Below are 124,380 nucleotides of genomic sequence, written 5' to 3' on the forward strand. Positions count from 1 at the left end.
TTGTTCAATAGATGTATTTTTCAAATTTTCGATTCTTGGTTTTCTTTTTTACACATCTTCACGCCCCCTTTTTTGTTACTTTGCGCCCCCACAGATTAAGAACCGCCGTTCTAACTGTATGTTTGAAAAGGGGAAGGGCTTTAGTTGTGTCCCCTGTGCTTTGTGGGTACTCCCACAAGGGGCGGGGTCACATACCCATCTCTATTTAAGGGAGGGCCTCTCGCGGTTCCTGGCAGTTCATTGAACGCGCTGGGGTCAAGGGTGTTGAATTTTGATCATAAACATGTGGGGAAGAAAGCCCTTTTATCTTACCACACAGCATCGTTGTGAAATGGGGAACAAACACCTCAAAATACTTCAAGCACAACGAATGTTGGTGTTAATTATTTCTTCACTTAATCTGACCAAGCCAAAAACCAACAGAGAATGCACATCCATCTTATCATCAGGTAGGGAAATATTTCAGCTTGATACAGAAATTGAAAAGTAAGAACAATTTTGGATATTAAAGAAATTTTACTAAGATTCAGAAATCTAAAAATAAACGGCATTCAAAGTTTCATTAGAATGTTGTGTCGGAAACGGGCCATTCAGGCCAGCAAGCTCGTCCATTCAGTTCACAGACACCAGTGGTTCTCACTGTTTTTTAATTGGGTCTGTTTTTTAATTTATTTTTTAACTGGACTCCTGGACTAATTAAGTGAGCTGCGAACCGTTCCAGAGAGAGCTAAAGATCTCGGCCTGATGAAGCAAACAGGACAACATCATCTGCAAAAAGCAGTGACCCAATCCTGAGTCCACCAAATCGGACCCCCTCAGCACCCTGGCTGCGCCTAGAAATTCTGCCTATAAAAGTTATAAACAGAATCGGTGACAAAGGGCAGCCCTGGCAGAGTCCAACTCTCACTGGAAACGGGCTCGACTTACATACATAAGTGAGTGTGTTCATGCATTTTAATATAAATTATTATATGTGGACGATGTATTTTTTATGTTCATCCCAATTTCCATTCTGCCCTTTTAATTATTGAGTAACGGGTCTGACGCTGACGGTTGGATAATGGATGGATGGATTCCAACAGATGGAACATCACAAACTTTAACACTAAGCACAGTTAGTAGGCAATAACAGAATTAGATGTACTGTCAACTCTCTGCGCTCTGTTTTGTGATCCTCTGACTGGAGTCTCTCTCTATGAAGAATATCAAACCACCACATTCCACTACTATATGGTGACTATTTTTATTTTCGCCCCACTCAATTAACTTTCAATTCATTATTTTTTTATCTTAACGTTTTCTTTTAAACTCGTAACGAATATATATTAATTATACCGACTCGCGTTTTCCATCCATCAACGAATGCCGAGTGCTGGTATCACTTAAAAGTCTAACGCTACATGACCCTATCGGCTTGCCATAGCCTCGTTTTCGTGCGCGTGCGTACTTGTGCCTGTGGGCGTCTTTCGGTTACTCCACTCCCACTCGGGAAGTCTCGTGTCAGCCATTTTGGCTCCAATCATTCACATGACGTGCCAGTTCTCCAGTCATTCAGCCAGGCCACGCCTTTTGCGCTTGATATTATTCCACTCAAGATGGCAGCAAGTCGACGGCTGTACAAGGTGAGAAATCAGAAAATTGTTTTAAACGGTTGACAACTCGAGGACATTTAGACATGCTGTATCAATTTTATTGAATAGCGGGAGATGCTCGGCGCGGCTATAGTGTCGCGTAACCTTAACTTTAGTACGAAACCATAGACATGCCTTCAGGAACTATCGCTTTCGATTTCTAGTAGATACGACGCCTTGAGTTTTACTTCTCACGCGGTAACATTTTATGATGGATACAATTTGAAGAGTACAGAGAAAAGGTGGCGTCGGGTTACTGATGCACCGTGTGAGTTGACACGCCTTACCGCGGTTCAGAATTAAAACGGCGAGCTCGATGCGGCATTGCGAGTCAGTGAGCATCAGAACTAAAAGGATGCGAGGGGCGAGAAGAAATTTCTGGTCCTCAGGGAAAAGACACGAGAGGAACGCATGCGCTCTTGAGAGCCCTGAGGTCTCCTACCTGAGCACAGGTGTGTTAAAAGTTCTTCAGCAAATGGCAGCAGAGGAGTTGGTGCTCTTTAAACTGCCCTGTCTTTCTTCATGCCAGTTCCCTTTCTCAGTGTTGTCAGGTTAATTCGTACACTTACTATTCCAAATCATTCACTGATAAAATATAAGCACAGTAAAAGAATTCTAATAAATGTGTGCGTGCGTGTTATTTGTTAGGATGAGTGTAATCTGTTTGTGTGTGTGTGTGTAACAGAATAGTACTAATAGTAGTCTGGACCAGATTTAGAAGGATGAGGGCCCCTGAGCTAGAAGACATTTTTGGTGCCCTACCTACTCAAAATACTGTGAGTGCTACACACATGAACTTTAAGATCTCAGAGACACACAGATTAAAGTTAATGACTGAGCTTTAAAATGAATAGCAAAAAATCTGAAGAACAGAAAACAAAATATGGGCATATTGTCTGAAATTATGAGATAAAGTGTGCTGTATCAAAGCATACATCTTTAAATAGCCATTGCCTTACAAATGACACATAACCATCACAAACAGGTTTGAAAACTTAACTACAGAACCCCATTGTAGATGCCTACAAAAGCAGGAACGTCAAATGCTGCATAGGTCAGTCTGCATATTAACACGGACATGTTCTTGCTTTTCAAAACTGTACCTTTCAGGATTTCTTTGCAGCAGAGTGTCCTTGATGAAATCGCTAATATCCAGCATCCAAACCAGATCACTCTCAGTTGACATCAGATTCAGATGATCCAGTAGCTCGTGCCCTATTGTGGATTTGTGCCTGTTTTTCACTAGCCTGAGCTTGAAGAAAGACCCCTCACCACTTGCATTTGTGACAGACAATCAAGCCTGAAAGCAGCATCTACATTTGGGGAAAATATCGAAACCGTAAAACCTCTGGAGTAGATGAAATGACCCTTTAGTGCTTACGAATTTGCTGAACTGGACAATTTGCAAGCCACAGCGCCACTCAGACTCTAATAAAAGACACAGACATAAACACAAGTGACAAATTTCTATTATTAATTATCGAGAATATTTAAACTTTATAGACATTTAAATTGAAATGCACATATTAATATTTCAAATATCTGACATAACTAGTCCTTTTTATTATGTACTGTCGTATTATTACATTTCTTATGTACTCCCCCAAATTAGGATGGCTTACACCAGGTTTCCTCAATCACGGTCCTGGAGGGCCACAGTGGCTACAAGTTTTCATTCCGGCCAGTGCCCTAGTTAGAACTGCGTCCTTTCTGATAATGAACTTCGTATTTAACTCCATGCCTTGTTAGTTCTTTCATTCATTAAAGATAGATCTTAATTATATTGTAGATCAGAGGCCCTCAGATACAGTCCTGGAGGTCCACAGTGAGTGTCTGCAGGGTTTCACTTTAACCAATTTCTTAAGTAGAACCCATTTATTTACTACTAAAGCAATACATTTTTGGGCTAAATTTTAGTTAATTTGCCTGTTACAATTCAGACCCCTTAATTGCCTATTTTAGTTTTTAGCAACTACATTTAAGTTTTAATTGTTGCCTATTTTCATAAACAGATATTAGTTAATAATGAAATTCAGATAATCAATAAACCAGCAGCTCTCCAGTTAAACCTGTGCATAGGCACCATGTAGTATCTGTGTTAAAAATGTTTAGAAATAAAGGAGATGGGAATTGGAAGGAGCATTGATTTGTAAATCTGTTCTGGTCTGCAAAACACATGGATAACGTTCTCAGAAAAGGAAACTCTACAGTGCAACTAGAATTTCCCCTTGGGATTAATAAAGTATCTATCTATCTATCTATCTATCTATCTATCTATCTATCTGCCTTTCTTTCCTTTGATATCTATCTATCTATCTGCCTTTCTTTCCTTTGATATCTATCTATCTATCTACTGAATACTACCTTTCATATCTATCTATCTGTCTATCTATCTATCTATCTATCTATCTATCTATCTATCTATCTATCTATCTATCTATCTATCTATCTATCTATCTATCTATCTATCTATCTATCTATCTATCTATCTATCTATCTATCTATCTATCTATCTATCTATCTATCTATCTCTTGGATGAATAAAAGCACCAACAAGCCAAATAGTTAAATACCAAGTGTCATTGTCAGCAAGGATGGCCTTCTAATTAACCCTCCAGGACTGTGATTGAGGACCCCTGGCTTACACCATTAAAGTCTTTTACTTCTTTTAATTGCCACCAAATCTTTTAATTTTTTTTGTTTGTTTTGTTATATACAGTGCCCTCCTAAGAGAAAAGATTTTTTCCTTCATTTACTCCTGTGCTCCACTGTTTCAAATTACAAATAAGACAGTTCAGACATTGTGATTAAAGTGCACATTGCAGACTTTAAGGGTATTTGCATACATTTTGGTCACTCCATGTAGAGATAACAACACTTTTTATACACATTCCCCTCTAATTCAGGGCACCATAATGTTTGGGATAGTTGGCATCACAGGCATCACCCTCAGGTGGGTTTCATTGCTTCTTTAGTGCAGACATAAGATACCTAAGGTTGCTTCTACCCTTTGGCATCTGCACTTTAATCAGGTCTGAATTATTTGATTTGTAATTGTAAACTGTGGTTTAACTGCTTGTGGGTAAATATCATCTTCCACGTCATAAGTGTGAAAACACCTTGTGCCCTGAGGTAGTTAAAATCCTATAATGTATGGCAGCATTTGACTTAGATCTCAAACTCCATGGTACATTATATAATGTGAGTGGTTTCTATTTTTGTGTGGAGTTCATGGCACTTTGGATAGCTCTTTCATATGTTTGTCTGAAGTATAAATTGATTGATGTTTTTGAATTGTCCAGTCTGTACCTTGCTCTAAGCCAGTGTTTTGTCAGTAGCATTGTTGAAAAGATATTGTATTGAGCAGGTCAAATAGACCATTCAGTACAACGTCTGTAGCGGCTACAGCATCAGATAGGAAAGCACAAGCCTGTGCATTCATTCCACTCCCAAGTAAGTTGTAAAACGTGCCAGTGCTCCCATTATAGAAATATGTTAACTTTTAAATCACGCATTTAGGATTTGTAAATTCCTTGGGACAGGCCATCAACCAAATGTCTGTCCTTTTTTTAACCTATCTATTAAAGAACCATTTGTAGATTGAATGCCAACTCATTGCATGGCACACTTAGGCACACCACAATGTCTCCTTATAACTGGCTCATACTGTCACCTCTGAGTCTAACCTTCTATTCTAGAAAGTGTAAGGAATCAGGTAAATAGTAGTAATTAAACAGAAGGTGTGTGTGTGTGTGTGTGTGTGTGTGTGTGTATATATGTTCTTAAGCTTCCAATAAATTCTTTTTTTTCCCCCAAAAAATATAGGCTCACAACACAAAAAAGAGAAAAATCTAACCTTTAATTGAAGAACATTTATTCATTGGGAAAAAAAAATCCCACATTAAGAAATACATATTTTACATGAAATCATGTGTGCCACAATTATTGGCACCCCTAACAATTCCTATAAAATAAATGTAATTGAAGCATTTTTGTAATTTCTAGTTTATTTTTTTAAAGTTGATCAGAGTAAACTGGAACTTTTAAATAGTAATTAATGACTTCCTTTGTCCCTGGGGTATAAATATGATGTGTCAGAGTCCTATTGCTGTTGGCCACTCTTCAACATGGGAAAGAGAAGAGAACATGCTGTTCAAGTATGGTAGATGTGCGTCGACCTTCATAAGTCAGGTAATGGCTACAAGAAAATAGCTCCTCGCCTAAACCCACCTGTATCTACAGTCAGAGGAATAATAAAGGAGTGTAAAATGACAGGAACAGTGACAAACAAGGCTGGATGAGGACCCAAGTTTATCTTGCCACCATGCACAGTGAGGAGGATGGTAAGAGAAGTAAAACATTCTCCAGAGCTCACTGTTAGAGAACTGCACCAAAGAATTGTATCTTGGGGGGGTCACAAAATCTCCATGACAACCATAAGACGCTATCTCCATGCCAACAAGCTGTTTGGGAGACATGCAAGGAAAAAGCCTTTTCTCACCTACAATCACAAATGTACACGTCTGGAGTTTGCTAAGCAGTGCTGGGTTTCAACTGGGGCCGTGTGCTTTGGTCAGATGAGACTAAAATTGAGCTTTTTGGCAACAAATATTCTTAGTGGGTCTGGTGTGAATCCAAGAATGAGTATGAGGAAAAGTACCTCATGCCCACTGTAAAGTATGGTGGAGGATATGTGGTGCTGTATGGCTGTTTCTGTTCCAAAGGCCCTGGGAACCTTGTTAGGGTGCATGGCATCATGACCTCCTTGAAATACCAGGACATTTTAAATCAAAATTTGGATGCCTCTGCCAGAAAGCTGAAGATGGGTTGTCACTGGGTCTTCCAGCAGGATAACGACCCTAAACACATGGCAAAATCTACACAAAAATGGCTCAGCAGACACAAAATCAAACTCCTTCCATGGCCATCTCAGTCCCCAGACCTCAACCCCATTGAAAACCTGCGGGGTGAGCTGAAGAGGAGAGGACCCAGGACTCTGGACAATCTAGAAAAGTTGCGCAAAACGGAATGGTCAAAAATCCATGTCTCTGTATTGTCCAACCTTGTGAAATGTTATAGAATAAGATGAAGTCCTGTCTTGCTGGCTAAAGGGGGTTGTACGAAATATTAACAGCAGGGGTGCCAATAATTGTGGCACACATGATTTCATTTAAAAAACGTATTTCTTAATGTGGGATTTTTTTTCCCAATGAATAAATGTACTTCAGTTAAAGGTTGGATTTTTCTATTTTTTGTGTTGTGAGCCTATATTTTTTGGGAAAAAAAAGAATTTATTAGAATCTTAAGAACATATCTTAACCAGGGATGCCAATAATTGTGGAGGGCGCTATATATATATATACACATATATATATATATACATATGTATATGTATATGTATATACACACATACGTGGACAAAATTGTTGGTACCCTTCAGTCAATGAAAGAAAAACTCAAAATGGTCACAGAAATAACTTTAATCTGACAAAAGTAATAATAAATAAAAATTCTATGAAATTTAACCAATGAAAGTCAGACATTGATTTTCAACCATGCTTCAACAAAATTATTTAAAAAAATAAACTCATGAAACAGGCCTGGACAAAAATTATGGTACCCCTAGAAAAGACTGAAAATAATGTGACCAAAGGGACATGTTAATCCAAGGTGTGTCCACTAATTAGCATCACAGGTGTCTACAATCTTGTAATCAGTCAGTGGACCTATATATAGGGCTCCATAACCCATCAGCAGGACCAGTATCTGCTCCTTTGGGCAAGGAGGAACAGGATGAGCACTGCCAGAGCCCTACAAAATGACCTCCAGCAGGCCACTGGTGTGAATTTCTCTGACCAAACAACCAGAAAGACTTCATGAGGGTGATCCAAGGGCCCCATGTCCTCTAATGGGCCCTGAGCTCACTGCCCAGCATGCAGCTCGATTGGCATTCGCCATAGAATACCAGAATTGGCAGATGTACCACTGGTGCCCTGTGCTTTTTACAGATGAGAGCAGGTTCACCCTGAGCACGTGACAGAAGGGAAAGGGTCTGGAGAAGCCATGGAGAACATTATGCTGCCTGTAACATCATTCAGCATGAGCAGTTTGGTGGTGGGTTAATGATTGTCTGGGGAGGCATCTCCATGGAGGGTCACACAGACTGCTACAGGCTTGACAAAGGCACCTTGGCTGCCATTAGGTATCAGGATGAAATCCTTGGACACATTGTCAGACCCTATGCTGGTACAGTGGCTCCTGGTGCACAACAACTCCTGGCCTCATGTGGTGAGAGTATGCAGTCAGTTCCTGGAGGATGAAGGAATTGATACCATTGACTGGCCACCACACTTTCCTGACCTAAATCCAATAGAACACCTCTGAGACATTATGTTTTGGTCCATCCAATGCCACCAGGTTGCACCTCAGACTGTCCAGGAGATCAGTGATGCCCTGGTCCAGATCTGGGAGGAGATCCCCCACAACACCATCTGTCATCTTATTAGAAGCAGGCACCGATGTTGTCAGGCATGTATACAAGAACACAGGGGCCATACAAAGTGCTGCGTACAATTTTGAGTTGCTGCAATTAAATTTTGGCAAAATGGATTAGCCTGCCACATCATTTTTTCACTCTGATTTTTGGGGCGTCTTTGAATTCAGGGCTCTGTAGGTTGATCATTTTCATTTCCATCAAACGATGTGGCATCCTTTCGTTCCTAACACATTACCCAGTCTATATCAGTATAGATATCCAGGACGATTTCTTTTTCCCATTGAGATCTGATGTGTTTTTAAAGTGTTCCTTTAGTTTTTTTGAGTAGTTTATATATATAAAACCCAACATCTGTTTGTCCGCTTTTCACGAGAGAATTACTTAATGGATTTATATAAGGTTTGTTTCTATGATTTGCTAGAACATTCCGGTTGATTTTGCAACTTCTCTTATTGCGCTAAGTATCACAGTTTGCTCACGGCACCGATTTATTCACTCTAACCTGAGAGACGCGCAGAGGGGAGGGGGAAGCATGATGTCAGGAATGGGGAGCCAGGCGGGACCCTCCTCATTCACGTGCCAGCCTCCTCTCAAGTCGCTCTCCCTCCCCCCCCAGTAGTTAGCGATACCTGCTTGTTCATTGATTTTTAAAGTTTGTCGCTTTTTATGGCTTTGCAGGCGGAGCTGCGGGAGACAGCTAGTCTGTTATATAACACATAAGATACATTAGATTAAGTTTATTTTAATTGCCAAAAGAAAAAGAGAGACAAGTTGCATTTGCTGGCCTGAGGTGTTCTTACTGAGTTAGATCAAAACCGTTTATCTTTTTATCCATTGAAACTCAGTGCTAATGTCACTGACTATTTGCTTTACATTACTCTAGGAACTGGAAGAAATTAAGAAGTCTGGAATGAGATGTTTCCGAAATATATTTGTTGATGATGCAAACCTACTAACATGGCAAGGCCTACTGGTACCCGTATGTTTGTTTATTTATTTTTTTGCCTTATATATGTGAATAATATCTGTGTTCACTGTTTTCCACTCTACATCTTGTTTTCAACGTTTCCTATCTCTCTTCCTGTCTATGTTCAGGACAGCCCTCCCTATGACAAAGGGGCATTCAAGATTGAGATAAACTTTCCAGCAGAGTACCCTTTCAAACCTCCAAAAATTACCTTTAAAACAAAGATCTACCACCCAAACATTGATGAAAAGGGACAAGTGTGCCTGCCTATCATAAGCGCAGAGAACTGGAAACCAGCAACAAAAACTGACCAGGGTGAGTATTTGGGAACATCTACAGAGACCGTGTATGATTTCACATCTCAGTTGTGCAGTTCAAACATTTCAGAGTGAAATTGTTCTTTAACAAGCAGTAGTGGGACCACCCAGCTCAGCTAGGAACCATTACAAAACCGGATATGTGACAGGGAGACGACTGTTAGGAATTAGTGGATTGAAAAGCGTGTATGCGTGGGCGTCCCCCACAAGATGAAGATACATTCATAGAGACCAACAGAACCAATAAGATAGAGGGGCCAGAATATTAGGATGCTATGAAACCGCAGGATGAGAAAAAAATACCCACATGACATCTAATTTCTTGATTTTAAAAGGTGTTTTTTACTAAAAGCATTTCTTTTAGGGATTCTATCTATCTGTCTAAACACTAAGGCTTGTGTGCCCAGTCCTTCAGAGCATTCTGATTGGTCAGTTTGGCTTTGGTGTGATTGATTGATACTCTTATCATGCCCACCTTGTAAACTCCACACCTGCACTGTGGAAGTGACACTGCAGACAAACCTTCGATTCAGAAGTGGGGAGCATGGGCCTGGTCTTTTTCTGCTGAGAGAAATTTGAAGGGTTGTAAGAGTTTCCTAATTATGTCTACACAACTTTGTGACATTGGGTTCCCTCCCATGCTAATTGGTTCACTATCCACATCAGAGTGTAAGAATCTTAGAGTAAACCATAAAGTAACGATGCCTCTTGGGAAGTGTTCAAGGCATCGTCCAATGGGAGAGGACCTGGGCACAAAACTGGAGCTCACAGGAAAGAATGCACAGTTTTTAAACCCGTGCCACACCCCAAATAAAAAAGCTGTAAATTTCTCTGCAGGGTAAACACATTGTAGACTTTGTAACATTTTTCATATAGTTTTAATAAAATAAAAATACAACATTGCTAAATGCAATTAATCTAGTTCAGAGTTGTAGAGGAACTGGGGCCCAACCTCACAAAATGAGCCACGTGTCCACTGCAGGTCCCACCTTTACACACACACACACACACACACACACACGGGCAGTTTAGAATTGGCAGCTAAAAAACTAAAGAAATCTTTTGAGATGTAGGAGGAAAACCCAGGCATGCATAGGGAGAGCGAGAAATTCCACCAGACGGAAGGATTCGAACCAAGGGTGACTAATTTGAGAGGAAGAAGCACTTGAACCTTTAATTAACACACTTAGTTCTGTCAGAATATTTATGTGTATGTAAGCGGTAAAAAAGTAATTTTCCATTACACTAAATTCATTCATTCAATAAGTACAATTTGATAAATATAATTGAAGTTTTAAAAAGGATCACTTACATTTTTTTCCCCCCCACAAAGCAAGCTCAGAATGTAGTAAAGATGTGTCACTTCTAGCAGGACCATACAAACACCAAGACATTTGAATACTCCAGCAGACCAATCGTGACAAACTCATCATGCATCAGATGTACCCATAAATAATAGCGAAGAACTGCTGATGGACACAGGATATCTTAAATGCCAAATGACCGTGAGTGAAATTAATTTAATAATGGTCCGTCTGGTATCTAAAAGTGAAGGGTTTACCAAATTAATTTATTCATTAATCTGTTGATTTTTGAACATTTTTAGAAATGTGTTTTTATTACAAGGGTTATAACAACCAACATACTTACATGCAGATATATTTTCCAACCTTCAATTCAGATTTGTAGGAGCCCGGGGTCTGTTCCAACAGCATCAGGTCCAATGCCAGCGTGAACCCTGGACTGGGCATCGAACCATCAAAGCATACATTTACGTTTCTGTCTTTAGCAGACACTTTTATCCAAAGCAACTTAACCCAAGCGGTCAACATAATCAAGTAAATGACAGTCTGGGAGACAGTTTTATAAACTGACAACAAAATTGACCATTGCAAGTGAAGAGACATAAACCAAACTGGGCAACACAAGACTAGCTGCTCTTATCTTCGCTATTAAGAACTCAAATCAAAACCGTTATCAGGTATATATGCATTAACAGAACAAGGGAGTCTTCAAACGCTTCTTAAAAAAAAACTCAGAGAGGGAATCTGCAATTTAGATGGAGGTGGGCAGCTTGTTCCACCAGCTAGAAGCTACACATGAAAAGAGCCTGGATTGAGATTTGATGCCACACAGAGGTGGCGTCACCAGATGTCATTTACTAACAGACTGAGTGTGCGGGCAGGAAAATAGGAAATAAGAGTGCCATTGTATGCATGTACTGCATGCCGGTCCATCAGTTTATTTCTGTATCATGGGTTTGAAGTTAATGCATGCTGCAACATTTAGCCAGTGGAAGTGACTTGGAAAGAGCAGTGACATGAATCCATCTTGGCTGGTTGAATGCTAGACATGCTGCCATATTGTCAGTCATCTGCAGTAAATACCTTGGTAGTGCTTGGAGGTACACCTGTCTGTAAGGAGTTGCAGTGATCAGGACGTGACAAGACCAATGCCTGGTCCAGGATTTCGTCAGATATGGTTTTGATATTGAAGATGTACAGAGTGAAACTGCACGAGTGAGAGACAGTTGCAAGCAGTCGGTGAAGGATATCTGGCCATCAATCACCACCCCAGGTTTGTGTATTTACCTGGTAGATGCTGGTGATAATGAGATGAGTTTTATCAAGATATGATGTTGAACAGACAGACTGGCTGGGATGACAATGAGCTCTGTTTTTGCCAGGTTGAGCTGGAGATGGTACTCCTTCATCCAAGTTTAGATGTCCGTGTGACTTGTTGAGATTCTAGCATGGACTGACATCCTCAGGAGACCTATGCATACATTAATTTGTAGGTTTATAAGGTTAATGTGCACACATTGTTCACAGCCCAGATAAAGTCTTACATGCTTTTGCTAATCAACATGCAAGACATCACCACACAATGCACATGGAGAGTCAGCAAGCTTTCTGAGGTTTACAGCATAGAGGCAACTTTTCATATTTAGTAGGATTTAATGAGCACACATTAGACAGGATCAAGCGTAATGTACATATGCTTAGAGGTGAAGTCTTTTAAAGCTCTATAGGTATTTCTTAAACCACACAGGGCAAGTTTAGAGTTGACAAATACAGTAGGTGCGCATTATTATCCTACAATGGAAATTTGTTTTGACTTTACATGCCTCCCTTTAGTATGTGGAGATGACAGCTGGAGCATCTGTAAGAAAACTATTCAGATCAAGGGGAGAAAATGCAAACTCAATACAGACAAGGAATTTAAACCCAGGGCGCCGTATCCACAAAGAAACGATTCAGTTCACTGTGCCAAGTGTCCCGCTGCAGTCAGGACAGTTTTAGGCATCGGACAGATCCGAGCACTTCAGACACTATGCGGTCCATAAAGCCACATCCCCTACTGGAGCCACTCCCCCTGTTTCGCTGGTGACCCGACACCTGTATCACACGCCCCTCATGGCGATTTCAATACCCTGTAGTTCCTACACTCAAATGTTCAGAAGTTATTAAACGTCTAAACTAGTGAGGTCTCTCAGTTCTGCATCTGACGCTGTTGTTTTGGTGGCATATATTAGAAACAAATTGAACAAAATATCTTAACATTGTGTATTTTATAGTGTACGTTTTATATCTGCGTTTGCCATGTCTCATTTATGAGACTGCACTTTTTAATACGTTAGTTATATGCTGCAGTCAACAGAGTAGTGGCTCTATGGCTAAAGATCTACGCTGGTAATCAGAAGGTTGACCTCATATAAAAATGGGAAATGCTAAGGAAGAAGACGAAGAAGAATAAATGATATGAAGGCTGACTTCATATAAAAATGGGAAATGCTGAAGAAGAAGATGAAGAAGAATAAATGATACGCTGCACTCGGCTATAATTAACACGACATAATCTTATAATCGGAAAAATCATATCATTTGTGTAAACAGTCAAAATGTGCAATACTACACACCAAACATTTAGGAGTTCTTTAGGGTACTGTCATTGTGGTCCTCTCTCGGTTATATTATTACTGGTGTACAAAATTTTAATATTTATATTAACGATGCATTAATTGAGGCGGACTTTATGCTCCAGAGGAATGGCGCACCCGCCCTCAGAAGCACGAAGAGGTGTAAAGTAGTCATTTGAGTCGCCCAGCTAAGACCTTCTCTGTTAGCTGAGCAGCTTTGCGTACCCATTGCGGATGGCTCGTGACTTCGCAGCAAATACCAAGAGATATTAGCACGAGAGTTCATCCTGGTGAAGCTTTTTTTATTTATGATAAATATTTTTTTTCACACACATTCAGGTTGCCATCATTACTATAACAGTACATTTAACATAAAAGTGTACCGCTAATATGGGGGTGGGGGCGTGGAAAGTGGGTGGAGTCAAAAGAAACACAGCTGACAGGGGCGTCAGAATGTCTCAGGTCGCTGAATCTGTCCTGACTGCAGCCGGACAATATTGGGACTGTATTGCATTATTGCTGACTGTAATTGGACAACAATTGATGATAACATAAAAATTAAGTTGATGGTGCCTACCTTTATGTAGAAGTCACAATGTTGAGTCCTTAAGTGCCACAGCAGTCATATTATCCACATGTTGTGTTGCTCATTTGGGCCTTCGAGAATTCTGTTTTTTTTAAGCTGATGTGAAAAAAGCAGGCTAACAAGCTTCACTCTGTATTAAGCTGGTGAAATCAAGATAATCATTTGACAGAAATCTGCTGGCAAGGAGAGCAACATATTAATTATTCCTCAGCTCTCACCAGATCCGTCCTGTTCTTGTTTTTGTTATAGCCATGGACTACTTGAAACTGCAAATCAGGCCCTCTGAGGTACATCTAGCCATAATACTTTGTAATTAGCTATTTGTACGGATCAGCTAGTGATCTTGATTTTCAATTGCTAAGTTAAATACAGGTCACGTGTCTGACGTGGTCCTTGTTGTTCAGACTAAGCAGTCTTGAGTGAAAGTACAGTTAGAAAGTAGAATAACAGAATCAGCTTCAGGAGATTTCTGGGATTCTGGAACCCACCTTTTGCCCTCATTCATTCCTCACGAGTCTTGTGCTTAATTCAAAAGCTTGTTTCCATGTAAAGACACATTTCTTCTGCGTGCACTGGGGGCTGGAGAAGTTGTCCCTTATTTGCTTTGGTATCATTTTGGTTCTGCTGCATGAATGCTGGTTTCAGTACTGAAGTCAAACGTTTACTATCGATTCGACGCCACTACACAGGTACACTTGTGTATTTGCACTAAACAAATACGGTTAAAAACAGAATAACGTTAACTGAGCACGAGTTAAGATTATTAATTGGTGACTTCAGTGTGTCTACCTTGTAAATTTTTTTTTTTTAAACATATTGCTGACTTTCAGTCCTCACCTCAGTGTTGTCTGCGTGTTGTAAGAGTTAAATTTGAACCCTGCTCTATGTGTGCACCTGGCATGTGTCTGAGTCTCATATCCTTCTGAGCTTATGCTTAAAAACTGACGCTGTTATTTTTTATTCACTATGATAAAATGTGTTTCCTGTTTTGAACCAAGCTGGATAATCCATCTATCTATCATCCAATGGGCGCCAGCCCACTGCAAAAGCTGGATCATAATATATATATATATATATATATATATATATATACATACAGTAATCCCTCGCTATATCGTTTCGCGGCTTCACTCTATCGTGGATTTTAAATGTAAGCATATCTAAATATACAGTATATCACAGATTTTTCGCCGGTTCGCGGATTTCTGTGAATAACGGGTCTTTTCATTTATGGCACATGCTTCCTCAGTTTGTTTGCCCAGTTGATTTCATACAAGGGACGCTATTGGCGGATGGCTTAAAAGCTACCCAATCAGAGCATGTATTACATATTAACTAAAACTCCTCAATGATATAAGATATGCTTCCCGCGCGGAGCTTGATTGTTTGCTTTTCTCGGTCTCTCACTATCTCTGACATTCTCTGCGCCTGACGGAGGGGGTGTGAGCAGAGGGGCTGTTTGCACAGAGGACACGGACGCTCCTCTACAAAATGCCGCTTTATCGCGGTGCTTCGCATACTTAAAAGCACGCATTGATTTTTTGATTGTTTGCTTTTATCTCGCTCCCTCTCTCTGACGGCGCTCCTTTGAAGAGAAGATCTGTTTGCATTCTTTTAATTGTGAGACAGAACTGTCATCTCTGTCTTGTCATGGAGCACAGTTTAAACTTTTGACTAAAGGGTGTTATTTCATGTCTAGAGGGCTCTAATAATGTTAACAGGGTGGGAGAGTTTATAAGGGCTTAAAATATATAAAAATAACCATACAAACATATGGTTTCTACTTCGTGGATTTTCATCTATTGCGGGGGTTTCTGGAACGCAACCCCCGCGATCGAGGAGGGATTACTGTATATATATATATATATATATATATATATATATACACACACGCAGTGGAACCTCGGTTTGCGAGTAACTTGGTTTACGAGTGTTTTGCGAGATGAGCTAAAATTTTTAATAAATTTTGACTTGATAAATGAGCGAGGCCTTGCAACACGAGTAGTATGGATACGCTTTGTCTGCTTAGTGTCATGTGATCACAGCTGAGCTGATGGTTCTACTCATGTGTGTGTCTCTCTCTCTCTCTCGTGGGCAATCGTCTCTTAATCTTCGTCTGAGTCTGTGTGCCTCACTCATATAGTCCACATCCGTACGAGCGTATACTGTTTACTACAGGATTGTGACTGTGTGTGTCTCTGTACGCGTGCGCGTGTGTGCTGTGACGTGTGAGTCCCTGTCTTGCGCCAAAAAACACGAAGCTGAGTCTTAGTACTTTAATAACACCGCTTTATTCAGCTTGATAGAGCAACAGCACGGTTATTTATTGTAGCGGGGTCTGCCACTCTCCTATACACAGACACAGCAGTCAGGCAGGGTCATGGTCAAGCAGTACTGTGCCCTGTGCATTTATAATGTTCCTTGTATCACCCATCAACGGTGGGCGCTTATAGCATGTCAGCGATCTTTTCAGATTTGCTTTTACAGTGATATGCTACAGCACAGACTGCGACTGCTTTGGGACGCTTTTCCGCGTGTCGTCCCGTTGGGTGGAATCCCACAAGAGTTTAGAAACTCACTCACACCAGCTATGATTCTTTTTAAAGGTAAAGTCCAGGTTAATTTGTTTTATGTATTTTTACTTTATATTTTTTGATTAATCATTTTTATATGAATAGTTTTGGGTTGTGGAACGAATCATCTGAGTTTCCATTATTTCTTATGGGGAAATTCACTTTGATATACGAGTGCTTTGGACTGCGAGCACGATTCTGGAACAAATTATGCTCGCAAACCGAGGTTCCACTGTGTATATGTGTGTACATACATATATATATATATATATATATACATATATATACATATATATATATATATATATATATATATATATATAAATATAAATAAAATATTATGATAGGCCATTGTATTTTTTAACTTCTTCTTGAGGTTCACACAGCTCCTAAAAATAATATTGTAAAATATACATGTTCAAAAAGTCACCTACATCCTAAACAAACAGGACTATCAATCAAGTTGTTTTCATCTAAGGTATCAACACCTGCCATGTCCTGTTAGCAACTAGGTGTAACCAATCATGTTAAAAGTTTTCTGAATTTGTAATGAATTCCTTTTAAAGGAAAGTGACCTAATCAATGAATTGTATAAATATAGCCTGAGGACATTTTTTCCTTTGTAGCAATGTGACTAACATGTAATACACTTGTTATCTCTTTGGAGATTTAGATAAAGATTAACGACGCTTTCTCCTGCCTGTGTTTGTGTGTTTTATTGCTTAAATCGAGGCATTCCAGTAGGGGATGTCTGTATGTATTAATTTTCTTCCACAGTGTAGCTCTAGGAGGCACAGGTTTCTGGATGGTGACGGCTGCTTTCTCTCTTGCAGTGATCCAGTCCTTAATTACCTTGGTAAATGAACCGGAGCCTGAACATCCTCTAAGGGCTGACCTCGCCGAAGAATTTTCCAAGGACCATAAAAAGTTCATCAGGAATGCAGAGGAGCACACTCGTAAATTTGGAGAGAAGAGACCAGTGTGTGAATGAACAGAAACGACGCATTATGGAACGAGGGAGGGATGGGGGTCAGTGGCTCAGAGAAATATGAGGAGATCCACCACAGCCTCTGTCCATATTCCACCTAACTCTACACTTTTGTTGGATGGAATACACCTAATGACGTGCCTGTAAATACATTTTCATTTTTTTGTATCCCTTGAGGCGTGTATTCTTCTTAGCTACCACTGCAAGATCGTATACGGCTAAGCTGTTCTCACAGGCTCAAAAACCGCATCTTTGGGATGCTAGCAAATAGGAAGAATCTCATGGCAGATGAGAACGAGGGATGGAAAGTTTTCATCTTTAGCACACAGTTGCCTTTTTTTTTTTCTTTAATAGCTGTATTAGAGCATCAGAGTGCCTGAATTTAGTGCTGATTTTCACCAAGTCTATTTTGCACCACAGCTAACGGTAGAAAGGGGACATGGCATTAAAAAGGAAAAGACTCCATATCCCCTAGTTACACTTTCAAGGTTGTAAGGTTCAGCTTCTGGTCAGCCTGCTGAAGAGTCTATCATAGATCCGAATGGGAGAAAACAAAGCCGGGTGTTCTCCTGGAGAATTGTCATTTCGTTAGCAAAGAGAAAGCCCTGCAAACCACTTCTGGGAGCATCCACCACAATGTGTGCCAACTCCCGCTTGTTGGATTGCCAGACTGCTACCCACCTTAATTTTATGAACTCTATTGACACTGCTGTTTTTTCCTTTTTTTTTTTAATTCTTCTCTCCAGCTCCAAAAATAAAAGTGTTTATGAACCTCGTTAAGTACGCTGCATCCTTAAAGACCGAAAACAAAATGGTGTGAAGGATACGGATTTTGCACAAATGCTGTACCACCAAATATTTAACTATTTTTTATTTTCACAAATCTATAGCTGGAACCCTTAGATCTGGCATATTAGGAAGGCACAAACCTGTTCATAGTTCTCCATGGCTGAAGACTTGAGCTCACTGTGTGTTCAGGAAGCATTCACACCCCACCTGCCAACTGTTACCACCATTTTCTGTATTACAACTAAAACTTAGAAGACACTTTTTATTTTAAGTGATAGACGTGAAAGACACTATATAATAGAAAGAGTGAGACGCACAATATGACAGATACAGCGCCCTCCACAATTATTGGCACCGCTGATTAAGATGTGTTCTTAAGCTTCTAATAAATTCTTTTTTTTCCCCAAAAAAGAGGAAAATCCAACCTTTAACTGAAGTACAATTATTCATTGGGGGAAAAAAAAAAATCCCACAATTTTTTCTACATGAAATCATGTGTGCCACAATTATTGGCTCCCCTTACAATTCCTATAAATTAAATGTAATTGAAGCATTTTTGTAATTTCTAGTTTAGCTTTTACAGCTGATCAGAGTAAATTGGAACTTTTAATTAGTAATGCATGACTTCCTGTGTCCCTGGGGTATAAATATGACGTGACACAGAGTCCTAGTGCTCTTAGCCACTCTTCAACATGGGAAAGACAGGAGAACATGCCGTTCAAGTAAAGCAGATGTGTGTCGACCTTCATAAGTCAAATAATGGCTACAAGACAATAGCTACTCACCTAAACCTGCTTGTATCTACGGTCGGAGGAAATAATAAAGAAGTGTAAAACAACGGGAACAGTGACAAACAAGGCTGGACGAGGACCACCACGCACAGTGAGGAGGATGGCAAGAGAAGTAAAAAATCCTCCGAAGCTCACTGTTAGAGAACTGCACCAAAGAGTGGCATCTTGGGGGGTCACCATAAGACGCTATTTCCATGCCAACAAGCTGTTTGGGAGACATGCAAGGTACAGAGCCTTTTCTCACTTACAATCCCAAACGTCTGCAATTGCTAAGCGGTACTGGGGGCTTCAACTGGGACCGTGTGCTTTGGTCAGATGAGACTAAAATTGAGCTTTTCTGGCAACAAGCATTCTTAGTGGGTCTGGCGTGAATCCGAGAATGAGTATGAGGAAAAGCACCTCATGCCCACTGTAAAGTATGGTGGAGGATCTGTGGCACTGTTCCTCTTCCAAAGGCCCTGGGAACCTTGTTAGGGTGCATGGCATCATGAACTCCTTGAAATAGCAGGACCTTTTAAATCAAAATCTGGTGGCCTCTGCCAGAAAGCTGATGATGGGTCATCATTGGGTCTTCCAGCAGGATAACGACCCTAAACATATGGCAAACTCTACACAAAAATGGCCTAGCAGACACAAAATCAAGCTCCTCATGTGGCCATCTCAGTCCCCAGCCCTCAACCCTACGGAAAACCTGTGTGGTGAGCTGAAGAGGAGAGGACCCAGGACTCTGGAATAATCTAGAAAGATTGTGCAAAGAGGAATGGTCAAATATCCCTGTCTCTGTATTGTCCAACCTTGTGAAATGTTACAGGAGAAGTCTTGTTGGCAAAATGGGGTTGTACGAAATATTAACAGCAGGGGTGCCAATAATTGTGGCACACCCGATTTCATGTAAAAAATGTATTTCTTAATATGCAATTTTTTTTTACCCAATGAATAAATGTATTTAAACTAAAGGCTGGAGTTTTCTCTTTTTTGTGTTGTGAGCCTATAATGTTTAGGGAAAAAAAACTATTAGAAGCCTAAGAACACATCTTAACCAGGGGTGTCAATAATTGTGGAGGGCGCTGTATATAGTGCCTTTCACATTTATTTATCCATTTACAACATACCTTTCTAATCAGATGTGAAAGGCACCATATAGTATATAGCTGGATAGATGGCTACATAGACTTTATGTATACAAACGCTTTCTAAAGAAGCTCAGGAAATACAACACCAACCACCACCCATGAAAAGTGTAAAGATTACAAAAAAAATAAGACTACTGACTTGGCTAAAGATACGCGGGCGGTCATAGTGCAGCACCATAAAGGCATACTGTATTGTGGCCGGTATGAAGGACCTCATTGGCGTTTCTTCATACTTCTGCTGAATAATTTATTTGGTGAAAGCCGTCAGTGCTGATGTGTCACAGAGAGGACATGCAGCATTCCACGGCTACCTTCAGAGGGTCTTCCACGACTGTCTTCTTCATCAGCTTGTTGATTCGGTTGTCCTCTCTATTAAAGTGATATGACCAGGTCAGCACACAACAGTGCAGACATCGTCACAGGGTTACATACCATATAAAAGTTGCCATTACTCAAGTTGGTCATAGTTCTTCAAATGTAAAGAATGTTCTGTTGACCATACAAACAAATCAACTTAGGCGTGTTGTAACTCTTTTGGTAACACAGGAGTTTGTGGTAGAAGGACAAATACGTTCTACGCCCACATACTGGCTATTTGGAAGAGTCGTGCGGCTGTTAACGATGGCAAAAGGCTTTGGTGTGACCTCAGTTTGGCCATTACGATTACAACTTAAAAGACTGACATTTGCTGAACCACATGCACGCAGGGGCTCAGCCACCATTTAAAGCAGTCGGTGCTGCTAAGAGAACCTGTCCCCTGAAGCACATGCTGATCTCATACTAACCTGTTGTGTCCACTCATGACCAAAGACCACTTCAGCATCGCTACACAAAGTCAGCTCTTAAGAAATACTGGCACTTGGTCTCCCACAGTTGGTTAACTCCTTGTGACTGATGCTGCTGGAATGAGTTCCAGCTTCTGTGGGCTTAGACAAGGCTCAGTTATGCCTGGCGTACACATTAGAAGATTTCAGAAATCGTTCCAATGCTTAAAATGTGAGAAACCCCACATGTTACACTTCATGGAATCTTGGAGCATTCACACAAGGATTACATCCATTTACAGATTAACACCCCTACAAGTGTTGAGGTAAGACACAATGTCAGAGAACAGTGACATGTTGAGAAGAAAATGCAAGTAAAAATGTCACTGGACATGCAATGACCCTTCAAACAAATCAGAGGCGTCCGGCAGATGACAGTGAAGTTCAACTGGCTGCAGTAGCCTGGGCGTTATTTTGTAGAGAAAATTAAAAGAAAGAAAGTCTTCTTCACCACTATGTATTGTTTTAAGTTCTTCTGCTCGTCTCCCACTCTCAGCTTTCACGTGACATCAAGATGAACTGCATAACAAGAACTCCATGTTAGGATTTTGAGTCATTAATATTGGAATTGTTTAATAATAATAATTACAATTTAAATATGAGGGACGGCTCCCAAAGGCTTGTCGAGTACATCCAGGAAGTTAACATTAATCTGTGCATCACATCGTACAATAATCTGGGAAGAGGACACTTTTTGTGATTGCTAGAAGCATTGAACTGACCCAAAATTGTGGCACATATCCTGTAATGTGGGGCTAGCATAAAGAATTTACTGCATGATGTAAAGGTTTTTAGAACAAAAAAAAAAAATGTCAGACAATCGATGGAACTGACGGGGATTACTGCTGGGGCTGCTGACGCCGACATGGAATTAGTGGACCAAGAAGCCTCTTGGCCATGTCACATGACTTTTCTAGTGCTCTTTGGCCATAGCCTTCATTTTAAAAACAATCTTGGTGGACTGTAGGCAGTCGCCTAATGTGACATGCCCGATGGCTCATCCCCCAACTAGTTCACAAGATCACTCTGATAAAAATCAAAAAGGTTTGATTTTGTCTTTAGCTGTAGGTACAATTCATATAACGTAGCAACATGGAACAAGGAACGTGGGTATTTTGGACCTCACTAACCAAACAGAAGCTCTTCTGCCTAATATGTTATACGTAACAGAACAGAAAAAAAGAATAAAAAATGGCTAAGACTACGATTGGTCTCCCTGTACATGTTAACCTTTTCATACAGCATGGGCTCCAACATGCAGGACACTATTGGCTGTCACAAAAAAGCAGTGAGCGCGACCGTGCTGGAAGGTCAGCTCTCAGTCAGTAAATATAAATGAGGACAGCGATTTTCAGACCTTTAAATTGACATGGCCCGGTGATGAAACCAGCAACTGTGGTGGGCAAATCTGACATACCCAACAACTAGAAGAACTTAACATCGACTTTATTACGCAAGTATGTCAGTTACAGGCTCAGAAGAGCTTTTCCTTTAAAAAGTATGGAGTATAGACTGAAATTCCACTAATTCCAAATTAGCCCTAGTGTGTGTTTGGGTGGTGCGATGGACTGGTGCCCTGTCCGGGACTTCTTCCTGCCTTGCATCTTACGGTTGCTGGGATAGACTTCAGCCTCCCCAACCCGTGGTCCTTGTCTGGATTAAGTGGGTTAGAAATTGACACAACCTTAATGCCTAAAAATGGAACCTGCTGTGTTAAAGCCACCTACCGGGAAAGAAAGGACTGAAAAACAAAGGGAGTTCAGTTACGAGATAAAATTGGCGTCTGATTTAAGTGTGTCACTATCCAAATATGGATCAGACTAGAATAAAAAGGATGTGAAAACAAGGGACTGGGATGCACACTGTGCATGATATATTTATATACATATATATATATATATATATAAAGGAATATATACAGAGTTGAAGTAAGCACAAGAATAAAAGCAGTGAAGAAGTGATTGTACTGCCATAAATACAAAACAAACATACAAGACAGAGATAAGGCTGCTGAGAGCCCAACACATTCACAAGGACATGGAAAAGAAAAAGGTGATCACAGACCGGCCAGCTGGGCGATAAGCCAGTAAACATGTGACGCCTTCCCCTGACCCCATGGTGTCCGCAAGGGCCATCCCCGTTCACTGGAAGAGGCCTTTAAATCGTTTTTTATCTTCGATCTCCTTCTCCCGCACTCTCTTCTCCATATCTCGCAGCTCCTTTTTCACAGCAGGACCAAGGGAAGGGTCGAGCTGCAACACCTTGGCAAAGTCATCGCTGGCCTCCTTCATATTCCAGACTGCCGCGTGGGCTTTTCCACGCTTGAAATACGCCTTCACATTGTCTGAGGAGAAGAATGCAAAATGAGGGAGAAAAAGATAAATCTCTGTAGCTCATGTTTTGGCCTAGTCAGTTCAATTTCATATCAGACTTTTACTGCTTATCTCTCTCTATATATACATCTTTCTATCTTTATCTATACAATGGTACCCTGAGAAACGAGTGCCCCAGCATACGAGTTTTTTGAGATATGAGCCGTCACTAGGTCGATTTTTTGCCTTGAGTTACGTGCCAAAATTCGAGATATGAGCCATCAAATAGCTTGTCGCCGCATATTCTGAGGAACTGACGACGGAGGAGTTGACGGAACTACAGACTCAGCAACATACCGAGGTTCTGCAGAAGATTGGTATCACAGAGGTGCCAGAGGCGGAGGAGGTTATATCTTCAAGTGAAATAAAGGAAGTGTTGGCAATGTGGGAGAAAGTTTCGGACCTTATTGAAAAGAAACACCCTGAAAAAGTTGCAACTGGTTGTACAGTGGCGCTATTTAATGACACTTGCCTAACTCATTTCTGAAACATTCTAAAAGGGGAGGAAGAAACAAACCTCCTTGGACAGGTTTCTATTGAAACGCCCTGTGAAGGAAAGTGACGAAAGTGTGGCAAAAAAGAAAACAACTAGTGAAGAAGAAAATTAAGTTAAGCAAAAGTGAAGTGAAATAAAAAAAAAAATACAATACGCTAATTGGCTCCGCCAACATCTGTTTATTTCTTTAGATTCTCTTTTATGTATTAGGTTTTATTTTGTTTGTATACAATATTTGTTCATTATAAATACATTTTTCTTATGTTGAAAACATTTTAAAAAAATTGGGGTGTTTTTTTGGGAGCTGGTACAAATTAATCTCATTTCAATGGGGAAAACTGATTTGAGATGCAAGCATTTTGACTTTCGAGCTTGGTCACAGAATGAATTAAACTCGTATCTCAAGTTACCACTGTGTGTGTGTATATTATTTATTTATATATATATATATATATATATATATATATATATACATACATATATATACATATATATATATATATATATATATATATATACATACATACATATATATATACATATATATATATACATACATACATACATATATATATATACATATATATATATATATACATACATATATATATATATATATACATATATACATATATATATATATATATATATATACATACATATATATATATATATATATATATATATATACATACATATATATATATATATATATATATACATACATATATATATATATATATATATATATATATATATATATATATATATATATATATATATATATATATATATATATATACATATATATATATATACATACATACACATATATATATATACATATATATATATATATATATATATATATATATATATATATATATATATATACATATATATATATATATATATATATATATATATATATACATATATATATATATATATATATATATATATATATACATATATACATATACATATATATATATATATATATATATATATATATATATATATATATATATATATATATATATATATATACATATATATATATATATATATATATATATATATATATATATATATATATATATATACAGTATATCTATCTATAGGGCGGCACGGTGGTAGCGCTGCTGCCTCACAGTTAGAGGAGACCCGGGTTTGCTTCCCGGGTCCTCCCTGCGTGGAGTTTGCATGTTCTCCCCGTGTCTGTGTGGGTTTCCTCCGGGCGCTCCGGTTTCCTCCCACAGTCCAAAGACATGCAGGTTAGGTGGATTGGCGATTCTAAATGGTCCCTAGTGTGTGTGGGTATGTTTGTGTGTGTCCTGCAGTGGGTTGGCACTCTGCCCAGGATTGGTTCCTGCCTTGTGCCCTGTGTTGGCTGGGATTGGCTCTGTTCGGATTCAGCGGGTTGGAAAATGGATGGATATCTTATCTATCTATTATATAAAAAAAAAAAAAACTTTGGGTCGAGACATGATCATCTCTGGGAGACACTTTGAAGTCCCATGAGATCTTGCACGTTACGCCCTACTTACAAACAATTTCTCGGAGACACTTTAATGTCCCACGAAACAAGGAAATGACAAAAATATCCTTATATATAATTTGATACTATCCGTATGTATGGTGTTCGCGTCAATACCTCGACTCAGTACAAGTTAGACCCATGCAATGGGACTCAGCCTCTGTAGTTAGAACATAACGTGGCACACGCGGTCGCAGTATTGCATGATTGGCTAAGAATGTTCGAATGCTACTGTGACGCCGCATGACGGCCGAGTATAGTAAGTTGGTGTTGGTTCGAGCAGATAACGGTTAAGTTCGGTTGGTTTTTGGAACGTTGGTTTGGTGGGGCGTACTTTCCAGGACTAACATCGTTGACTGACTTAAACCCTTCGACAGCTCCGGAACTGTAAGTAATTTAGAAAGTATCGTCATTTGCTTAGTACGTCAAAATCTATCTTTGGGCAGTTCAGTTTTGGCATCCGTCCTACTGACATCTATTGTCAAACTGAATAATGACGGCTGGGTATTAACAACGGTCATTGTTTAAATTTTAGCCGATCTCAGATATAAAATGAGTGACGATCGCAACACAGCCAGAAGAGCAGCGGCTGCGGAAAGGATGCGGCCTTAGGAAACAAAGTCACATGACTGACGAGGAAGGCAGACTTGTTAATGCGACCAGACGTACACAATGTGCACAACAAACGGATGAGCAGAGTGTGGCTACAAATGCTATTAATGCTGAAAGAAATCGTGCAAATCGGACACAAAGCACAGGTGAAGAACGTGCGCTACAGAATGCTACTAATGCTGAAAGAAATCATGCCAGCCGTGCATAAGCGACTGAAGAAGCTCGAGCAGCCGCAAATGCAGCACGGGTTAAAGAAATCAAGCAGCCCATGCCTTGCTGCGTGAAAATGCTCAGCGGCACGGCATTGCCATGTGCAATCACACAGATATTACTGAGGAATTACATCGGCCGAAAAGGTCTATTTTAAGCACAAATCAGTGCCATGATAACAAAATCATTTTAACGACTTAAAAAAACAAATGATTCTTTGCAGGGAAAGTATGGATTTCACAAACGTAGAATTTGTAGCCCGATTCAATGAGGCTCCCAGTCGCTAGTATATATATATATATATATATATATATATATATATATATATATATATATATATATATATATATATATATATATATATATATAAAAATAAATCAACATCTGTGTGTCTGTCTGCTTTTAACAAGTGAACTACTTAATGGATTTAGATCTGGCTTTTTTCTAGAATTTGCAGCTCTACTTTCTGTTCCACACATCAAACACAGTGCTATTGGAGCTCAAGCGTCTCTCCTTGTGCTCCTCAACTCTAGAATTCTCTTCCCTCTCATATTCATCAGCTTGATTCAATAGCACAGTTTAAAGCTACCCTCAAAACTTATCTTTTCAAGCTGGCATATCAATTGTGAATCCTACACTGTTACTGCCTGTTATATTTGTTTGTTTGCTAATTATTGCTTTGTGATTTATCATTTTCTTGTTTTTATTTTATTAATTGTTGTTTAGCTTTATTGTAAGGTGACCTTGAGTGATAAGAAAGGTGTCTATTAAATGAAATGTATTATTATGCTGCAACCTTGTACTCAAATTGTTTTAATTCGTTTCTCCCCTATCAAGCAACATTCAATGCCTTAAAATGACAAAGAAAAACAGGACTGAAGGATTTTTTTTTGCAAATTTACTAAAACTAAAAAACTGAACTATCACACTGCTACAAGTATTCAGACCCTTTGACAACTGGCTTAGGTGTATCCCATTCTATCAATTCTACACTTTGTTTGGAGCCCACCAGTGGTCAGTTTAGTTGATTAGACTGATTAAGAAAGACACACACCTGTTGAGCAAAAACCAAACCATGTGGTCAAAGGTGTCACCTGCAGAGCTTTGAGGCAGGACTGTGTTGAGACACAGATCTAGGGAAGGGTACAAAGAAATTTAATTTAAATGCATTAAAGGCTCCCAAGAGCACAGTGGCGTCCAACATTTTTAAATGGAATAAATTTGGAACATTCATTGCTCTTATTACTTGCCCACTCGACTAAACCAAAATCATACGAAAAGGGCCTTGGTCAGAGAGACAACCAAGAATCTGATGGTTACTCTGCCTGAGCTCTGAAGACCTTGGGTGCAGATGGGAGAAATTTCAGGAGGACAACGACCACTGTAACACTCCCATCACTCTGAGCTTTATGACCGAGTGGCCAGATAGGAGCTTTTCTTCAGTAAAAGACACACAGAAGTCCACTTGGAATATGCATAAAAAGTGTACCCAAAGGACTCGGAGACGTGAGAAACAAGACTCTGTGATCTGCTGAAACCATGATTAACGTCATGTCTGGAGGAAACTAGGCACTACTTATCACCTGTGTAATACCACTCCAATGGTGAATCATGGAGGTGGCAGCATCATGCTGTGGGGTTGGAGACTGGGAGCTCAGACGGGGTTGAGGTAGAGCTGAATGAAGTAAAGTACAGAGATACCCTTAATAAAAACCTGCTCCACAGTGCTCTGGACATAAGACTGGGCCAAAGGTGTGTCTTCAAACAGGGTAAAGACCCGAAGCACAAAGCCAAGACAAAACACGAGTGGCTTAGAGACAACTCTGACAATGTCCTTGAGTTGTCCAGCCAGAGCCTGGACTTGTAGCTAATCAAACATCTCTGGAAAAACCTGAAAATAACTGTTCATTGATGCTCTCTGTCCAAACTGACAGAGAGTGAGAGCATCGGCAGATAAGAATAGTAGGAAATTCCCAATCCCAGCTGTATGAAGGTTTGTTGCATCAGACCCAAAAGACATCAAGCTGTAATCGCTGCCAAAGTGGCTTCAAGTAAGTACTGAGTAAAGGGTCTTAAAACTTTTGTCAAAAGGATTTTTCTTTTTTTTTTTTTTTTTCAATAAATTTGCAAACATGTCTTAACCTCTGCTTTTGCTTTGTCGTTCTGGGGTACTGAATGTTGCATGATTTTGGGGGGAAAAAATTATTTAAATAATTTTAGCACAAAGCAGTAAGATATCAAAATGTGTAAAACGTAAAGGGGTCTGAAGACTTCCTGAAGGCACTGTGTGTTTAGAGTGTTTCAGTGATATCTGCAAAGACTGATGGTTACTTTCTGATGGGCTAAGAACACATTGTTATTCAGTTGGATTAATGGGATAGAGTTTTCTAATATTTAATATTTTATCTGGAAGGCCATATTCAGGAACAGGTTCTTCGGACTGAATAATGAAGAATGACTGTATGTGGTGAGAAGAGGTGTTGAGCTATGCAGACCAACAGACTAAGGCGGTATGGGAATGCAGAGCAAAAAGTAGAGAATGAATGGGAGAGTAGGTGCACCAAGACGGAGATGGAGGGGAAAAGTTCAAGGGGGAGGCCAAAGAAGATGTTGTGGGGAGTGGTACCTGATGATATGAAAATGAAGAGGACTCAGCCCCAAAAGATGACAAGAACCATGGAGTGTGGAGGAAAATGATTTGCAGGCAACTGGCTAACCTAGAAAAATGTGAAAAATGGCTGCTACATCCACACTGATTTTGATGACTGCACAATTTAACATAAAACTATGTATCACATCAGCTTTTATTTTCCCACATCACACAATATTTGGCCTTGATATAATGTACTCAAGTAGTAGCCTACGCTATTTCAGACTCAATTCCATGTACTTTACTGGTGACACAAGCAGTGTGCATGTATCTGGTTGGCACTTGTAACCTTGTACTCAGTCTGATGAAGGAGCTTTAGTCTATTTGTTCCTAATTTGTCTTTTACTATACTGTATTTATTGCACAAAATGTGCAACCACCATTATATAAGCTGATAGAAAAAGGACCTCATCTGTAGCACATACTGTTCACATTAGGAAAGTCCATTTCCACAGGCAATGCTCCAGAAGTAGCTGTCATTTCTTTGATACTCGATAATATTATTTTTCAAAGATATCAAGGAACAGCTCCATTGGTTTGGAGGTACGTATGGTCACTCTGTTTCAGAGGATGGGCACAGTGCTCTGATTTGATTTTCGAACATCTGTATTACAACACACTACCTAGACGTTTAAGAGTGATATCAATCAAAAAGTCTAATCTGACAGTTTTTCAAATCTGGCCTGTCACTTCCTTTATGAAAAGGAAACATTGATCTCTGAGCCTCTCTATAGAAATAATCAAAAGTATGGCATGAAACAAGCATCTCATCTTAATATAAACCGTTTACTACTCACAAATGCTATGGATAAAGAGCGACAACACCCTAACTATAAAGTGCAAAACAGCCTTCAGCCTATCAATGTTAAGAGAGCAGTTATAGTCTTAAAGAGTCTTAGCAGCCTATTGAGAAACTGAAAACTGGGGCACTGCCATCTGGTGGGCAAGAAAAACATCTTCTCAAATATCTGAGTTTCCCGACCAGCTCCATGCACTACTGTATCCAATATGACATGATCACTGTAAGGCTCGAATTACACTGGCAGAACCAAACATATGGAGACAACTATTAGTGAACTGCACTTAGGAGTAGGTGGGAACAATTAGACAACTCACCGTGTGTCACACTACTAAACCCATCCAACACCTCATGAAAGTGGCACTCAAAAGTAGGGGCAGTGATTTTAAAATTCAAACAGTGGTGCCTCTTGTGAATATCGTCTGACAGAGAGTGAGCTTGTGCTTACGATAAAGTGTATACAGTCTTAAAATCTCCTAAAAAGACCCCTGTTAAAACATATAAATGTGTGCCGAGAGCACATTGCATATGTTAAAAATAAACATGACGTGTTGCATAGGAAAAACTTTATCCCAAATGTTTAAAGTACACAGACAGGAGAAAACTGGGAGCAGACTTTTAGGAAGAAACCCTATGGGGGGGTTAGACCTTTCACTGGTGCGTTTCACTGCCGTTCATTACAAACTTTTTAGCAACTTGTCCCTAGATGCGTGTTCCCATTCAGGAAGCCCTACAAAGGTGGCCAATTTATAACTGCCAATTAACCTGACCGGCATGTCTTTAAGAACGTAGGAGGAAACACCATTCCAACATAGAGAGAATGTGTAGGCTCAACATGGACAATGACCAGCACTGTAATTATCTACTTTTAAAGCCAGAATGAGATCCTTTTAAATATTTTCTTTGTTAATACTTTTATGTTATTGCACTGATATATTACAATGTTTCTGTGTCCAACTATGACTATAGTTTCTGCCTCTTGATTTCTGTTATCAATGGCTAATCAATTTGATCAAGGGTATGTATTTTAATGAATTCTTGATATCATGGCTCAGGAAAGTGGCAACTTGTTGCACATATGTTGGACATGTAAAGTAAGACTTTCACTGTACTTTGTAGATGTGACAACACTGCTACTACATTGCTCAAATCGATGTATTTAATGATACTTTTTATACACTAAAATACTGCAATTCATATACTAAGCAGCTAACTTGCTTTGCCATTTCACACCTGTCGCTTACTCCAGTCCGCCGATTTATCGGCCCTTCTCCCTGTGCCAAAGCTTCCTAAACCCTCACCCACCACCTTCATAATCAAGATCAGGGTCACTGCCTGATCCAGGCCAGATTCATCTTAAAAACTCACCTTCATATTTGTAGAGTATAGAAGAGCAGTGATCCAACACCACATAGTATTCCCCCTGGATAAGTTTACACTGGCAAAAGTTTAATAGTAGAGGTGTGATCATCAGGTCCAATTTAATCCAATTCTCGTGACCAGGCTTCTCCTAAGGAAGAATATGAAATAAATGTTAACCAGGTAAGTAATAACACAGCTTGACAAGGAATTTAAGCATTTTCTTTTTCTTTGTTAAGATTCAATTTTCAAAAATGCATTGCTATAACTGCAATACAGTTTTTTTAAAAAGATAACAGTAAACAAACTGTTATGAACAATGACGATTGTAATCCCAAGTGTTTTGAAGATGAATGACTGCATTATGAAGGGTGGCACTGTGGTGCAGTGGTAACTCTACTGCCTCGCAGTAAGGAGACCAGGTTTTGCGTCCCAGATCCTCCCTGCAAAGACTTTGCATGTTCTCCCTGTGTAGGTGTGGGTTTTTTCGGGTGCTCTAATTACTTCCCACAGTCCAAAGACATGCAGGTTAGGTGAATTAGCAGCACTAATTTGGCCCGTGTGTGTGTTCACTCTGTGATATACTAGTGCACTGTACAGGGCTTGTTCCTGCCTTGTGCCCTATGCTAGCTGGGACAGGCTCAAGCACCTCCCAACACCCTGTTCAGAACCAATTAGGTTAGAAAATAACTAACTAACTGACTGACTTCATGAGGAGACAGCACAAAACATATGAAGGCAGACATAGAGTAGCATCTCTGTTCAAATACATGTACCTGCATAAGGTTAATCTGAAACAACATGGGTGTTAAAAATGAATTCATCTTGCAGAAATCAAAATAATAACAGAGACTCCCGGGTAGAAAAGCTGTTCTAGTGATTCCCAAAAAGTCTTAGCAACTTAGTATTTCAGAATTTCCAAGTTAAATTTAGATGTGGGTTTATTAATTAAGCAAGGATTTCCATTGAAGACAGGCATTGACATCAGACTAGTTTGCATGACATCATGTCACATGAAAACGGAGAGCACTTACAGTGTAAACAAGGCTTCAGATGCAGTGCAAGAGTGAAAGGCTGCTAATAAAAAGGCATTTGGAATGGTGGACAGAAATGCCACATTAATGAAACATAACACAACTGAAGTTGTCAAAAAGATTTTAAGTGATAGCTTGGAGGCACCACTGCTAAGAGAATTTCAGTCTGGTTACTTTGTCCCCTGGGCACAACAGTTTTCCTGCCATGTTCCAAAGACTTACAGTTTAATATTGCTTGCTATGGGAGTTTTCTGAGTTAGCAGTTGTGCTGTCTTGTCTATTGCTTTGCATTGTTCACATGAATGCCTTTTCATTGTTTGTAGAAAAAATGTAAGGTCACAGTTATTTTCTACTCAAGCCACACAATTAATGTATATTTCTAAATAGTAACATGAGAATATGAAAGGGTTTTCAAACTTAGACCCTCGAGAGCCAAAGTGCCTACAGGTTTTCTTCCCAGCCATTTTCTTAACCAGTCACCAATTGCCGCTGCTAATGGAAAACACCTTCTTCTGCCTTCATTGGCACTTAATTGTTTCTTTTTCCTTTGCCTGCAACCCGATCATAATAAAGAGATGCAAAGCAAGCCAATACAAATCTGCTAACTCGAGGGTTTCAAACTTAGATTTGTTTGGGCCTCCATTTTCTTTCCAGACAATTTCTTAGACAACAGTTTTCACTGTTAACAAAACCCATTACTTATTCTATGGAGTTTTAGTGCTCTTAACTCTGCCATATCAGACACTTCCAAAATGTTTGTGTTTTTTTTTTTTTTTTTTTTCAGAACACCATCAAAATGTTTTGTGGAGAACAAAAGATCATTTCTCAAACCTTCATTTTAAAATAAATAAATAAACAATTAAGGGTTCTACATCCTAAAAAATAACAAAACACTTAACAGCAAAGGATGTCTACTGCATTTGCAATAGTAATTTATCACACATCTAAAAAGTGGTTGGAATAAAAGCCTACAGCCACAGTCGCCTTCCAGCATCCGAGTTTGACACCCCTGCAAAAAGTGAATGCTTTTATGCACAGAAAAGGAACTGAACTGGTGGTCCAAAAGCTTACAGCTTCAATCTCATTACCCATTACTGAGTAATAATGAGGAATCGAATTTCATCATCATGAGAATAATTATATCTGTGCAAAATAGTGTACTCATAATATTTATAGAGCTTTAGACAGGTGCTATATAAAATAAAAATGACAACCGTTTACAACTACAGTAACTTTCACTTAATGCCAAGCCACATAATACTATTTTCTAGTGAAACAGAACTATCACTCAGGCAATTACATGGAAAAAAATGAATGTCTGACCAATGGTCTGCTGTGTTCCATGTGCTATTAAGAGATTTAACATCACCATAATCCCTCGAATGGGACAACGCGGCTAAACAGTATACCAAATATTGCCCTTTGGTACATACACCACAGGTCACACATTCTGGTTGCCTTCTTAATTTTACCAATTACTAAGACTTCAAAATATCATTCTAATTGAGTCGATCTTAGAAGATATATAAATAGATATAGAGATATATATATGTATGTATTTTCTAAAAATACCCAATTTAAATCCCGTGTATTTAAAGTGTTGTCCCAAAAAGCAATAATTTATAACCTATTACATTCTGCTTCAATGTAATGATTTTGGACCAATGAGGTTTATATTAATTGTCAGAGCATTCTTGCGTTGCTATGGGAACTACCAAAATCTATATTCCATGGAATGCAATCATCATTACAGTAAAGCATTTTTTAAAATATGAAGTCAACAAGAAATCTCTCTCATTACCATTTTGGGAAAGAAAAATACACCATGTTAGCTTGGGTCAAGGCACAATTTTTGACTGTACCCATTTTTTTCTTCAAATAATATTGCCATTCCAACGTGCATTATGACTGTTAGCATGAAAGAAACAAAAAACTTTGTTTTAGACATTCAAGATCATCATTTTGCTTGCTAGTCAAAAAGCTCCTAGAAGCTTCCACCTTGTAATTATATTTGGTTTATTACAGAAATCTGCAAGTCTTCATGTTAGTCACCTCTTATAGCCCTCACTTGTTTTTCCAGTTACCTTCAGCTGCAGGTTCTTAAGGCAGGCAATGGCATCGTGATACTTTTCAGCAGCTCCTTTAATATCACCCTCCTTGAACTGCCTGTTGCCCTCCTCGTGAATTTCGGGGACCGCTGCCAGCTTCTCCTCGTCAGTCATTGCCCAAGCTTCCTGCCTGTAGGAGCCAGGCACTTGGATCTGTGGAGGTGCAGTAAGAAAATCCATCTGTGCTCACACATTCACAACTAGAGCTCAATGTTACATAGACGCTGCGATATATGGAGATGTAGTGCGGTTTCTAAAGGACTGCACTTCTTTGTGTTTACTGCATTTCACATCCCACTGAAAGATGCATTACCACCATAGATATGACAAATTCAGGTTCTATAAATCAAGCTTGTTTTAACTAAAAATTCAATTACAGCAATAAACTACCTAATTTGATATTTCTTTACTACTCCAAAATATGTTTCACTCCTAAATGTCTTGTTTTTTTCCCCCATTTTTAATTGTGTAGGGTGCTGGCCTACTGGAAAAGGTTTACAGGGGTGTGGAATAAACACAGTAAGGAGGGATAAAAGCTTGAAAGAAAGTCCCTAGGAAGGGAGATGCTTTTTTATTACAAATCGACCATAGTTTAGTTATCTTTCTAGGCCATTAAGAAAATGTTTTAGCTTGGCAGTCGCCTAGAAAGCCTGCAGTATTACCTCCAAAATGATGCTGTACAGATTAACTTGGCTCATGTCCAAACAAAGACTAAAACCACACTATAGCTGGTACCACCTCCAGGTTGATCTGTGTTACCCTTTTAAGGGTGTCTCAGCCCTATTATGGGCTAGTAGACGTAAATAGTACAAAGATACCAGCAACAGTCGGCAGGACCTTTGGCTAGGATAAAATATCTCAAATGTTGTAAATGAAGACACTTGTCAGGTCTTTGGACAAGTCCAGAGTGGGAGAAGAGGGGTGGGATGAAAGCTCACGGATAAGGAGATGGAAAAGCAAAGAGAGAACAAGAGAGAGAGAATAAGATGGCGGATACAGTAACATATTTGGTGGACATGTAGGGGATAGCTATAGTACTTTTGTAGTAGTTTTTATATTCTGCTTCTTTAAGTACCTTTTTGCTCACTTTTGATGTGTGCTTCAAATAGCAGACACTGCTTCTGATATATGACTGATGATTTGGGATCATTCCCAGAATAAACAAGATCATTAAGTTCATTCACCCTCTCACATCAGACAACAAATTTCAAAATTTTTAAAACTGCTGCTGAAGGAAACCTCTTTTAGAAGTAGCCAAATCATTAGGATAATTGGGGGGAAAAATGTATTTTTTTTTTTTTGGTTTACTAAACCTGTGAAGGCAGATGTTTGTTTGCACATGTGTACAACTTTATACTGCTATCGATGAGGGTACATGTATCTAACTTTATGGTTGGTTAAAACTAGTGTAATAACTACCTTCCATGAAAAACTTGACTTTTTCACTCAGCATTTCACTAACCTTGGGAAGAAATCTTCATATTTGCTCTCATTACTGGCAAAGTAAACATTCCTTTAAAAAAAGAAAACATACAAGTAGCAATGCACAATACCTGAAGTACTTCAATAGTAAAGATGAGAGGCCGTGGGCTATTGTGCAAATCATCAAGGTCCGGATGTCCAAGTAAATGATGGTCATGCATCTGTGCCATGCCACAGCAGTGACGAAGCCCTTCTAGTGGATCTTTACCAGCAGCGATATTTCGGAGACTCTTGGACACCATTGGGTAGAGGACTGTGTGCTTTGGAACAAAAACAGAAAACATTTCATTGGGCACTGCACTTGGACTGAACACTGTCGACAGTGCGACTCCAGTTTGGTCCCAGACCAACGCAGAATCAGGCGTTCACTCTCAGTTTAACCAAACACCTATCTCTTTTTAAACTGGCTGCTCTTTTGCACTTTCTACTTTTATAAAACACATTTAGAAGTATATACACTCGCCTAAAGGATTATTAGGAACACCTGTTCAATTTCTCATTAATGCAATTATCTAATCAACCAATCACATGGCAGTTGCTTCAATGCATTTAGTGGTGTGGTCCTGGTCAAGACAATCTCCTGAACTCCAAACTGAATGTCAGAATGGGAAAGAAAGGTGATTTAAGCAATTTTGAGCGTGGCATGGGCCAATCTGAGTATTTCACAATCTGCTCAGTTACTGGGATTTTCACGCACAACCATTTCTTCATTTACAAAGAATGGTGTGAAATGGGAAAAACATCCAGTATGCGGCAGTCCTGTGGGTGAAAATGCCTTGTTGATGCTAAAGGTCAGAGGAGAATGGGCCGACTGATTCAAGCTGATAGAAGAGCAACTTTGACTGAAATAACCACTCGTTGCAACCGAGGTATGCAGCAAAGCATTTGTGAAGCCACAACACGCACAACCTTGAGGCAGATGGGCTGCAACAGCAGAAGACCCCACCGGGTACCACTCATCTCCACTACAAATAGGAAAAAGTGGCTACAATTTGCACAAGCTCACCAAAATTGGACAGTTGAAGACTGGAAAAATGTTACCTGGTCTGATGAGTCTCGACTTCTGTTGAGACATTCAAATGGTAGAGTCAGAATTTGGCATAAACAGAATGAGAACATGGATCCATCATGCCTTGTTACCACTGTGCAGCCTGGTGGTGGTGGTGGTGTAATGGTGTGGGGGATGTTTTCTTGGCACACTTTAGACCCCTTAATGCCACTTGGGCATCGTTTAAATGCCACGGGCTACCTGAGCATTGTTTCTGACCATGTCCATCCCTTCATGACCACCATGTACCCATCCTCTGATGGCTACTTCCAGCAGGATAATGCACCATGTCACAAAGCTCGAGTCATTTCAAATTGGTTTCTTGAACATGACAATGAGCTCACTGTACTAAAATGGCCCCCACAGTCACCAGATCTCAACCCAATAGAGCATCTTTGGGATGTGATGGAACGGGAGCTTTGTGCCCTGGATGTGCATCCCACAAATCTCCATCAACTGCAAGATGCTATCCTATCAATATGGGCCAACATTTCTAAAGAATGCTTTCAGCACCTTGTTGAATCAATGCCATGTAGAATTAAGGCAGTTCTGAAGGCGAAAGGGGGTCAAACACCGTATTAGTATGGTGGTCCTAATAATCCTTTAGGTGAGTGTATGTTAAAAGTTTTATATAACGTTAAGAAGTATGGCTGAGTGATCCTGACCTTGAAGTATTCCTTCCTTATGTTTTTTAACATTGAATTTGAAGAAAATAACATTGCTTACAATTAAGTCGAACTTATACTATGATTTCATAGTCAAACAAGGAAAAAAGAAAGCAGGAACAAAGACAGATAAAACCTAACAAAACAGAATTCAACCCTCATCTGAGAGAAACAAAGGCAAGCCAACAGCATAAGCAAAACTATTTAGAAAGACTAGGGTGCTTCGCTCGCCAACCCCCTAGCCTGCACTATCCGCCAGCCACTCGCGTATGTGGATTTCTCTTTCACCAAACAACAAATCTTTCAATTCTCGCAGATATGCCTCTTCATTGGGAAGAAACAATACTTTTCCCTGATGGCAGCATGAATTGGATAATCTACAAGTCTATGACTTAAAGTTTAAATCTGAACAATACATTCAATCTGTTTTTCTGTTTCATTATTTCACTGAGTAATAATTTCCGTTTGTTTGAATTAATGCGATCTTTACTATCATTTTTTTGAGACTTTCGAATTTTATTACTTTCATTATCTGTAACCTGCTATAAATGTGTATCGCGCCAATATTTTTGAACCTCTTTACAACGTTCTTCTTTGTCACCTAATCTTTTGTCTTTTACTTCCGGCCCCCGAGCATGGTTAAATCTCTTGGCACAAAGTCTCATCTTGCGGAACTTGAAAGTATCTCTCTGAAAAAGTCACGTCTTGTCCCAGGCTAAAAGATTATTTTTTATATAAAAGAGGAAAATTTAAACAAGAAAAAAGAACAAAGAAATAAAAATGTCCTTTTCTCCAGTATACTTATTCTAAAATTTTATCAATTAAATTTTGCCATGTTTTAAAAAACTTTTGAACACATTCTTAAAGCAAGAATTAGATTTTTTCCAATTTCAAATAGTACATAACATCAACTACCTATTGACTTATAAAAGGTGGGTTGGGATTCTTTCAGTTAAGTAGGATAGGTCTGCGTGCTAATAGTGTGATATCAACTATTACAATTAATTTGTCCTTCTCCACTTTAAGTCCACCTGGGAGTACACCAAACAACTGTTGCAGGAGGGGTAATATTAATACATTTTATTTATATAGCACCTTTCCTATGCTTAAAGCACTTCATAGAGTCCCAGAAAGAATAGCAGGGTATATGTAACACTGGATACAAATATTTTCTGCACAGAACACTAAAACAGATAAATACAGCATATTCAAAGTATTAAACAGAATAAAAGATAATAAACTAGAGTAAAATACTAAATTCAATACTAGAAGAAAAGCCTGAATAAATGGAATCATTTGTGATATCACACACACACACACACACACACACACACAATTATCCTAAGAATCTGGACAGAGAGGTAAACTGAAAGAAGGGACAGAATGTCTGGTGAAGTTACAAGCCTTCCAGAACAGATAAGTTTTAAGTTAAGGAATGAAATGAGTTAGCTGATCAAATTAATTTCGGAGGGTCATTCCAAAGTCTGGTTCCCACAAAGTGCAGGTTAGTGTGAGATGAAACAAGATTCCCTGAATCAAAGGACCTTAGTGAGTAAACGGGGCGTAGTGATGGAAAGGGACGCTGATGCAGTCCAGTGCAAGGCTATTTAAAGCTTTGTAGGGTATTAATGGAATTGTATATTCAATTCTGTAGAGCTAGTGCAGACAAAGCAGGATGGGTGTTATGTGCTACTGTTGCTGGTTCGGGTATGGATTATCGCAGAAGAGTTCTGAATAAACTGGAGCTGTGATATAAGATTAGAAGCAGCGCCTGCTTGTACGGAGTTACAATAATCATTGTGTGTTGTGATAAAAACATTGGCAAATTTCTCAGCATTACAAAAGAGGAATGACTGGACATGGGATATGTTAGGGAAGTAGCAGTAAGAAAGTTTCTTAATGTGGTTTATGTGGGTAGAATAAGACAAGGAGGAATAAAAAAAATAACACCAAGATGCCTTGTGTTAGAAGAACATCTGATGAGATCACCGTCAAGACGATTGAAAAGGAGCTACATTTTTTTAAGTTGTGCTTTAGTGCCAGTTTGCAGGAGTTCAGTTTTGTTGCAATTTAATTTTATTTAAAGAATTATACTCCATGCAGGTTTTAGTTTCACTGAGGCAAGTTGTGAGCTAAGAAAGTTCTAATGAAGTTTCAGTTTTAACACTGAAATAGAGTTGAGTATCATCAACAAATGATAACCCAGTCCAAAACTATGAATAACATGGCCAAGGGGAAGCATATAGATACAGAAGAGCAGAGGGCCTCGGACAGAGCCCTGGGGAGCTGAGCTGAATTTTCTGTTGCCAAGACTAATAAACACTTGCCTATCAGTCAAATGGACTTCAACCACTGGAGGACTGTGCCAGAAATATTCAGAATGTTCTCCATTTTGGTCTATCAGAATTAATATTCTGGTTTGTGTAGTCTGCCGCCATAAGCAAATCATTAGTTACCTGAAGCTGAGGAGTTTCACAGCTGTGCTGCACTCTGAAACCAGATTGAAAGGTTTCCATCAATTTACTAGAAGTTAAATAATTGGCGATTTGGAAGGCACCAACATGCTCAAGAACATTTGACCAAAAAGTTAAGTGAGAAATAGGCCAAACATTGTTAAAATTGTCAGCATCAAGATCAGACTTTTTAATTTTAAAAAAACAGAAGTGATTTTAAAACTGGGTGGCACAAAGCCAGTGTCAAGGGATGTATTTATTGTTGTAACGGTCAGGATTATGGCCTGAAGGCACGATTTAAGAAGTGTGGTGGGGATGGAGTCCAGTACACAAGTACAGATGTGATTTGTGAAAATTTAGAAAAGGAGCAGGATGGAATAGGAAGACAGACAAAGATATAAATGTATGATGAATTTATGCTAATTGAATTATTTAGATTTTTAATTTTATTATGGAAAAATTGGAGTAATTTTTCATAGATTTCAGTAAAGGAGGTAAATGGGCCAGAATCAGGTTGAAGTAGTTTATTAAACAAGGAGAAACAAAACCCTCAGGTTATTATGGGCACTTTCTATTATTCTGCCATAATACATGTTCTTGGCTGCAGTCAGTGCATCTCTCTAACCCTTTTGATGGTCAAAGAAAGCCTGGACATGCACAGTGAGGCCAATGTTACATGACATTTGTTCAAGGTGTCAGCTAGCTACTTTCATAGAACAATTGTACTATGGAGCTGAATGCTTAAAGGGAATCTACTTATGTTTTAAATTAGCTGTTTTATCTAGTGCAGAATAAAGGGCTGAGCTATTATAGTCAACAAGACGATCTAGTGTTAATGGAGTAGGGGAAGACAGAAAAAGACAAGAAATGGATAGAGCAAGGACAGAGGGACAGATATTTTTGAAGTTTCTGAAAGAAATTTGATGTTTACAGGTAAGAGAAGGAAGGGGTAACGAGACAATGAAAAGTTACCGTTGAATGGTCAGTGAGACCCAAATCACTGCTCTAAGTGTTGCCGTCAGATAAACCATATGTGCAGATCAGGTCTAATATACAACCTCCAGAGTAGGTAAGAAAATCAAAATGTCACACCAAGTCAAAACAGTCCAGCAAGGACAGGAATTCATTTCTCACTTTATATGTGGGAATGTCAACATGGATGTTGAAATCACCAAGAAAAATTAGAATCTGGGAAAGGGAACAAACGTAAGTGGGTTAATAATTCAGTCAGATCAGATTAAAAAAAAAAACGCTCTATTTTTGGGGGACAAAAGAGAACAAGTAAGATAATGCCAGATTTTGTTATTAGTTTAAGAGCCAGACACTTGAAAGGCAATGGACAATCAACTGAGATTCTATTGATGCTTACTTCAGATCTAACAATTACTACAACCCATCCTGTCTTGAGTTGCGAGCCTCTATGAAGTAAACAAATCTGGATGATGTCTCCTCCGTAACAGTTGCAAATTAGTTTTGGTTTTTGCCAAGTTTGTTAAGCATAGCATATCAAGGTTGGAGTCTGTAATGAATTTTGATAGCACCAATGCTTTGCCATTAAAAGACCTTGTCTTAAACAATGGAATATTAGCCAAAGTTCACTGTGCACAAATCCATTAACAGACTTTATTTTAGCACATTAGAAAATTTAACATACTGATACTCTTATTTTCAAAGCCATGAGAAGGACAGCATGTTCCTGAACAAATGCTGCCTGTGAACTTTCCATTTGCAGTCCTGAGAAGGCAGCTACCAGACCCACAATGTAAATATTTTGGGAGCCGCACAATACCAATGTCTTTTAGAACATTCCAGTCTGACCATTTGCTTTGGACAACCTGTTTAAAATGCAGGAGTTTATGACAAGTGATTGTGACACAAAGGCTGCATGATAAGCATTCAAAGATTTTAGTCCAAAATTATGTTCATTTGGTGCACTCCCAAAACACGTGGCCAGTAAGGCTGGAGTTAGATTGCAACCCTCGCAGGTGGGATACACCTTGTCATGGATACAGTTTTGACAATTTTAAAACAAGATAAAAGTGATCAATTAAAGATCTTAAACTGAATTACTGAATGCTTTGGGCATAAAGAGCTAGAGTGTATTCTATGCATGGCTGCCTTACACTCCTTTTCTGAGATATTACTAGAAAATTCCTTTTCCCACTGTATCCTAAGTTCTTTCAAATTAAGAGAGTTTGAGAGGTTTTTATATATTGTAGAAATGCAGTCTGAGTCTTCAAGGCTGATCAGTTTTTCTTCTGAAATAGAAATGGGTGGGAGGTGTGGAAAATTGGGATGATTTAAAGTAGTGAAAAATTGAATTGCTGGGAAGTTTAATTGTTCATAAGATGCAAAAACATTAGGTATGTCCAGTTCTCCAAGTGTTTTAATTTCCAGCATTATCCAAATACTAAATACTATGTGGGTATAAGAGGGTCAAAAAAAGTGATCATCGTGTAGAGGAGGATGTTTAAAAGTCCTTGATTATTTAAGCAGTTGGTTGTCAATGGTCACATAAATGGAAATGTCATTGAGAGAAGCTGCTCCTCTTTGACATTCGCTAAATAGCAGACATAAAATGTAAACTGGAAAAAAAAAATAATGTCACAGTGGTCACTTAGGACGAAACTTGATTACCAAAGATTTATGACACTGCCCAGTTTTACATGGTGAATGCTCAAACTAGGAGGATTCCCAAAGACTGATACATTCCACACATGAGACCCAGGCCAGTTCTCTCACATACGCACACACTCCTGCTAACCATCCCACTTTGTTACTATTCCAAAATTACCTTAGTGTCGCAAAGGAATTCTGCAATTTCTCCCTCACACATGGTCACCAGGATCGTCTCCCACACAGGTAGCTTGAACTTCTTGCCAATGATAAGCTCCATGGGCTTGGTCCTTTTTCTGCTGTCATCAATAACAGTGGCATCTTCACTAGGCAATGTGGTCTTATAGTGAAAAATAACCTGCAGGCAAAACAATAATATGCACATTCAGGGCTGCATCAATTCATTTCTGTCAGAAGGATATAAAATATAAAATTTATACCACAAAGACAAGCTATTTAAACCAGGGAATGGTCTTGTGCTGCCAGACTAGCATAATTAGACCTAGTATTAAAATCACATTTTTCCCCATTGTTAGCAATGTGATTCATATTAAAATAAAATACCTAAAAAAAGGGGAGTGCAAATATGTGTTTGTAGTTTAAAATATAGTTTAAGATTACACCACTGGGAAATAGAGCTGCTTTGGAAAACAACACTATACTCGGGCAAAAAAATCTGATCTCTGCTCCTTACAGAAAACTAGCTTAGCAAATCTGACACCATGCCTTTAACTGAGACAGCCCAGAACGGTTAACTAGCACATTTACATAAAATGTGCTCTTTGTCCTCTCCTGAATTGGATTAAGCGGTTTAGAAAATGTTCTGTTATGTATCTTCTTTATTGCTTCTTTGGCGAATGGTGGATTATAACGTTCAACCCCGGGGTTTCTGGCGATGATGGTGTTGTCGTGATTTCGGCGGAATGAGAATCAAACTGGAACCAGGCACGATGTAAATAATAGCACAATAATGTTGATTGGTTGTCGGTACTTGAAATCTCCGTCTCTCTCCTCTCTCTTCTTTCCCTCCTGATGGTTTAAATAATGACGAGCCGGATGTAACTGTTAAGTTATACAAGTTATACAACTTTTAATTGTGCTTGTTTGTCTGTGCAAAACCAAGATACTTTCGTCTCACCAAAGTACCTCTACACCCATTCACAACTCAAAAAGTAGATATAGAGGTGGTACACTACTAAAGATATTTGGGGGTCTACATCAAGGACAGGCTGGACTGGTCTGGTAACTAAGAGCTCATCCATTACTGTCCTGACATTTACAAGTATTAATAACCTCTTCTATTCACCAGGATATGACCTTCATTACCATCAGTTACACACTGATAATGTGGACTGTTGGTTTTAAGATCTCAGGGGTCCACATCACTGAGGATCTATTATTGGCTTTAGCACCTGCTATTCTGTTCAGGCTAGACAGCAATCTCCACTTTTGGAGAAAGCTGAGGAAACTCTGTGCACCTCCTCAGATCAGAACGCACTTTTAAAGTTGCGCAGTCTGGTATAGCATGTGCACTGTGAAGACTGTGGAGTGCTGCAGAAGGTGGTCATAATGGCCCTATTCATCACCTGGGGCCCAAGCACCCATCCACACAGGAAATTTATGACAACAGAAGGAAGCCCTTTCTATTATAACTAACCACATATACCTCAACAAATAGTGTCATAAATCTAAAGCTATACCTCCAGACCCTTAAAAGTGTTTTACCAAGTTATTAAACTATTACAGTAACTCCCATATGGTCAGCTACTTGAACTGTGATCAAAACTCCATTGTGTACACACACACAAGCAATTAAATTCTAAGTTTAACTTAATGATGTAAATTTATATGTGATATGTACATATACATGTATTTAATTTGGAATGGTTACATATTTACTTTAGCATGCTTTGTTGAGTAATGCTCAGGCTATCTACTGTATTGTACTGCACTGCAGAGTCACTGCATGTTTCCTCACTTGTCAGGCAAGCAACCTATGCTTTACAGTGTATTGACAGTGAGGCGTAATGGTTAAGGCTTTGGGCTTCAAAACCTGAGGTTATGGATTCACCTACTGACACTGTGTGTGACCTTGAGCAGATCACTTCACCTGACAATATTGCTACTGGAAAACAACAAAAGAAATGCAAGCAGCTGTACCTTAAATGCTGTAAGTCACCTTGAATAAAGGCATAAGCCAAAATAAGTAAATGTATTGTTGGGTATAAACTGAATTATCCAGAGTTGAAAGGTCCACTCTTTTTTACCAGCTTATCATGTACTATTATTATGTGTATTACTAAAGCACCCCACACACACACCATTTGTATGGCTCCTTTTGATGTTAACAGTTCAAAATCTTTCAGATAGCTTTCTAGATCCAACAGGCAGCTGCTTCATTTTTTTTTATTTCTCTCCCCAGTGTGTAATCTCATACCGTGTGGGAGCCAGTGGGAAAGGAATGGGATTAACAGGGTTTAAGCAATGGTGAATATTGTATTGTAACACCTTTTGCGCTCTAAGGAACCTTGCCATGGTATGTGATACACAAGGTATACTAAGACGGATTGATTCAATGATTTATTAAACCTTTGCCTTTCATCCCACTTGTGGTCTGTTTTTACAAGAAGGTAAATGCATGTGGAAGAATGCCCTGTTGGTGTTTGATAAAATGGATAGGATTTGAACATGATAAAAATTGTACATTTTTACAATTACATTGAGCAAATAAATTATTAAAAGTTAGTCCATTCATCTTCTAATTATTTCTGGATTCTGGTGTCAATTTTGGAAGCACTGGGTGAAAACTAAGCCTGGATGTGGTGATAGCTCATTGTTGAGCAGTGTAATAAATGTAAATACAATTTTTCAAACGTTTAAATAAGATGAACTGATACCTCTCAGAATTCTGGGTCGTTTTGTCTGGACCATCCGTCAGATGTTCCAGGGCTAAATGTCTTTCCTCAGTCTTAAACACATCTCTGATTTGGTTTACTAAAACTTACAAAACACGTTCTTTTTAGAAGAGGCGAACTAACGTGTAAAAGAAATTAAATATTCGACTCGATATCCGACACCCTTTAGATTGTGGGGCACACTGCCAAGGATGGAGTCGTCGATGGTGGGTAGTCGTATGGAAACTGTAGCAGCGAATACATTTCATAGTTGGCTATCATCGTATTTGTGTAAATAATGTGTCCCATTTCCAAACTGGCTTCTCGCTACGATTCTTTGTTTGGATGTCTCCGTGATTTGTTCATCGCTCACAAATAGAACGTCACCGCTTCGCCTTCCGTCCCGACGATTCTATGGCGAGACGGAGACGGAGCCTGAGGCCGAGCCGCCTACGCGCAATTCTCTGGGCCGCTACCATCATTTTGAAATCAAGGGGAGACCAACGCCCGATTAAAAGAGGCCAAGCCCATGCTACGGTAACTGTCTCTGACCGCCGCCTTACCTTGGTTCCTTCGATAAACGCCGGCAGCGGTTGTTTGCCTGCATTAAGAATCTTTTTCTGGATGCCGTCTGCTGCTAACTTAACGATAAGGTCTGCCATCTTTGGTCTTAGAACAACAGCTTCGGCAATTTCCGGAATGGTCTCCGAGGGGCGGGGACCAAGTGTTCGGAACGTTCCGAGAACTTAAAGCAGAGAGAGAGGGACAGACAGAGCGAGAGACCCAGTCCGGCAATACGTGCATCACAGATATAAGGCACACGACTGTGATTTATATTTTGTAAGGTATCGAAATTATTGCATTTGTCTTGGAAAAAGGGAAAAAAACGCTCCTGTCATAAATTGTATGTGTACTTTATAAATGTGAGGGTTCTGAATCCAAATCCAGCAACAGAATTGATATATCACATCCGGTTTTACAAGAGACGAACGTTGTAAAAACTTTTTTTTAGAAAAAAGTAGCATTTTTTTATTTATTATTTAGCATTGAAAAAATATATACAGTACACAATTGTTTTAAATATGATTATTACTTACAAAAAGTAAACACTTGGAAGTTTTGTCCTCTTATAATCCGCTTAATGTTGGTCATTCCAGTCGTCACTCTCTGAGACATCTGAGTGATGTCCAGGTGGAATCTGCCGTGTTCTCTGTATTAAAAAAAAAAAACAACAACAGAGTGTAGGAGATGAATTTTTATAGACATGATGCACCCAGGTTGCTAGATAGGAAAAGACGAGCTCCTTAGTTAACATGTCGTAGTTTTCCGTCTTTATATTCCCGAGAATATCCGCTTCCTCAAAAGAACTTAATAAAACGACCTTCACTGCTTAGAGAGCTTGAGGTGTAACTGAACCATGTGGGTCAAAAGGAAGGGTTTAGTTAAGTAGCGGGATTCCCCACCAAATGATTTGATATTCTGTCTACCCCTCTCAAAGTTTTGTAAAAATAGTAACATTGATTGCCTGAATGAAGGAAGGCTGTGTATTATTTTACCGTTTGCTTATCGGTTACCCATCAAGACCCTGGCTGTATCAATCTAACCATGCATATTTCTGTAAACACCATAACGACTTCCTTTCTTGTGGACAATAAAAATAAATTTTTTCTAACCTCCAAAATATAAATCGTTGGCTACATTAAAAGAGTAAAGAGAAACCAAAAAAAAAAAAAATACTGGTTGAGAGTAAAAAACGTTTGATTTTGGGTTGTTTCTGCCCCAGCTAATGTTAATGTTAGGTACAAGAAAGACTAACAATTCCAGCTCAAAATATACTCTAAATAATATTCTGAACGTGAAAAATATTCATTCAATAAAACAAAAATAACATACTTGAAAAAAGTTTTTTTTTTTTTCAAAACGACATTTTCACTGAATCAGAAATCGTTTGTAGTATTAAAAAATCCAATTCCAGAAATGGATTCAGCACGGTATACATCTATAAAGTACACCGTTGCTTTGCACGAGAGACAACAGATTACGGTGTTATTTTATTTATTTGATTATCACTCTTGCCCAACTTTGAAAAATCCATGTTTTATGTTTTCGTTGGAAACGGTGAAAGTGGGAGGAGTAGTAAATGAGCATTAAAAAGCTGGTACGACGAGGGGAAAATTGCATTTCAAACCAAGTTGAATGTGTAGAAAAGTGAAGTAACTTGTTTTTAAAATTCCTAACAAATAGAAATAAAAAAAAGTGCGCAAACTTTTTGAACGTCCCTCGTAAATCCAAGTTTGTTTGTTTTTTTTATTCTTAGACGGTTAAAAAGGCGACTCCATTTTTCTTGTTATGTTAATAGACACATAAGATAAGATAAGAACTTTATTCATCCCGAGGGAAATTCTTATGTCATTGGCATGTTCAGTGCCACAAGACAAATAAAGATACTACAATAAAGATTTAAAAAGAGAAAAATAGTAATTGTGCAAATATACAAAATGCCCATTGCAATTTTTCATTCGTTTGTGTGGAACCTTTCCCTCGATATGTCAGTTTCCTTCTTACATGTCATAAAAGTGGAGGTTCTCAAGTGACCAGGTACGAAGCTGTGTTCTCTGGACTGGCGCCTCCTCCAGGGTTGATCGTTGCTACTGGGACCCTTTACTGGATTGAGGCGACTCAGATCCCTAATCGAAATGGTTTTATATTTTTCAGTACCGTGCAGTTACGTTCTCCCTGGATTGCTCAAAATCACGATTTTCAATAGAAACGCGTTCGGTTTAAATAATACAATATTGTAACATTCTTGAGGCCATTTCTCCAATGTACAGTCGGTGAACGACAACGTTTACTTCTAATGCTTTTTTGAACTCGACGATTTTTTATTTGAATTGATCCCTTTTTTCGCGGCTCCCTATGGAAGCTTACAAAAAATATATTGCCTTATTTCTAAATAATTATTGCGTTATTTTGCCGAGAACTTGCCTGCTGCTGCCGTTATTATAATGCACGCGTGTGCATGGGCCGTGTGTTGACGGCTGACAGAGAGATTAAGCACAAGCACGTGTCATGCAAGTATAGAGGCAAGAAATAAACAAAACTTACAGGCGTACATTTAGTTTTAATCACATTAAAGTTGAGTAGGCAGACTGATAGCAAAGTATTTCTGTCTCAAAGTGCCAGGGAATACATTGGTTTGCATGTTCTCCCAGTGCAGTTCAGAACTGATCCTATTAGTGGATGTGCTTCACTGTGTATGATTATCTGTTTTAACACCGAATGATGGAAATGTTTTGGTAATTTTTCTCAACTAAGAAAACACATTTAGTCCTGTATGTGCTGTGATGTATAACATTCATCCCCTTTTTGCATCCCCGACCACAGCTCCTGAAAATTAGACATCTGAACACTAGCTGCTGTGCCACCAGATCACACTGTTTCAAAACGTCTATCTAAAACAAAACTGATACTTTATGTATGTGTTATTGGCTTGCACACAACACAATTCTTTCTTCTTGGCTGTGTGATTGTGCCATACAAAGGACATGCTTACTATCCACCATGTTTGCTTCTTGATTATACCCAGCACTGCTCTGATAATCACGGACTCCCTGTGATGCTAAACTGAGTAGATTAAATTTACCTCTCGGTATAGGATTAAATATATACAAAGAACATTTGTTCAGCTCTTGTAACTTGATTGCAAGCTATTCATATGCTTAACCTGTTCCTCAATAATTGTCACTAGATGGCAAAGCACAGGTGTACACAGTTATTACCAACCCAAGCAGACATGCTTTTGTGAAATAATTCAGTTCTTTTGTGAATAACACTATAATAATTTTTTTGCAAAATAGTGCAATTCTTTCAAGAAATAATGCAATTTTTTGATAGAATAATGCACTTATATATTTTTTGAGTGTGTAAGCGTCCATACAGTGAAATTGAGCTCTAACAAAATGAGTTTAATGCCCAATTACAATGCAGAGTTAGCACAATCTTCCTCTATGTGTATAGGGTTTTCTCCGGGTTATTCCTCCATATCCCGAAGATATGTCTGTTGGGTTTAAGCAAATGGGGGTGATACACACGATGCACCCTGACATGCATGTTTTGGGATGAGGATAGTTGATATAAACTAATAAAATATTCAACTTGTATAGTTTATCAATTAATAAAGGAGAACTTAAAAAATGCAACACTTTACATTCTTCTCCTGTGTCAAAACAATGGTTTGAATCCATATGCGATAAGGCATGATGAAAATAAAGTTAACAGCATTAATTGACAATCCAGTTTTAAAACAGAGTTTTGTCATTAAAAGAATTCCTGAGCATTTATAAACTTTCTTATTGGGAACAACAAAGTTTATAAATGAAGGAACATACTGTATTTAATCTATACTTGCACCACACTACATGTCTTCAGTCAGGGTGCCATCTACTTAACCACCATTCATGCCAAAGCATGATGTGCCTTGAGTAGCATGGAGGTGCTAGTTCTGCTAAGACTTCACAGCTTCATAGAACTGCCATTTGTGACAAGCAGGTCACTCCAGGCTTGATTCCTGAATAGCATACCTTTTATGTAGAGTTTGAAAGTTCTCTCTTTGTTGCACTGGGGCTGTCCCAAAAATGTGCTTTAAAGTTGATTTGCAGCACCAAATTGAACTGGAGTGTGACCAGTGATGAAGTGGCATCCTGCCTTGCACCTACGGCTGTTAGAATAGGCATAAGAATATCTACATCCCTTTCATGAGAAATGCAGAGTCAGAAATTCCAGCAGTCCTGAAGGGAGGAAAAACAAAGCAACACACAGCATAACATCAACCAACAGAAGGTAAAGCATCTGAATTTAAAGCCACAGATCTACTTCCTTTTTGTTTTGCGTCAGATCTATTTTTCTAGTAAGGTTCTCCATGCTTATAATTTTAAGAATCTCTGACTGTGTTAAGGTTATTTAATATAATCCCATTTGCAGTAGGCTATAAGAACACATACTGTTTTAACTAACTAATTAAACTAAAATAAATAAATACGCCATATTTGTCAGCCCCTATACATTTTACACATACTGTATATCAGCAAATTTAAATTTAAAAGTCTTTAAGGGAAGATTTTTCTTGAGGAAAGCTGATTCAAGATTGTAATTAAGGGAGCAGGTGTTTTTTCTGTATTACAAAAATATAATAGAAACCGATATTTTTTATTAATTTGCTAACTGTACATGTAAAGATTTATATTTATGTTAAAAATAAAGAAGAGAAATATTCTAATAAAATTACTTTTAATTGTTTTTCGGTGCCTTGACTATGTTTGTAATACTTGTACGTCGACTTTTTTGATATGCGTCTTTTTTAGAACGCGCAGTGCCGACAGGGGAAGGCTCTTGTCCAACGAGAACCTGAATTAGTTTATGAGACTTACCGATTATGTTTTTTTTTTTTTCTAAAACAATGTGCATTCTCGCATGGCGGGATACGGAGCCAGAACAAACCCTGCAGATTGTAAGGAACAGAACCGTGCAGGGACAGGTAGGTTAGGAGAGCTGGATCCTACCAGTTATGACAGACAGCGGGGTGGATTGTAAACAAAAGATGGGCAACAATACAAAATTAGGAATGAGAACGATACAAAGAAAGATATAAGTGGCTTTTTGCTGGTCGTACCTAGTTAAGGAGTCAATTCTTAACGGTAAGCTAGACATTTTAATAGCCAATCGCCCGCGTTTCCCGGATAGTCGCCAGCCTTGCTTCTATTTTTCATAACCACGCCCTTTTATTTATCACACCGCCCACTCTCTTGAGTAGGCGGTTCATTTTTATCTCGCGAGACAAGAACAATTGGTTAGCAACTACTATACCCTGAACTCTTGGTTTAGTCTACATATATCTCAAAAGCGAGTAATGGATTGAGGGTCGAGTTTGCAGAAACAGAAAGTTTCTTGCGGTCATTTTACAGTATTTCATTATGGACGAGTTGTTTCCGGCCGTGTAGCTTGGAAAAGTCAAATATCTCCTAAGGAAAACTCGAAAAGAGTTAAAATGCGCACGACTTAGGACGTGCAATATGATTGTCTTCACGCAAAACAATTTGTAAAGCACAAAGAAACGTCTCGAGAAGAAATCCTAAACTCTGAAACCTACTCGCTAAAGGTCGTGGAAATGCCTTTCCGGTTCTGACCGGTGTGTTGGAGAATGAAAAGGAAGCGAGACGGCTTTACCAGACTGACTATATGTACAGAGCAGGGTGCGAAGCCCTGTATTTAAATCAGACCGATCCCCGGGAATATATGTTTCTGTAAAGTATATTGAAATCATGCCGAAATGACCTCTTCGGCGAAAATCGCAGCCGATTTTTCCATCGACGACGCTTTTGAGATTGAGACCGACGAAGATGACCGGGATATCACGTCACCGGCCCGCTTTGGAACTTTAAACTTCGACAGGAAAACTAATCTTAGCCTTCCGACAGGACGGAGCAACGGCCACAACCCGAGCTCCGAGTCAGATGAATCCAACTTAAAGTATCAGGTAATGCACTGTGGGCGACTTTGTAAATCAAGGACGAGAACTTGTGTGGTGGTTGTATTGGATAGAAAAGGATTCGTGTGTACATGTGAATAGCCATATACCTGGTTATTAAACTAAAGGTCAGATTGTGTATTTTTTATATGCCTGTCTGTGTAGATACTAGACGAGACCATATGGCTGCATGAAAAAATAACCAATGTCCGATCACAGTGGAACTAAGGTGGATATGAAAATGTTTATGTGTCATTTAAGGACGTGTGGGGTTTGTGGGGATGAGATGTAGTAGGGAATCTGTGTGTGTATGTATATGTATGTGTGTGTGTATATATATATAATATGTGTGTGTGTATGTGTGTGTTTGAGTGGGGCCCTGAGAAAAGCTACGACCAAGCGAGGTCACACAGGAGGATATCAGATTGTATGTATCCATTGAGACGCCTAGTAGAGGAGCCTATTGACCCTATGCATAATAAGAGAAACACATCACTTCATAAGACAGTGGCTTCACAGTTTATATGCACTCCCATTACACTTCAGATTGGCCTCTCAATGAACTCACACAGTCTACTCATTCTGTAGATTTCAGTACTATATGTGTGTCTATTAAGCAGCTTTGCAGGGTATAAGACTGTACATGTGTGAGCACTGTGAGACCTAGCAGGGAATGTCACACACACACACACACACACACACATTACCTCTTAATCCTATTGTTCCCATATTGTAAATGTAAGCCTAGTGGTAGGTTTAGCAATCCTGTTCCTTGCTACAATCCTGTGATGTGTGTGTTTGTGTGTGTTCACTGTGGCATTAACATCATTATTACCAGGGATGAAAGAGTTCTGAGGATATGTTGATTTCTGTGTTCCTCATGACAAAAGCAAGTAATTCACATATATTCAACAAATGTTTTCAGTGGATGCAGTGTGCTTGTGTGGGTTGGGGGCAATAATGTGTTGATAAATAATAGGTTTTCTGGGTTATCAATCGCCACAGGCAAAATGACTAATCCATCAGGTTGTTGATGGGTATAGCAAACATATTTGATGTAAACCTTTTCCTTGACTAAATGGATGCAGCACTGTCCAGTTTAACATGCAGTCGCAAAGACTCTGCAGCCTAAACCTGCAATTACAGTGGACATCCACATAAAAAGGCGAGAGGTGACAGAATTGTGTGAGTTCCCTTGACTAGGGATTATTGCCTCATCCAGCCACACTTAAAGCTAAAAATGTATTTTCATACTGTCAACATTAGAATACTCGAGTGCTTGCAAACCTTTACTGTAGAGGAACTTTAAATAATACTAATGCCAAGTTAGCCTTTGGAACAATGGCATTGACTTATCATGTACAGTATATAACTATTTAACCTTTTACACAAAAAGAAGAAAAAAAAACCTTGATAACACGTGGGACTTACTAACAGATGCACTCTGTAAAGTTGTCTTCTCACTACAGACCTAAATGACTTTACAAGCACCTATCAAGCATTAGAAATGTGAGCAAAATCTAGCTGAAATCATTGCATCTAGGGCAGAAAAAAACTAGAAAAGCTCATATTAGGCAACTCCAGAGACCAATTCAAAATATATATATATATATATATATATATATATATATATATATATATATATATATATATATATATATATATATATATATAAATAAAAATTCTGCCTTATACTGGAAAAGGAACAATGTAAAGGATTTTTCTTGTTAGTGTTGAAGGACATTGAATGTAAATCTTTTTAAAAGGGCCTCAAAGACTACAAAGATAACAAATAAGATAAGTAAATGAACATACAGTAATTTAAAGTCTTTATTTTTAGAGACAGTCAAGATTTATAGGGGCTGTTTTACAGACAGAATTATGGACTAGTACTGACTTCTAACCATGAACAGGATCATATTTTGCCACAATAACTTAAAACTGCATTATAAATAACCGTTGTCATCTCATACACTTTCAGCTTTCTTCCATCTGATCCCTTTCACCACTGTTACCAAAAGTAAGCGAAACATGGTACTTTTAAGAATTGAAATAATATTTATTGGTAGTTGAAAATTATTTTTAAAAATGATATGTGAATACATAATGTATATACACATTATCAATCCTGATAAATCCATATATATGAAACTATATCTGAAATAACATCCAAGATTATAAACAGAGCAACACAAAATGTAGTGTTTTGTTGTACAGTGAAAATCGACTACAAAGGGAAACCCTGGGGATGTCATTGTTAAAAATGTGCACCCTGTCTGTTAAATTCTGTTAGTTACCCTTTAGCCATTGCTTAAAAGTGCTTTAGAAATTTCAGTCTACTACAGTTGAGGTCAGCTCCCCTTTTCCAGCACATCCTTTCTTCTTATCTCTCATACTGCAGGAGCTGGTCTTATGTTAAAAGATCCTCCCCTCTGAAGTCAAACAGTAGAAAAACAAACTACAGTAGTTGTATTTCAAATAAAAAGGTTGTTTAAAATTTATCTTCTAACCAGTTTAAAAAATGAAAAACTTTGTAATGAACTAAAAAAAAAATCTGACATACACAATAGTTCCTACATTTTAGTGCCATTAATCTTTTACTGGACCAGCTTAATCTAATTCAGGATTATGGGGTGGGGCTGGAGTCTATTGTAGTGTATTTGGGCACATATTCTGTCACACGTACACTCAAACAGGGACAGTTCAAAAATGTTCGTGTTAGCATAACCTGAATTAAAACAAGCTCAGCAGTGAGTATGTTTGCCTTTGAATCTGGAAAAAGTTCAGTTACTCCAAATGAGTTCTTATCCAAAAGAGCAACCTGCCTTAATTAATAACTGTCGGGTTTAGCAATGCATCTGGTTAATTAAAACATGCTATGGTATATAAAAGTATTAAATCCCCTTGAAAGCCACCGTAATTTTCTGCATGACAAAAGATTTTGTACATATTTATCCATTCAGTATTTTGGATTTGAGCTCTTATGCTGTAACAATATATTTCTAAAGTGAAAATAAACCAATATTCTGTAGATATTTAGCTGAAGAAGAAAAACTCTAAAAAGTTAGTGTTTGCATAAATATTCAAGGCCTACACATTAATAATTTATCAATAATTTTTTGGGGGTTATGCATCAGTTTGGCATGTTGTTCAGGAGTGATTCTTCCTCATTTTTCTTGACAGAATTTTTAGCAATCCTCTCTACATTAAAAAAAAAAAAAAAAATACTGTGCCCTCACTGGAACTTTATAATGAGAACTAATGGGCATGAAACACTACAGGAAAATAAAAGCCTAAAAACTCACTGATGAAGTGGAAACGTGTGTTTCTGACACGTTTTTTGGAAACAGAAGTGATGTGGAAATAATATTTTTTATTGCATATTCCTGGTACTAATTTTTCATGGTAAAAATACATTTTCTATTCACTCGTGTGAGGTCCCACATAAATACCAAAGTAAATTAAAACAAAACCAACCACATGGTGAGACAACTTGGGGAGTGAAAGCTTATTACAGAAGAAGAAAAATTCTGAGATCACGTAGACAGCTAGTGTTCTTTTAAAATGGATGAATCTCGTAATATTGGTGGGGTTTTTTTTTTTCAAAAATTACATGCATAAATTATTTTATAATTTGTGTGTAATTGCATGATGCAGATCAATACTCTAACTCTCTTGGATGTATTCAGTAAGTTTAAGTTTTTATTTTCTAGTGATGCCCCTTGCCCCATTAGCCTACATTGTAAAGTACCAGTGAGAGCAAGATATTCTTTTAAACTTGTACAAAATGCTTAATTTTAGAACACAATTTAACATGGCAAATGCATATGTAACATTTGTCTGAAGAAATATACCGTACTTATCCTTTAAAAGCGAGTCCGATATGGCATTTGGACTAGTTGCACAACAAATAATATGTTGAACTTCTTGGTTTCTCATACCTTTCCTTCATGCAGCCATTTGCAAACTTTGCCTGTGAATTGTAGGGGTTTCTTCGGCATCCTAAACATGTGTATCATAAGTTGGAGACCTTTTCAGTTGTGTGTTTGAATTGGCCCTGCACTATGTAATAATGTTGAACCAGGAATCTCCCATGAAGCGCAGGTCAGGTCAAGTTAGGTTAGGCTCTTCTCCGTAGAGACACAGTACTGAAGGAATCCAGACTTCGTCCCAGGTTACTGGATAGCGTTCATGTCTCGCATCCATATAGCAAAACAAGAAGCACCAAGACTCTAAAAACTTGGACCTCTGTCCTTTTGTAAGGATATTAGGAGCACCACACATCCCCTTCCAGCAACCACATGACCCCCACCCCACCCCACCCATGTTCTCCCAATGCATCTGCTGACTTCATCAGAATAGTCACCAGAGACATGAATGTCACTGCTGAGGTAAGTAAATCTCTCAATGCAGTCAACACTCAATTTGCAAACAGATACACTACTGATGGCTATGCCCAAGAAGGCTTTGATCTTGGTGTTAATCCAATGCACTCGCAAGCCTAGACCCTCATACTCCTCACTCAGTCCCTTAAGAGCCCTGATTAGAGCCTCCATTGACTCTGCGAAAATCACAGCGTCATCAGCAAACTCAAGATAAGTGAATCTTTCTTCACGAACAGATGTCCCACAGCCACTGGACCCCAACACCCACTCCGTGTAAACATTGAACAGGGTAGGAGCAGAACAACACCCATGACGAACCCAAGAACTGGAAAAAGCACAGAGGTTCTACCTCCACTGTACATATCACTCACAGTACAAGTGTACAGGCCTACCATGATATCCATCAACTTCAGGGGGATCCCACAAGGTCTCAGGATGTCTCACAGGACAGCTTGATCAACTGTATCAAACACTTTATGAAAATCGACAAAGGCTGCAAAGAAACTCTGTCACTATTTGTGTTTGTGCTCAATGAGAACTCTCAGGGCCATGAACTACAATGTGTGTTGATGAGAAACCTTGTGTATTTCCCCACAGAATCTTCAGAATGACGAGGAGGGCATGTACAGCAACAGCAGGCCTGTTGGCAATATTTTTATTACAAGGTACAGTCCCAGCTCCTGGCCCTGTATTTAAAATGTCTCTTTTCAGGGAAATGCAGGTTTTTTTACTTAAACTTTTCATCTCTTTGTACCAGAAATACAGGCAGAAGTTCGACTCGCAGCTCCCAGTGGTCCTTCAGCACCATCAGCAACACCACTCAGTTGTCCTACAGGGAGTGTTTCAGGTAAAGATGGTGGTCGGGTGAAGGGGAAGGGTTGGGGCGATTTATATTGACTTAGCTCATGTCTACTCTTTTGTGTTTTCGCTCTTGTTTGGCAGCTGGATGCAGCATCCTCTGATCGTGAAGAATAAAAAAGTAGTCTTTGCTTCCTTCCTGTTAGTAATTGTTGGAACAGGTGAGTTTCAGTAATGGGTAACTGATGTTCCATATTATTTAAAATTGAGGAAAAAAATAAATTGTCACTTATGGGATCTGTTTAAAACTTTTTTAAATATGGCAAGGTTGATGTGGAGATATTTTATGGCAAAAACAGAAAAAGTAGACTGGACGGTGCTTTGCTTGGCACAGCGGAGGACAAAAAGGTATATAACTAAATCAAAGAAGTAGACAAGCTTAAAGGCAGGACAAGTGTCTGTTTGAGAGCTTTTGATTAGTTCTTGACAAATACAAAGGACGTTCAAAAAGCTTCCACACTTTTAGAGATTCAAAAACAATTTAATCACTTTTCTACATAATCACCTATGTTTCTGATGCAATTTGTCTAGCGCCGTACCAACTTTTTAATGATCAATTACTACTCCTCCCGCTTTCACCATTTCCAACGAAAATATAAAAGTGTAAACTTTTTGAACGTTCCTTATACATTGCTGGAGAAACTCATTTTTATGTGCGAGAAAGAGGGATGGAAAAAATGCCCTTGCATAAGATGGCCACTAAAACGAAAAGTAAGTACATCCTTGATGCCAGACGTGTCTCCAGAGATGCATGGCATGATCGCTACCAAAAAATACAAAATGGCAGATTCATGACAATTTCTTCACAACAAAATGGTGACAATATTAAATAACCAGTAAAAGTAAATGTTAAAAGATGAAAACCACTGTGCTGTCCACCTATATTATGACAATAACAAGTGGCATATCTCTGCTCTTTCTCCTCAGCGCTAATTTTCACTGGCATTGGAGTGCAGCTGAATCCTGCCTCAGGTAAACGGGGTTGGGTGTAGACATGTGTGAAGGAACAAAGTTCCTAAGGATCGACCACATCCTCTCACTCTTTGATTCATCATCCACAGGTGTTTCCAGTGCAATCTTCTTTGTCCCTGGGTTCCTGCTAATAATTCCTGGAGGTAAGCATCAACCATACTGGCCTGTCTACCCATGACATGCTTTGTGCCTTCCTTCGACCTCAATTCTTTGCTATCTCCCCCAACAGTTTATCATGTGATCTTCATTTATTTTGCTGTACGTGGGAGGAAAGGCTTTCGATTCTTCTACCTGCCTTATTTTGAGAAGTAGCCTTTGTCGAGGAGCCTCCCTGGCCTGCTCTGTGACCTCTGATGAACCTTGGTCTTACAGAAGACTGACATATGGACCTGTGTTATCCTGTTTTTCAGATGAAGGAAGATCTAAGTTGTACTTCATGTGCACAGAGTAAAATATCCAGCTACATTCCTTTTTTTTTTTTTTTTAAAGGACCAAATGTTTTCTCTTCTCTCTTTATTTGTATCAGCTGGTTGGAAAGAAGTCGAGTAAACATGAAGAATGTAATCGACTACTCCTCTTCCCTCAAGAGTCAAACTGCCACATTTTATTTCTCTGAAACAGTGGCTTCTTTACAGAAGTGCTACCTTCTTCAGATCCAGTTTATGAACTTGGGTACATGCTGCTCTCTGAGGCTTATGGTAGTACAGGCAGGAGATATGGAAGTCATAATTAACACCAATATTTTTGTATAGTATTTAAAATTGCCATGTGTGGGGACTTTAGCCACTAGACATTGTCTCCTGACATAATGAAGTAAATGACAGCCCAGAGCATCATAATGTTGTCATAAAAATCTACTGTTTTACTCCAGTGTTGGATACTGTGATTTAGAATATGACTGGGATGAAAACTAAAATAACATTTTGAATGCTCTTCACTCGTTAAGGCCAAACAGAGTGGACACGTTGCAAGGTTTTTAGATTTCCCTGAAAGGAAGAAGCCAAAAGGGGACAAGCGATGTAGCTGCTTTCACAGGATTTCAACTCAACTCAAGTGTAATCTAGTGACAAGGGTCCATCCTGAGCTGCTGTTTTACTACCCTATCACTGGCTCAATGATCCACCAAATGTGACACTGCTTATTAAGAGTGCCAGCTGCCATGTCAGTATACACAAGACAAATGAGAGCTAAGTGAGTAGAGCAGTTGTACCACAGTCAATTTTAAATGTCTGATATGTAAAAGAACAACATGGCCCGGGCCCCTAAAACTGGCAGCCTGACACCAAGAAACCTAGCCTTAGCTTTAAAACCAGCTTGGTTTAATATGAAACTGGAACTATGCAGAAAGCGAAACTGAGATCTGATGTTTAAAGGGTGCATGTTTAAATTTCACGAGTTTCCAGTGGCAGTAGTGCAATTCAAAAGCTACTCTTGGTGCAGTTGAGGTGCAGGGCTATGGAACATTGTGCATTTTAAACCGAGCCCAAGTACTATTTCCAAAACCCAGCTTCTGTTATTGAGCTGAAATATTATATAATAAAAGAGTAAGATGTTTGAACCTGGGGCAAAAGTCTTCAAGCATACAAATGATAAATGTAGTGTTTACAAACGCATACAGTGAAACAGAGCATTTGAATATTTTCAGGATTACTAATGTGCCAAAAATGTTTTTATCCTAGTCATTGAAAATGTTAAAAGCTTTATGAAAGGGTGATCCTATTTTAATGGACTACTAAACTGCTGAAATGTGCCAGCCTCCTTGATGAATGAGCTCAACCGACTTTTACTAAAAAACTTGACCAGTTTCAGGCATATTCTAAATTCTGTTCTTCTGTTGAGTAACATCTTATAGACTAAACTTAACTTACAATTGGTGATCACGCAATAATCTTGAAAAACAACTTTTGTTTAATTTGCAGGGCTGCCAGTTTAGTGTCTCCACTGTGACCTTCAGCAAGTCATGTAAACAGCTCAGGCTCCAGTTACAGAACAATCCAAATAGATGATATGGATAAAAAGAAGTAGTTCAATAAATAGAAAGTATAGCAAGAACAGCATACTATATGTTTGGGTCATTCTCAAACAGTATGAAACATACAATGAGCACATCATCTCATTACAAAAAGAAACTGACTTCAAACACCTGATTGCCCCATCTTATACATGACCCCTTCATCATGCTAATGTATAGCATTGATGACATGGTAGTATAGATTTCTCCATCATAATGTATGAAATGAATGGCTTGTAAACAAATCGACCAAGAAAAGTTTAGGCAAGCATGGCCTCTTACATGTACGGAAGTCCACACAGTAGTTGCATAAAGTGCCCCTAACCTGCCCTCACTCGTAGTAAAGTTCTAAGTATGTGAAGCTATACACCAGTGGAGGAATGTTAAACTTCGGAAATAAATGATTACAGCAGACAGTATAACATGTTTTATTGCTTTAAGTGAATATTTTAGCATAGTTTTACAACCTGCTAATTAATGGATTTTTATGTAGATGAGTCCAGGTTGGAGGTCAGGCTTGCCTTCATAATTTTCACTATGATTGACAATGTGAATTTCTTCCTGTTTTGTAACCCAGTTGAATGGGTTAGCGGGAGCCTAAATATGTTATAAAAATATAGATGCTAATATCATAAAATACTGTAGGTGGCTGAAGAAAGACTCAAACTTCCCTTAGTTGGATTTCAGATACTGGCCCTTTATAAATTGTTAAGAAGGAAGTGTTTTGTTTGATGGGCCCTTTAAGGGATTGTTTCCAGTCTTGGGATTTCTCTCCTCATGGAACTTGCAGAAGCCTAATTGGCTTACTCAGCAAATTACTTTGATCATTTGGTCAAAGGTTTTTAGTACTAAATATCAGGCGGTTTTCTATTTGAGCTCTGAATTAATGGGTCTAGGCAATAAATTTTTTTTTAATATTTTGGCTATACATAAATCACTTTCTATCTATACTTGAGAACTTGACAGTAAATGAGATTTTTTTGTCAAGGATTAATAAAGAAAATGTAACATCTATTTCTTTGCGTTTTTCTCTTATTCAGTGTAAGTGAAGTCTAGCCAAAAATAGATTTTAAAATATATTGAAGCTGGTCATCTGTTTGACATTTTATTCCTTTATTTATTGACTAAATATACTTGGTTATGGTGCTTTATGACTAATGCTACCTTGTATTTTACTGTGGCGGCATGTTTTAATGAAAATTATTATAAAGTGCTACTAAATGGTCTCTGCATTTTTGTTTAGTTCCAAAATAGTTAAAACAATGCCTCCTCAGACTGATCTACATGACTAGAAGCATATGAACGGAATTACAAGCATTTATACTGTAAGCCTATTTAGTTCAATGGGAACTCCAGCTTCTCCCCATGCTTGTGACTAGTGACACAATTTGCAGCATCAGCTGAAGCCATGATCCGATTACAGGACTATCAAAATCAGATCTATGTTAAGAGTTATACACGTGAAGTGGAAAAGTCTGGCTGCTGTTTAGATTTACTTTGTTTTCACCAGGCATTGTCAGAAGTCTACAATTCCAGACTTTATAATTACTCTGACCCTACCAAACTCTCTGGGTTTTGGGCCTGCTCTCAACAGCCATGAGCTCCTCTAGCCAGATCATAGACTTGAAAATAAAGATGACGACTCTTAAAAAGCATGCAATGACTAGAGAGATATGTTGCAACTTCAATTTTCAGAAACATTATAGCAAGTTAGAAAATGTATGCATAGTGTAATGTTGAGGTGTGATCAGGGACTTAATAAAATTGTTTTTTAAAGTATTACACATTTCATTTCAAAACAGGTCACATTCTTGTTAATACATATTTTTGTAATAAGTCGTCATAAGTACAGCATTTTATCCATCCATCCATCCATTTTCTAACCCGCTGAATCCGAATACAGGGTCACGGGGGTCTGCTGGAGCCAATCCCAGCCAACACAGGGCACAAGGCAGGAACCAATCCTGGGCAGGGTGCCAACCCACCGCAGGACACACACAAACACACCAAGCACACACCAGGGACAATTTAGAATCGCCAATCCACCTAACCTGCATGTCTTTGGATTGTGGGAGGAAACCGGAGCGCCCGGAGAACATGCAAACTCCACGCAGGGAGGACCCGGGAAGTGAACCCGGGTCTCCTAACTGCGAGGCAGCAGCGCTACCACTGCGCCACCGTGCCGCCAACAGCATTTTATATTTATTGATAATTAAAAACCAAGCCCAAATAGGGTTTTGGGTTTTGTAATGGCTTTCATGGACACTTGATTCAAACTCAGATGATGTAAAAGTTGCATCAACCAATCTAGTATTATTAGTAATTGGCTATGGAGGGTCTATGGGTAATTGTGGTACATACTCCTCAAATTTTACAAATAATTACCTGATGAAGAGTCCTATGGTGAAATCCACCTGTGCAAACACTTGAAGTGATCTTGAGTTGCCTGCTTCATGTGCGACTCTGCTAATGTCTCAATTTCTTGCATTGCTGATCTGTTTTCTCATCAAGAGTGGCTATTAAAATGTGTAAAAGACAAACATTAGCAAGTTAAAACAAACTCGAGATAAAGTTATTTTTTACAGGTTTTACAGTTCACAATTCACAACGATGGAAAAATAAGATGGGTTTTGAAATTTTCAGAATGTTGTACATCTTCAAAATTATCTCAAAGAAAATTGAACTGTATCAACAAATTTTCTTGAAGAAAAAGCGTCAAATTTCAGTGAAATCGGTCCACGGTGAGCTGAGCAGGCAAAAGGGCAGACATGGCTGCAGGTGTATTTACATGAACACGAAGTTACAGGAAAGTGCATACTTTAATCTCTGAGATCTGCTTACAGACTGGTCAGATATGCAAAACGGAATCCACATCTCATATGAAAGGACTTTTCACCCAAAACAGTGGCCAACAGTTCAGGGCTGCTTAAATAAATAAATAAATAATAATAACGCAACAGTGCTCAGTTGGAAACTTCATCAAAAATATCAGTGAAGTACATAAAACAATACTTTGCTAAGACAAGATATTTTAGAAACAAGTGCTGGAAATAAAGAAACAAACAAGACCTTTAAGGCCACAAATTCAAAAGGCACAGGAAGGACCCGATATACTGTATGGTAGCAGCTGTCACAGAAATATGATTTTTGAAGGAAGTATAGATTGTCATTTGCAATTTATTTTTTATTATTTTTTGTCTGTTAAATTCAGCAGATAAACAATACTTTTGAACTAAAATGTCATGTTTATTTGTGTGTGTTCTGCAGAGGTTTTGTTTTGAAAGTGAAACAAGCAGTTTGCCTGGGGGTGTCAGCAGACATTTACAGATAAATAAATGGGAGCTTTGACGAGTATTCATTTTACACTTCAGTGTCAGTTTGCTAATGAACAGCAGCATTTACTCGCATTTTGTTAAATACCTCGTAATCAGAGGGAAACACCCCCACCACGGTGACCTAGTGCTGGCTGCAACCTGAACTTTTACTCGGTTAGTACGAAATAAACGATAAATTAGTCATTGAGAATATCGATCAGGATATTCGTATCTTAAAAATTGACGAATTTTATTACGCAAGGAGAAACAAACTACAAAGAAAGACTACATCGCGCTGTAATTCTCTCAGACCATCCTGGTAAAGGAGTGCAACATTTCATGAGACATACAGACTTGGATTGTGCATTAACGCTAAAATGGTCACAGTGTGGTCACAACGCTCATTACGTACTATAAACCACTCCTCCACTCTAGGCGCTCTGTCGCAGATGACTGAAACAGAAGACAGGGGCGGTGCCAGAAGGTTTCACACGGGGTGGGCGGGGTGAGTGGTTAGGAGGCGGAGAAAAAAAAAAAAAAAAAAGGTAAGGCCAAAAACACGCACTCTGTTGGCACAGGTGATTCTGATAAGCAGAAATAGTTTTACAGGAAAAAACCTAAGGACAATAATGTACTCCCCGTTATTTCATAGTTAAATATATTTTAATTCAAACTGCATACAATAAATTAAAAATTTGAAAACGTAGTGCTTGCCCATTATGCCAACTGGCTTCTTTAAACAAAAAAAAAAAAAAAGGGACATGTGGTGGACTATTTGGTGGCTTTTTAATTTCTAGAAGTTCGCTTAGCTGGTGGTTTGGAGTGAAAAGCAGTGCCCCCCCCCTCCTTGCAACGTGAATAGCCTACGGTCGACATCACGGCTCTGCGAATACATGATATCGATACACTCTGCAATATCCGTTACTCGACTACCCACCGTCACAGTCCTCACAAGGCATGCACTGACCACTGGGAGGGGGCTCTTATCTATACTTTAATGTCTAAACGACTGAGATCTTTGAGGTCCATCCACTTGCAATACCGCGCCGTCGTAAGTCACAGCAGAACATTCAAGGCTCGTGGTCTTTAGTCACATTTTTGGAGCATAATTTTGTAATAGGTATTCAATTTTTAGATGTGCAGTTTTCACGCCATTATTTTAAATTGAACAGAACGAAGTACGCAGGGATGGATTAACCATCAAGCAAAATAAGCACGTGCTTAGGGTATCAAGGTATTACTTTTCATTGCCAGATTTACCATGGACCATACGGCGCAAAACTGCAAATGTTTTAGCTGAACAGGGTTTCGCAAAAAGGGGCTCCCACATTAAACGAAAAAAAAAAACAAAAACTATTTATTCAGATATGAAATAGTGATGATAGATGTTAGGAGCACCAAAATATTTTGAGTGCTTAGAATCTCTAAAGGTCTTAATCCGGCCCTGGAAGTACGTACACGGAGCCTTGAAATAAATCAATAATAAAGGCGCAAAACCAAGCACTCTTTTAAATTCTATTACGTTGTACAATTTACAGGGATTATAGCAAAAACGACATTTGGAAGGTTGAGAGACAAAGTCAGAGAGGGGAGATTGCGTTGGTTTGGACATGTGCGGAGGAGAGATGTTGAGTATATTGGGTATATTGGGAGAAGGGTGCTAAGGATAGAGAGGACATTCAGGTGATGGGTGTCACTGAACATAATACAGAGGACAGAAATATTTGGAAAAAGATGATCCGCTGTGGCAACCCCTAATGGGAGCAGTCGAAAGAAGATGATTGCAAAAATGACATTGATAATAACGAAAAACGTATGCTGAACCTTCCATTTTCAATTCTTGCAAAGTTCGCAGTTTTACAAAGAAACATTTTATCGATAACTCATATATAGATGAAATCAGGCACTCACTGTTTCTTCGCCAGCCTCGTGCGGGGTTTGGTTTGAGTCAAGCGGTACAAACTGAAACAGCGGTGACGCGTGGCGGTGCAGCTCTGCAATTGGATGATTTACGCGGGCTTTCACGAACCCGCTCGAGCGCTCTCAAGGGATGGGGCGTCCCGTACCTGCCACTCAAGCATTTAGCGCCGCCCCCAATACGAACTGCCGCCCTCCTGACCAGGTAGTGAATCCGCTCCATTAAGGAGGACGAAATGATTTATGGAGATCCACCTGCAGCTTCGCGATTCAGTAGCTATTTGGATTGCAGGTTTCTGTCACCTGGTTTACTTGATAATTAGATAATCACAGTTGATCTTCCTCTAGTGATGTTATCACTTACGTATTATATAAAGCGACATCATCCTCAAAGGCGTGGAGCTCTGGAGGTCGCAGCTAGGGTCTATTGGGGATTTGTCGCTACCCGATCCGAGTTGCTAGCGACAGGATTTACTTTATGTGAAAACGGGCCCACGGTGGACCTAGTGCATCGGGGGCCGGTGGGAAAAATATTGAGGGCCCCCTCATATAATATTAAGGAAAAGAAATATAAACGACCTCAAAAAATGGGAGGCTATTTATTCGAATATTGAGTTTCTTTGAAATATGTTTGTGGATGTCAAATATTTAGTTTTTGTGTAAGAGGATGATACTAAATACAGTATTTCAGAGACAGGACTAAGCCACTTAAAATTAAACTGCTAGTATTTATTTATGAATGGACATTAAATGGAAAGTAATTTAAAACTACTGCTGCATTGATTTTTTTTATTGAGTGAGAAACTCAGGAGAAGTGAACACGATTGTTTTATATGATATTTTCATTAATGTGTATCGGTAATGTTAATGACAGTAAGGTGTACATTGATTGTATTTTATCAGGTCTTTATTTTCTATATTTCACATGGAATGAGTTCCAATCTGTAAAAATGTTATTGTAATAACACATACCTAAACTTGAAAGTCCTTGTTAATCATATTCTCATGTTAATGTTCACAACTAATAACTTGAATATTGCTATAAAAACTAGAACAGTGTTCTCATAATTGCAAGTCATTTACGAAAACCAACTTTGCAGTCATATTGGATACGTTTTGTTTTGGTTTTTTTATAGATTTCTTTTTGGCAAATTCCTTGACACGACTTCTTATGTTATTTTTTTCCCCCCTTTATTTATTTCTTGATTTATTTGGCCGTTTCTTTTTCAATAGAGAGAATCACAAAGATTCATAGTCTCATTTGTGACACAGTGGATATCAAATAGTTTATCAATCCAGTTTACCAAAAGATCTTTCTGCGGTTATTGACCCAGGCAGGGCCGGCACCACCATTAAGGCAAATTAGGCATTCGCCCAGGGTGCAGATCATAGGGGTAGGCTGCACGTGTTAGCTACCAAACAGTCAAGTTGGCACACTAATAAGCTTGGCTTGGGTACAACATAACCAGCACTAGCACTGGTTACAGGAATTGTCAGAAACAAAATACTTACAGTACAAATTATCAGGGAAACTTGAAGCTGGCACAAATGCAAAAGCAAAATTTACCATACATTACATATAAAGTTTAATTTACTAGAAACAAAACACACACAACAAACTTACCCACAGATCCACATTGTTCTGCGCTTTTCTGCCTTCTGTCAACAATACACATGGATTCACCTTGTTTAGAACTTTAATTGGTGCCTTCCAACACTGTTATGTTTCACGAAAGCACTCCCTGTAACACTTCCCCTTTTCATGTGTTAGGTAGGTAACAAACAATAACATTCATACAGTTTCACAGAAAACTTTCCCCAGCGCAAGAGAAAAATCACTGTTTTATATTCTGCATTGTACATGCGTCTCACTTATTAACCAAATGTGGGCATTATATCACAGTGAGCTACTGCTCTGGTCGCTGCCCAGTCACTTACGATGCTACCCGGTGCTATCCGTTGTTTCAAACCGTATGACCAATGACAACTGCTGTTAGAACTTGTAACCAGAGTTGCCATAAGTCTAACATAGTGTTACTTAAACCTCTTCTTGGGTCTCAGTATGGTATCGATTTTCTTGTTTGGGTCCTCAGATTGAACGGTTTTATCATCATAACTACATTGGAGTCATAAATAGACAAGCAATCATCATATAAGTGAATGAAAAACTGTCAAGTTATTTGTTTCCTTTCGAGCATGTCTCACAGAAAAATGGCTAAAATAGAAAACTGGAAAGCAAATGTCAGTCAGTCATTAATTCTCCAACCCGCTATATCCTAACACAGGGTCACAGAGGTCTGCTAGAGCCAATCCCAGCCAACACAGGGTGCAAGACAGTGCCAGCCTACCGCAGGGCACACACACACACACACACACACACACACACTAGGGACAACTTAGGATCATCAATGCACCCGGAGGAAACCCATGCCGACACGGGGAAAACAGGCAAACTCCACGCAGGGAGGACCCGGGAAGCAAACCCAGGGCTCATTACTGCGAGGCTGCAGAGCTACCGCTGTGCCATCATGCCTCCCCGGAAAGCAAATATGTTACAACAATAAATTATGATTAAAAACAGAGTAAATTCCTGAGGTATAATACTGCCAGTGTAAATATTTGGTGTAAGCTTTAGTGAAGTTGAGAAGTCAGCTTTTGGGATTGAGCACAAGATTTTTGAACTAATCCCTTAATTTATTTAATTGGTTCATGGCATCGGATAAGGAATAGTCAAAAACAATTAATTGATACAGGTTTTTTTTTTTTGTCTTAACATTATAAGAAAAAAAAAAAATCAAATGAGATTCAGAATGACACATTTCTAAATGAGTTTGCAAATAGTTCAACAACTGCTGCTTTCCATGCTTGCACCTTCTAGTCACTCTACGGTGTCCGCTAAATTAATAACAAAACTAAAAAATACTCCACTTTTCACATAATTCAATAATCAATTCCTAAAATATGTATGCACTATTTATATTTCAAGTCTTGATGAATAATTTAGTGAACTGTCCGGTATGAAATGTTTAATGTTACTTACCGATGTTGTGCTGAATGTCTACAGCTCATCTAAACTTTTGAATATTTTCTGCCATTAACAGTTTTCAATGATCCAAAAATAATGTCCTTCACCAGTAGACTGAGATTTATCGAACCACTTGAAAACAGTGTTACACGAAGGAATTTTCTCGCCGAGGTAAATTAAACTTCATGCAAAATCTTCTTTGCACCGCTGGTAAGGTCTCAGATTCAATATATGCCGTAGCAGACATACGATGAAGGAAGGACCAAGTTGTCAATGCCCACTGAACTACATTTACTACACAACATACAGTATATATCCCAACCCTATTCATTCACCTTTTAAAACACCCTGAAAACAGTCACATTCTTGTGTCCCACCCTTCTGTTTGGACATTTCAAAGTAGCACTGTGGTCCCTTTACCTCATTCCCTTCAGCCTCCCCCTTTCTTTTTAGTGCCTATGTCAGTTACCTCACTCTGATTGCTTCACTGGTTGCAACAGGGGTAGGTGGTGTCATGGTTAACATCTTTCATTTACGTGCCATAAAAACGAGAGTTCACGGTGATGAGTCAACAGCATCGTTTTAGCTCCTGCCATAATAAGTCATATGGTAAATTGAGTGTGCTGTTACCACTGGCCAGAGAATTCAAGCTTTGACAAACTCAACTAACTTTACTACACAATCATGTGGTGTCCCATCATAAACATGATCTCAGCCCATAGTTTAAGAAACACTCTGGTCTAATGGTTTGAAAAGATGCGATTTCAAATTGCGGGTTGCAATTCCTGATCACACCTGCCTGTTGCATGGATTGGTACCCCATAAATGGTGAGAATTTATGGGGTACAAAGGGGACCCCCCGTCTGGGAGCCTCAATCTCAGGGGCCCATGGAATTTCCCAACCCACTCAATGCGGTTACAACACCACTGCACCAAGGAGTTAAAATAGGGCAGTTCAGAGACTTCAGGACCTCTGTATTTGTACCTTGCATATTCCTCATTTCAGCTCAAGTTCCTACTTGTATTTAGGCAGCAGATGAAGTGATTACTCATCGAGACTTCAAACCACTTCTGTTTCAAGTGAGTGAAGGTATGCTACATGCACAAATAGTTCAAGTTCTCTTAGGAATACGAAAGTATTCTACAGCATAGGCCAGCGGTACCATTTACTTTAAAAATCGCTGACACTTGTCTTTCACCATTTCTCCACAGTACACTACACTGGCACTTTAAACTGATGAAAGCAAATTACCTTTGAAAATGCTTTCCAGTGGCGAAACCTTGGACGGGTGAAAATGAAGATTTCCACAAATGGAGACTCCATTGCACTCCGATTGGTTCATGTTTATTACATGGCACTTCCCCACTTGGATCGTACTCATTTTAACATCTAATTCCCACATTGGTCACCCTTCACAGAAGAACATATTCTAACGTAGCAGGCATAGAAGAGTTGCTTTTCACAGCACTGCTTGTGTTGCTTACCTGTATGCATCTAAATAGTTATGTGCATTTTTTTTTTTTAATATAAGAACTTATGGTCAAGCAACTACTCACTCTGCACGACAAACTCACCAGCAGGGGCATCACTAGCGTTGGTGCTCAGAGGATGCCGCTAGTCCAACATATACACAGGGTCCACCATGGAGTTTTCATGCTGTCCTGGGTTGCCAAGTTCCAAAAAAAAAAAATTATACAATAGTAAAGCACATAACAACTTTACACAGGTGCAGTTAGAAGGGGAAAGGCCATCAGGTAGATGAAAAACATAGTAAAAGTTCATGGTAGTGGGGGTGAAAAATAGTCCAGGGATCTGTCTTCCATGGGAGACAGGCAAGATGGGGGAAAGAAAAAAAAAAAAAACACAACAAACAAAAACACACAACCAAGACAAAGGATTACTGATCAAGTGTTAAGATGCTGTGGTCATACGAGACTAAAATCAAACTTTTGGGCAAAACTTTACCTCGGGTTAAAACCAAGTACATCTCACTATGCAAAGAACACCATTCCCTACAGTAAAGCACTGGTAGCAGCATCCTTTTTTTTGGGAATTGCTCTGCAGCTTCAATTGGAGTCCTTGTCAGGATAGGAAGCAATTTGGATGGTGCAAATACAGGCACATCCTTGAAGAAAATATGCAGCCCTCAACCAGGAAGTAGAAAAAAATCATAATGGTTCACCACCAAAGTAGCTGTACAGTCCCTGAAGGACAAAGCGATGTCCCTAGTGACCTAGTTCGAGCCTGGACCTTAACCCTATTGGAAAGCCTTGAAGGGCAGTCCACCTATAGTCACCACATTGATTGAATAAGCTTGAATGAATCTAACCTGGCTAATACCGTAGCTTAACCAAATCATCATTGCACCATGTATTAAATCATGGAGATTCCCTTAGTTATTCCACTTTCCCTGACTCAGATATTTTGGTTCCTTTTATCATTTGAACACTGCAAGATGCAATCACTAAGACTTCAAAAAGACTGACTTGAGGTCTTTTTGTGGATCATTAACACTAATGTGAACAGAACAGCTTTCTTACAGATTCATCTTATGTTGCTCTGGATTGATTTAAATCTTAAGACATTCTACATCTCAGGTTAATTTTGAATCTTTCATCTTTTTTGGTTCTGTAAAAATAAACATACAAGACTCAGAACTGAATTAAGTAGGTCTGCAGATGGTATAGGTTTATACAGTGATTACTGTCACATGTACAGAGTACAGCATGAGCTAATCAAAATTCAAAGGCTTACCACAATTAGCAAGAATAACCCTCTTATCTTCAAACTTCTGTTTTTCTGGCATGAAAAACCTCAACAAAGTTTAGAACATTCTAAAGCAAATGCTACAAAGTTATGATACAGTTTTATTTCCAATTACACTGGCACTACGCATTTAACATAAAATAAAGTGCACTACCAGACAGTCTGGCTTTCTGGATTACCATTACAAGCACTAAATATTTGGTCAAGGATACAAACATTGTATATATGTTTGGTGATCAATTCTGTCCATTTTGCTATAGGGACTATTTAATGCCACTCTAGTTTCATGATAAAGAAAAGATGCAAAGGGCCCAGCTCTGTTCCCTTTGTGTCCAGTGAATGAAAGAGGCTCAAAACATGTAGTAGGCAAGAATGAGGTAGACTTGTGGATCACTAGTGAGCTAAACGTAACATGTTCAGAAGAGAGACAAATCAGAGCTTTACTTTAAGAAGTGGTAGTTATATTTAATTTATAGAATAACAACTGTAGGAACACTGCAAAAAATGTGTCTAAACTGGAAGCGGGAATGAAACTACTTATTATAAAAAGGTACAATTCCATATCAACATGAAAGACCCCAACCGAGATCCTACTTCAGTTCTATCAAAGCCAAAAAAAGTAAATATATTCTAGTCTATTCAAAAAGACACCACCTGTTTCATTGAAAAAAATTAATTTATTGAAAAATGTTTTAATTTAAAAAGCTTTTCCAGCATTAATGATGAAAACCCGCATCAGTTGCCATAAGTCGAAAAAGTGGTTTTTGCAGGTCTTTTGCGACTGAATCCCTGTTGTTGAATGCTGTCTTGCTATGTCCTGGCATTACGCTCTGTTTCAGCCAGACATTCACGAACCAAAGCCCGGGCATGAATTATACCTACAAATACAAGAGAATGCATCAAGTGAACATTTGTTTTGTTGCCCCTAAAAATAATTCTCATACATCGTGGCATCGCTCTCACCTCTTTTTAGTCTCTCCATTGCACTCTTGCTGCCTGCATAGGTTGGCCGGATTTCCTTTCCCATCTCCTCCATCACAGCCAGCAGGTCAGCATATGTCGACTGGGAACCCTGAGAACCAGGTGGCTTCATTGACTAGAAGAGTAAATAACATTTTTTTATTGTTTATGTAAAGAGGAAAAACCAAACAACACACACACACACACACACACACACAAAGTCAGTATCTATTCATATGATATTTGCATCAGTGGAAGGCTAAAAAAATGAAATATATAAACAACTATAACTGGGACCATATCACCATATTGCAAATTTACATTTTCTGATGCATCAGGAGTCCATGTGGACGTGAGGGTTTTCAACACTGGAACACTAAGCTATCCTGGCACCACTATGGCAGTGTTTTCTTCCTGAATGTGCACATTACATGTTGCTGAACTGGTATGCAAGAACTATGATGGGAAATGCAGCACAAGATCTGAAAAGGAACCATCAGGAATCTTGCTAAACCTCAGCACATAGTCAACAAATTGTAAGATTTGTGAATTTCATAAAACAAGTCTTGGAACTTTTCTTTACAAAGGCTATAATTATCCTGAAAAAAATGTGACTTCAAATTGCAATGATTTCAGCCCATAAAAATCTTAGTGCTTTTTGTCAGTTTCCCTGGATGCAAGGAAGCCCTCAATCAGATGCAAAAGCTTATCAACTCAAGGTCTGTGGGTTCGTTTTAGCTACATAAACCCAACACAAATGGAAGCTGCCCAATCTTGTATACACACATCTAGTATTCCAGCTCTTTACCTACTGCAGGGGAAGAAGAAACAAAAAGCAATCAAGTCTACTCCATCTACTATGCTGAAGCAATGCTTATAGAAATACAGCCTTAGTTAAAACTGCTAAAAAAACACACAAATGTCTGTACCTTACTAAAATCATACAGACCAAATTAAATTTTATCAAGCAATGAAATTACACTGTCAAGTGCAAATACCACTCACCTCCAAAACAAAAGCAATTTCATTTATTTTCAATTATTCAATAATTATTTTTATTAGACATCACCACACTATTTGGCAACTTTCCAGAATGTCCTGGGCATTATAAAAAGTTTTTTTTTCTTATTTAAATATAAATTAAACCTACATGGTTATACCACAACATCTGAATTAATAACTAATCTGTGATAGTTAGCAAAAGTAGAATGTTACTTTACTTAATTTCCCATTGCTCTTCACTTGGAACACTGGACAAAAATAATTACATGTGTGGTTCAATTCAAAGTTCTGTTATATCCACCTATTTTCCATATCTAATTAATCATCACATCAATGCTTAAAATAAAAAGGTCAAACAGAAAGACAATTGGTTGATGAGCAGTTCAAAGCAACCACTTGCTGTAATAACACTAAGGCTCTAGATACTTTATGTACCACACCACACTACCTTCGGAGTACAGTTGGGACTGAATTTCAGCCACATCAAGACTCTAAGGCGAGTTTTTCATTGTACTAGGATGTATTTGTGTTTAATAAAGCAACAACTGTCATTCAAAAACAAACAAAAAAAAAAAAGATTATCAAATTTGAGAACACTAATCACTACTACGTGTGCGCAAACCATGAAAAGTTATATTTGCTTTTTTCCCCCCCATTGAATGTGAAAATGAAAGTAACATTGACCTCTGAAAAGAAAATTCGATAAATGGGGGGAAAAAAAAAAAAAATCTAAAAACACAAAGTTCAACCATCTGCAACTAATTAAGGGCTAAAATATGTTATTAAAGGAAAAAAAATCTCTTCTACAACTTACCAACATTCCAACACTCTTGAGCAAAATACTAACTTGTACAAATACTCTTAACATACTTGGACCACTCATACCAAAATAAATTGTTTTAGAGCTGCATCTTTAGATTCGTTCAGTAATTTCTTTTACTTCAGTTTACAGCATGTTTCAAAGGAATTGCTTACAACTGCAAAATTAGATGAGAATACGGAGTAATCTAAAAAGAGCTTTGTGGTTTTGTACACAGTGTATCACAAAAATAGGCTAAAGGGAAACACGGTAAGCATCAATACCAAAATAAAACACATTTTAAGTATAAAAAAAGATATAATAACAAAGGAGCTATTTTACATAATCTGCATACATTTAAAGGGGTCGTTTTTTAAAAAGTGAACACTCTAAATAGTGTAACTAAGATCTCATAACTCCACAGCAGCAGTATCCACACTTTTTCGTACACGTTTCCAACAAAAGCCCCACTAATATTAAAGTAATAATTTATGTTAAAGCACATACATCTTGGCCTTGATCTGCACTTTGTACAAAGTGCCCTAGAATTTTAAGTGACTAATAACACACCGATTAGTAATATTTATATTTTTGTGACTTGAATGCTTTCTCTATATACAAACTGAGATTCATAATTCAGCTAACACAAATAATTTAGACAGTAGTAGTTTCTGAGCTACAAAAATTCAATGCTTATGTATTTTTAATGGACTGAGCCTTGCACAAAGTTAAAACTTTATTAAATTGCTTTGGTTCTACAAAAAATTAATGGAAGGATATTTTAAAGTTCTATTAAGTTGTCTTTAATATCAAAGCAAAAAAAGTAATAAAATCAACTGACCTCCTGGGTGTTGTTCTCAACAGCAGGGAATAGCAAGAATCACACTACTGGCAAATTACAAAAACAGGAGGCCATCAGATCCCAAATACCTAATGTACCTAAGAGCACCTTCTCCTAACTGAAGCTGATCATTCTGCCTCTAACTCCGATACAGTTGGAGGTCAATGTCAAATCACAATCTGTCAGGTGGGGCTGCTTAAGGAAGCTAAAAACAAGTAAATGTCTCTTAATCGGACTATAAAGTTCCAGACAAAGACAAGCTGCTCTCTCACCTGCACATAGCCCATAGACGGAGGTCCGAAGTCATTGAACAGTGGTCTATAGGATGACGCTGCTCCGGGCAAGGAACCCGAAGGTGATGGTACACTGGAGGCTGTGCACGAGGAGACAGTAATCAGATTTTAATTACTTAATGTTTTTAAGTTTTTGTCTCATTTTCCATCTATACCAGAACTGTATTAAATTTTACGACTACAGCGCTTATCTGAATCTCCCTACAGCCTTAAGATTTTCATTCCACTCCAATGCAAAACAGATATAGAAAAATATACTATGGGCTAAAGTACAGCATGTCTATGTATGTTGGGAGACAATGTTTGCACTGGAATTTAGAGATCATGTTAAGCAGAAACCAGATACTACAAAGCAATTAAATGTGTTAACTGAACTATAAAGCAAGTTTATTTATAGTTGTAATTGTAGCCAACACTAAAGTAACCATAAACAAACAAGAACTAAACTACAGGGTGGTCCAGATCCAATTATGCAGATCCAGATCGTCTGGATGACTTGGATTTATGCAGGGATGATTCCAGTTCGGCGCGAAGACAATTCTTCATGTCGTCACTTCGCACACTTCGATGGTCCGGGATTTTTCTGGTGATTTTCTATGTAATAAACTTAAGTTATAGAGTATTGAAAGTTGCATAATTTGATCTGGACCACCATATAGTGACTTACTTACCTTTACAGGTCTAATTCTGCTTATCTTACGTGCAGCTCATTATTTAGTTATGAACAACATTTTGCGTATTATCTGTTTTTGAAAACACTTTCTATTTCATGTAAATCGATCACAACTCACAAAAAATTTTTTAAACATTTCTCTTTCTTTATAAGGCCATTGTATGAATGGTACAAACACTATATAAGCACAGAAATGAATCTAACCCAAAAGTGATGATTAAAAAAAACAATAAATTATAGTCTACAACGGGGTCCTCAAACACAGCCCTGGAGGGCCGCAGTGGCTGTAGGTTTTTGTTCTAGCCCATTTACTTAATTAGAAAACAATTCTTGCCAATAATTTAATTTCATGGCTTGTTAGTGCTTTAACTCTGCTATGTCAGGTAATTCTCATATTCTCAACTTTCTTCCCCTTTCTAAGGAAATCATGATTTGAAGGCTAAAACGGAGGAGTAATTCTCAGTCCTTCACTTTTTTCTCTTCATTTTCCTTCCAAGTATTTAATTAAACGCAATAGTGAGTGATAAATACACACCGGTGTAGATGGAAACAAGCTAAATGGAGAAATGCTGGTCTCTTTTGTGATTTGCATGTTATTACTAATTAGGAGCCATAAAAAACAAGAATACAGCTGTTTAAAGACTGAAATAAGCCAATAAAAGGTTCAAAATCTTTACGACCGAGACAACTAAAGTGAAGCAGAAATGTTTTTTTTTTTGAGCAATATGGGCTTCTTACTAAGCCATTGGGTTGGAGCAAAAACCTGCAGTCAATGTGACCTTACAGGACCATAATTGAGGACCCCTGGTCTACAACTACAAAGACTACAGACGCAAATGGCTTTTCAAATTAAATTCTAGGTTGAAAATTTGTTTGCAGGTTAAAATGATATAATTCCATTGTAAACAGACACATTAAAATTTTTAGTATCTTTTGATTTTGGCAATACTAAAAATAGCAAAAGTTTTGATATTTTAAAATGCTAAATTTAATTGCTCCTCACATTAGAAACAAGATTTGGTTTTGGTTTTTTTTTTTGCATCTACTTTGAATACTGATCCATACATGTACCTTGGGAAGATTATATAGGTCTGGAATTCAGATGTGGTATAATAACACAGTTACTTACCCCCACAATCAAGGTCTTAACTCCCACTATAGTCTGTGTCTGTAGGAAGCTAACATATTCCATTTATACCACATGCACTTTCTACCACATTTTAAAGAACAGGTTGACTAGTGTCTTGAAAGATTTCAGTATGATTAAGTACAAATGTGTCCACATTGAGTGTGCTTCGATTTCCCCATGATGCAGAACACAAATAAGCAGGTTCAGATTAGCAAAAATGAGTAACAGCCCTTTTTTAAATGTTACTTCTTCACTACAAATTAAATTCATGCAAGCAGGATAATTAACTTACGTGCAAATAAACCACTTTTTTTTATCACTTCCTAATGGGATAACTGCTTTCATCAGGTGCAGATGACTAGTAAAACCATAGCTTGAAGCAAATGTATCATAAATGAATCTAGTTTGATCATGCATGATAAGACTTAATACTAACAAATCATTGAGAGAACTAGAGAGCATCTGATGGCCCTCTAAAGGAGAACATGGTAAATAAAGACTATATGATTTGAGGCCTCTCATCCTTATTTAAAATTTGGGTGTTTCATATTTTTCTATTACGTAGTGCAGCTGGTTAAGTACCACCAATGCAAAGGCACACGTATGTTGCACATGACCCCAATTCTTATTTACAGGTTTCTTCTTCTACAGTCTGTACAGGTTCCACTGAACAATACACAGAACATGGTTACTTGTTCTTGTTTTAGAAAGGCAACTACTAATTTTGGTTAAACCAAGATTTTGGAGTAACATATTTCAAGAACTTATTTTAAGCTTGTAAATGATGTAGCTTGCCCATTATTGGCAATAACTGGTTAAGAACAGCAAATGGCAGGCAAATGCAAACCAAGTTGGGGTGACGTTCTCTGAATGTCATGCTGTAATTTCTTAAGTGCAGATTAGACAACAAAAGCTAACGGAATTGAAGGTAGTGATCTAACAAAGTAAAATACATATAAAAAAAGTGTACTAAAAAGTAAAAAATAAGTCTCTCATACATCACTTGTAAAATAAAAGCGTGGGAGCTTTTCATCAATCAACATTCAAAAAAACACTTAAAATCTTTTAAGTACACTTCTTAAATTAATACAAGCGTGGTTTTTAAAAAGTTTTTTTACATACATATTTTCAACTTTTTATGTCTTAGTTTTAGTATAATTTTGTAATCAATATTTTAATACTTTTAAGATTTCTATCCGTTAAGAGCGCCATCTATTGCTGAAATTCTTCATATGAAAATTTCATTTCTTAACATGATTAACGGATTATTGATTCAAGTATTGTCATTGGAAGTGAGTAAGTGTGGAAAATTTCAAGTCATATGGACAATAGGAAGTGGGTTAGATATCAATTACAAGATTTGTACCAGACAACAAATAGGTGAAGTTAAAAGAAGCGTGGTAATAATAAAATAAAATAATAAAAATCACTTTGATGCATAAGCAATGCTGCCATAGTTATGTATAGGCTTACACGGTTATGAAGTTTTATAAAGATTTTTAAACAGCCAGATAGAGGATTGTCACATGACAATTTGGTTAGCAAAAAAACAAACATCTGCACAGTCATACTGAGCGGTTTAAGGAAGAACAACCAGATAAACAAGTTTTGTTATGCTCATTTGAGCCAATATCACAAAAGACAGTTTCAGCAACAACCAATAGCAAGCACAAATATCAACAGCAAACATGCTGGCAAGATTCCAGGCTTGGAAAACATGTAAAGACAGACAACAGTAGCACAAACGAGTTATCAATTTGGTTCTTCAGAATGAAAAACGTAATTCAGTACTCCTATCATACAGAAGTTGGAATTGGGGTTTTAATAATTAAGGCAAGTTTAGAATAAATTTTAATGCAAAAAATAAATAAATAAATAAATAGAAGTGATTAACAGAAGAACTGGGTTCCTAATAAAAATCGAGTGATGGGTGTAAGGGTATCGTTAGTGAGGTCTTTGCTTTCAGTTAGAAGAGTGTCCCCATTACTCATACCCAGACAATCACTCGGAGACTTTTAGAGCAGGTCCTAGTCGGGGGCATGGCAGTACACCTCAAAGACTACCATCTTTCCAATACATAGGACAAGAATGTGCAATAAAACAAGAAAGGACTATAGACAAATGGTTACATCCGGTATCAAAGGACAGCAATAAAAATGCTGTGTTTTGGATACTTGCAACTGCCTGCAATTACGGGAAAATAAACTACTGTACTACATACAATTTAAAATCTTTTAATGCAACTTTGCCATTATTACAATTAGTGTAAAGGATATTCTGTGTTCTGCTAATATAGAAATGGATTATTTGGACAATATTACAAATGTTTGAGCTTATTATTCTACATTTTGCTTTCTGTAGTGTTTTACAAAGAAAGTTGTAATGGGAACTACCCCAGGGTAATCTGGCACAGAGCTAGTATATTTTATATATTACACACACGCTCACTGTATAAAGTTTTTTAGGTTTTGTACATATAAAGGACTTTGCCAAGCTTTGTAAGAAATTTAGCACAGATGTGAATGTCTGAAATTGTTTTTATGGTATGTGACAATATCTTCCAATTACTTTATATGAAAATAAATTATCCGAGATTTTATATAAAAACCGATACACAATATAATAATCACATTTTAGGAAAACATCACATTAAGTTCTTCAAGGCAGATCTATAGCAGCAGAACAACAAAGCAATTTTTTGTTAGCATGGAAAAACCAATTTGTCCTAAACGTTGCCTTTATCGAATTTATCTTAATGTCAATAAGATTGTATGAAGTTTAACTGGCCTTGTAAACTTATTTCAAAATAAGCATATACAGTATGGAGAGCTCCATTAAAATATTTCAGGCCCTCAACCAGAAGATGTCTTCAAGAACATGAGGCTACTTCGAGATTACCGATACTAACAGATTGGTGTCCCACAGATCTTTGATTTCGGATAGTGGGAGGGCAGGCTGTAATGGTAAAAGTGGGCAAATGAAACTGAATGCAAGTAAACGTGAAGTATTACACATAGGCACTGGTGTAGCACAGAACTCTGGGCCCTATACATAAACAGTCTCTGTGGGCCCCTTCCTCTTGATCCATGTCAGTCACATGTACTTTTCTTCCAGGCTTCAAGGGTCCCCCACCCAGTGGGCCCTGGGTAATCATTACTCTTTTTCCTCCCCACTACGACATCCATGCACACAAGTAAAAATGTCAGGATTGAAAACAAAATGGGAGGTCTGAAAGTCTAAAGTACACCTTATGAGGAGAATTTAGGGGTCTCAGTACTAACAACTGCCAGACAGCGTTCAGAGGCAATAAAGAATGTGAGGTTATATAGCACCCTGATGTGTGGAGTACAAGTCCAAGGTGTTTAAGCTGAAGCTTTATAACACATGGGTGAGGCCTCATCTAGAGTACTGTGTGCAGTTTTGGTCTCCAGGCTACACAGCAGCAGTCCAGAGATGAGTGATTACGCCGATTCCAGGGCTACAATGGATGAATTGTGAAGAAAGATTAAAAGAGCTGAGCCTTTACAGTTTAAGCAAAAAAGATTAAAATGAGACCTGACTGAAGTGTTTAAAATTAGTGCAGTGGATCAGACTGTGACTTTAAAATGAGTTCATCAAGAACATGGGGACACAGCTGGGAATTTGTTAGGGGTAAATTTCATACAAACATTAGGAAGATTTTCTTTACACAGACAGCCATAGGCACATGGGATATTCTACCAAGTAGTGTGGTAGCCAGTAGGACTTTAAAAACTCGACTAGATGTTACCTTAGAACATTAAACGGAATAGGAGTGACGAGCTTTGTTCGTTTAGATTGGTCTAAATGTTCAGAAAAGTGATTTATGTAAATTGATTAAAAAGTCCTGAAAAGGACCAATATTTAGTCTTTCCACAGCTGCAGATGTGCATTACAGTTCCACAGTGTACATATTTACATTTCAACATAAAGCATATATAGTGTAAGGTAGGGGGTGTCAAACTCTGGGAGTGCCACAGTGGCTGCAGGTTTCAATTCCAGCCACTGTGTTAATTACTAGTCAGTTGGCAAGTTGTTTGGCACTGTGACAAAGGCTTTTTGGACTTCGATTCCTGACATTGCGTGACCATGAGCAGATCACTTCTCCTGCCTGTGCTCTAAATCGGAAAAACAACAGAAATGCATCTCAAATGTTTTAAGTCACCTTGGATAAAGGCATCTACCAAATAATAATTATTATGGGCAATGAACACAAACTTTTCACCCTTATTTTAATGGGCTTAACTCTTCATTGTTTCTATCCCTTAATCAGCAATTAAACAATAATGAGGGACAAGAACAAGAAGCTAAAGCGAACCCAGTCCTTCAAGTGGAAGTCTGAGAAATTCCAGTCAAGTGTGGTCTCGAAAACATGTTGTAGACTTTAGAAAAACGAAACTCGACACTTATGAAAAGGTCTGATGTGGCAGTATGAGCACCAACAAGTCATGGATTTAAATAACAGGTTTCACTAACAATGAGAATTAGGTTCTAATTAAAATGTCTCTCTTTGCATCTCATTTTTGTTTAGCTGCTAGCTAGAAAAAAAAATGGGTGCGTTTTAAAGAGCAAGTGGATTAAAACTAACCAATTAGCAGCAGAAACAGGTTACTAATGCAGAAAGCAATCGGAAACAAAGACCTGCAGTCACTGCGGCCCACCAGGATCCAAGAGTTCGACAACCTTGGTTTTGGGTAACGTAATCTTGGTTTACAGTCCCTACTCTCACCTGTATGGTCGCCATAGTAAAAAAAAAAAAAAAAATTACAGTTCACCAACCATCACGTTAAAATATGCATTGGAAATTAGCCACCAAAAAAGTTTTATGTAAAATCACTTTATAACTGAAAAATGGCTTAGCAGGGTAGACCACACATTGTAGGGAATATTCCCCTTTTACCCAGTCAGTCCTTGAGATATAATCGATCCAGCACATCCCAGATCTCCTCAGTGGACTATGTCTGGTATGCCTCCCGCAAATATGTCAGGTGCCGTTTCGTCCAAGCAGAAGATCTACTTGGTCAATCCTGTTAAAAATCTGAGTCGGTCTGTACTACAAAACAGCTAAAGGACCTTAACTACTTCAGTCATAAACTTGTCGATACTGAGGATCTAAAATTAAAAATACATCAACAGCTATCTGCTGCAGAACAAAAGTGCTTAACAATGGTCACATCACTCGTTTAAATCCTCTATAATTAGTCAACGGCAAAAAAAAAACCCAAGCGGAAGGCAAACAATTGTTTCCCTCCGCAGCAGAAAGCTAAAGAATCAGGTGCGATGGACGCTTACAAGGAAAAGAAGTAACACGGATTAACTCTCATCACTTAATATCTCTCTCAGAAGAAAACTCACCATCACCTCCAGTCATCACTCTTCTACCCCTTTAAATCTATCCGGGGCCAAGTCTGATCACTCGATTGTGTATTGATCTACACTGAAATCATCATAGATCTGTTCGGTTCGCCTGCATGGAGATATATGAACAGGAAACACCTGAACAACCCCATCACAAGCATTCTCTCGAGCCCATGGTAATGACATTACGTACAAACGCCACCTATCGATTTCCTCGCGAAAAACATATGGAGGGGGGAAAAAGTCCGGCGGATGCGTGTTCTAGTTAGCCTATAACGGCGTTTATTTAAGGCAGAAAAAGACCCACCAGTAACCTCTCGGCACGACAGGTAGGCTCACCAGGTGGGGTCTGACTGGAACTCGTGGGTGCTGGAGCAATAGGTTTGTAGCTCATGATCTCGTGGTCTCTCTCCGTCTGTCTCTCAGCTCCGGCTCCCGCTGTGCAGCAGCGCTCCGAAACCCGTTTCCGGGTCGCTCTGTCCGCAACTCACCGATTCTGTTCAAAAAGAACGTAAATATTTTTAAATAAATGCCCTTTCCTACACACCGAAAGGATCTTTATACAATATACATATATTACATGTAAATCATTTAGGTAAACAGGCACACATTACCCAGAAAATGTACCAGAAAAAGCCCTCGACACCCGCTCCACCCTCCTTTGTGCGAGGCGGTCGGAAATACCGAGACGAGGTGGACGTCCGCCGACCACTTGCCGCCACGTACGTCACGTTTAAGCGCCGATTGGGCGATTTCACTGAAAGCCCCGCCCCTGCTATTTGCGTCGATGCTCATCGCGAGTCTCTGCGAGCCAGGTGGAAAGTGGACGCGTCGTTCTGTCTTGACATTCTCTGTCTGGGGAGCAATTTCCGACCTGCGTATGCATTTCAAACTTGACACGAACATCGTGTGCCACAGTGAAAAGCGATCGAATATTTGGTGGCTGTGCGTTTAAATATGACAAGATAAACGTTGGATTGCATATATTTTAACACGAATGATTTCCCGTAAAATACACTTGCTCATACGGCAGATTTAGAGTTGCCGCTTCAAAACACATGGATTCAGAGAGAAAAAGTAACATCGGAGTGATAAACCATGTAGTGGTATGGTTAGTGGGCTGTTGCCTTTTTCTGTTACAAGTCCACAAATTTCCATGTAGCCACTTGCAAGGTTGTCCAGCACAAATCATGATGGCGTTGCAGTGGCTGCAGGGTTTTCATTCCAACCATTTTCTTAATTAGTGGCAATTTTTTGCTGCAAACCGGCTTCTTTTGTCTTCATTTTAATTGATTTGTTGTTTAAATCTCAAACCCCGTGTTTTATCCATCCATCCATTATCCAGCACACTATATCCTAACTAGAGGGTCACAGGGGTCTGCTGGAGCCAATCCGTCCTTCTCATGGCCCTGGAAATAGAAGTGTCAGTGTGCTAAATTTACATTATGTGGAAATAAACCCTGATTATGGCTCTGTGCAAAAAGAAGCCTCATTAACTAATAATGCACTCGAGATCTCTTAATAGCAAAGCATTGGTGCAGTCAGAACTCATCACTGACGCCAAACTTGATATACTGTATCTAACTGAGACTTGGCAAAAACCGAACAAATTTACGTCTCTTACAGAGGCGACTCCACCTGATTTCACTTTCCATACAGAACCTCGCAGCTCTAGACAAGGAGGTGGGTTAGCAGTAATTATCAGAGCAGACTTAAACATCAAACGAATCCCAATTGACTGTCCACTGTCTTTTGAGTGCCTGGCTCTTAAACTAATAACAGAATCAGGTCCTGACTCACTCATTGTTCTTTATCGTCCTCCAAAATACAATGCATCCTTCTTATCTGATCTGATTGAACTTGTAACCCACCTAAACTCTTATTCCTATCCTTACTGGACTGTTTTGACTTGACACAACATGTTGATTTTCCCACCCACTCTGGTGGTCATATATTGGATCTGATCTGCACTTCTGGACTATCTGTTGCCAACATTTACAGCACTGATTTGGGACTCTCTGACCATAAAGCAGTATTTTTCACTGTCTCACTGCCTTTCCCTCCTCTTACCTGTAAAGAACAAATTTCTTACAGAAACTTATCTGTCCCTCTATCCTTTCTGGATCCATTTCTGATCTTTTACTGTCTGCACCTATTCCGTCAACACTAGATAGTCTTGTTGACCACTATAACTCAGCTCTTCATTCAGCTTTAGATAAAACAGCTCCTTTAAAACATAAGGAGGTTTCCTTTAAACGTTCAACTCCTTGGTATAATTTAGAATTGCGATCTATGAAAGCAGCCGGCCGACGCCTTGAGAGAATGTTACGTAAGACTGGCCTCACTGTGCACATCCAGGCTTTCTCTGACCACCAAAGAGCTTACAGAGAAGCACTAACTGCTGCTAAGAACACCCACTATGGCAGAATAATAGAAAGTGGCCACAATAAATTTAGGGTTTTGTTTTCTGTAGTTAATAAACTACTCGAACCCGCCTCTGACCCAATTACCTCTTCTACTGAAGTCTGTGAGGAATTCCTACACTTTTCCGTAACAAAATTAAAGATCTAAATAATTCAACTAAAATAAATACATCATCTGTTTATATCTCTCCCTGTTTTCCCACTCCATCCAGCTCCTTCTCTAAGTTGTCACCAGTCACATCTGCGTTTGTTAATAATCTGCTTTGTAAGATGAGACTGACTACTTGTGTACTGGACCCCATACCCAGCACACTACTTAAATCCTGCCTTCATGCCATAATCCTGACTGTTACAACAATAATAAACTCATCCCTCGACACTGGCTCTGTGCCACTCACTTTTAAAATCGCTTCTGTAACCCCAATGTTAAAAAAGTCTGGTCCTGATGCTGACAGTCTTAACTTTTGGCCTATTTCCCACTTACCTTTTCTGTCAAAAGTTCTTGAGCGTGTTGTAGCTTCCCAATTCACCAACTACTTAACTTCTAATAATTTGATGGAACCCTTTCAGTCTGGTTTTAGTGTGCGGCACATTTTGGAAGTGTATGCCATTGCACAATGAGAGCCGCAGTAAGCCATGGAATTAAAGAACGAGTTTAATTAATAAAAAGAATCGGCACGTAATTAAGAAACCTGTTGGAGTGAAACTGATTGGAGTTTAACATGCTGACTTAGATGGTTTTCTGTTGGCCCACTCACTTCACATTTCATTTCTGTTTGGGTGCCATTTAAGGAAAGAAATGAAGCAATTCAGAGGAATGATGAAGAAATTCAGGGGATCAAATCTTAAAAAAAACAAGTCGGTTAAAATTCATTCAAAAGACTTTAATTAGCAGCAAAAATGGTGCACTAATTAAAAAAAAAGGGTTAGAATGAAAACTTGCAGCCACTGTGGCCCTCGAGGGCTGGAGTTGGGGGACCCCTGTTCTAGACACACCTCAAGGAGGATTAAAGCATTCAGGAGACACTTGATTACAATTTGGTGTGCCACAGAAAAGGCTCTGAATACGTAAATAAATAAGATATTTCAGTTTTACTAGATTTGCAAACCTTTCTAAAAACATATTTTCACTTTGTCCTTATGGGCTATTGAGTGTAGGTGGATGTACATAAATAGCATATTGATCCATTTCAAATTAAATCTACAACACAACAAAGTGTGCAGAAATTGGAGGGGTCTGAATATGTTAGGAATCCACCGTGATCCAACATTTTGGTGCATTCTAAACTGACATTTGAGCTGTCAGCCAGTCAAATCTGAAGTTAATGCAGTTCTCCTATTGATTTTGATTTCATTGTCAGTTAACTGTGGGCTTTTTGGAGTTTCTCAGTATTTCTTACTAAGTGAACTTGTATTCCTCTATTTCATATTTCTAGTGTCCTGGCTGGAACGCTAAACAGAGGTCTTTAGGAGAAATTGAAATCCTCGTACACGCTTCTTTAATTTGCCGTCTCTGGGTGGATTAATTACTGGCATTGCCAAATGTAACACTGATAGTTAATTAACTCCTTGAATTAATATCAATCAGTAAATTCTTCTTCACACTCCATACATACATCAGACAAAATCCCGACAAACATTAACTAAATGAAATTAAGAATTAATGATACACTGAAGACCGTGACCCTGTAGTTAGGATATAGTGGGTTGGATAATGGATGGATGGAGACACTGAAGAATGAATGACAAATAAATAAGGTGGTTAGTTAATAATGTTTTTGTTTAAACAAAAGATACAGAATAAAACATTCCTTTAATATGTTTTTTGTGTGTTTTGTATATTAAACAGGGATGAAAATCTTCTCATCATAATAGAGACTGGCACAGAAGTTGATGGAAAGTTCCTGTTTTATTGGAAGGTAAGTTACTTCAGTTGTGTACACTTTTACATATACAAATATTTGACACTAAAAATATAGGATTTGTTTTCAATTTTAAAAATAAATGCTCTAGATAAAAGAAAAAAAAATGCAGCCTTCCTTGCTTTTCAATCGATTGTGCTAGTCCACCATGAAGAAGACGTAACAAGTGCAGCAATCAAGATTGATTCCCGGGCTTTCATCAGCCTTCCTCCTGCTCTGCCATCGATACTCCCAAAGTATTCTCTTTATCACAGATCTCTAACTCAAAAAAGTATCTACTTTAGTAATTATCTCCAGGGCTTTAGTAAGACCTTTAGAGGCCCTAAGCACTTAAAAGAATCGGGTGTCCTCTATGTATCTGAGCTGCATTCGCTCTCAGTGGACGACTCTACGGGACAGCAGACATGACCAAGACAAGAAGGATCGTGTGAGCCTCAGTGGACCAAGCTGAAGTTACCAGATTAAAATTTTGTTGTGTTCACAACATTACTATAGATCATTAACCTCTAATTTTATTATAAATTTTATTATTTATATATATGTATATGATTTTTTTACATTCTTGTATACAAAGTATATGGAAATTATTCGTCCAAAGTTTCGATGTTGAGATTTTAATGAATCTCAACATTTTAGACCTCCCTGACTTTCTCGTATAAAAAGTACAGGGAAAGCATTGGAATCCTCAAAAAATTCTATTTCGAGATTTTGATGAATCTCGATTTTTTAGACCTCCCTGAGTCTTAATATATCATTAATGGATTTATACCTGTGTGTCTGTCTGTGTGTATATGTATATAAACACGATAACTTGAGTACGCATTCACTTAAGTCAACCAAAGTTTGCATACAAGTATTCGGAACAAAACGTAGGTTTCTATCAACTTTTGGGCTATTTCCGTTAACTGGAAGTGGTACTTTACCTTTTATTCATGCAGCTGCAGAGTTCGAGTTATTTGACTTTACTTTTATAATAATTGTTTAATATATTATTAACTAGCTGTGCCCGTGTATTAGTGAAAAAGGAGAGAAAGGAGGGCCCTGCCTGGCTCCCCACTCCTGACGTCACTCTTCCCTCTTCCCTTGGCCCACAGCCTCGGATTAGCGTGAATATATCTCTCCTGCAAGCGAACTATGATGAGAGAAGTCGCAAAATCAACTGTAATGTTCAAGCAACTACAGGGGGATGACACTGCTCTCGGTGCTGGGTAAGGTCCTTGCTAGGGTCATCGTCAATAGGATCCGTGATCACTTGCTCACATACCAGCGACTGGAACAGTCGGTTTTAAGCCTAAGAAGTCTTCTATCGACCGCATCCTGGCACTGAGGGTTCTCATGGAGCGCAAACGCGAATATCGGCAGAGTTTCTTTGCAGCCTTTGTCGATTTTTTCAAAGCGTTTGACTCAGTTGATCGAGCTGTCCTGTGGGGCATCCTAAGGGTTCACTGAAACCCCTCGAGGTTACTGGATATCATGGCCGGCCTGTACACTGGTACTGTGAGTGCTGCACAGAGTGGAGGCAGGACCGCTGCATTTTTCACAGTTGATTCTGGGGATTGTCAGGGTTGTGTTCTTGCTTCAACTCTGTTCAATGCTTGTATGGACTGGGTGTTGGGCAAGGTCAACTTTTGAGTTATTTCGCAAAATCAACCGTAATGTTCAAGCAGCTTCTAGAAAAAATCCTGATCTAAATCTGTTTAGTAGTTCTCTCATTTGCCAGCTAAATGGAGGTAAGATACACCCTGAGGCTAGTGGATGAGTGAGGAAGGATCCCGCCTCCCTCCCCTCAGCCTGCTGCGTGTCTCTCAGATTTTCACAAATAAATCGGTAGCACAACTGAACTATGATACATAGTGAGATGGGAGAAGTCGCAAAATCAACCAGAATGTTCACGTAAATTATAGAAAAAAACCCGATCTAAATCCGTGAAGTAGTTCTCTCGTGAAAAGCGGACAGACATACGGACAGACAGGCATTGGATTTTATATATATAGAGATAATTCCCCCTATATTTTTAATCCAAGAAAGAGGCTATGGGCCGAGGAGAGGGGGAAGCGTGATGTCAGGAGCGGGAAGTCGGTCTACCTCTGTGTTTTGGTGCGTACCTTGCCTCAGCTTAGCTAGCAATACCTTTTTGTTTATTGATTTTTAAAGTTTGTCCTGTTTCATTACTATACGGGCGGAGCTGCGGGGGACAGCTAATTCAATATAAATTGAAGTCCACATACCACTGCTTTTGAAAATCATCATGAATGACAAACTTGTTTTTGTTAATACTAAATGTATCATAAGATTAAATAAAAATAACAGAAGTGCTGAATGCCCTCACAGTGCCCAGATAAAGCAGATGTATGAGCAGAGTGGGTTGGCTGCAGGTCTAATTTTATTGTAAAAAAAAAAAAAAAGACTGACTAAATGCCGCCCATTCGCTCCTCCTCTGCCAATCTGCTGGCTCACATGCTGCTCTTCAACTCCTTCCACTCCTCATGTGCGGCAACGGGAAGCACGAGAGGGCAAGCAAGCGGTCTGGCATCTCTTCTCTTTGTAAAACAGTCAGCCCTCCCTTTCCTGTATAAATTAAAGCCTGTCGTTTGTACCCCCCTGCATAGCTCTGTTAAGAGTCAGAGGTTTAACAAATGTGCCTCTCCTAAAGCTACATATTAGTGCTCACGCTGAGATGTATTAAGGTAGGGTTTTAAATGCTGCAATCTTCTGTACGTTCTTTAAAAATAATAGATTTTTGTTCCATATTTAAAGAAGTGGAACATTTTTTCCTGTCCGCCCACTGTCTCACTTCCTCATCTCGGGTTGTTGCAGAGTGTTTGTGGGATGAGCAGTAGGTCTAGCAATCCCACTGCTTTTAAAGTGACAATACTGAAATGAAGACTTTTGAATAAACATAACATTCAATATTCATTTCTACCAATCTTCTAAAATAATGCATTTGCGTGTTCCAGCCTTTGAAATGCTGAAATTCTTCTTTTATGCTCACATTAAGAGTCATAATTCAGGAATTCTGTGAGTTTTCTTGAAGCTTGGGTGTTGGGTGCAAGGCTGCACCTGTCTCTGAATGAAATGCCAATCCATTGCAGGGCACAAACCAAGCGATTTCCAGTTGAACAAAATGTTAGTTTGAGCACTGACTCTTCTAAAAATTCCATCTTTGCAACTCAAGTGTGCAGCTACAAAGGAGGCCATGAAGAAGAGTTAATCTGCGCTTCTCAAAAAAAAAAAATGAAGGGAACACTTAAATCACACATCAGACCTTGATGAAGGAAATATTCAAGTGAAAATCTTTACTGCGTAATCCTGTGTAATTCATTGAGAACAAAATGATGTAACAACGGTCAATGAAAACCAAAATCGGCAACCTATTGACAGCAGTGAGCTCCTGGGCAGTCTGTGGCACTACTTGGTACATAACATCTCAGAGGTTCTCAGTTGGATTCATGTCTGTGGAACGTGCCAGCCAGTCAATGGCATCAATGCCTTCGTCATCCAGGAACTGCCTACACACTCTGGCCACATGATGCCGGGCATTGTCCTGCACTCGGAGGAACCCAGTGCACACTGCACCAATGTAATGTCTGGGAATGGCTCTGAGGACTTCATCAGCAGTCAGGGTACTGATGCCTAGCATGTGGAGGTTTGTGTGACCCTCCAAGGATATGTCTCCCCATACCATCACTGACACACCACAAAATCTAGTCATGGTGGATAATATTGCAGGCTGCATAATCTTCACCATGGCATCTCCAGACTCTTTCACGTCTGTTTCATGTGCTTAGTGTGAACCTGCTGTCATCAGTGAAAAAAATTAGATGCCAATGACAAAGCTGCCAGTTGTGGTATTTGCAGGTGAATGGCAAATGAGCAGCACAGTGATGGATTGTGAGCACAGCTCCTACTAGAGGATTTCAGACCGTCATACCACCCTCATGGAGTCTGTTTCTGAATGTCTGGTCAGAAGCATGCACACCAGTAGCCAGATGGAGGTCATTTTGTAGGGCTTTCATTATTTATTTAAACTTTTTCATTTTGTCTTTGTAAATGCTTGGTACCATGTGTGATCAACAGCCGGCATCCATACCCTGCCGGGATGCCCATGAAGTGGAAGGATGTGGGAAGGCAGCTTCTATAGGTCACTGCCTCCCCCGAACCACTAGGAGTTAGCTCCCCTGGGTTGCAGCAGTGCCCACAGGGTGTAATGGGACTTGGAGTTTGTCAACTCAGCCCTGTTGGGTTTCATGGGTGCTACCAGGGGGTGTTGTGGGACCTGGGGAACCTTACTTTGTTGGACTCCCGCTTCACCTAGCAGTGCTCCCAGGCCAATTCTTTGGGACATTGGAAGTACTTCCAGCTGCTGCATAAAAGAAGCCGGTTGCCTCAGATCGAAGTGCCAGAGTCAGGAGCGTGGAGGATGAAGCTTGCTGGAGGGAACAGAGGAGGCAGTGATGAAGAGAAAGAGAAGACAAAAGGTTGCAGAGTATTTTATTATTGCTGTGTGCTGTGCTTAACTGTGCTGTGCTTTGGTGGTGGGAATCGCTTATCTGAGGAAGAGTTTCCCACAATAAAGACTCTTTTGCTATTAAACTTGTGTCCGAGCCTCTGTGTTGGGTGGTTGGGGAGCTGGAGCACTCCCTGGTGGCCAGTCGTGTTATTTCTCTGTTATCAGGAGTGCATAAAGATTTGGAGACATGGTTCACATGTTTAGCAAACACAAAGCGTTCTGAATGATAGTGGAAGGCTATGAAAAGCGTAGAGTTTGGGAACGAAATCCACCTGTCACCTTGCTGCTTTGTATGGTGGACTGAGGGGCATCAGTGAGCAGGATGGTCTCTCCAGGTAATTGAGGTAATTGTGAAGCAGTTTGTTCCCATCGGCAAACAACAGTCCAGAAAGGAGACACCAATGTGAAGAAACTGTTACCGAGTGGACAACATCATGACAAACTCTGTGAAAAAAGGCACAAACAACAGGCGTCAGAAAGGCAAAAAGCATCGTTCTACCCAAATGCTGTTCTATACCCTGAAGCTAAGACTCAAAGCAGAGGTGTGTATGGTTTGAAAGTGCAGCACACACATCATCTGCCATCAGAGAACAGCACCATGCCTGAACAATAAAGGTGGTACTTACTGATAAAATGTAATAAATATTTTCAGCAAGTTAAAAATGGAGCCAACAATGAATAACAAAGTGCTTCAGAAGTTTATAAATTAACTTTTTTTAAGTCTTTACTTGCTACTATAGAAAATTTAAATCTATGTATCAATATAATCTCAATGCAATGAAAGTAAAACACATTTTAAAAGCTAGCTTTAGGCCACATAAGAGTTACTGTAAGTATTAAAGGTTAATGCCTGTAAATAACCAGAAAACCTCCAATATTTGTCAGCCCAAGGTCAGGGATATGAGAAATAATCAAATGAATATGAAGAGAAGATTAAGTGACGGTCACTCCCTGGGCCAGGTGGCCAGTGTGTCCTTCGAGTCAAGATAATAGTGGAAAGTAATGGATAGAAAGTAATTATGCCTAATGAGCATAAGAAAATATTGGTGGAGGAAGCAAACCAACAGGATGAGGGAGTTATATCTTAGGAGTCAGAGAGTAATAAAAACTGCATAATGCAAGGATGTTTTCTAATAAGAATTGTAATAAATACAAGGCTCACCTGAACTAAGGGGCTCACAACATTTAACTGAGACAGCTTTGCATTAAAGTCTTATTCTGATTGCTCATCCAAAGACTCTGCATGATTTTTCTGAAGAGATTTTTCTCCACAACACTACCAGTTAAGCTTGGGGCAGATTTCAACATCCTCCTTTTAACATATAAAGCCTTAAATGGCCAAGGCCCTGCTTACTGAATCTGAATTTACCATTACTTACAAACAAGATTGCACATTAAGATCTCAAGGTGCAAGCCTGCTTATGATTCCAAGGATTCATAAAATAATAGTGGGAGGTCGAGCTTTTACTTACAGGGCCCTGAACCAGTGAACTGGTCTGTCAGCTAATATAAGGGGTGCTCCTTTAGTCTCAGCTTTATAAATACAGACTGAAGACTCACAAATTCAGTTTAGCATACCCTGACTAGAGCTGCCGATTAGCTGTGCATACTGTATCTCTGTTTGTTAGTCATTTGTGCAAGTATATAAAAAGTACAATATTCATGAACCATTAATAACACTCCTCTATTCTATTCTTTTTTTAGAATCCTCATGTTGCACCCAGTGCCACTGCTTCTGCCAATATGTCTATGAAAACGTCATCTCAGATAAGGGACCGCTGGAATCATCAGGTAGAAAGGTCCTTTCCTCTGATTGACTAATTCAGCCATAGAATGTCCAATAGGAGGAGGTGGCTTGTTGGCCAAGATCTCCAGGACTCTGACTATGTATGACTTGCCTGTGACTTCTTTTCTACAGTCTGGCTGTGGTACTACAATTAGCTGATGGACAGATGTTGTTTTTTGTTCATTGTGAGACATGCCCGAACACCATCAGACAGACACCGCATCTTTATCAAAATACACGCTTTTATTTTCACCAGTCTACACAGTCCCGCATAGTACACTGGGCTCCTCGCCCCAGTCACCTTTCCTCCGGTCTTCTTCCTTTCTGTCCATGTACCATCTTTCCTCTCTCCACAGGAGCCTTGTCCTGCTCCTACTCCCGACTCTAGCTCCCAGACTGTAGGAAGGCGGGCCCTTTTATTCTCACCCGGATGTGCTCCAGTTTCTCCCTCTGACGACACTTTCTTGTGTGGCAGAAGTGTCAGGAGAGCACTTGGAAGCACTCCAGGCGTCCCTGGAGGGATCCTCCTCCATCTTCCCAGTTGTGGCGGAAGTAGATCATTCCCGGGCCCTCTGAAACTCGGGGAGCCCCCTGGCGGTGGCCACGGGCCCCAATGTGCTTGAGCCTCCTCGCTCTCCTCCCGTGGTCCTCCTCTGATCCAGGAAGGCTGCCCCCTTGTGGCCCAGAGGATGTACACACCACCACCCTGTCCTTCCAGGCGTCCCGGCTGGGTGGCAGCCCCAGCGACTCTCCACATTATGTTAATTTGTTTCTACTTTGTTTTGATTTATTTGCACAAATCTATATCCTCATATGTGATGGTTCTGTATTTAGTTAGTGGTATCGTCTAGTCTGGAATTTTGCTTGTTGCATGTTCTGTGCCTACACTTGGTGAGGAGTGCCGTGCAAGAACAAAGTAGTTTGTACTGTTGGATTGTAACAGTGTGTGATATGAATTCAAGAAAACGGCTACTTTGAAAAATCACTCTGATATAACTATTGATCTTTTCTGGGGTGTGGTGTACGGATGAGAGCATATACAGGGTTTTACCACCCCTGGAACACTAGATAGCAGCTCCCCTGGATTGTAGTGGTACCACGGACTCCCACAGGGCTCCTTGATAGTTTGAGTTTGGAGCAGCCCTGTTGGGTTCTGTGGGTGCAACCAGGGGGTGTTGCAGGAGCGGCTGAGCCCTTTGCTGCAGCACTTCCACCACACCCAGAAGTGCTGCTGAAAGAAGGTCATGGAACACCTGGAACACTTCCAGGTCCTTTATAAAAGGAGCAGCCAGGAGCATCCAGTCGAGAGCCAGAGTCGTGAGGAAGGGAGACATAGCTTGCCAGGAGGAGTGGAGGTGGACAGAGAGGAAGGGAAAGAGAAAGGAAAAGAAGAAAAGAGTGTTTTGTGCTGAGTTTTAGTGCTGTGAACAGTACTGTACAGGTGGGAAACAGGTGGGAAACGGGGGAAGAAGTTTCCCACAGGAAAAAATATAGAAAATATGTGTTGAATTTGTATCCTGTGTATGCCGGTGCCTGGTTTGGGTGGCAGGAGAGCCCACTGCAGGCCACAAGGGGTACCGACAAATGTGTTCAGGCCATTTTAGAATACCGTATATACGCACGTTTAAGTCGGGTCTTGAAACCCGAAAAATCGATCATAAAATCAGACCCCGACTTATACGCTTCATATGCAACACTTACATTTTTTACTTTTTACATCTTCTTGTTCCTGTTTCTCAGACACATCAAATTTTGTTGCAGCAGCACAGTTACCAATTTCTTTCACTACTTCAACGACGTTTAATTTAAAACCAGCTTCATATTTTCTTCTAATCGAACGCTCCATTGTAGATAAAGGATGCTCTTACGATAAAGGTGTATGAGGATGTGAGATACAAAAAACACAAATCAGTGCAAACGTCGCTTCGGAATAGTTCTGCTATTACCATGTGGTCAAGTAGGCACAATAGAGAGAGACAGAGAGGTTAGGAGCACATGCTGATACAGCGCATTGTCGCACCCACATTGAATTAAAAGTCTGTGTGCTCCATGGTTACTCTCTCAGGTGGACATTAGCATATCATAATTTCTTGGACCAATAGCGTGAGTTTTCCGCATTCGACATATACTGTACGACCAACATTATAAAATACCAGAAATTATACAATAAAATTGAGTCCCAACTTATTCGCGGGAGAACTTATCCGCAAGTACATACGGTATCTTTGTAGAATAAGCCACACATGATCTCTTGTCACACTTGCTTTGTTTAACTCGATGGCATATCAAAGGCATGCTGGTATACAGGGGACAACTGCTTTTCATTTCATCACTCTTCATATAGTACTTTTTCAATGAGCCATAAGGCGACCAACAAATTTGTCCATGTCTGTAAATAATTTCTGTAATCTATTTTATGATGATATAATCCAGCCTCTTCCTTACCATCAAAGTCCACATATCCATCTCCATTCAGGTCAATGTCCTGCAGGATCTCGTCCACCTCCTTCCCACTTAGCTGCTCACCTAGCAGGTGTTTCGCAGCATCCCGCAGCTCTGCTATGCTGATCTGTCCATCATTGTCAACATCAAACTGCAAAACAGAGCAACCCATAAAAGACAGAACATTACAACTACATGGGCCTGAGAGCGAGTGGGGCAGCCAAGTGAAGTAGAAGGGACAGAGCTGGCAGCAGTGTGAGACTCACCTCTCGAAAAGCATACTTCAGCTCCCGCACTCCCACCATGTGAGCTGTCTCTGCCAGCATGCGAGGACCCATCAACTCAACAAAGTCATCAAAGTCAACTCGGCCTCCCACTTAAGGATAAACGAGTAAGAGATAATGAGAGACAGAGTGAATGCAAAGAGCACGTTTAAACACTTCAAGTGTAGCATTCAGAAAGATGAGTTCATTTTATTCCTGACTCTGGAGATAATGATATGGACACTGGAAGTTCTCCTGTGTCAGGTTTAAAAAGAAGCTCTCCACTTTGTCCGGGGAGTGGGAGTTGGGAGAGGAGAAGAACAATGCTAACCTGGGGAGAGTGGAGGAGAAAGGGAAAGAAGGCAAAGCAAGGCTTAAGCATAGAAGTGTGCAGACTGAGATCTATAAAGAGGAACAATTGTGTTAATAAAAAAAAAATCATTTGAAACCGGAACTGTCTGCATGTAGTTGTGTCTGGGGTTTGGAGCTCAGTGATGCCCCCTACAGGCCCAGTAGGTTACTTCTTTACTGCTTCCCTTATCTTTGTATCCCTAATTCTTTTTTTTTTATTATTTATTTTTTAGACACTTTATTTCTAAGTGTAAAAAACAGATTTTTATATATTCTACTAATGACCAAACTGTCAGAAACCGACTCCATGAGGGTGGCATGAGGGCCCGATGCTCTCTGCTGGGATCTGTGCTCAGAGCCCATCGCTGTGCAGTTCAATTGTCATTTGGCGGTGAATGCCACAATTGGCAGCTCCTCCATTGGCACCCGGTTCTCTTCACAGATCAGAGCAGAATCACACTGGACAAATGTGACAGATGTGAAAGAGTCTGGAGACACCATGGCGAATGTTATACAGCATGCAACATCACCTAGCATGACCAGTTTGGCGGTGGGTCAGTGATGGTCTCGAGAGACATATCTTTGGAGGGTCACACAGAAATCCATATGCTAGGCTTCAATACCCTGACTTAGGTACCAGGATGAAACCTTCAGAGCCATTGTCAGATGTTATGCTGGTGAAGTGGGCACTGGGTTCCTCTGGGTGCAGGACAATGCCCAGCCTCATGTGGCCAGAGTGTGTAGGCAGTTCCTGGATGACGAAGGTATTGATGCCATTGACTGACCTGCACGTTCCCCAGACCTGATTGAGAACCTTTGGGACGTCATGTATTGGTGCCTCTGATGCCACCAACCACTGCCACAGACTGTCCAAGATCTCACTAATGCCCTGATCCAAGTCGGGGAGGAGATCCCCAGGACATCTTCCGTCATCTCATCAGGAACAGGCCCAAACGTTGTCGGGAGTGCATACAGGCATGTGGGGGCCAAACCCACTACTGAGTCAAATTAGGAGTAGTCATGATGAAATTCACGCACGTTGGATCAGGCCGTGATTTCAGCTTTTGACTTTGGTCTTCGTCGTGATGTTCCATCAGATAATTTTGGCTTCCATTGACTGTTGTTACATCATTTTGTTCTCAATGAATTACGTGGTATTACTCAGTAAAGATTTTCCACTTGAATATTTCATTCATCATGTGAATTAAGTGTTCCCTTAATTTTTTGAGCACTGTATATTAGTATATATTATTACATTACGTAATTACTAGAATCTATTACCTGTTTTTAATAAGGACTCACTGTTATGAAAATATTTCATAAACAAAATGGTAATAACTAACTCTTTAATGAAGTGACTGGAAAATTTTAAAATGCTCCAACTTTCAAAACAATGAACTCACCTGAATGTTACACTGTGAGTGCATTTTTGAAATTGTTTTGAATTTAACTTCAGAAAAAACACAGTAAAAATTTAAAGTAGACTGGAATGAGCGTTAAGCACTTACACCTCATTTTAATTTGCTGCGATATCTCAATCAGCTCCATCTCTGTGGGCATGTAGCCCATAGTGCGCATGCATCCTCCAAGGTCCTTGTAGCTGATGTAGCCATCCTGGTCCGTGTCAAACTCCATAAATGCAATGTGCAACTCTGCAAGGTGAAGAGAAAGTAGTCGATAAGAAGCAGAAAGCAATGGGTACTCACATCTTTCCTAAGGTTATTTCTTTTGTGGCAAGCAAAGGGCATACTATTTAAGATTTCTAGAACTCTCAAAAGCTCTCTGGTTTTGATGTTCAATATACAATCAATTTCTGGATATAAGCATTAGTGTTGGTGGTTCGTCACCCAAGGTGGAAAAGCAGCAGGCCCTGTGCAGAGTTTTACAAGTGGGTGTAGAAACGCACAAAATAAGGACTCAGCGCATGTTCCCAACCTCACCTCGCCTCATTAGTGTTTTTGCAGAAAAGCATTCGACATGATTGAATGGTAGGTCAAGTCAACGTACTGTATATATCAGAAAATTCTGTGCCTGCAGTCTTAGCAGCATGCCAGCATCACAAGTAAACATAAAGCTCTTATCAACAAAAATGGAAAAAATTAAACAAGACTTGCATAGATGGTCAACCCTTCATCTCACACTAGCTGGAAGAATTAACACAATGAATTCTAAACATTCAAAAGAGCGACCCCGCAAGGCTCCACTCACTTAGAATCTGGAACCAATGTAGAAAGCAATTTAAGATTTCTAGAACTCTCAAAAGCTCTCTGGTTTTGATGTTCAAATCAATTATAAGCATTAGTGTTGGTGGTTCGTTGTGTGGTGGGTGTAGAAACGCACTCTCAGCGCATGTTCCCAACCTCACCTCGCCTCATTAGTGTTTTTTGGTAGGTCAAGTCAACTGATGCCAGCATGTTCAATGAACCGCAAGGGACTGTGGGTTGTCCTCAGTCTTCATAGAGCTGCAGGTGCATGATATCACCAATAATAAGAAGAATAATTAATTACATTTATATAGTGATTTCAGGGTATTCAAAGTGCTTTACACAGTGAGTGGGGAGCCACTAATGTGCAGCATCCACCTGGATGATGCAACAGCGGCCATTTGTGCACCAGTATGCTCACCACACATTAACAGCTAGGTGGTGAAGGGATGAGGGATAATTAGCCAATCAGAGATAGGGAATGATTAGGGGGCTAGCATGACTAGGCCATGGAGGGTAATTTAGGCAGGACAACAGGGTATACCCTGGTCTTTATGAAGGATGCCAACAGATCTTTTATGACCACAGAGAGTCAGAACCTTGGTTTTACATTTCATCCGAAGGACAGTGCCATTTTTACTGCACGGTGTCCCCATCACTGGTCTGGGGCATTGGGATCCACATTCAGATCACAGGGTAAGCGCCTCCTACTGGCCTCACCAACATCTCTTCCAGCAGCAGTGCAAGCTCCTAGATGGTCTTCCATCCAAATACTGGCTGTGCCTGAACAGGCTTATCTTTGGGTGGATGACCTCTTGATTCTTGAAATGCAGGTGGTATGGCTGCTGGTATGTCACTGGGTCAAAGGGGTAAAGGTCAGCTTTATGTACTTGCTAGTTTTCCAGTTTTCTGGATACAACTTAAAATCCTTTTTGATTTTCTTAAAGTTTTTATGTTGATATCTGCATGGATACAAGCTGACTATGTCAGTTATGAACTAAAGAATTGCCAAGCACAGAATCCCAAAAATACTCAAAATGCCCACTAGAGGAGGGACAACTACCAGACCCACAACTAGAAACTGAAAGGAGAGAGAGAAAGAGAGAGCTTAGGAGCAGACGCTGATAGGGCGCACCCACCACGCGACAAACCAACTCAGGATCCCAGATTAGGACCTGAGTGCAGTCATACAACGGGTGACACCTCAGCACCACACTTGTTCAGATGGAGTGGAACAGTATGAGGTTTTTTATGGTGGCCAATTCTGCCAGAATACTTATAAATAAAAATACTTATTTTTACAAAGATGCTCTCTCTGTGTATTTACTACAACTTCTAGGAGTTCCAGATCCTTTACTACAACAGCATGAAATAAAACAAAAGGCTGGATAGCGGAGACAGCATTTCTTTGGGTGGATGGCGTAATGGTGGTAGCAGCAAAATCTGGTGGAGGAGAAATGGTTGACATGGTGGCAAAAACAAGAGACTTGGTTTTGGTATCAACTAGGGGCCTGGGCACCATGCAGGGGATTGTTCTAGGTGTAGCAATGGCAGTCGGTTTAATTGTAGCATCTGTGAGCAGCTTTGCTTTCCAGTCATCCTTGATGGCTCTAGATGTGAATCTCTCAAGAAAGTATTTAATATCAGTCACATAAATGTGCAACTCATCTAAAAACGTTGCCGTCGTCCCGATCACAAATACTGGCCAGGAAAGACGAGGCCTTAACTAACCTTGCCCTGGATTTCCATTAAGTGATTATAAGTATGCAGGCGTGGAGTTCAGAGACGAGCCAGTATTCAGGGCAACACAATAATCACAGAAGAAGCCATCCACCAAGTCAAGAAATTTTCTCAAAAGTCAGAGCTCATTTTGTACGGAGCTGCTGCAAAGTTGACTTCTCTTCTTTGTTTTGAAGGCGTTTCATTTTGTTACAAACTAAAGAGTTCCCAAGCACAAAGACGCCCAAAACTACTCAAAATGGCAACTAGAGTGGGGAACTACCAAACCTAACCACAAACTCAAAAAGGGCAAATGTAGACTCTTTATAAATACAAATATTTATCTTTTGTAAAAAATACTCTGTGGTACAAAATACGATCAGAGGAGCAGAGAGGCAAAAGAGTTTCCTGAAAATGGTAAAGGCGTCAGCTGGAGTGCTGTGGCAGTTTTGGTCTCCAGGCTACAAAAAGGACATAACAGCACAAGAGAAAGTCCAGAGAAGAGCGACTCGGCTGATTTCAGGGCTATGTTGAGGGATGAAGAAAGAATAAAAGACCTGAGCTTTTACAGTTTAAGAAAAAGAAAATGAAGAGGAGACCTGACTAAAATGTTTCAAATTATGACAGGAATTAGTGCAGTGGCTCGAGACTGTGACTTTAAAAACTCATTGAAAACACAGGGACACAGTTGGAAACTTGTAAATTCTTCATAAACATTATGATTGTGTTTCTTTACACAAAAAAAAAACATAGACACTTGGAATAAGTGACCAACTAGTGTGGTAGACAGTAGAGGGACCTTCAAAGCAACACTTGATGTTATTTTGGAAGAATGAGGTGGATAGGAACGGTGAGCTTTTTTGGGCTGAATGGCTTGCTCTCATCTAGTCTGTTCTAATGTTCTAAATGCAGGGCCATCTACAAGTAAAGGTTACGTCAAATTATGCAGCTTTTCTAGCAATTTTAAGTCATAGCCTTCTTTAAAAGATAAGATAAGAACACGGGGACACAGTTGGAAACTTATTAAGGGTAAATTTCATGCAAACTTTAGGGAAGTTTTTTTTTTACATAACGAACCACAGACACATGAAATAAGTGATCTAAGTGAAGTGTGGTGGACAGTAGTATCTTAGGAAGTTTCAAAACTCAACATGAAATTTTTTTTAGAAGAACTAAGTGGATAGGACTGGAGAGCTTTGTTGGGCTGAATGGCCTGTTCTCTTCTAGATTGTTCTAATGTTCTAATGTTCAATCCAGGCAAACAACATACAAATAAAAAAATCCAAAGAGTAGTCGAAACACAAAGCAAAGAGGTCCAAAAGCCAGAAATTCAACAAAAACATAATAATAATCAAAATCCAACAAAGTCATCAAAGGCAGCACATTTAATGAACCGCAAAGGACCTTGGACTGTCCCTGGTCTTTATGAGGTAGTCCCTTGAAAGTCATGGTCAGGTCTCTTTGTCTAATGGGGGACTACCTACAAAACTCAAGTACATAGGAAAAGAACCAAAATAATCAACAACTTTAACATAAAAGAGACATCTGAACCCAAGACAGGGAGGGAACACTCGCAATAACATGACAACGTACTTTCAGTTTATGCCTTGGCTCTGTTCATGAAGTACTTTAATGGTCTTCAACTTTAGTACTTTGCCCCTTAAATGCTACATTGGCATCTTGTTCTGAGCTTGTTCCTTTGACTATTGATCTCCTGGTTTTGATGTTGGCTAACTTATACGACCAACTCCCATTTCCTGATTCTGCCTTCATTTCAGACTGCTGCCATTTTGTGCACTCAGTATAAGAGAAATATGAAAGTCTGCAAAATATTCTCATTGAGGTGGGCACAATCAGAAAAGACAAAGCTATGTACAGTGAGGTCTGAGATTTCAGAGAAAACTGTATTTTTATGAATTAATGTTGCAGCATACATTAACAAAAATATAAAATACCAACAAATTATTAACGTTTGTACTTGCAGAAAGTACTTCTTAAAGTGATTACATGAAGCATTGTTAAGATTTGTTTTCAGGCCATGTGTAGCTATGTAGCATTAATTTTCACTATCTGGGAGTCCCAAGCACTAAAGAGCTCCAAAGCACTTCAAATGGGGATATGACTGTCAAACCCTGGCTAGTCATAAGGACAATCACTGAATCATTGAATTTTAATAAAGTAAAACATCTACTTGTCACCAGTGCTCCCTTAATGTATGGAGCATGTTTCTCCACACGTTCTGGGAATGTCCCAATGCTGCAGTTCTTTGGGCTTCAGTTGCTTTCCCGCTCCTGTCCATTTTATCTGTTACAATTCCTTGCTCTTCTATTACTCTGTTTCTGTTAGATCTTACTACTCTTACTCACTTTGTTCTTCACCAGTGCATTATTTCAATAGCTGCAATAGCCTCAAATTTATATATGAGAATGCTTTTTACTTTGATATCCAGTTCCTGTTTTTGAAACCAAATAAAGAAAAAGATTTAAAAAAAAAATAAAGTAAAAGATTTATTCTTAACAAAAAGTAATCTAATCACTATGGAGAAAAAAGGCAAAATGGAATTTTCCTAAAACACAGAGACAATCCAAATCAAACAAATCCCAAAACAAATTCCAAAGGTCAGGTCAAAAAGCAAAGCGGAGAGCTGAAATGTCAGAGATAACAACAATGAACACAATTCAGAATGAATACAAGTATCGTAAACTCATCACGCTCAAGATTGCTTGAAAGGAACTGCCAGGAACTGTGGGAGACTCTCCGGATTTATATGACGGTGGGAAGTTCCTGGTGGTGATTGGCAGGTGGCCCACAAATACAATTATTCAAATTCTCCTTGGGTTCAGAACACCAGAAACCATGTAAAGTATGTGCCCAACAATCACAGAGAAGTCTGGAAAAATAAAATAAATAATTCATTACGACACTACTCACTACTCAACATGACCACTGAATGGATCTCTGAGTAATTCCTACTCAGTCCAGACCTGCCGGTCCCCAATGATATGTTTGATTTGATGAAGGATGTTTCAGAGAACAAATATGGTGCTGCTTCCATTAGGAGGAGGGAAAGGAATTGTCAGGAACATTGACACGCAGCAATCACTTGGCATATCTTCTAACCGTCCCACATATTACTAGGGCCATACCAGAGTCAAGACCACAAAACAAAGCATAAGTCAGAACCGATAATTCTTTCCCGTATCAAGTTTTTCATTTTGTTTATTTGATGATTCTCTCTCATACTGTTTCATTGGCCTAATGGCTGGAAATGTGTAAGACGGACAAAGGAATTAGGGATAATCAGGACTTTAAACGGGCTGGGGGTCTAACAACAGAAATGCTGATTGGCAAAAATTAAAGCATTATCTGTTAAAGTCTGCCCATGACTCAGTGTTTTTTTTTTTTTTGCATTTTTTTTAATTTTGGGATATTTCATGTATTTCATGTTTCAGGTTTTTGTTTTGTTTCGTGCTGTTAATATTTCCTGGTTCTTTAAATCTTCTGTAATTTTTAGGAATGTCAAGAATGATCTTTAACGTCTTATTTCTCATGCAATCTGCACATTGAGCCAAAGTGGGTTCTGCTTGTTCAGCACATTTTGCATTCCCTTGTTTTGTAAATTCTTTTATTTTTGATTTTTTTTAATCTTTTACTATTGCCTTTGGTTATTGTGTTTTAACTGATTCCAAATAACGAGAAATAAACTGAACTTTACTTACCATCCAGCTCTTCCGGGACCAGTTCACGTTCCTGTAATAAAAAAAAACCTTGGGTCACATGTTACTCCAGTCGCACATTCAGTCTTACATATTCAGTTCAGTTGTTCCCCTTCGGAGAAGATGGAGAGGGAATCAGGGTCAATTAAGTGGATTTCTTTCTGTTTAATAGGCTTAAGCAGTCCTTAAAGTGCCCCCACACACATTAGAGTTCAGTCATTGTCAGGGGACAATCATCAGTGAGAGTCGTGGAGCTCTTTATGTCATTACACTCTTACTTCGGAAAAGTTTCTCTTTGTAATCCGCTTACTGGGAGAGCCATTTTGAGTCATACAAAGGAAGTGAGTGCTCAGCTGCAGATTAACGTCTTTGTTTATTATCATCACAAACAAAAGATTGGGAAGGAAACCAGCATTCAATCTTGGCTTAGGACTGGAAAAAAAATCCACTCTCGCTGTCAGCCTGCTCTGCAGCAACTCTCACCTTCCAAAGCCATGCTGCCCTCCATCGTGGCTTTGTCTCCTGTAACCAGTTCTCTCTGTTCTGTCCAGAAAGTTCCTGGTGTATGATGCTGGCATTAATGTTGGTGGCACCCAGCCCAAGAGCAGTAGTGGGTGCAACCCCTTATCTATCTCAAGTACAGTGGAGTGGAGTTGACTATAATAAGGAATCTATTTCTATCTAAACACATTATCCTGTTACCATGAAACAGTCTAGTAAACAAAACTAATTTCTTATATATATTTCTCTTCTGGTTCGTCCTGCTTCCACTTCAAAACCCATCCCACCCACACGTAGCCGATACGGCATTTCTCGATTCCTATTCGTCCTCTTCCAAACCCTTCCCCACGCTGCCTGTGGCCCCCCATACACCGCCCACGCCACTTTTCTCGATTCCTATTCCTCCTTTGGACTACAACGTTCCTTCCTCTTCAAAACTGGTCCCGCCCACACGCATCCAACACAGCATTTCTCGATTCCTATTCGTCCTCTTCCAAACCCTTCCCCACGCTGCCTGCAGCCTCCCATACACCTTGCTATTTTCGTTATACTGCGATGGTTGTTTTCTAAGACTTTGTTATAAAATGAACGACAGTATCTTCTCTGTCGATGGGTTTTTGTACAACGTCATGTCTATTCTGGGATTCGGCAACTGCCTGGTCCTATCAGTGGGTTATTTCTTGACACAAGCGGTTGACGAAGGCAATGCACCATTTTCCGTTCCTATTCTTACATAGCCGTATGCTAAGGCGGGCGTTGGCTATCTAGTAATAATATAATGTTCTACTAATACTAAAATCACATTTTTTGAAATATGATGGGTTTAAAAGGATTTTATTTTATTCAAAACTAGTCACCCCCCACGGCTTCGACTGCGTAGAAGTGAAACAGGATAGCGAAGAGGGCCCTGCCCAGCTCCATAATCCTGACGTCACACTACCCCCTCCCTTCGGCCCACAGCGTCTGTCTCAGATTAGCGTGAATATATTGATCCTGCAAGCGAACTATGATTCTTAGCACGATGAGAGAAGTCGGAAAATCAGCCAGAATGTTCAAGCAAATTCTAGAAAAAAGACCAGATCTAAATCCGTTAAGTTGTTCTTTCGTTCGCTAGCTAAGCAGATGTAAGATACGCCCTGAGGCTGACATGTGAGTGAGGAGGGCCTCTGCCCACTGCGTGTCTCTCGGATTCATGGAAATAAATTGGTACCGCAAGTGACCTATGATTCTTAGTGCAAAGAGAGAGGTCGCAAAATCAACTGGAATGTTCAATGCAAATTATACAAAAAAATACATTCTAAATCCGTTAAGAAGTTCTCTCGTGAAAAGCGGACAGACAGATATTGGATTTTATATATATAGAGATGAGATTTTTCCATCTACCTGATCTATTCTGATTACCCATCTTAATTCTCGCTGTTCCCTTTACTTTAGTCAAACAGTACTTGAAACTTGTTAAGTTATGATAATCTTAAAATCCTAAAAATATGGGGTGTAATACATTTTCATTTTTTCTTATTGCTTCATTAATGAAACTTGTTAAGTTATGATAATCTTAAAATCCTAAAAATATGGGGTGTAATGCATTTTCTTTTTTTCTTATTGCTTCATTAATATATTGACTGTTGAGCTATATAGAGTGGCCCCTAATGACTGATTGCTGCTTTTGTGTCAAGCCCACTCTTTTGCCCATATAGCCTTTAGTGCACCGTCACAAAAATATGACTACAAATCACATCAACGTGAATCCTACGCAGACCTCAATGATTCTGATTGGTCAGTTTGGTAACTACATGTTTCGTGAAAGGCATTTCCATTTGCCTCAGTCCAGCAGCAGGCCCAGCATCTGTTCCTTTCTGCGAAAAAGACCTCCTGCTGGCTACCAAACTTTCAGAAACAGATTCCATGAGAGTGGCATGAGGGTCTGATATCCTCTAGTGGGACCTGTGCTCATAGCCCAACACCATGCCTCTTATTTGGCATTTGCCAGAAAATACCACAATTGCCAGCTCTGCCACTGGCATCCCACTCTCTTCACAGATCAGAGCAGATTCACACTAAGCACATGTGACAGACGTGAACAAGTCTGGAGATGCCATGGTGAACGTTATGCAGCCGGCAGCATCATCCAAGATGGCGTTGGGCCGGTGATGGTCTGGGGAGGCATATCCATGCAGGGTCTCAGAGACTTCCACATGCTAGGCATCAGTACCCTGACTGCTCTTAGGTACTGGGGGTAAAATCTTTAGAGCTATCATCAGACCTTACGCTGGTTTAGTGGGGCCCTGGGTTCCTCCTGGTGCAGGACAATACCCGACCTCATGTGGCCAGAGTGTGTAGGCAGTTCCTGGATGATGGAGGCATTGATGCGACTGATTGGTCTGCATGTTCCTCAGACCTGAATCCAACTGAGAACCTGCAGACAATGGTCCGCACAATACACCCATATTGTATGGACCACTGCCTTACTCAAAGAGAAGGAGCACCGAAAAGCAGAATGGCTCCTCATCATGACACCTGCACTGCACTGGGCAGTAGATCGGGGGCCCCACAGGCATAGGGGCCCATGTTTTTTTTTCTGATACCTATGTATGTTTCTGTTTTGCTATCAAAACAGTTGTCCCAGTGCTCTACTTTGCCTGGGGGCAATGTGATGCTGTTAAGACGGCTCTGGTCTAAGTCTTTAACCAATGCTAACAAATCCATGTGTAGCCCACTCTGAACCAATAAACCTTCCTTTATTTGGATTTGATATCTTTTTTAGTCTGCTGTTTTCAAGCAAATTAGACTACTGTCAATGGCACAACTATTTTTTTGCCACTGAGCATTTAAATATTATATAATGAAATCGTATTCTTGGATCATTCTAGAAACTCATGTTTGTCAAACAGAACTCCCATTTTTAACAGAAGAGCCCAACTGGAAAACAAAAGAGAAATGTACTCCTTCCTCACTCAGACGACAAGTGCCAGTCTTTACTGTTACAAAAGTGTTTCTCCATTTTGATTTGACTTGAGGGATGCAAAATCCAATTTTCACAGTTCCAAACTAGCATGGTCATCGTTTCCTACACTTATTTGGTACCCTGAAACACAAGCTAGTGGGGAAGCTGAAAGGCAACAACTTCCACACAAGACAAAGATGAGCTGCGTTAGCTAAGGGAACCCCCTTCCCCTATTTCCCCTACCATCATTGCTGTACCTGTCCAAAGAGGTTATTGAGAATCGGTGAGTACATCTTGGTGGTCAAAGATAGATCGCTGTCCTGCTTGGCAGTTCGGCCTCTTGAGCTACGACTCTGGTGGCTCTCTGTGGATGAGCTTTTGCGTAGTCGTCTACCCCCTGACTCGGTGGGATTACCCTCAGGAGTCGGTGAACACTGCTGTCCTCCGGTGCCTTCGGGAGAGCTGCTGCCGTTCCTCCTCAATGCTGGCTTAAGGGGTGTGATGTCAGGTGGGAGGGGATCTTTAGGACCAGAGCTGAAACATCAGCAAGAAAGTAAAGATAATCACTGTGTTATATTGTACTTTTCACAGCACGCCTTGTGTTACTCTACAAAGTGTAAACATGCCATAACATAAAAACATTTGAGTGCATTTCAAGTTTTATTTATTTATGCCCCTTTTATATTCTACCGGATGAGCTCCAGGTGATTCCCGACACTCCTTCATTGGCCACGCCCCAGCGTGGCGGAAGTGTCAGCTGTTCTCCCGGCAGCTCTCCAGGTGCCCTTTTAATTCTTCCCCCCAGAACTTCCTGGTGTGGCAGAAGTGCTGAGGTAACAGGTCCCCAAGGCATCGGGGCGCCTCCTGGCGGTGACCACGGGCCCCTACAGGGTGGGGCTTCCATGCCCTCAACCCGTGGCCCTCAAAGCAACCAGGAAGGTGGCCCCCACGTGATCCAGGGTGGGCGTAGACCCACATCCGGTCCCACATATATATATATGTGTGTGTGTGTGTATATATATATATATATATATATATATATATATATATATATATATATATATACATATACCAATTGGCCAACCAGCCACAACCGTTACCTGGTAGGAAAGAAATGAAGTCGAGCAGGAAGTGATGAAAATGTGAGAACTGAGTGTTTTCAAACAGAGTAATAGCCCATGGACAAGTCCCATTGTGAAATGCAACATAACAGATTGCTTCTGTGCTTTATATTTTCACAAACAAATTAGACCTCATCTTTAATTACTTTTTGTGAGGATCGAGAAGCAAACCAAGAGGGACGTGAACTGAACAAAGTGAGAAAGTGAGAATTTATAAAATGGTATCTCTAAAAATACTTAGAGCGTGTGAGCACAGCATATGACAAAGGGGATGCTTTACAGTGACAAAAATAGTCGAAACTGAGAAGTCAATTAACACTGCAACCTAAGCCAAAACGAGATACAAGAATCAAAATCAAAACTAAACAAGAATCAACCCCCCCCCCCTCAAAAAAAAAAAGTTTTGGAAACAGTCAAAAAAGGACATTTGAAAAAACAAGTAATTCAATTAAAATGCATAGATTTGTTAAAGTGAAATTTCTAACCAGTTTAATTATGGAAAGAAAATTACCTGTCAAATAAAAGTTGACTAAAGAATGTAGGATAACGGTTATAATTGGAGACATTTTCAAAAAGTTGTTAAGTATTTGGAATCATTTAAGGCAGCGTTTCTCGACCTTAACGTATTTGCGACCCGAGTTTTCATAACAGTTTTAATCGCGCCCCCCTAAGGTTTTTTTGAAAGGAGCCCACTAATACCAATTTGTTCTTTTTTAATTAATGATATATCATAGATGCATATTTTATTATACCTACTTAACTTTTATCGACATTTATCTAACTCTATATTTATTTTTCTAGTATCAAAATGTAGTTTAAGTTAATTTGTTTTGGTTTCAATAGATTTATTTTTCATATTTTTGATTCTTGTTTTCTTTTTTTCACATCTTCACCCCTTTTTGTTACTTCGCGCACCCCTAGGGGGGCCTGCCCCACAGTTTGAGAACCACTGATTTAAGGAATCAATGCATTTTAATTCAATTAAACTCATTCTTGTATGGATGCCCCATGATTTTATTTTTAGTCACATATGACCAACAAAATCTTAGTACAAGAAAAGTAAATGTTTTACGTTTACTGCATTTTGAATAAAATCATATCAATTTTTTATATATATATATTTTTAGCCACTCTAGTGCCACACAGAACTTGGCACGTTATAAAAACCTTGACTTGGTTGGGAAGGTAATATGACAGAAATGACATGAGCAACAGAGTGGAATCGAACGATCTTAAAGTGAAACGTAACATTGATTCACATTCGTTTCTCATTTCAGAAGATCCTAACCAGGGTGACACCTTACACGTGTGAAGGACTGGAAATGTGTGTTTGTCTCTTGGAGAATCAAACCTTCAAAAGAGTATTTTGGCAAATTTGTATATAAATGATGACAAATTAGTAAAATTTAAAAAAAAGTTTGTGTATTTTGGTCTCGAACCTTCAACCATTTGATTGAACATCCAACATGCTAACCACTTGACCAATGATGCCTATCTGCCATATTGAAGTAACTTCACAAAACTTCAAAATCAATTAAACAAAATTTTTTTTTTATTAAATTAACTAGGGGCTCGCCCCCTGCTCACTTCGCCAACCCATGGTTTTGATTAATTCGAAATACATTTTAAAGAGATTCTTTTTTTCTTGGTAATTGTTACATATACAATGTGTTCACTTTTACTTTAAAACTTCAGTTAAAACAATATTTAGAATTCACTTTCCTTCAAGATTGCATTGAATTTTGATTCCGTGTTTGGTCTTACATCGTGATAACTGCCCGTGAGTGAATATCGTTTGTGAATTTCCCCTTGGGATTAATAAAGTATCTATCTATCTATCTATCTATCTATCTATCTATCTATCTATCTATCTATCTATCTATCTATCTATCTATCTATCTATCTATCTCTTTCTCTCTTAAAAAAAAAACAGAGTTTTTCAAATGTTTGTCCCTGTGATTTGTTAATTGTCATGGCAAAAGCTATTCTCACGTGAAACTGTAAACGTTTTAATACGAATGACATATCAACATCTCCTTTTGTGTCTAATGTTATTCGCGGAATATATACTACAATACCTTTCTTGTCGCTTGTTAAAATTTTACAAGTTAGAATTGTTCTACCAATTTTTAATACAACTAATTTTGTCCTATTGCATAGCCCATCACTCATACATAAATTATGCAATAAAATCACGATACATTCTTCTTTCAACAGTAATTTGGGCGGTGGGAGACCGAACGATGTTAACTTTTGTAGATATTCTGTGGGATATTGTAAATTGATGTTTTCATCTTCCGCACCATCACCACCAACATATTTCAGCATAGTCTATTGATACACATTTAACCAATTTGCCATGTAACCGATTGACTGTTTTTGCATTAATTCGTTTGACTTCATCGTTTCTCACTGCTAGGATTGCCCGTGTACTCATTTGTTCTTTTGATATTCCTTCAGGAAAAAAGTGTCTCACTGAAGTGTCTCTCTGTCTCTCTTCAAATCTATCTGACGTGAATGCCAGTATGATGTGACTTGACCGTGTCACCTGTGTCGTGGGACATGAAAGTGTCTTTCTGAAGTGTGTTGTCGCGGGATGTGAAAGTGTCTCTCTGTCTCTCTTCAAAAATTCACGTTTCGTCGCCCAAAACGTCTCGTTTCGTCCCAAGTTTTTTTTTTATAATAGAGAGATTTGTCTGCACTGGTCTTGAAGCCTTGACTGTTTGATCGAAAGTCCAACACACTAAGCACTTGATCAACGCCGTTGTGTAGTCGCTAAAGTATAATATAAGGCATGGGTGTCAAACTCTGGTCCTGGAGGGCCGCAGTGGCTGAAGGTTTTCATTCTAACTCTCTTCTTCATTAGTGACCAGTTTTTGCTACTAATTAACTTCTTTTGCCTTAGTTTTAATTAACTTGATTCAGGCCCCTTAGTGGTCTCTTTTTCCTTAATCAGCAGCCAAACAATAATGAGACACAAAACAAGCCGCCACATGACCAGCTCACCGGTGCCCATCACACAATATCTGAACATAAAGAAAGGTGAAGGTCTCAGTAAGGTTGATCTCTCAGGTCACCAAAACATTTTGACGGAGTTCTTAGGAAAAAAAGAAAAAATCAACATTTTGGGAAATGTGGCAGAATGAGAGCAGCAACAAGCCATGGAATTAAATAATGTGTTTAATTAACAGCAAGAATTGGCTTCTCATTAAGAAATTGATTAAAGTGAAATTGGTTGGAGTTTGAAGCCCCAGTTTAGCTGGTCATCTGTTGCCTCGTTTCACATCTCATTTCTGTTTGGCTGCCATTTAATGAAGAAAGGAATCAATTCAGAGGACTGAATCCTTAAAAACAGGGCTATTAAAATGAAGGGAAAGGAGTTAATTAGCAGTGAAAACTGGTCACTGATCAGGAAAAGGGTCAGAATGAAAACCGGCAGCCACTGCGGCCCTCCAGGCACGGTGTTTGGCACCCCTGATATAAGAGAGAGAGAGAGAGAGGTTAGGAGCACACACTGATAGAGCGCATTGCCGCACCCACCACATGATGAACCAACTCAGGATCCCCATATTAGAACCCGAGTGCAGTCATGCAACGGGTGACACCTCAGCATCACACAAGTTCTGATGGAATGGAGCCAGTATGAGGTTTTGTTATGGTGGCTGGAGTGCCAGTTCTGCCAACAGCCCCAGGGTTTTTCCCTGCAGGTTGGAGAGCCTACATGCAGGGCCGGATGCAGATTAACGTCATACCCAGGATTGAGCAATTGCAGGTTAAGTCTTGCTCAAGGGCCCAACGGAGTAGAGTCACCTTTGGCATTTGCAGGATTTGAACTGGCGACCTTCTGATTACCAGTGCAAATCACTATTCCACCCCCCGATATAAGGAAATAAGAAATTTCAATTTGAGATTATTAACGTACAGAATCCGGGTCAAAACTGATTAAATATTGCATTGTCACCAGAGATCAGCATGCATGCAAAGTTTGAAGGATATTGGTTTGGTCAAAATGGGTAAAAAAATTGATTGCAAAATTTGCCCTTGACAAACAGAGAGGACAAGTTGAAGAAAATCGTGTAATAATAATGATAATAATACTACTATTATTAATAATAATAAAAGGAGTTATACAGTGTGAAAAGAAGTCTGTTTAAGGTACACTGCTCAATAAATAAAAACGCAGGGACTTGCGTCTGTGGAGTTGTGTCTGGGGTTTGGGGCTTCATGGCTCCCCCTAGTGATCACAATGAATACAAGCCTATTGGGTATTTGGGTATACTTAATATACAGTGTCAGTCAATCAGACAAGATCCAACCCGTTATTTCCTAACACAGGGTCACGGGGGTCTGCTGGAGTCAATCCCAGCCAACCCAGGGCTCAAGGTAGGAACAAATCCCCAGGCAGGATGCCAACCCACCACAGTAATATACAGTGTACCTTGGATTATCATAATCATTTTGTTTTCGAAAAGGCTGACGAATAAAAAGCTCACTCGCCTGCTTTTCTCCTTCTTGTCTGCCTGTGCTGTCGTCTCCTTGTCCTTTTTCTTCGCTGATGCCTTCTCCTTTTTGTCTGGGCCAGCCTTCTCTTTCCTCTTCTGAGACATTGTAGAGGGTCCTATGGGGAGGAATTTTGAGGTGTTTGAATCACATTATGTTTCCACTTTCACTTCCATTCCTGTTTTCCAAGTTATCCATGTTAGTGCCATTTCTAAAGCAGCTTCAGTCTGTCCTTATCTTAGTATCCCAGAGTCCAATATCATGTATCAGCAAAGTTTATTAGCAAGAGATGAAGCATCTTATTTACACTAAAACAAATTGCAGCAGCATAATGAGTTTATAAAGAAGAGTGATATATAGACAGGAAATCAAGGGAATTAAATTTAAGCTGAACCCATAGGAATGAAAAATCAACAAAGAGATCCCCTTCATTTCTTGATGGTTTCTTTTCTGAACAAATCCAAATTGTATTATGGGATATCATCTACTGTTGAATTCCGCTCTGTACTTGTAATATTTCGATTGCACCATTGTATTGTATTGAGGATTACTTGTGTTCTGTTCTGTGTATTGTATTGTATTTACCCCCTTTATTTGAAACCCACTGCATGCCCAGCCTACCTGGAAAGGGGTCTCCCTTACATTTTTTTCCTTACAATAGTTTTTTTGGGGGAGCTTTTTCTTGTCTTCTTAGAGAGTCAAGGCTGGGGGGCTATCAAAAGGCAGGGCCTGTTAAAGCCCATTGTGGTACTTCTTGTGTGATTTTGGGCTATACAACAATAAATTGTATTGTGTTGTATAATAAGAGAGAGAGGTTGAGAGCATGCCCTGATATCATTGCTGCACCCACCACCCGAATTGGGACCCAAGTGCAGCGGGTGACATCAGAAAGAAATCAAATGGAGACAGTGTGGAAGACTAGACTAGAGTACTGCTGAAGTTGGTGACTTCATGCAAGTTTTTTGCCTTCTGCTTCTTAATAATCCAGAATTCTCACAAGGGTCTTCCCTTGAGTTTCAGTAAGGATCTCACTAAAGGCATACAGTGGGCTTAGATCTTCCAAGTAGGGTCTTGACCAGGGATGGGCAAAGTCGATCCTGGAGAGCCGCAGTGGCTGCAGGTTTTTGTTCCAACCCAATTGCTTAATAAGAAGCGCTTATCGGTCAAGTTACACTTCTGCCTTCATTTTAGTTTTCTCGCTTGTTAAGATTTTGAACCCTTATTGCTTATTTTAGTCTTAAACAGCTGTGTTCTTGGGTTGTAATTGTTCCTTATTAGCAACAAGATACAAATGACAAAAGAAACCCGCAGTTCCCCATTTAACTTGTTTCCATTTACACCCGTGTGTATTTATCGTGCACTAATTGGTTTAATTAAATACTTGGAAGGAAAGTGAAGAGAAAAAAGTGAAGGACTGAGAATTACTCATCCATTTAAGGCCACAAATCATGACATGGCAGCGTTAAAGCACTAACTAAGCAATTAAATTAAATTATTGGCAAGGATCATTTTCTAATTAAGCATCTGGGTTGGAACAAAAACCTTCAGCCACTGCAGCCCTCCAGGACTGACTTTGTCCTCCTCTGCTCATTTGAAATTATTTGCACTGTGTGCTCAGTAATATCTGATGAAATGTATGGATTGTAGTTTGTGGTGATAAAACACTTGACAAAGCTGCAGTCCTTGCTTCTGAATAACACAATTAGTTGCTCTAATTTCTATCGTTGTGCTCCATTTTGATCCTTCTCATTCCATAAGAACAGGCCGGCAGTGTGGCATAGCGGTCAAAGCTTTGGACGTTAAACCCTGAGGTTGTGGTTTCGAATCCCACTACTGACACCGCTATGTGACCAAGAGCAAGTCACTTCATCTGCCTGTCCTCTAATTAGGAAAACAAAAGAAACATAACCAATCATATCGCAGATGTTGCAAGACCCCTTGGAGGAAGGCATCCATCCAATAATAAGCAAAAATATGAAGCCTTTAAAGAGACTAAAGCCAGGCTAGAAAGAGATCTCGCAAAATACACCCTGTGTTTCAGCCCAAATTGTCTTGTTGTACTTCATGTCTCCTTTTGGTCTGAAGCTGCTTCTCCTAATGAATTTCAGGTAAAACACCTTTTCATGGCTAACTAGATAGATTACAAATGCAAGCGTTTGCATTTTTCTTCATCAGGCAAGGTGTTACACATTGATGAAGGGACCTAAAGCTTGCATTTGGAATCTATTTAGTTAGCCAATAAAAGATGTCATTTCACCCTACTTTCTCCTGTATCAATCTATGGCTAACACGGTACAACACTCTACTGCTTTAGGTAAAACATCTGTGACAGAGCTGACTCTTAAACAAAAAATAAACGGGAATCTATTTTAGGAGCCATCAAAGATCAGTCTTTGAGCAGTAAACTTTTCCTACAGCGCCCGATGGCACTCCATCCACACACTGAAACCAAGAACAACCAAGCATGTAAAATTGTAGGTGGTATACAGATCAGACGGGCATGATGAAGCGTGCATATGGTGGCAGAGTTACATGTCCAAGAATCATGGCCGGCACATTCAGGGGAGCTTTGGCTCAGTTACTGACCTGCAACCTGCTTGTGGTTTCTAACACTAGTGAAGGATCATAGCCCATGGCTGGTAGTTCACGATAAGAATCTGAGCAAACAGTGAGACGCTGCCGTTTACGTCTATGAGACTAGCACTTTCATTAGCTGTCGGACCTGAAGTGTTTTATCATCTCTTTCTGTCTCCCTTTACCATTTGAAGTTCAAGTTCAACTTATTGTCACGTCGACAGGCTAGAGTGAAATTCCGAAAATGAAATGTCCGAACAACATATAACACCTTACCTCTCTCCAGTGCCACAATCTATCAAGTCAAGCCGACAAGTCGATTCTTCCTTTCCCAAGTTGCACTTTATAAAAGATAACTGGCAGATTATAATTGACACAGATGCTGAATAACCTGCATGGCATGTGCACGACAGTGAGAAATCACCCAAACCCACTGGTTCATGTTTTTACTGCATCTACACAAGATCCTGCTTTTCACACACTGTGGTTTATCATCAGTTAATCTAAGTTCTTGAATTATGTGTGAGGTGTACATCTTACTTCTTGTCATACTTATAGACAGACAAACAGACACAAATCGAAGCTATAGCAAGTCATACGTACATGGAAAACAAGGAAGGTGGACAGGAAAACGGGTATGCATACAAAAACAGGGCATCATGGATGACAGGCAGGGAACAACAAACAGGTAGACGGAGATGCTTACTCACCGGTCGAGTGCAGTCCAATGGTGCTGAGTCTGCTCTCGGGAGTGGAGAGGCCAGTCCAGTTAATGCCAACCCCCCCCCTTTCCCATGTCAAGTAGAGGATTAGAAAGGATGAGCTTTCTAATTTCGTCCTGCTCCTTCTCTGAGCCTTTTCTGGAGTGACTTTGTGGCACACAGCAATAAACTGACAGCCAAAGGACATAATCCAGCTGTAATTAATCCCTGTTCATTGTCACTTGGAGACATGGCCTCTCCCAGCCCGAATGAGCACAAGGTAGGATCCACCACTGTAGGTGGTGCCAGTCCAACATGGGGAAAAAAAAATGGAAACAAAATCAGAGTTGGGCAGCATCCAGTGAGCCGTCATGGCTTCCATAAAACCTGGTCCCTCAAGAGGGCTATGGTGGATAACAATGAATGGGTGCTTTACAGATGTCCACCAAATGATAAACGGCTTAAAACTGGAGGCAGTAAGGGCTTGTGTAGACACAAAAACATAAAACATACAAAAACCAAGGAGTGGATTTTAAGGTGCATTCTCTAGTGAAAGTAAAGTGCACTCCATAATGTTTGGGGCAAAGACTCATTTTCATTGATTTGCCCCTCTGCTCCACAATTTACAATTAGAAATCAAACAATTCAGACATCATGATTAAGGTGCACATTGCACACTTTCATTGAAGGGAATTCACAGACATTTCAGTCCCCCCTTTTCAGGACACCATAACGTTTGGGACCTTTGGTGTCACAGGTGTTTGTGATTCCTCAGGTGGGTTTCATGGCCTCATAAGATACCTCGGTTTGCTTCTACCCTTTGGAGTCTCCAGTTGCCATTGTTCAACATGAGGGCAAGAACTGTGACAATGAAAGTCAAAGAAGCCATTATGAGGCTGAAAAATAAGAATAAAACCAATGGAGACATCAGTAACACCTTAGGATGACAGAAATCAACTGTCTGGAATATCATGAAGAAGAAAGAACACACTGGTGGGCTCATATCCCATAATACAAATCCCTTTAAATGAAAGTCTGACATGTGCACTTTAATCACGATGTCTGAATTATTTGATTTCTCGTATTATGTTTCCTCTCTGTAATAGCAAAGGAACTGGTAGGCCAATGAAGATCTCCCCTGCTGAGGACAGAAGAATCCTCACTATGGTCAAGAAAAAAGCCCCAAATGCCTGTGCGACAGATCAGAAACAGTCTTCAGGGGGCCGATGTGTGTGTGTCAGAGACGACAATCAGCAGAAGACTTCATGAACAGAAACACAGAGGCAAAAACTGCAAGGTGCAGACCACAATACAGGATGGCCAGATAACAGTTTGTGACAAAGGACTTCAAAGAGCCTGCAGAATTCTTGGAAAAGGTCTTGTAGACAGAAGAGACAAAGATGAACCTCATCAGAGTGGTGACGAGAGCAAAGTGTAGAGATGAAAAGGAACTGCCTGAGATCCAAAGCAGACCACCTCATCTGTTAAAAATGGTGGTGCTAGGGGTGTTATGGCTTGGGCATGAATGGCTGCCACAGGTCCTGGCACACTTCTCTTCATTGATGATGTTACTGCTGACAGCAGTGGCACAATGAATTCTGAGGTGTATAGAAACATCTCATTTTCTCAAGTCCAGTCAGTGCCTCCAAACTCACTGGATGGCACTTCATCCTAGGACAAGATAATGAGCCAAACACACTGCTGAGGCAACACAGGAGTTTATCAAAGCTAAAAAATGGAAAGTTTTTGAATGACCAAGCCAGTCACCTGATTGAAATTCAATTGATCAGGCCTTCCATATGCTGAAGAGAAAACTTAAGGGGACAAGCCCCCCCAAAATAAACAGGAGCTGAAGATGGCCACATTAAAGGCTTCATTATCAGAGAAGACCTTTAGCACCTGCTGATGTCTATGAATCACAGACTTCAAGCAGTCATTGCATTATGATATGTGATATGGGATATGTGACAGTTCTAAATATGAGAATGGCTTTAATAGACCTGCCATTGGTGTGTCCAAACATTATGGTTCCCTGAAATGGGGAAACCGTGTAGAAATAGTATTGTGTGACTGAAATACATGCAAATCCCTTTAAATGAAAGTCTGACATGTGCACTTGAATCACGATGTCTGAATTGTTTGATTTTTCGTATTGCATTTCCTCTCCCAACCTCTTTAATCCTCATTAGCCTTTCCTATAAGACTTAACACCTTAACATGTCAGGCCACTGGAGTTGATCATGAGTTGATTATATTTCTAACAAATGTAGCTTGTGAACACCATATCATTTAATGCAGCATGGTATTCATCAGTACCAATTCTGGCACAGAATTTGATTTCTGCATCACCCCCTAGGATCCCTTTGATCATTTTGACTTGCGGATACTTAATCATTCCATTGACCATGGGATCCCCCTTAATCATTTTGGTGCGGGAGGGGGGTATTAGTGGAAAGCCCTGTTGTTGTCACAGGGTCCTGGATGCGCACCCTGATGGTAGATCCACCTCTGTAACTTGTAAGTCTCGAGAGATCAACTGCTGAATTTGTTATATTGTAGTGGCAACTTTGCAAATAATGCCTTGGATAAAACTTTCAGTTTACTGGTCATCACAACTCTCATCAACATTACGACTTGTGTGTAATTTTAAAAGAATGAGATAGCGAGTACAGGTGGTTGGAATAAGATTCCTGTGCAGGGCTCACTCTGACTTGATGAGGATCGTAATAATGTAAGACCACCCAGGCAGAGATACCTTAGTTGAAGTGATTGAGTGTGCAGTTGGGATGACTTCACTGTGAGAAGATCCAGTGCAGAACCAACCTAGGCTGCTCTCTCAGTTGACCTGTGGCCAAACGAAAATTCCCGAGAAGTTTATTGATAAGGAGATGGTGCCTCAGCTGGTCCAGCTTGGCATATTGACATCTTCTTCCACCACCAGGTCAAGCGAATGGTCAGTGAGTGACACTTTACGCTTAAGAACTTTGTCCAACTTGATGATTCTCTTTTCTTCAATTAGCATCTTGTTATTTCAATTCAAATCTATCAATATGCAAAGATTACAAGTGTTGTGTTTCAGCCAGATTTCCCTCCCCTGCCACATTTATGTCTATTTTGTTCAATTTTTATGTTATCAGTTTACATTATATAGTTTCTATATGTCAATGTGTCTCTGTGATATTTCTTGTGTTTTGTGGGCCCTATAAAGCCCTATTAAGGCTGAGGAAAATCAACAGTCCCCTGCGGTTCATTGTGGCTTTGGTGAGTTCCTCTAGTGATTATTGTTATTATGCTTGTTTTTGTGATTCCCTGGATTTTTTTTAACCGTTGCTATCTTTTTTGACTTTGCCTTCAGATTGTGTATTATGTTTGCCTTGGATTGCCTTTGTTGTTTCATGCAATGCCTTGACCATTTGTGTTCCCAGGATTTTTATTTTTGGTTAGAGAGCATTTTTTGTAAAAATAAATCTTATTTATAAAGAATTAACATTGCACTCTCATTAATACCTGGGGCTTGATGTTTTTGTTCGCCATCTAGTGGGCATTTTAAGGATATTTCAGGACTTATGTGATTAGGAACTCTGTAGTTCATAACAATGAGTCGCCTTTTAATAACAATGACTTTGGAAAAAAAAACTCAACCAGCTATCAGTTAACAGCACAACAAATCTGAAGATACAAACGGCTGAGGCCAAGTGGTTACATCATCGAAAACAGCTAAGCTGCAACCTTTAGACACAGTCACTAATGTCTAAGGTCATAGATACAGACACTAACATCTGTGAGTCCAGTCTATCCGCAGCAACCTGATTGGTCAGTTTGGCTTTTGTAATGTGATCAAAGAGTAAGCATGAGTGTGAAATGCACAAGAAGGAGTGATGGTGTAGAGAGAGCATGGCTCACATGTCTGTAGGTCTCCAACCTGGGTAATCTCCATCCCTGGGACCCTGCCTATGCAAATCACAATCTAGATAGGGCACAAAATGCTCCCTCTTAATGCCAAGTATGCAAACAAAACTCTTACTGCCAAAATAAGCACTGAACTGTTATGACATGGGATTTCTTACCAAGTGAAATCCACTGGGCCTTCACACTAGCTGAGGAACAGGCCAGACTCTTCACTGTTGCATGCAGCAGAGGCACACTTAACTCAGTCAGTTCCCATTGAAGACCTGCTGGCTTTGGAGGGAGCAGGCCCTGTAATTTGGAGACCGGCCACAAACGTGTAAGTTAAATAGTTACATCCTGACAGAGAGAGGGTAACTGTAACCACTGTATAATAAAGGACAGGAAAGTAATCTATCTATTATATAAAAAAGTCTTGGATCGAGACGTGATCATCACGGAGAGACACTTTGAAGTCCTGAGACACTACTTGCACGTCACGTCATACTTAACAAACAATTTTTCGGAGACACTTTAATGTCCTGTGAGACAAGGAAGTGAGACAAAAGGACAGGCTTTTAAATGATCGGCGCGCAATGCAACATGCAGATCACACAGCTCGGTAGCAGCTAGCAGCAAGCCAGCAGCTGATCCGTCTGCATCTCCTTAGCGTGCATTCAGCCCCCCCTCCCCCTTCACAATGTGAGCGGCAGAGATGCAAAGTGGCTAGTGTGAAGCGTGCCCCTGGAGGTGGGGGTTGTGGGGTGGAAGTGCGAAGTGAGTAGGGGGCACAGCCCCCTAATTTTGATAAAAATAAAATTTTTGTTTTCAAAAAGGCTCTAAAGGTTCAAAGAGCACAAAAAGGCAAAATGGATATGCCTGAAGGCAGTCTGAAAGCCAATCCAAGAAGAAGAGGGGTCAAAAACAAAGTAGAGGTCAGAAAGCAATCTACTAAATAATAAAACACTAAGGTTTTTGAGTCCAGTCCATTAGCAGTAATCTGACTGGCCGGTATGGCTTTGGTGTGATTGGTCAGTTTGGCTTTGGTGACGTGATTGAAAGAGGAAGTGCGAGTGAGAGATGCACGAGGAGGAGCGATGGCATATGAGCCATGCTGAGAGAGTCATCTTCAAAGACAGCAAGTATTAAACCAGACCGGGTGCCTCAAAAATAATGACAGAATCTAAGAAGCAGGAATTACGGGAACGTGTTTGAGAAAGGGAGCGCCGGGTGAAGAGAAGTTCACACACATGCGAAAACATAAGAGAGGTGCTGAAGGTACATGTAGGGCAAGTGACAGAATTATTTTATCACCTGTCAGGTAGCAGGCCTAGTAAATCATAAGGCACGAGAGAACTCACCACAGCAAGAACAGACGAAGTGTGCCATGTTTGGCCTGTGGGTGTCCTTAGCCTTTATAGAGATGGGGGCCGGTTCAACGCAGAGACAGACAGGTGGCCCCGCCTCTTGGAGACCCACCCACAATGTACAAGCTGGATAACAGAATATGAATACACACATATAAAAATAACTACACAATAATGAAGAATTATACACATTACATAAACATGTATAAGAAACATTGGAATTTAACAAAGAAGACACAAAAGGAACTTATACAGTGGATACAAAACATAATCAAATAGGACCATGACATTAAATCAGTGGTTCTCAAACTGTGAGGTGGGTCACCCTAGGGGGGCACAAAGTAACAAAAAGGGGGGTGCGAAGATGTGAAAAAAAGAAAACAAGAATCGAAAATATGAAAAATACATCCATTGAAACCAAAATAAATTAACCTAAACTACATTCTGATACTAGAAAAGTAAATATAGAGTTAGATAAATATCAATAAAAGTTAAGTAGGTATAATAAAATATGCATCTATGATATATGATTAATTAAAAATGAACAAATTGGTATTAGTGGGCTCCTTTCAAAAAACATTAGGGGTGGCGATATTATAACTGTTATGAAAACTCGGGTCACAAATACTTAAAGGTTGAGAAACGCTGAGTTAAATGATGAGAGCAGCACTAGAACCTTAAATTTTGGTACATAGCACAGGAGACTTCTGGGTATGTGGTCAGTACCACATGAAGGCAAGACTAGCATGGCAACCTTATTACAGTCCTTGCAAAGTGAAAAAAGGGATCTAGACAGAGCTGGGAAAGGAATCCAGTTTGCCCCATTTGAACCTGAGGTTTGACCGTTGGCCAATGTCCGTATTCAGTTACTCCAACGGGAACTTTTCCAAGGAAGTGAAGCAGCATGAAGCCTTGTTGGATGGAATGCACTCCTGTTGTTCAACCCTTTTAAAAAAAGATGACTACCTCCCCAGTTTGCCAATCCTGAGACATTATCTCCATGTCTTCGTTAATACTGAAGAAGAGTGTCATTTGAAAGAGTGCATAGTAACTGAATAGCTTCCAAGGAGCCATTTGTCACTGCGACTCTGACAGCCAAGTCAGAACTTTTCTCTCTTTTTAATTTTCTTGCTTTATAGTAATTCTGATGTGTCTTCAGATCAAAGTGTGTGTATTTATTTATTTAACTATTTATTATTTATTTATTTGTTTAAAGAGCTTGTGTAAAAAGCTCAATTTCCCTCTGGGGACAAATCGAGTTTTCTGTTGTGACAGACGCCTGGAGAAGCAAAGGTCCGGGAAAGGGGCAATTTCTTCCCCGGGACGCAAGAGTGCAGCCCTCCTGGATTGCAAGGGGGCCACGGAGCTTGGAAGCTCAACCCTGTCGGGGTCCATGGCCACCACCAGGGGGTGCCTGGACAGTCCCAGAGCCATGAACTGCAGCACTTCCACCACACCACAAAGTGCTGGCGGAAGAGAATCCGGGCGCACATGGAGTGCTTCCGTGTGCCCATGCAGCACTTCTGCCACACCAGGAAGTGCTACAGGATGCACTTGGAGCACATCTGGGTGCAATATAAAAGAGGCCGCCTCACTCCATTCAAGGAGCCAGAGTCGGGAGGCAGAGGACGGAGCTTGCGAGAAGAGGAGTAGAGGCAGCAGAAGAATAGAAGTAAAAAGAATTAAGGAAAGAAAAGTAAGGGATTGAGTAATTGTGGGTGTTTGGTGCATTGTGCTGTGTGCAGTGAAGAAACAAAATAAATGTGTGTGATTTTGGGACTTCTGAGTCTGCGTGTCTGTCTGGAGCCAGACTGATCTTCCACATTCTGCACTCGTTGCAAACGATTTATGTCTTTTTTGGGTTTTCCTAAAAGGATTGTGTTACAGTAATCTAGTCGACTGAAAACAAACACGTGAACTAATTTCTCAGCATCTTTCAGTGATATCAGAGGTCTAACTTTTGCTATGTTTCTTATGTGAAAAAATGCTGTCTTAGTGGTCTGATTAATATGCGATTTAAAATTCAGATTACAGTCAACAGTTACCCCTAAACTTTTTACCTCTATCTTGACTTTTAATCCTAATGCATCAAGTTTATTTCTGATAACCTCATTGAATCCATTATTGCCAATTACTAAAATTTCAGTTTTCTCTTTATTTAGTTTGAGAAAATTACTATTCTTCCATTCAGAAGTACCAGTAAGACATTGTGTTAGTGAATCGAGAGAGTCAGAGTCATCAGTACAGTTGTGTGTCATCAGCATAGCTGTGGTAGCTCACGTTGTGCCCTGAGATAATCTGACCTAACGGAAGCATGTAAATCAAAAAGAGCAGTGGACCCAGGATAGAGCCTTGTGGAACACCGTATAGGATATCATGTGTCTTTGAGTTGTAATTACCACAACTAACAAAGAATTTTCTCCCTGCCAGGTAGGATTAAAACCAATTTAAGACACTGCCAGAGAGGCCCACCCATTGACTAAGGCGATTTCTAGGAATATTATGATCAATGGTGTCAAATGCGGCACTCAGATCTAAGAGGAATAAAATAATAAACTTTATTCATATATTTTTTGCTGCCAATACACCGCTACAAGTTTTATTATGCCTACTTAACTTTTATCAACATTTATCTAACTCTATATTTATTTTATCTAGTATCAGAATGTAGTTTAAGTTAATTTGTTTTGGTTTCAATAGATGTGTTTTTCATAATTTCGATTCTTGTTTTGGGGCATGCCCTACAGGTTGAGAACCGCCGCCATATTGTATTCTGTTATCTGGTTACCTGTGGTTTATTTATTTTTTTTGTTATTTCATTTTTCTGTTTTGCAACACACATCTATGATGTAACAACTCTTCAGACTGATATAACTGCAGCCACTATAGAGTTGGTGAGACCAGCAGAGGGCGCTCACATGTGGCTCTCAATGCCTCAGTTCAGTGATGGGGACACTGAGCTGTAAAATGTGGTGCTGTCTTTCAGATGAGATGTAAAGATGAGGTGCTGACTCTCTGTGGTCATAAAAGATCTCTTGGTATGTTTCATAAAGAGTAGGGTTTATCATGAGATCCTGGCTCATCACGACCTCGTCCATTCTGGTCCCTAGTTATCCCCCTGTCTCTAATTGCATTTCCCTCTTAACCTTCACCACCTCATAGCTATTGTGTGTTCTGGCACAATGATGGCTGCTGTCACATCATCCAGGTGGGTTTTACACATCAGTGGTGGTTGAACTGGTTCCCCTCTGTCT

At 39.4% G+C, this 124,380-nt stretch overlaps 5 protein-coding genes across 8 annotated transcripts; 2 read left to right on the forward strand and 3 right to left on the reverse strand.

Annotated features, from left to right (window-relative positions):
• Positions 1–1,515: 1,515 nt before the first annotated feature.
• Positions 1,516–18,721, forward strand: LOC120538233 (ubiquitin-conjugating enzyme E2 L3-like). Its single transcript, XM_039767688.1, has 4 exons — positions 1,516–1,622; positions 9,011–9,106; positions 9,223–9,409; positions 17,323–18,721. The coding sequence occupies exons 1-4, from the start codon at positions 1,596–1,598 to the stop codon at positions 17,478–17,480; spliced, it is 468 nt and encodes a 155-aa protein (XP_039623622.1). The 5' UTR covers positions 1,516–1,595; the 3' UTR covers positions 17,481–18,721.
• A 2,849-nt stretch (positions 18,722–21,570) lies between these two features.
• LOC120538239 (aryl hydrocarbon receptor interacting protein) lies at positions 21,571–46,060 on the reverse strand. The gene is made up of 6 exons (XM_039767691.1): positions 45,916–46,060; positions 42,637–42,816; positions 35,748–35,936; positions 34,171–34,347; positions 31,062–31,203; positions 21,571–23,358 (listed from the first exon to the last, which is right to left on the reverse strand). Exons 1-6 carry the CDS (start codon positions 46,012–46,014, stop codon positions 23,156–23,158), a joined length of 990 nt encoding a protein of 329 aa, XP_039623625.1. The 5' UTR covers positions 46,015–46,060; the 3' UTR covers positions 21,571–23,155.
• Positions 46,061–51,184: 5,124 nt separating this feature from the next.
• On the forward strand, positions 51,185–61,115 carry tmem134 (transmembrane protein 134). The gene is made up of 7 exons (XM_039767694.1): positions 51,185–51,884; positions 56,858–56,925; positions 57,018–57,107; positions 57,203–57,279; positions 58,046–58,090; positions 58,180–58,233; positions 58,320–61,115. Exons 1-7 carry the CDS (start codon positions 51,678–51,680, stop codon positions 58,400–58,402), a joined length of 624 nt encoding a protein of 207 aa, XP_039623628.1. The 5' UTR covers positions 51,185–51,677; the 3' UTR covers positions 58,403–61,115.
• A 10,666-nt stretch (positions 61,116–71,781) lies between these two features.
• Positions 71,782–82,929, reverse strand: cdk2ap2 (cyclin-dependent kinase 2 associated protein 2). Of its 4 annotated transcripts, none has more exons than XM_039767716.1 (5): positions 82,825–82,929; positions 82,537–82,693; positions 74,999–75,099; positions 72,088–72,220; positions 71,782–72,002 (listed from the first exon to the last, which is right to left on the reverse strand). In XM_039767716.1, exons 2-5 carry the CDS (start codon positions 82,589–82,591, stop codon positions 71,935–71,937), a joined length of 357 nt encoding a protein of 118 aa, XP_039623650.1. In that variant the 5' UTR covers positions 82,592–82,693; positions 82,825–82,929; the 3' UTR covers positions 71,782–71,934. The 4 variants fall into 4 exon arrangements, with proteins under 4 accessions (XP_039623650.1, XP_039623649.1, XP_039623653.1 ...); XM_039767715.1 differs by having other exon boundaries at positions 82,812–82,922; XM_039767719.1 differs by having other exon boundaries at positions 82,505–82,693; positions 82,812–82,922.
• A 7,946-nt stretch (positions 82,930–90,875) lies between these two features.
• On the reverse strand, positions 90,876–112,706 carry LOC120538313 (calcium-binding protein 2-like). Its single transcript, XM_039767775.1, has 7 exons — positions 112,597–112,706; positions 107,236–107,512; positions 103,537–103,567; positions 97,403–97,546; positions 95,547–95,656; positions 95,284–95,431; positions 90,876–91,496 (listed from the first exon to the last, which is right to left on the reverse strand). Exons 1-7 carry the CDS (start codon positions 112,704–112,706, stop codon positions 91,468–91,470), a joined length of 849 nt encoding a protein of 282 aa, XP_039623709.1. The 3' UTR covers positions 90,876–91,467.
• Between the last annotated feature and the right edge of the window lie 11,674 nt (positions 112,707–124,380).

The sequence above is a fragment of the Polypterus senegalus genome, chromosome 10, assembly GCF_016835505.1.
Source record: "Polypterus senegalus isolate Bchr_013 chromosome 10, ASM1683550v1, whole genome shotgun sequence".
Classification (NCBI taxonomy): Eukaryota; Metazoa; Chordata; class Cladistia; order Polypteriformes; family Polypteridae; genus Polypterus; species Polypterus senegalus.

Coding starts and splice junctions, on each gene's coding strand:
- tmem134 (XM_039767694.1), top strand. CDS start 51,678: ATGACCTCTTCGGCGAAAATCGCAGCCGATTTTTCCATCGACGACGCT. Junction 57,108..57,202: donor TCCTACAGGGAGTGTTTCAG/GTAAAGATGGTG, acceptor CTTGTTTGGCAG/CTGGATGCAGCATCCTCTGA. Junction 58,091..58,179: donor GCAGCTGAATCCTGCCTCAG/GTAAACGGGGTT, acceptor CATCATCCACAG/GTGTTTCCAGTGCAATCTTC.
- LOC120538233 (XM_039767688.1), top strand. CDS start 1,596: ATGGCAGCAAGTCGACGGCTGTACAAG. Junction 1,623..9,010: donor CAAGTCGACGGCTGTACAAG/GTGAGAAATCAG, acceptor ACATTACTCTAG/GAACTGGAAGAAATTAAGAA. Junction 9,107..9,222: donor GGCAAGGCCTACTGGTACCC/GTATGTTTGTTT, acceptor GTCTATGTTCAG/GACAGCCCTCCCTATGACAA.
- LOC120538239 (XM_039767691.1), bottom strand. CDS start 46,014: ATGGCAGACCTTATCGTTAAGTTAGCAGCAGACGGCATCCAGAAAAAG. Junction 35,937..42,636: donor AATTCCTTTGCGACACTAAG/GTAATTTTGGAA, acceptor TTTGTTCCAAAG/CACACAGTCCTCTACCCAAT. Junction 23,359..31,061: donor TATACTCTACAAATATGAAG/GTGAGTTTTTAA, acceptor TCTTCTCCTCAG/ACAATGTGAAGGCGTATTTC.
- cdk2ap2 (XM_039767716.1), bottom strand. CDS start 82,591: ATGAGCTACAAACCTATTGCTCCAGCACCCACGAGTTCCAGTCAGACC. Junction 72,221..74,998: donor CGTCTATGGGCTATGTGCAG/GTGAGAGAGCAG, acceptor TTACTCTTCTAG/TCAATGAAGCCACCTGGTTC. Junction 72,003..72,087: donor AATGGAGAGACTAAAAAGAG/GTGAGAGCGATG, acceptor TTGTATTTGTAG/GTATAATTCATGCCCGGGCT.
- LOC120538313 (XM_039767775.1), bottom strand. CDS start 112,706: ATGTCTCAGAAGAGGAAAGAGAAGGCTGGCCCAGACAAAAAGGAGAAG. Junction 103,568..107,235: donor TCAATAACCTCTTTGGACAG/GTACAGCAATGA, acceptor TTTTTATTACAG/GAACGTGAACTGGTCCCGGA. Junction 97,547..103,536: donor GGTCCCGGAAGAGCTGGATG/GTAAGTAAAGTT, acceptor TTCACCTTGCAG/AGTTGCACATTGCATTTATG.